The 144,179-nt window shown below is 40.1% G+C and overlaps 2 protein-coding genes across 2 annotated transcripts in view; one reads left to right on the plus strand and one right to left on the minus strand.

The window, feature by feature from the left end:
• Nucleotides 1-1,035: 1,035 nt before the first annotated feature.
• On the plus strand, nt 1,036-90,363 carry ATP8B3 (ATPase phospholipid transporting 8B3). The gene is made up of 28 exons (XM_063455895.1): nt 1,036-1,215; nt 15,219-15,297; nt 27,416-27,486; nt 27,634-27,747; nt 29,766-29,864; nt 30,463-30,524; nt 32,088-32,160; nt 33,612-33,682; nt 35,593-35,675; nt 37,790-37,948; nt 45,023-45,111; nt 45,757-45,950; nt 46,642-46,850; nt 48,460-48,491; nt 50,622-50,778; nt 54,666-54,854; nt 54,967-55,079; nt 55,614-55,778; nt 58,112-58,223; nt 59,341-59,416; nt 62,265-62,406; nt 62,852-63,128; nt 65,282-65,505; nt 69,246-69,329; nt 71,000-71,239; nt 77,910-78,048; nt 88,734-88,864; nt 89,980-90,363. The coding sequence occupies exons 2-28, from the start codon at nt 15,240-15,242 to the stop codon at nt 90,211-90,213; spliced, it is 3,597 nt and encodes a 1,198-aa protein (XP_063311965.1). The 5' UTR covers nt 1,036-1,215; nt 15,219-15,239; the 3' UTR covers nt 90,214-90,363.
• Nucleotides 90,364-99,616: 9,253 nt separating this feature from the next.
• The window catches only part of ONECUT3 (one cut homeobox 3), a 94,282-nt gene continuing 49,719 nt past the window's right edge, over nt 99,617-144,179 (minus strand). The window contains exon 2 of the mRNA XM_063455896.1: nt 99,617-100,062. Coding sequence (XP_063311966.1) covers nt 99,770-100,062 — 293 coding nt within the window. The 3' untranslated portion in view covers nt 99,617-99,769. The remainder of the gene's footprint in view (nt 100,063-144,179) is intronic.

A 144,179-nucleotide genomic window follows, 5' to 3' on the forward strand; every position in this document is an offset into this window, starting at 1 on the left:
GGCCAGAAATTGTGAGACACTAACTTCAGTCTGCAGCTCTGCACCAGGCGCTGAGCGCTTTCCCCCAAAGCAGAGTCCATGGGCCACGCACCAGTGGCATACAGGGCAAGCCGCCAGACCCTCTCCTGGTGTCGGGCCCTCAGTCACAGACCGAGGACCAGACAGGTCAGTGTTCCCCATGCAAGTTAGGTGGCCACCTAAATTAACTAATTAGAGAGCTGCCTCTGTGCCTGACCCTAGTATATATATATATATATATATATATATATACATACACGTGTGTATGTAAGCTCATTTGAGCAGGGCCCACAACCCCCCTCTGTTCGTGTGCGTCCAAATGGTTACAAATACTTGTCTGTTAGTCCACCAATTGTACAACTCTGCAGAATTTGTTGGCGCTTTATAAATATTAATAATATATTCACACACACACACACACACACTATACATACTACATGCGCTATACATACTACATACAAATAAATAAATAGAGGAATATGATTCCTGAGATAGTACAATTAAATTAATAATTCATTTAATGCCTGATCTCTAAGGACAGAGTTTTCCTACACGCACCATCATTCAACGTCTTGCCATAACAGTTCATTTTAGGCAAAAATTGTAAGGACGGCTCCATTTTAACAACATCATCAGGTATTTCAGTCACTCAAACCGAGCTTTTATTGGCTAGTTTACAGCACCCCCTCTGTCTCTTTAAGTGGGTGTATCTTAGTAATACAACAACTTAGTAATATGGCATTTATTCCCTCATCATGACACGGAAAGATCACATAACACTCTAACTAAACTTCATTATACCATACAGAATGGGTTTTTGTTAGACATCTATTCGCTGTAAACCATATGAATTAGTATAGATTACATTTCTTCAGCAGTTAATTCATTCACATAATTCCTTCATGGAACTCTACAGAATACTTTTTACAGTGCAATTAATGGTAGATGAGGATTTGGTGAGCATTCCTGTCTTTGTAGGGAATGCTGTTTGCGTGCACAGCTCACTATACAAAGAGGGCAGGTGTACAAGGTAGATTGTCAAGGGAGACCTGTAGAGAGGTTCACAGGGAGGAGTCTGGCTCCATAGAACAACTCTGTATTTAAAACCGTTGCAGATGTTTGTGGTTTATGAACGTTCTGTGTAGTGGCCAGCAAAAAGACAGAAGGATTTCAACCTAGAAGCATTTATCAATTCAGGTAAGATGACTCTCCTTGCAATCAATATGTATATATATATATGCTGTATTGCGCACGTTTCATATGGAATGTACACATGAGAAATGTTCATTTGATGTCAAAACATTTTTTTATTTTTTTTTAAGAGGTTTAGCACAATTTATTATTTGATAAAATCCTAGATTTGTAAAAACAAAATATTAGACTGGCATTCAATCTGGAAAGGTTCATTTGTGTATTTAAAATAAATCGTGTAGCTTAGAGGTGCCCAAAAAGTAGATCCCCAGATGTTGTAGAACTACAACTCCCATGATGCTTTGCATGCCTTTAGAATGGCAAAGCGTCTTGGAAGCTGTCGTTTTAAAACAACTGGGGATCTACCCTTTGGGCACCCCTGGTGTAGCTATTATTCAGTTTTAAGAAATATTTGAATTTATTTTTTTCTGCACCATTATTCAGTTTTATACTAAATTTTAATATTAAACAGGTCAATCCTTTAGTAAATGATATTTAAAAGGCTTGCGGCATGTTATGCAGACAGTAGTAAAGAATGTCTGTTATGAAGCAATATCTTTAATTAAGTAATTTAAGCTGCAAAAAAAAAAGTGTGTGTCCATCAAGTTTAAGCTTGTGTGTGCGTGTGTGTGCGTGCGTGCGTGTGTGTGTGCTTGTGTGTGTGTGTGTGTGTGTGCATGAGCGCGCTGCACTTTTGAAAGACATTGGTAGATTTCGGCAGCATGGATTCTCTAACCTATGAATTCCATATTTCTGTTATATTAATTGTAAAGTGTTGTTGCAGATGACATTTTTGTTTTCTGTGTTCCATTCACAGTCCTGTGCCCTTCCCCAATTATATATTTAATTTCATTTTATAAAGGCAGGACAAAGAACAGAGGTGAACTACAAAAATATATATTTTTTTTATGGGAATCAATAGCCTTTTTATGCAGGCTAATACCCCGCTGGCTCGTCCAGCTGCACAATAATGTTCTAAATCGTTGCCAAGCTAATTATCTGCATTTATTACCAAATCCTTCTTGATGACAGATTACCCTACAGTAACTCCACTGAGAGAATATTTGTCCAGTTCTTTTCTGTTTGCCAAGTGTATCGTTTGCTGCGATTGCTCTGTGTGAAACTGCAGCAGCAGGCAAGTTAGATTGAGCAGTGGTTGGTCGGATAACAGGCTGACCCAAGATGGCTGCTCAGCTATAGAAAAAAAAAATAGAAATTTTCTTTAAAAAAATCAATACATGTATATAATTAAAAAATATGCTTTATTAAATGTAACAAATGTAAACAATTTTTTGTAAAAAAATTGAAAATTGAATGATAGTTGTCCTTTATCTGTCTATTTAGATATGCTCAGACCCACCAAACAACAAAATTCCTTAGCTTTAATTCCCCGGCGTGTTGGTGTTGCTGCGGCTGCTGCTCCTCCTCCATTGGCTGAGATCATCATTAATGATAATCTCAGCCAATCCAATGCTTTCCCATAAGGAAGCAATGGAGGACTATTGCGCATGTAGCAATCACCATGACATGTGCAGGCAACCTTCGGCACTCCAGATGTTGTGGACTACATCCCCCATAATGCTCTTACACCCATAATGCTGGCAAAGCATCATGGGAAGTGTAGTTCAGAACACATGGAGTGCCGAAGGCTGCCTATGCCTGCACTATGTTGTATCAAATCAGCAACTCCTCATAGAGATGCCTTGGATCTCTATGTGAAGCGTTCGGCATCTACATGCTGTGTGAGTTACAGCCACTATCAACTTGACTTTACCTTAATGGCATCTGAAATGCATCTTGGAACCTGAAAAGTCTTACAATGATGCCTAAATACTGATAAGTGAGGGGTTTACCATGTTGGTAATCCTTAACCTGAACACGGAGTGGGTGTGCTTACTAATTCTGGATCGTGATTCGCTGTCACTAGACGTTTTCAGAATGTGTGTGCCGTCTATGGCCCCAAGCAAATTTGAGATTTTGCCCTTAGTATAGAACCATAAAAAGGCGATGTGTTCACTACAATGTGATGGGCCTTGGAGCTTTATTGTACATATATCGAATAAATGCCTTTTTTCCAATATGATTAGAGACAGGGAACATAGTGATGCCGGGATGGGACTCGGAAATAGGGAAAAACAAAATGTCTGTCAGAACCCCCTTTCCATGGATCGTACCCCCACACAATATATAGCTGGAAAGCTCATCACCGAACTCCCTCGCTGTTCTGATTGGAGAATCCGCACCCGAGTTACAACATGTTGAAGCTTTACCCAGGGCCGTCTTTAACACGGGGCAAACGGGGCAGCTGCCCGGGCCGAATTACTCCCATGGGCCCCGCTGCCCTGAAAAAAAAATGTTTCCCGGCCACTTTAGGCGGGCCCCGCCCTGTAAGGAGTCCCACCGGGTGGCCCATGCACTTAGGGCCACCCAGTGGGCTTGTACCAGCAGGGGCCTGGTCGGGCGCTGTGGCCCTTTAACAGCGCGACCGGGCCCCTTGCTTTTCGGCAGCACTGGGAGGAAGTGAGTGCCGAGCGTCCCTTCCTCCCATAAAGAGCTGCTGCGCGGGAGAAGAAGGACCTGCACGGGAGGGAGGAGGAGGAGCCAGTGAGGATGGGGGCTCCTCACTCACATCATCCTCAGGCAGCACACTGGATCCCAGGGATGCCACCCTCCAGCAAAAGGTAGGAAACTGGAGGCTGGGCTTAAAATATAAATTTTATATGTTTGTCAGTTTGTCTGACAGTGTATGTGTCTGTGTGTGTCAGTATGTCTGTGTCTGTGTGTGTCAGTATGTCTGACAGTGTATGTGTCTGTGTGTGTCAGTATGTCTGTGTCTGTGTGTGTCAGTATGTCTGACAGTGTATGTGTCTGTGTGTGTCAGTATGTCTGTGTCTGTGTGTGTCAGTATGTCTGACAGTGTATGTGTCTGTGTGTGTCAGTATGTCTGACCGTGTATGTGTCTGTGTGTGTCAGTATGTCTGATAGTGTATGTGTATGTGTGTGTGTCAGTATGTCTGACAGTGTATGTGTCTGTGTGTGTGTCAGTATGTCTGATAGTGTATGTGTCTGTGTGTGTCAGTACGTCTGACAGTGTATGTGTCTGTGTGTGTCAGTATGTCTGTGTGTGTGTCAGTATGTCTGACAGTGTATGTGTCTGTGTGTGTGTCAGTATGTCTGACAGTGTATGTGTGTGTGTGTGTGTGTGTCAGTATGTCTGATAGTGTATGTGTGTGTGTGTGTCAGTAAGTCTGACAGTGTGTGTGTGTCAGTATGTCTGACAGTGTATGTGTCTGTGTGTGTCAGTATGTCTGATAGTGTATGTCAGTATGTCTGATAGTGTATGTGTCTGTGTGTGTGTCAGTATGTCTGATAGTGTATGTGTCTGTGTGTGTCAGTATTTCTGATAGTGTATGTCAGTATGTCTGATAGTGTATGTGTCTGTGTGTGTGTCAGTATGTCTGATAGTGTATGTGTCTGTGTGTTTAAGTATGTCTGTCTGACAGTGTATGTGTCTGTGTATGTCAGTATGTCTGACAGTGTATGTGTCTGTGTGTCAGTATGTCTGACAGTGTATGTGTCTGTATGTCTATTAGTGTATGTGTCTGTGTGTGTCAGTATATCTGCCAGTGTATGTGCCTGTGTGTCAGTATGTCTGACAGTGTATGTGTCTGTGTGTGTGTACCTGTTGTGTGTGTGTGTGTGTGTCAGGCACATACACTGATATACATACTGACACAAGCACACTGATAGACATAATGACACACACAGGCACATGCAATGACAAACATACTGACACACAGATACATACACTGACAGACATTCTGACACACACCATAGGCACATACACTGATAGACATACTGACACACACACACACACACACACACACACAGGCACTTATACTGATAGATATACTGACACACACACAGGCACATATACAGACATACTGACACACACATAGTCACCTATGCTGATAGAGATACTGTGTGTGTTATTATGTCTGTATATGTGCCTGTGTGTGTGTGTCAGTATGTCTATTAGTGTTTGTGCCTGTGTGTGTGTCAGTATATGTATCTGTGTGTCAGTATGTTTGTCATCGTATGTGCCTGTGTGACAGTTTGTGTCAGTGTGTGTGTCAGTATGTCTATTATTGTATGTTTTTATGTGTGTCAGTATGTCTCAGTTTATCTCTGTGTGTGTGTGTTTATCTGTGTGCGTATATGTATGTAGTCAGTGTGTGTATCTGCTTGTGTGTCAGCGTGTTTACCTGTGTCAGAGCACCAACAATAAATACAAATACACCCCTCCATTCAAACTTCAACATTACATACAAACACACTCCTGCATTGAAAGTCAACACTTTATACAAACACACCTCTGTTAAACACCAAAATTATATATAAACAAACCCCTACATTCAAAAACCAGCACTACACTTAAATGTACACTTGCATTCAAACTCTAATACTAAATACAAACACATTCACACAAACATACTCCATACTCCAAGCATGGGAAATTGGTAGAGCCCCAGCTGTCAATGCATTGTTGGAGTTGTACGACAGATAGGGTTCTACCTTCTTTCCAACCATGCAATTGGGGGTCCAAATGAAATTCTTGCACCAGGACTCTTTCTACTTTAGTTCGCCCACTGCGTTGGGGTGGAGGCATGATTGCATGCCAGGGAGTGGGTCCAGGGGGCCCAAGCAAATGCTTGCCCAGGGCCCAATCAATATTAAAGACGGCCCTGGCTTTACCATTCTATTGGGTGAAGAGTTCTAGGCGGCTTTGTTCCTTTATTCATGAAACGGGTTCCTCTACCTTTGAGGAAGGGAGAGCACTCAAGCCCCAGGTATCCTCCAATGCCTTCTTGCCTCCCCAAGCTCCCCTTCAAATAGTGCTCTATTTCGAGGTCAGGAAAGTGAGCGATACCTGCTTAAAGATTTAATGGACTTCCGCACAGTCCTGATCCGAGAAACAGTTCCAGAGTGTTTCAGGATATCTTCTGTTGGGGCGCTAGATATGTAAAATGAGTCAAGGCAATCAGGGCCGGTGCAAGGATTTTTGCCGTCCTAGGCAAACAGAAAGGTGCCTCCCCCGTATGCTCTGCCCACCATGTGACATCACAATGCCCCACCCATATGATCTGCCATATGAGCCAATGCCAGTGCTGCACACAGTGCCTTTTCTCTGAAAAGACAGTGTGCTTACATTAAAAAGTCTGCAGGAACAGGTTATTGACACCAGAACCACTTCATTAAGCTGCAGTGGTTCTGGTGACTATAGTGTCCCTTTAATGTGAGGTAAATTAGAGACTAGTGCCACTAATAATATACTGGATTGTCTACTTACCACCAGATGAGGACAAGAGGATGATGATGGGCTCAGGCTGCAGTCTGGCTCAACTGGTCTGGTGTTAAAACAGGCTCTCTGGAGGCAGTGCTCACAAAAGTAGACAAACAGGAAGCAGCTCAATTTTTTGGGGACCCTTACACAGATCACAGTCTGGGCCCTCAGGGCCTGACTGAGAGTATGCCTACAAAGCCCGCCCATTAGCCTTATGCCTACAAGGCCCACCCATTAGTTCGCTCACAGTGAGTGGAGTGTATGTGTGTAGGGGATGTGTTATTGTAGAGGATGTAATGTGTGTGTGTTCTTATGGAATGTAGTGTATAGGGATACCAGTTTGTGTAAGGGATGTATGCTGATGTGTATATATGGCATGCATTGTGTGAATCTGTTTTTGTAATGTACTGCATTGTGTGTATGTGTGTGTGTTTGTGAGGTATGCATTGTGTGTGTGTGTGTGTAATGTGTGCTGTGTGTGTTTCTCTGTGTGTAAGGGAAGCATGGTGTGTTTCTGTGTGAATGTAGGATGCATTGTATGCTTCGGTGTGTCTGTATGTGAGTAGGGATGCATTGTATGTTTCTGTGCATGTGTGTGTAGGCATGCATTGTGTGTTTCTATGTATGTGTAAGGATGCATTGCGTATGTGTGTAGTGTGACAGAGAGGGTTTGTGGGGTAGGATAGGGGCTGAGATGGGAGCAGGACTTTTTTTGTATATTTTTTCTTTAAGTTTTGTGTCTTACACCGCCCCTTGTGTGTCTCTTATCCAACCCCTTTGCGTGTCTTACTCCCCCAAGCCCCTTTTTGTCTTACTCTTCCCAGCTCCTTGGTGTGTCTCTTCCCCCCCCCAGGCCCCTCTGTGTGTCTCCCTCACAAGCGACTCTGTGTGTCTCTATCCTGAGCCCCTCTGTGTGTCTGTCTCCTCTACCAGCCATTTCTGTGCTTCTCTTTCACCCCTTCCTCAACCTCTATGTGTGTCTTACACTCCCCCCATCCCTTAATGATCTCTTCCACTTCCCCGTCCCTTAGTTGTGTCATCTCCACTTCTCCCCCTGTCCCTTAGAGGTCTCCCTGCTGTCCCTCACTGTTGTTCCCTCCCCTCTTGTCACTTAGTGTTGTCGCCCCCCCTTCTGCAACACTCCCCTCCTGTTCCTTAGTGTTGTCTGCTTCCCTCCTGTCCCTTAGTGCCCTCCCCTCCCCTCCTGCCCCTTAGTGCCCTCCCGTCCCCCCCTGTCCCTTAGAGATCTCCCATCCCCTCCTGTGCCTTAGTGATCTCCCCTGCACCTTGGTGATCTCCCCTGCCCCTCCCCCCCCCCACCCTTGGCGCTCTCCCCTGCTCTCCTGTCCCTTAGTGCTTTCCACTGCCCTTCTGTCCCTTAATGATCTTGCAATCCCTCCCCTCCTGTCTGTTAGTGCTCTCCTATCCCTTAGTGCTCTCCCATCTCTTAGTGATCTCCCCTGTTCCTTAGTGTTCTCCCCTGTTCCTTAGTGATCTCCCCTGTTCCTTAGTAATCTCCCCTGCTCTTAGTGATCTCCTCCCCATCTTTCCCTTAGTGGTCTCCCCCTCCCATCTTTCCCTTAGTTGTCTCTCCTCCCCCCATATTTCCCTCAGTGGTCTCTCCCCCCCCCCCCACCTTTCCCTTTGTGGTCTCTTCTCCCCCCTACCCCCATATTTCCCTTAGTTTTCCTTCCCCCCCACCATCTTTCTTTTAGTTGTCTCTGCCCCCCCCCCATCTTTCTCTTAGTGGTCTCTCCTCCCCCCTTCCCATCTGTCCCTTAGTGGTCTCTCCCCCCCAGTGTCCCTTAGTGCCACCCCCCTCCCTTCCCTGTTGTGTGCTTCCCTCTTGCTGGGTCACTCGAAACTTGCGCCCCCCCCCCCCCCCCGGGCCGGTGCGCTCTAGGCGACTGAAGGCGATCCCCAGAGATCCTCAAGTCTGGCTGGGAAGCACAGTACACGTCCGGAGCCTCCATACCTTTCTCCACAGTGACAATAGCTGATTTTAGGGGCTCTTGGGAATAAACCCATAGTCTGTGGGCAGGAATCTGGTCTTCAAACCTCTCCAAAAGTCTGTGGCACAGGAGCTTCAGTCACTGGTCTGCACTGATATCCTGGTCTGCAATATTTTTCTGTATTTATGTTGTCAGATTGCAGTACCTCCACAGTTGCTCATTAGATTGTATTCATGTGTTTTATAATTTATCCTCCTAATATATATATATATATATATATATATATATATATATATATAACATACATATTGGTATTCTTTCACCATTTGTGTATTTTACTGTTTTTCTTAAATGTTTACTTAATATTCTTTATCCTAATTTAAACACTCACTGCCCGTGAACTATCAAATAACCTTCATTCTCTCATTTGTTAATACGTAGCTCGTTTAGCTGTAATAAATCTTAACACTCATTTGGCCTTTTTGTTTAGACACATATTATTTTCACCATGATCGAGTTCTGTCACATGATATTCAATGACCAGGTTATTGAGAAATGAGAGCTGGTCTGTTGTTGTTGTGGTTACAAAGGACAATCTAGCTCGAAGCATAATCTGTGGTTCTGCCCATGTTGTGTAACACACTGGAGGTAGGTTCTTGTGAAAGAAAAACCCTGTAAAGAAAATAAATACGTGTAACTGTATGTCTCTATATATTGCACACATTCAAACAGAGACTACTCTTTAAAGGAGACCTTATGAAAAAATGGGGGGATAGAAAAAAAAATCCTAAAATAGGTTTTAACGTGAAGATATTGCTAACTGTTTCTGTAATCATGAATGATACTTAAATCATAACCAAAATAATAAAACTCCACCAACCACAGCCACTATACATAATTGGGGTATTTCTTATGATGCAAGGAGGTTACAGGATATTGTAATTCAGTATCCAGTCCACACAAAGACATATGGTTCCGTCCTTTTTTGACGAAAGGATCATGGGAGAGAAAAAAGATCTAATGTTGGCTGGATGCGTCTAGGATCATCAATCTTGGACTTTATTCTAGCAAACATGGCTGTGGGTACTCAGTAAGAGTTGGGTTGGTATCTCTCAGGGCATCTAGGTAAAAATGCTCAGGCTAAGGGAAGAATACCTCTGTTCATACGTTGGCCATATGATGAACATGCTTCCTCTCCTCGTCCAGCTATTTCTTAGACTTCTGGAATAACGTTCTTCGGACAGACAAGACCAAAGTGGAAATGCTTGGCCATAATGCACAGTGCCCTGTTTGGTGAAAACCAAACACCGTATATCAGCACAAACACCTCATACCAAGCATGATGGTGGAAGGGTATTGATTTGGGCTTGTTTTGTAACCAGATGATCTGGGAACCTTGCAGTCACTGAGTCGTCGATGAACTGCTCAGTATATCAAAGTATTCTAGAGTGAAATGTGAGGCCATCTGTCTGACAGTTAAAGCTTGGACGAAATTGGGTCATGCAACAGGACAATGATCCCAAGCATACCAGCAAATCTACAACAGAATGGCTGAAAAAGCAAAGCATCAAGGTTTTGCAATGGCCCAATCAAAGTCCAGACCTCAACCCAGTTGAAATGCTGCGGTGGGACCTTAATAGAGCTGTGCATGAATAAAAGCCAGTTGTTTGCAATTAAAAATATATTACAAATGTCTGGATCTAGCTCACATTCAAATATTTTTTTTGCATACTGGTGTCATGCCTTAACTATGGTATCCTCTTACTTCCTGGTTCCACGGAGCCTAGCCACACCCCTGTATGACACGGTCTGCCTATTTAATCTGACTGCACCAGCTGATCAAGGCTGGATTATTGAACTACGTTCCTTACTCACAACCCGGCTACAACTTCGTTGTGAAAGCCTCTGCTACCAGACCGGACTGAAAGACTCTGCAAAGTTCCCTTCACCTCTCCTCATCCACGACTAAAGATTAAACACTCTTCATACGCCTCTGAGGAGATCTCGGGAACCAGTGTTCTATGTGCCGGAAGCTAAGTAAAACCAATGTGATAAGAGTTGCATCTAAAAGCTGTTATTACCTGTCTCCAAAAGTCCTTCGGTAAAAACAATCCCGTTACAGCTAACTTCAACTCATACTTCATATCAGTTATCTGCATCTGTCTTGCTTCAGTTAAAGTATGGAACAGCTATTGTAATTACTTATCACCTAAACCGTTGATTCTACTAAGAGACTCTTTATTGATTCAGTGTCTGCAATTTACTATCGTTTACTCCTTAAAGCTACAGTGCCTGTAATTGTGGACTTCAGTTATCATTTACTACTTAAAGCTACAGTGCCTGTAATTGTGGACTTCAGTTATCGTTTATTACTTAAAACTACAGTACCTGTAAATTGGAATTAAAGTCAATACCTTTTACTTTTAATAATAAATATTCAAACTATACGAAATCTGCAGTTGTGTTCCTTCATAACAAATGTTTAGACGTGACAACTGGTGACATTTTGCAAATATACACCCAAAATGCAATCAGGTGCCTTCAAAATAATCTAGATAATGGCCAGTTTATGTTACAATTATAAGACAAAATTGTACTGATCCTTTATATGCTTATATTTCAGGATCAGTTTTCAGGGGTATAGTAGCAGAGCCTTAGTCCTGACCAGGACTCTCTCTCTGCTATGATCAGGAATTCAGGAACAAGAAATAGCCAAGTGAATCATCCACCTCCTTTCCAGCAACTGGATGACACACAGTTCTGGGGGTATAACTGATTTTATTCTGGCCACACACAACATTTATGCACTGACCCCTAGCATGGGGTCTCCACATCCAAAATGCAAGGGTTTTCCTCCCAGGATCCTCTGTTCTTGAGATATAATTGAGTGAGAGAATTATAACTCAATTATCTCTCAGATACGGGAAACATATACAATATTACAAATCATAATAAAAATAAATTCTAATAACCTTGAAACCCCACAAAAGTCATATCATCGAACAGCTTGGGTCTGAGCGCCCACTTTGTCAAAATAGCGCTCAGATCCCTTCAGTGGTTAGGGAACGCCATTCAAATTAAGTTTTGACCGTTCGCCCATGAGTTGATAACCCAAAATAGTTCTATAGAAAACAAGGCAACGACCGGTCATCTTTCGGCGATTCTCACATGAACACCATCGAATGCTCCCACTGGCTGTAAAGGAGCTAATGCTCCCCCTGTTTGGTAGATCCTATCTCCAGAACGCTGTTCATCTGGGTGGTCGGGAAGTAGCGGGCAGTGGTACCATCTCAGCCTGGGTTCGCTGCCTGCGTTTGGGAGACAAAATGCACTGGACCACATGCTTTCGGCTATTCACATATATTGCTAAAGCAGAAGATCCTACTTCTGTGATATTAAGATCAATTCTGTCTATTGTTGGCTATAAATTCATAGACCTAGAATGTCAGTATCAAAACTAAAGCTTTACTTATATCGAAGGAGAAGTGCTAGAGCAGGCTTCCTCAAACTCTGGCCCTCCAGATGTTGCTGAACCTCAACTCCCATGATTTTATGAATGGCATAGATAGATGGGAGTTGTAGTTCATCGACATCTGGAGAGCCGGAGTTTGGGGAAGCCTGTGCTAGAGTATGGGATCCTAGGGAACCCTGGTAAGTGTCAAAATGTTCAAAGCCTTTTTGACTCTTAACAGCATGTTTGCGCCAGGGATCTCCTCGTACCATAAACACTTCAGTGTTTTGTAGTGAATATAGTGCTTAGAGTATCTCTTTAAGTGCTATGCTATTGTGCTCCAGTCCAGTTCTATCAGCTTAAAAAGGAAACTAGTAACTTATTACATTTTTACTCATTTTCTAAACAGTAAATAGTGGAGAGTTAGTTGTTTACCAAGGTACAGAGCAATGAGATTTGTGGTTTAGAAGGTAAGCTTAATGCCGATCCGAAATCTTAGTTGATTTTAATGAGGATTCCTGGAATTAACAATAGTTTTACATGTAAATATAATCATTTATTAATGACCTCCACAGTATAGAGGTCGAGTGACTGGATTACTTATTTAGTTACTAGCTTTATAAAAGAATTTTACAGAAGCCTTCCTGAATATTAGAGAGAAGAGATACATTTGCTTAAACAGCATTGAGTGGGGATATAGAAAAAACAAATGCATATATAAAAAGAAAAAATATCTGTTCTGCCCACTATTTGTGATTCATTATCATGTTATTACATACACATATAAGCTGTTAAGGAAAATGGATTTATTTTTTTTAAATTGTGATTAGATGTGAGAGTACGAGCCAAACAAAGTACATATTTTTTTCTTTAATTCTTGATACGTTTTTAGATTATTTTATACTTTATATCAATTGTTTTGGTCTACACCAGTGTTTCTCAACCTTTTACTGAGAAGTACCCCTGCAGGTCTAAACACAATCCTAATTACCCCTGCATTGAGAAAGACATTTCTATTGATTTAAATTCCAAATGAAACATGTAGACACTATTTGAGTTGATCCCATATTGGGGAACAAGCCTGATTAAAGGTAGTAAATAATATTTTTAAAATAAATATGACATAATGTGAATATTGTGTATGTAAGGAGGTGTGTATGAACTATTCATCTGAAGTGCAAAAGTAACAAAATGAAAATATATTACACACTTAATAGTTACTCACAGAGGACACTGACACACACACATTTAAATGCAGAGGACACTGACACAGACATTTACACACAGTGGACACTGACACACACTCACTGACAGGCACACACTCATTGATTTGACACACACTCACTGACACATACTCTCACTGATTTAACACACACACTGATATGACACACTGACAGACACACACATTTACTGACAGACACACACTCACTGACAGATACATACAAATTCTCTCACAAATTATTATGATCTTCTATTATTTTTATAACATGCAAACTTTTTCACAAATATTTTTTTTTTATTATTTTTATTTAAGTCCGCCCAACCTCACTACCTTTTGGAGAGCAAACATGGATTATTTCCCTGGGGTCCAGTGGGGGTCCTTTTCCTGGGTGTGGGTGCTGTCATCTTCCTGCTCTGCCAGCACTGTTTAATGATGCCAGGGCTGGTGTGAAGGCATAACCCAGCTCCCGGCATCACCACAAGGCGCAAGGGAGCAGTGCTGGAAGAACACATTAATCAGCACTCCCTCGCCGAACGCCTTCATTCTCCCTTCCGGACATAGCACATTTGGGCCAAGTAAGTACCTGCCGTCCAAGTAAGACGGTGGCTACTCTGCCTTAGCGCACAGCCGGCCAGCTTCTGACATAACCCCTGCTTTGTGGTGTGCAAACTCCCTGGGAGAACCTGTTAAATAGTTATCACTATCTAAGTACTTTGTATAAAAGTGGTTCAATGGCTGGATCTCAGCTCACACAGACAGGCCTTCTTTACTTTTTGTAATGCTCTGTGTATATTGTACTCTCTCCATAGACTCCCAATTGTACTGCCCTGTGGAATATGACGCCGCTTTATAAATGCCAGTAATAATATTAATTATTATTATACATTCATTTAGAAATGAGCACTATATTCCACAGCTTTGTACAACTGGCACACAGATATGTGAATAAATGATTAAACACCCTGAAAATGTAATGGGGAGACCCCTGTTTATATGCACTAAAATTCACGCTATCGATGTAGTTATTATTATTATTATTGGTATTTATATAGCTCCAGCTTATTCCGCAGCACTTTACAATAAGAGGGGAATTTACCAAATGAGACAATGACGATAGGTAACAGGAACAATAGGTAGTTGAGGATCCTGCTCAAACGAGCTTACAGTCTACAGGAGGTGGGGTATAAAAACACAATAGGAAGGGTATTGAGGGAGACAGCAAATAGACATAGTGGAAAAGTAGCAGTGGAGTGGGCCCTTTAGGAGAGAGTGAGAGGAAGGTTTGAGGGATAGAAGTTACTCTTGGAAGCCATAAGCATTCATGAAAAGATAGGTTTTGAGGGACTTCTTAAAGGATTGAAGACTAGGGGAGAGTCTGACAGGGGTAGGCAGGCTGTTCCAAATGAAAAGAGCCGCCTGTGAGTTCATTACAGTTCCCCATTAAATAAGTAGTCAAGTATATATATATATATATATATATATATATATATATATATATATATATATATTACATTCTCGGATTCATTTAATTATTACAAGTTTAGCAAATTAATGAAGTTTGAAGAATAATAGGTTAGTGTGTATGTACAAGTGTGCTGAAAACGTTCTTGCCTATGCTCTCAATAATTACTTTAGCATCCTTTTAGATTGTAAGCTCTTTGGGCAGGATCCTCCTTGCCTACTGTTTTCCTTTAGAATTAATTGTTGGGCTTGTTTTTCCTATTATACAGCACTATATAACATGTTGGTGCTAGATAAATAATTGTAATTGATAGTGTATATTTATGGTGGAACAATTGCAAGCACCTCTCCATACAACACCGAACACCTGTTATAATAGTTGGGATAGGACACGTTAGGCACCTGTTTAGATATTATGGGCATCAATCAAAAAAAAATTCTGTTCCTTACAACCATGACAAAAATTAATCAACTGTTCATTTAAAGCATAACTCCAGTCCCCATCACTTTCACATCTGTTCCTTTAATTAAATTTTTTTACGTTTACAATTGATTGATTTTTGGTTTTATTTTCTTCAGATTTTTTGCCATGAACACAGAATGAATCAAAAACAGATTACAAACACAGGAATCTATGACGATGGAGGAAACTCTGGTAGTAAGTGAAATATTAAGCATATTTGTGCATGTAAAAAAATCTACTGTCTGTTAAAGGGACACTATAGTCACCTGAACAACTTTAGCTTAATGAAGCAGTTTTGGTGTATAGAACATGCCTCTGCAGCCTCACTGCTCAATCCTCTGCCATTTAGGAGTTAAATCCCTTTGTTTATGAACCCTAGTCACACCTCCTTGCATGTGACTTGCACAGCCTTCCATAAACACTTCCTGTAAAGAGAGCCCTATTTGGGCTTTCTTTATTTCAAGTTCTGTTTAATTGTGAATTTCTTATCCCCTGCTATGTTAATAGCTTGCTAGACCCTGCAAGAGCCTCCTGTATGTGATTAAAGTTCAATTTAGAGATTGAGATACAATTATTTAAGGTAAATTACATCTGTTTGAAAGTGAAACCAGTTTTTTTTCATGCAGGCTCTGTCAATCATAGCCAGGGGAGGTGTGGCTAGAGCTGCATAAACAGAAACAAAGTCATTTAACTCCTAAATGACAGTGAATTGAGCAGTGAAATTGCAGGGGAATGATCTATACACTAAAACTGCTTTATTTAGTTAAAGTAATTTAGGTGACTATAGTGTTCCTTTAAAAATAATGGCATCTATGTTTCCGGACTTACCCTGTATATTATGTATATCTTGACTGAAACAATCTTGAAATAGTTTTAAAATCTAAGTTTCTGATTCTTTAAAAGAAGATTAATCGACGGGTGCAGATTTGCTAGATTTGAGAATTGAGCATTTTACATATAAGTAGAGTGACCTATAGATATTTTCATTTCTGTATCAGTAGAACCATTTAAAACCAATTAAATGCCGTATGTAGACCAAGGGGCTCATGTGGCAAAGTAAAGTGGTTATAACAATTATTTACTATTTTATTATTATTTACTATTTATAAATCTCCAACATATTCTGCTGGACGGTAAAATGAGGGGAATACAGACAATGCAATCTAGAAATAATATTGAAAAGTAACAAAGGGTCCTACCCAAATGTTACAAATTACAGCTCTAAAGGCTTCAGATTTAGCTCCGAGGTTGGTAACCACCTGTGCCCTATAAATCCATGCTACACTGCTGATTAAAGGGACACTATAGGCACCCAGACCACTTCCTGTCCATGAAGTGGTCTAGCTGACATGGTCCCCTTTCCCGTTTTAACACTGCAGTAGATCGGCAGAGTGGCTTACAAGAAAATAGCAGAGTAATATTGTATTGTTTCACCAGATGGTTTCATAGAGACTATCTGATTCGTGCAGCATGTTTTTCCACGCATGCGCACCAGCCTCCCAATGCTTTCCCATAGCATTGGATTGTCTGAAATCATCAATCGTGATCTCAATCAAGGAGGCTGTGGAGACTGGCGCTGTGAGGAAGAAAAGATAAGTAAAACAACTTTTTCTGTGTGCGTTTTCTTCTTCACCTTAACTGCTGCCAGGGAACTATAGTTTTGGAGATACGCATGTATATTCCTACAGCTATAGTGTTCCTTTACTGAGTGGATTATACAGAAATAATAAACTATACGGTAAAGGGAGACAAAGCTCAACTCACCTACGCCCAAGGGAGACGCTAGGTAAGGAGGGTCCAATCATTCAATCCAGGAGCGATCTTAATATTGCAAAAATCACGTCATAAACGCACACACCATGGTAGAAACTAGTTTATTGGCACAAAGCAGGAGGTTTGCATAGCTTCCCCTCTATAGATTTAGTATGGTGTCAATGAAATCTTTTCTACCACAGTGAGCAATTGTTTATTGTGTACTTTTTGCAATGTTAACTCTTTTTGCTTATTTTGTTTTTGTCATTTTAGGCATTATTGTTTAGGTCAACCCCCACTCCATGAATTGTAAAATAATTTACAAAAATAAAACAATAACTTAGCTGGCATCCAGCACAGGCCAAAGCTCCTGCACTGCACTCCACTGCCTGTCTGACACCAGGGCAGCCATCCAGAGGTCGAATCAAATGCTTCTTATAGAGCACAGAAGCATTTAATTGGGCTATTTAACTGGCTCAGAACACATGCACATGCTCTGAGCTGGTAAGGGAGGGAGGGAAAATAAAGATAACACTAATGGTGGGCATAAATAGAAAGGGCTATATTGAAGAAGAGAGGGAGAGGAGATATAAATGCTTCCATTTGCAGGCAGCGCATGCAGGGGATAAGCCCATTGTATAAGTCGCCAGCGCACTGTGGGCACTCACTACAGACTTACATTTTGCACAGAATTGACATTAGGCAAACTGGGACAGAGTTCTGGGCTGTAGTGATGTCCCGAACAGTTCGCTGGCGAATAGTTCCTGGCGAACATAGCTTGTTCGCGTTCGAAACGGACGGCGAACATATGCGATGTTCGGTCCGCCCCCTATTCATCATCATTGAGGAAACTTTGACCTTGTACCTCACAGTCAGCAGACACATTCCAGCCAATCAGCAGCAGACCCTCCCTCCCAGACCTCCTGGACAGCATCCATTTTAGATTCCTTATGAAGCTGCATTCTTAGTGAGAGGAGGGACAGTGTAGCTGCAGTTTATTTAATAGAGAAATTGATAGCTAGGCTAGTGTATTCAGTGTACACTACAGTCCTGAAGGACTCATCTGAGCTCTGCTGTAAGGACAGCACCCCAAAAAGCCCTTTTAAGGGCTAGAACATCAGTCTGCTTTTTTTTTCTGTGTAATCTAATTGCAGTTGCCTGCCTGCCAGCGTGTGTGTCAGGCTCACAGCATATACTGTGCCCACTTGCCCAGTGTCACCACTCATATCTGGTGTCACAATAGCTTACATTTAAAAAAAAACAAAAACTTTTTTGACTGTATTATAATAGCAGTCAGTTTCCATCACACGTGTGCGTTTCAGGGCCTGACCAGTGCCACCACGCACTCACTGGTGTCACAATAGCTTGCATTTCAAAAAAACAACACTTTTTTGACTGTAATATAATAGCAGTCAGTTTCCTTCACACGTGTGCGTTTCAGGGCCTGCCCAGTACCACCACTCACTCACTGGTGTCACAATAGCTTGCATTTAAAAAAAACGACACTTTTTTGATTGTAATATAATAGCAGTCAGTTTCCTTCACACGTGTGCATTTCAGGGCCTGCCCAGTGCCACCACGCACTCACTGGTGTCACAATAGCTTGCATTTAAAAAACAACAACACTTTTTTGATTGTAATATAATAGCAGTCAGTTTCCTTCACAAGTGTGCGTTTCAGGGCCTGCCCAGTGCCACCACGCACTCACTGGTGTCACAATAGCTTGCATTTAAAAAAAACAACACTTTTTTGACTATAATATAATAGAAGTCTGTTTCCTTCACACGTGTGCGTTTCAGGGCCTGCCCAGTGCCACCACGCACTCACTGGTGTCACAATAGCTTGCATTTAAAAAACAACACGTATTTGATTGTCATATAATAGCAGTCAGTTTCCTTCACAAGTGTGCGTTTCAGGGCCTGCCCAGTGCTACCACGCACTCACTGGTGTCACAATAGCTTGCATTTAAAAAAAAAAAAACTTTTTTGACTGTAATATAATAGCAGTCAGTTTCCTTCACACGTGTGCGTTTCAGGGCCTGCCCAGTGCCACCACGCACTCACTGGTGTCACAATAGCTTGCATTTAAAAAACAACAACACTTTTTTGATTGTAATATCATAGCAGTCAGTTTCCTTCACACGTGTGCGTTTCAGGGCCTGCCCAGTGCCACCGCTCAATCACTGGTGTCACAATAGCTTGCATTTAAAAAAAACAACACTTTTTTGACTGTAATATAATAGAAGTCTGTTTCCTTCACACGTGTGCGTCTCAGGGCCTGCCAGGGCACAGTGTCACAGCAGTGCAACTCATATCTGGTGTAACAGTAGTGTACATTTAAAAAAAAAAAAAACACAATTTTGACTGTAATAGATTGAATAGCAGTTAGTTGTCTGCCAGCGTGTGTGTCAGGCTTACAGCGTATACTGTGCCCACTTGCCCAGTGCCACCACTCATATCTGGTGTCACAATAGCTTGCATTTAAAAAAAACAAAACTTTTTTGACTGTAACATAATAGCAGTCAGTTTCCTTCACACGTGTGCGTCTCAGGGCCTGCCAGGGCACAGTGTCACACCAGTGCAACTCATATCTAGTGTAACAGTAGTGTACATTTAAAAAAAAATACAATTTTGACTGTAATATATTGAATAGCAGTCAGTTGTCTGCCAGCGTGTGTGTCAGGCTCACAGCGTATACTGTGCCCATTTGCCTAGTGCCACCACTCATATCTGGTGTCACAATAGCTTGCATTTAACAAAAAATGAACTTTTTGGACTGTCATATAATAGCAGTCAGTTTCCTTCACACGTGTGCGTTTCAGGGCCTGCCAGGGCACAGTGTCACACCAGTGCAACTCTTATCTGGTGTAAAAGTAGTGTATATTTAAAAAAAATATATACAATTTTGACTGTAATAGATTGAATAGCAGTTAGTTGTCTGCCAGCGTGTGTGTCAGGCTCACAGCGTATACTGTGCCCACTTGCCCAGTGCCACCACTCATATCTGGTGTCACAATAGCTTGCATTTAAAAAAAAAATTATTTTTTAACTGTAATATAATAGCAGTCAGTTTCCTTCACACGTGTGCATTTCAGGGCCTGCCAGGGCACAGTGTCACACCAGTGCAACTCATATCTGGTGTAACAGTAGTGTACATTTTAAAAAAAATACAATTTTGACTGTAATAGATTGAATAGCAGTTAGTTGTCTGCCAGCGTGTGTGTCAGGCATACAGCGTATACTGTGCCCACTTGCCCAGTGCCACCACTCATATCTGGTGTCACAATAGCTTGCATTTAACAAAAGCAATACTTTTTTGACTGTATTATAATAGCAGTCAGTTTCCTTCACACGTGTGCGTTTCAGGGCCTGCCAGGGCACAGTGTCAAACCAGTGCAACTCATATCTGGTGTAACAGTAGTGTACATTTAAAAAAAAAAACACAATTTTGACTGTAATAGATTGAATCGCAGTTATTTGTCTGCCAGCGTTTGTGTCAGGCTCACAGCGTATACTGTGCCCACTTGCCCAGTGCCACCACTCATATCTGGTGTCACAATAGCTTGCATTTAACAAAAAATAAACTTTTTGGACTGTAACATAATAGCAGTCAGTTTCCTTCACACGTGTGCGTCTCAGGGCCTGCCAGGGCACAGTGTCACACCAGTGCAACTCATATCTAGTGTAACAGTAGTGTACATTTAAAAAAAAAAATTTTTTGACTGTAATATATTAAATAGCAGTCAGTTGTCTGCCAGCGTGTGAGTCAGGCTCACAGCGTATACTGTGCCCATTTGCCTAGTGCCACCACTCATATCTGGTGTCACAATAGCTCGCATTTAACAAAAAATAAACTTTTTGGACTGTCATATAATAGCAGTCAGTTTCCTTCACACGTGTGCGTTTCAGGGCCTGCCAGGGCACAGTGTCACACCAGTGCAACTCATATCTGGTGTAAAATTAGTGTATATTTAAAAAATATATATACAATTTTGACTGTAATAGATTGAATAGCAGTTAGTTGTCTGCCAGCGTGTGTGTCAGGCTCACAGCATATACTGTGCCCACTTGCCCAGTGCCACCACTCATATCTGGTGTCACAATAGCTTACATTTAAAAAAAACAAAACTTTTTTGACTGTAACATAATAGCAGTCAGTTTCCTTCACACGTGTGCGTTTCAGGGCCTGCCAGGGCACAGTGTCACACCAGTGCAACTCATATCTGGTGTAACAGTAGTGTACATTTAAAAAAAAATACAATTTTGACTGTAATATATTGAATAGCAGTTAGTTGTCTGCCATTGTGTGTGTCAGGCTTACAGCGTATACTGTGCCCATTTGCCTAGTGCCACCACTCATATCTGGTGTCACAATAGCTTGCATTTAACAAAAACAAAACTTTTTTGACTGTAATATAATAGCAGTCAGTTTCCTTCACACGTGTGCGTTTCAGGGCCTGCCAGGGCACAGTGTCACACCAGTGCAACTCATATCTAGTGTAACAGTAGTGTACATTTAAACAAAAATACAATTTTGACTGTAATAGATTGAATAGCAGTTAGTTGTCTGCAAGCATGTGTTTCAGGCCTACAGCGTCTACTCTGCCAACTTCTGCCACTGCACAGTGCCACTCATATCTGTTGCCACAGTAGCTTGCACGCATAGTACCACTAATCCCCCAAAAAATGACAGGCAGAGGCAGGCCACCCCGCAGGGGCCATCTTGGTCGTGGTGCTGTGATTCCCTTTGGCCCTAGAATAATGCCCAGTTTTCAGAGGCCACGTACCCTGAACTTGAAAAGTTCTGAGGACATAGTTGACTGGAGAACACAGGACACCCAATCTTCTACAGCTTCCGCTCGGAACCTTGACGCACCATCCTCCTCCAGCTTAGCTTCGGGCACCTCTCAAGTTACCACTCGCCCCGCCTGCCGCCACCACCAACACTAGCACCACAGCCGCTTCACTTGGTATGTCAGAGGAGTTATTTACACATCAGTTGGTAGAAATGAGTAATGTGCAAGCATTATTGCCAGAGGATGTAGATAACAGGGATATGTCTCAGTCAGGGAGCATTACACACATGGACGTACGGTGTGATGATGATGATGTTGTACCCGCTGCTGCTTCCTTTGCTGAGTTGTCAGATACAAGTGAAGCGGTTGATGATGACGATGCGTCCGTGGATGTCACGTGGGTGCCCGCTAGAACAGAAGAAGAACGGGGGAAAGTTCAGATGGGGAGACAGAGAGGAGGAGACGAGTTGGAAGCAGGGGGAGGTCATCGCAAGGAGCTAGTGGCACAGTCAGACAGCATGCATCGGCACCCGGGTTTAGCCAGACAGCACGCCAATCAACGCATGCTGTTGCCACCACCAGAATGCCGTTATTGCAGAGCTCAGCAGTGTGGCATTTTTTTTGTATGTCTGCCTCTGACAACAGCGATGCCAGTTGCAACCTGTGCCAAAAGAAACTGAGTCGTGGGAAGTCCAACACCCACCGAGGTACAACTGCTTTGCGAAGGCACATGATCGCACATCACAAACGCCTATGGGATCAACACATGAGTACAAGCAGCACACAAACTCAAAGCCGCCATCCTCCTCCTGGTCCAGCATCTTCAGCCACGTCAACCACTGCTGTCCTCCTTGCCCCCTCTCAATCACCCGCCCCTCCGTCTCTCGCCTTGAGCAGTTTCTGCTCATCTGCCCACAGTCAGGTGTCTGTCAAGGACATGTTTGAGCGTAAGAAGCCAATGTCACAAAGCCCGGCGTCTTGGAATTTTCTTTGCCACGTTACTGGACGCTCATGCGCAATGCCTGTAGGCTCATGCGTCCTTTTGAGGAGGTGACAAACCTAGTCAGTCGCACCGAAGGCACCATCAGCGACATCATACCATTTGTTTTCTTCCTGGAGCATGCCCTGCGAAGAGTGCTGGATCAGGCCGTAGATGAGCGTGAAGAGGAAGAGTTGTGGTCACCATCACCACCAGAAACAGCCTTATCAGCATCGCTTGCTGGACCTGCGGCAACGCTGGAAGAGGATTGTGAGGAAGAGGAGTCAGAGGAGGAATGTGGCTTTGAGGAGGAGGAGGAAGACCAACCACAACACGCATCCCAGGGTGCTCGTTGTCACCTATCTGGTACCCGTGGTGTTGTACGTGGCTGGGGGGAAGAACATACCTTCAGTGAGATCACTGAGGATGAGGAACGGGACATGAGTAGCTCGGCATCCAACCTTGTGCAAATGGGGTCTTTCATGCGGTCGTGCCTGTTGAGGGACCCTTGTATAAAAAAGCTGAAGGAGAACGACTTGTAATGGGTGTCCACGCTACTAGACCCCCGGTATAAGCAGAAAGTACCTGAAATGTTACCAAATTACCGCAAGTCGGAAAGGATGCAGCAGTTCCAAAATAAATTAAAAAGTATGCTTTACACAGCGTATAAGGGTGATGTCACAGCACAACAGGAATCTAACAGGGGAAGAGGTGAAAATAATCCTCCTCCTCCCACGACCACGCCGGCAAGGACAGGACGCTTTACAGACGTGTTGTTGATGGAGGACATGTGGAGCTTTTTAAGTCCTACGCATCGCCAGAGCCCTTCGGGGTCCACCCTCAGAGAACGACTCGACCGACAGGTAGCAGACTACCTCGCCTTAACTGCAGATATCGACACTCTGAGGAGCGATGAACCCCTTGACTACTGGGTGTGCAGGCTTGACCTGTGGCCTGAGCTATCCCAATTTGCGATAGAACTTCTGGCCTGCCCCGCTTCAAGTGTCCTGTCAGAAAGGACCTTCAGTGCAGCAGGAGGTATTGTCACTGAGAAGAGAAGTCGCCTAGGTCAAAAAAGTCTAGATTACCTCACCTTTATTAAGATGAATGAGGGATGGATCCCGAAGGGACTGACAGTGGGCAATACATTAAAAAAGGCCTGATGAGGGGGACTACTTAACACACCACTCCTATCTGGTGGCACATTAGATTGCACGCGCAGTGCCCCAAATTTTAAGTAGGAGGACCAACTGATAGGAATAGTACTACTTAACACACCTTATTATAACGCAGAGAGAGGCAACGCAGAGAGAGGAGTCTGAAGAAGAGGAGTCAGAGGAGGAAGGTGGCTTTGAGGAGGTGGAAGACCAAACACAACAGGCGTCCCAAGGGGCTTGTTGTCACCTTTCGGGGACCCTTGGTGTTGTACGTGGCTGGGTGGAGGAAGAGACCTTCAATGACGTCAGTGAGGACAAGGAACGGGACATGGCTAGCTTGGTATCCAACCTTGTGCAAATGGGGAGTTTGCGGTTGTGCAAATGGACTGTTTGCGGTTGTTTGCGGTGCGTTAAACGGGGAGTTTGGTCTGTCACTGTGAAGCGGGCGTAACCCTTACACTACCTGATCGATACAAAATCATACCTGATGTTTTAAAGCACGTTATTCCAAACAATATAGGAAAGTTAGGTGATTTATGCCCTTTATGGAATAAAACCACACTTTGCATCAACTATGTAATTTTCCATGGGAGTTTTGCCATGGATCCCCCTCCAGCATGCCACAGTCCAGGTGTTAGTCCCCTTGAAACAACTTTTCCATCACTATTGTGGCCAGAAAGAGTCCCTGTGGGTTTTAAAATTTGCCTGCCCATTGAAGTCTATGGCGGTTCGCCCGGTTCGCGAACATTTGCGGAAGTTCGCGTTCGCCGTTCGCGAACGGAAAATTTTATGTTCGCAACATCACTACTGGGCTGCCTAAGTCACATGTACCGGGATTATAGCTAGCACTGGCCCAAAAGGGCAAAATATCTCTTAATGGGTAGTGGTTGAAGCTAAAACGTGGCACAAACAGACTCCCACCACCATCACCATTTCTAAGAACAGAAGTGGTCGTTGTGGTTGGAGTAACCCTTTAAGATCGCTATCTGTGGGAAAATTTGCTCATGTTCAGATAAATATGTAAGGTTCCATGTATATTTTTTATATATAGTTTGAACCGTGTACTGAGCACTTGATAATCTAAAAGCATATTGGCGCTAGAATGATTTTAATAATTGTACAGTCTGTCTATACAAGGGTACAAACATATAGGCATTTTAGGATAGGGTTTTTATCTCCCACAGAGCTTACAATCTAAATGGGAAAATATAATTTGATGTGAAATCAAAACAACAAGGTAAAATCAATTTAGCTTGTAAGTGAATTGCATAGTCAAACTCTATATTAGAGGGGATAGTTAACATGACAGTCCTGATATCATGTTGGGTCTTAACTATGCCATTTTTTAACGTGGATATGAGCAGGGAGTTTCCACAACCCAGACAAAAGAAGGTTAAATCGTTTCCTTTTCTTGTGGGGGAAACCATTGTAAATTAATTGGATGTTGCAGAACTCACTTGGAATTAAAGTTAGTAGACTGATGCATGAGTAAATGTTTAATTAAAGTGGTGTGACTGAAGAAAAATAAAGTTTAAATATACCATCACATTGCCAATGCTGCTTCATGGTAAACAGTAAGCTTTAGGAGGCTGCAGCCAGTTGGGACATGTTGAGGAAGCTGGGGTTACTTTGACTATAATAGGTGTCATATAGCATGGTTATTGTCTATTTAGTAATAAAAAGTAATTATGCCACGGGAGAAAGGACTGTGTGGAAAGTCCTTTGAGACAAGGAACAATGGAGGGGGGAACAGATGAGATGTATATAGCATATAGGAGAGACCAGGAATTATGGACATTTCTGGCTCCTCGTGGGCCGATGAGATGATCAAGGTTTTCCCTCACTGCCCGGTGTCTGCCTAATTCTGATGGGGGCCCAGAGCGCCTTAGGTCGTCTGCACCATCGCCGGTGCTTCCCGAGCTTCTGCATTCAGAGCGTTGCCGGGCGGGTTGCCATGGCAACGCTCTGATACTTTCAGTGCCGGTCGGAGCTCCGGGGAGGAAGGTTCCTGGTCTGTGTATCGCGCTGGCAGGGACTGCTGGACACCCCTATAAGGCCCGAGGTATGCAAGAGGGAGTGAGGGAGAAACGTTATTTTCATAATTACAATTAATAATAAAAGAAAGTAGAAATTGTACTCCCCGCCCCCTTCCTTAAAGCCCTATATTACCCCTTCCCACACACAAAACACCCCTTCCACAATATGTTTCCTACATACAATGCATGGACTACACACGTACACGGAGTCTTTGTACACACACAATACAGTCCCTACACACACTCCCTGCAGCCCCTATCCACAAATACTATACTGCACAACAAACAACACAAACAAATCTATTTACACACACACTATACCACAAATAGCCCCTTCCCACACACACAACATCCCTATCCACTCACACTATATTCCCTATACACCATGCATGAACTACACATGTACACACATACATGTACAGCCCCTAGCCACAAATACTATACTACACAACAAATACAACACAAACAAATCTATTTACACACACACACACACACACACACTACATCACAAACAGCCCCCTCCTACACACAACATTCCTAACACTATATTCCCTATACATAATGCTTGAACTACACATATACACACTTACATGTACAACCTATAGCCACAAATACAACACAAACAAATCTATTTACACACAAACACATACTACACCACAAATAGCCTCTTCCCACACACACAACATCCCTATCCCACTCACACTACATTCCCTATACATAATGCATGAACTACAGATATACACACTTACATGTACAGCCCCTAGACACAAATACTATAGTACACCACAAATACAACACAAACAGATCTATTTACACACACACTACACCACAGCACTACACCAGTAAACGTCACACATGCGTAACATTAAATTTAATTGTGCTGCACAAAACAAGCACAGTGCCTCTTTCCAATGCAAAGTGGTGGAGTTATGTTATATTGTGAATGTTTTTTTTTGTTTGTTTTTTGCTGTCGTGCTCTGTGATACATTCCTACACACCGTACATTACTGTGAGTTTTCTCAATAAGTAATGTAAATGAGAAAAATCAAGAGCCTGTGTATATATGTTGTAAATGCATCTTTCAGGGGAGGGGGCGACAAAATGGAGCCAAAATTCCTTGCACCGACCCTGGCACTAGCACTTGCCTGCTGGGAAACCATGAAAAAAATCCTGGTGGGCTGCTCTTGTCTGGGACTGGTGCCATTTCACTGCCATTTTGCTATAGATGAGTGGCTCTTTATTCACTTCCTTGCGCAGTTATGATCTCCCACACTGGGTCCCTCACTCCCTCGACACAGAGGAGCCACTGGAAATACACTGCCCAGTGCCAGCTGTCAGCTACCCGGTACATAGAGGTACGGTCATGTAACCCCAGCGCCCAAGCATAAATCTATGCTTGTTTCAGGCAGGAGATTCCGGGAACGTGAACTGGAGGAAGGCCTACAAGTGGGAAAGGCTCTACTTTTTGGGAACTACTTCTTAAAACCATGCCATACCTCTGGAGCTATTAATCCTTGTAATATAATTGTCGATTTATAGAAACTAAACTAAAAGTAACACAAACATTTTTTTTACTGTTTTGTTCTGTTGTCAGACTACACATGGCAGGTTAAAGCCAACGACAGGAATTTTAACCGGTCCCTTTCAAGGAAAAGAAAATATGCAGTAAGTACTTTGTATAGTCTTTAATATGAAAACGCAATGGTAATATACACTGATTGGCCACAACATTAAAATCACTGCCAAATTTGCAAATAAAAATCCAATTTGTAAATACTAATTTGTTTTCTTCCTATTTTGTTTGTTTTTAAGGACAACAGCATTAAAACGAGCAAATACAACGTCTTAACATTCGTTCCCCTTAATCTGTTCGAGCAGTTTCACAGAGTGGCTAACGTATACTTCCTGTTTATAATAATCTTACAGGTAAGTGTTCTCTAGAGAGTCGTATGTTTAATGTTCTTACTTATCATTAGTACACATAGTTCCCTGAGTGCAGGAAATCCAGATTAGAAAATGCTGACTAATTAGACTTTGTTAAAACCCGATGCTTACAAATGTCATCCTTACTGTAATGTGACTGTCCTGGGCATTGCAAAAAAATGAAAAACCTGATTATTGTGGTTCTCGAAGACCAAATATAGTCCACCCATTATCAGAAACAAGAAGGCAGAGTAAAGTGTGCCTAATCAACAAAAATATATTTTAACACAATATTTATAATATGTTGCTGTGCAAAATTCATATATCATACAGGCCTTTCAAGCGTTCTGATTTCTGTGGGACAGTCCCGATTTTCGGGTCATGTCCCGCCGTCCTGAGTTTGTTTCCTGGTGTCCAACTTTTGCGGACTCCCCCACAAGCATAACATGAGGGCTATGCTAAGGGTATTAGAACTCTACAGGGAGCACAGATACAAGGCTCCCAGCATGGTCTGCCCTTCATGGGCCGACCTACCTTTCTTACCCGCTTTTCAGGATGTCAAAAGTGAGAGTTGTGTATTAAGTGGGCCAATTCACAGAAACAGTTACAGTTTATTTTAATAAACTGAGGATTCAAATTTCAGGCCAAGGTAGCTGAGCTTGAAAATGTTTCCCAGTCAGCTATGCATTCAGATCGGCTACTTTGACCTTAAATGTGAAATTAATTTTGAATTCCTGACAAATCTCACTTTAGTAAATAACGACATACCTTCTGACATTTCAAATGGACAGAGGGACACTTTAACTTTAGTGATGTGAGAGGGGATGTAGCCAAAGGTGAGGCTGTTCTGAGAGATTTTAGAAGACTCGTCAATAAATATGTTTGAAACTGAAATGTAATTTAGAACAGGAACGCTGTATCTTATTTACACAGACTGATTTCTAAACACATTCATTGTAATTTAAAGACACATTGCTGTGAGCTTCATTGCCCTGGAGCTCTGTTACACACTCAGACACCCCAACAATATGGAGCTCCTAGAAAAGAGGGATTTGGATTCCATATAGGGACTGTCCCTCCTAAATAAGGACACTTGGGAGGTATGGAATTGTCCTTAAATTTGAAATTCACTTTCAAACCCAACAAAGTAGCCAAACTGGCAGCATAAGTGATTTTAGATATTTTTTTGTTTGGCTGTTTTGCCCTTAAATTTGAAATTCTCTTTGAGTTTATTTTGAATTCCTAAAAATTCTCACTTTAGTGAAAAACTCTGTCTATATAAGTTCCAAACATATTTCTAAGGGAAGCTACAGCTATGTGGGCTGGAAAATTAAGAGTGAAATTTCTGAGCTACTGTGATGGGGTAGCAGCAGCAGAATGGAATAAAAGTAAGATTTTACTTTGTTTCGAGGTTTAAGGGGGACCACGGGGCTAGATGGTATTTTAAACACTATAGGGTCAGGAATACATGTTTGAGTTTCTGACCCTATAGCGTTCCTTTAAGAATAATGCAGATGCAGTGTTGATCTGGATGTAAACAGCAGTAGTTAACACAAACACACTCACTGCAGGAGCAGTGGTGTAAAATTAATGATGACCAGATAGCCTTTGGCTGGATGTGTATGATGGGTTTTGTATGCATTAGAATACTTCAGTAGCCATGGATTTTTGTCACTGGAATGACTTTATACACTATGTATAATGTAGGGGTTTTGCCAGCTGTCGGGCGCTCAACTTCTGTGCGTTTTGGCCTTCAGAATCTAATTTTGTACAGAATTGAGATTAGCCAGCCCAAAAATGTGTTCTGGGCTGGCTAATTATTCTGCAGAAGGTGGAGTTATACCTCTGGCAGTTAAGGGCACTTACAGACTCCGGGCACCATTACCACTTCAAATCAATTAAGTGGTAGTGCTTGCAGTAACTCTTTAACATCATTTTCACCTACATTTTCACAATTGTTTCACACATTATTAAATGTAAATAATGTTTTGGCATTTACTGTATATATATTTTTCTTTCAGATGGTTCCAGCCATTTCTACTGTGCCCTGGTTCGCCATAATGCTGCCCTTGCTTTTCCTCCTGATTATACGAGGAATCAAAGACCTCATTGATGATATAGTGAGTGTGCCCATTTCCTTAAACATTATACACTATAGAATCTAATAGGTGTCCATAATATAGCATCTAATAAGTCCTCTGCTTTGTCAAAGCGATGTGCAGAAAGGTAGAGTAGATACCTTGACTGAATGGCCCTTGCATCTAGTAGCCCATACCTATTTGTTGACTCATTGCTATAGACAGGGGACCACATATGTGCCAGCTAACTGTAGTCAATGTGTGCAAATTCAGAACACCTGAGAAGTTGAAACTGTGCACCCCCTCCCTCCCTCCCTTCCAAAATATGCAGATTCCTACAAGATTGAATAATCGATCAAGATTATTGAGGATTCACATGATAGATATTATTCACTAAACTTAGAATTGTGGACAACTGAGAAGGGGATGCTTTTGGGCAAAAAAAACACAGCATGAAAAACAGCTCAACTAGATTTTTTAATCTAAAATAGATACATTGTCCTAAAAATAATAATTACCTAATCAATTCTCCATAGTTCCACATGTAGTAAAAAAACAAAGCAAAACAACATGTCCGTATATTAATATGGAGCACCTGTATTACCTGTTGCAATAATTGGCACTTGGTTACGTCTTACAGTCACGAAGCAAGAGCGACAAATCCATAAACAACAGGCCATGCGATATTCTCAAAGGACAAAGGTAAGGAAAACCGTCGGGAAAACAGATGGTGTTTTCTAGATTCTTTACTGGATTTAGTGTGGTTTAAGAAGGTTACATTTACTCAATGAATGTCAGCATCAACAGATTTATCTCAGCTTTTGAAATTATCTTTAATACCAAAGCATACCAGAGCGGAAGTATTTGACACATAATAAATCTTTAATAAATACCAATTATGTGTTATATCTTTTTTTTTATTCTCTGTTTAATTAAATTATTTTTAATAAAATTACTTTAAGATTAAATATGAGGAAAGAATAATCTTTATTTGCAGCAAACACACTTTACTGTGTATCTACCAACACACATTTATGTATTAAATTTTATAGTGCTTACACTAAACTACAAAAATCATGAGGTAGTGCCCTCTGTAAACCTTCTCAATGTGCACATATAATTCACAACATGCTCATTGAAGTGGTCTGGGTGAAGTGTCCCAGGTCCCTTAACCCTGCAATGGTAATTATTGCAGTATTTGATGAACTGCACTTATTGCCTTGGAGGGTTAACTCCACCTCTAGTGGCTGTCTATCAGACACACACAAGCTCACTATACATACACAAGCTCACTGACACACACACAAACTCACTGACACATACAGAAGCTCACTACACACAAGCTCACTGACACACACACAAACTCATTAAACACCAGTTTACTATGTGCACACAGAAGGTCACTAGCACACTAGCACACATAAGCTCGCTGTCACTCACCCCTTGCTGTAGACGGAGAGCTGGAAGTTGCCCTATACATGTCTCCCAGGCTGTTTCTGTCAGCATGGCCGGCTGGTTGGAGCTAGGAGCTGGGCTTAGGTTTTGTTGGCTTTGGCCCCTGCAGCTTGTGCTGCACTTTGGAGAAGCTGACAGGGGGCCGTAGGGTTTTAACCCCACTTGTTTTGTGTTCAAATATATAGCTTGACAAATATATTATAAGTTAGTTTTTTTTTTTTAAATATATTATCAGTTAGTCTACTTTTCCTTATGTGTAGTAGTCATGTTGGCAAAACATGACAAGGGATGGAGCTTAACCAAGGTTCGAGTTCAGCTGCAAATCAGATTTGCCCACAATCCATCAGTAAAATCAATCCCACCAAAAGGGCAAATAGCAGATATTATGGAGAACAAAATGGAGGCACCTAGATATTGAGAATATCAGAGGATAAAATGGAGGCACATAGATCTAGCACAAGGAAGAAAATATAGTAAGTTCACATGAAGGCAAGTGGCAAGGAAAGAAAGTATAATCATTATAATACAGTAGCCATAAGGAAAACTAAAAAAAAAACACACACATTTCCGCTTTAATTTAATCCGAAATTAAAATTTACCCTTGCCCAAGTCTGACTGGGGGATGTGAGGCTTCTTGCAGTTGTAATGAATACCTCTATATGGCTCTCATCCAACTCCCTTCATTTCCAGGAGTTATTCAGTGAGTAGGTGTATACACTGTACTACACTATTTCCTGCCTATCTCACACATACATTACAAACATTCCACTGTATCGTTGAATAAACACTGTACCATTCTCTTATCACAAGCTTCTGCGCAGAGAAGTGGAAGGACATACAGGTTGGTGATATCATTCGACTACAAAAGGATGATTTTGTGCCTGTGAGTATGTAAAATTTTCCATTGTATCATGCATTGCCAATGTATTTGTTTAGCCAAAGGTTAATTTTAGGGGGTGATCATTTAACAGTTGTACATGGATGCTGGGAGTCACTATGCACCCCCAAATTCATATAGTGCTCCTCCATTTGTTTTAATTTACAGGCCACTCACTTACAGAGGTGCCCTAAAGGTAGCTCCACAGATCTTTTAAAACTACAGCTTCCATGATGATTTGCAATTATAAAGGCATTGAAAACGCATGCAAAGCATCATTGGAGTTGTAGTTCTACAAGATCTGGGGATCTACCTTTTGGGCACCCTGGCTCTAGTGTAAGGGCCAGGCCATGACCGGTTTCTGCTCTTTAGCTATTATTTCTTACAGGTTGGAAAAGTAAAAATGTCTCCAAACCAGACTGCATTGTAGTTCTCTGGAACAGCTCCAGGACTCCCATTATGCAGGTTTAGCTCCCTAGAAAGATGTGATATCAAATCATCTAGTTCTGAGAAGGAAACCCTCAGGGTATTAGAGCTTCCCTCTAGACACTGAGGAAGCCGCTCCAACAGCAAACAAGTCAAGTACGAAGCACAGACAGGAAGGGTCAGATGAGGGGCAAGGGCCAGTTGCCAACTAAATCACAATCAGTCATGGAGTCAACGTTTAAAGGAATACTACAGGCACCAAAGCAAGCTTATCTTAATTAAAGCATTTTGGTGCATTGAGTATGCCCCTGCAGTCTCACTGCTTGATTCTCTGCATTTAAATCACTTTGTTTATGCAGCCATAGTCACACCTTCCTGCATGTGACTTACACAGCCTTCCTAAACACTTCCTGTTAAGAGAGATCCAATGTTTACGCTTCCTTTATTGCACATTCTGTTTAATTTGGAATTTCATATCTCCTGCTTTGTTAATAGCCTTCTAGATCCTGCAGGAGCCTCCTATGTGCGATTAAAGTTCAATTTAGACGACAAGAGATAAACAGCATGTGTTGTTTTGGTTCCTATAGTATCCCTTTCAGATTGGTACAATTGAATATTTCAGAAAACAGAACAGATCCTAGAACAGGGTATTTAGCAACTACACCATAACTATAAAGGTGTTAGCGTATCATTAGATGTGCTCAAGCTGCTCTTAGTAACCTCAAGGAACTAAATGCATGGGCAACGCCCCTGAGGAGCACACTGTGCATGATCTGCCCTGGCTTGGGCTGACCAGAGCACCTGTCTGTCAGTCTACCCTGCACCATGGCAAGCTTACATACCCCCTTATCAGTTTACGGAAAAGTCCAAACATTGATGCCCCTTTCTGGCATTACTCTGCCGCCCATCCCGTTTACGTACCTCCCATTGTTGGGCGGGATGATACAGTGCTAACAGAATACTTTGTTGAATACTGAGATACTGATTTATTTTTTGTTTTTCTTTTTCTTTTTGTTTTTTTATTTGATCAGGCAGACCTACTTTTGCTCTACAGTTTGGAACCTAACAGCCTGTGCTATGTGGAAACAGCAGACATAGATGGGTAAGAATGTGTTTATTTAGAATTTTGTTTAGAATCTATCATTTCCAGTATCAACTGTGCCATTCTTTCAAATATTTGAATGGACAAAGGAGGCATAGCTTGGAACATGGTTTCAATGACCATTCTTATGTTACATAATAAGCTACTAATACTAATTTATAGTTACATCCCCCCTCTCATAATATTGTAAAGCGCTACGGAATCTGTTGGCGCTATATAAATGGCAATAATAATAATAATAATACTATACACACTACCTTACACGAAATGAAAGACCAAAAAATGATCTATACATTGTGCTAGAATAATTAATTTCTTTAAAAAAAAAACTGTGTAAAGAGATCCCCCTCCCTTTGTCTGTAATGCAGTTCTCAGCTTAGAGTTCAGTACAAACAACATAGACCTCTATACCACTGATTGATTGATGGGAGAACAGGAGAACCCTTCTATTGGGCCTTTGGGCGTTCTTCTGGCTTTCTATCACAGTAACTACAGCATATGCAATGAGTTTGGGAATGGGATGACAGATGTGACTCAGATATGATGCTGACTGGCCATAGATATAAACAACCAAATTCTTTACTGGAGGTGATCAGTGGAGCCTGGTTCATAGGGGCTGGTGGAGTAACCCCCCATCTTTCCACTGTTTGTTGCAGAAACAAAACCCTCGAATCCATTGTCATGATAGGGATTAATGATATGTGTGTGTCGGGTAGAACATGTTGTATCTACAGTTTCCATCTCCAACCCCTTGGCAAGAAATGCTGATGTGATGGGTGAACAACCAATCTTGTAAAGATTTTTTGGGGAAAATTCCATTTTCTGTGTATAGATATCTAAGAATATTCTTTACATTGGCTATCTGATCCAGGATGCTCTTAGAGAGCGGGAATGCATGATGTCCTGTCTTCTAAGGCAATCATTGGGCAACACCATCAAGTGGGTGGAGTTGGACCTCTTTAAAGTGGTTGTTGTTTATCATATACGTGCAGGGATGTATTAGCCGCGAGGCAAACAAGGCATTTGCCTTGGGCGGCAATTTCCAGGGGGCAGCAAAAAAAGAGTGATGTCGGTCACCTGTAGCCGGAATATGACGGCAAATTCCGGCTCCCGGCATCACTCTGCAGCGCGCGAGGGAGCTGAGCAGAGAGCTCAGGGGAAAGTGCTCCCTCGCCAGCGCCGCCCGCCTGAATTGTTAGCTGGACAACCGCCTGCATGCCTGCCTCCCTTCCTGTGAAAAGCCCCACTGGGAGGAGAGGGGTGGGGAGGGGAGGGGAGGGGAGAGGAGGAGGGGAGGGGAGAGGAGGAGGGGAGGGGCTGTCAGTGTGTGTATGTCTGTCACTGTGTATGTGAGTGATTGTGTATGTATGTCTGTCAGTCTGTATGTGAGTGATTGTGTATGTATGTCTGTCAGTGTGTATGTGAGTGATTGTGTATGTATGTCTGTCAGTCTGTATGTGAGTGATTGTGTATGTATGTCTGTCAGTGTGTATGTGAGTGATTGTGTATGTATGTCTGTCAGTGTGTATGTGAGTGATTGTGTGTGTATGTCATTGTGTATGTCTGGCTGTAAGTGTGTGTGTATGTCTGTCACTGTGTGGCTGTCTGTCAGTGAGAGTGTGTGTGTGAGTGATTGTGTATGTATGTCTGTCAGTGTGTATGTGAGTGATTGTGTGTGTATGTCATTGTGTATGTCTGGCTGTAAGTGTGTGTGTATGTAGATCTTCTGTACAATTATTGCCATACTGCCTATTTTGAAATCCATACCGCTCATTCCATCATAGGTCTTGGCTTCTTTAGAACCCATGAAAAACCTTTAGAAAAACAAAGGGGCAAACTCAGGCAGGATTGTCACCTGGACAAGTGCTATTTTATATGCGTATTATCTAATTTTTGTGTTTTTATTACAGAGAGACAAACCTCAAGTTTAAACAAGCCTTGATGATCACTCACAAGCTACTCAGTACAACCGAATCAATGGCAGCTTTTAATGGTACTTTGTACTTTTTGTTATTCAACTCCTCATTTATAGCGCTCTTTAGATTTCACCGGAAAATTTGTTTGCCGATAGATTTTTAGATAATTTGCCATTACAATTGTGCCCCCTCTTGTCGGTTAGACTATCGGCACAGAATCTATGCTGATGTCTGTTAGCAAGAGAACACAGCTAGAGGAAAGAGAAGAACGGTTAGACGATTGACGTCATTCCGTTCAAAACGTTGATGTGCTGGCAATGAAACCGGCACATCAGCGACATAGTGAGGGTCTGTGCCAGGCTTTGGGAAGCAAGACCAGGCTTCCCAAAGAGGGGCAGTGACAGAGAGCTGGTTTCAGCACATGAAAGAGACATAGACGATCAGAGAATTTTTTTTTTTAAAGGGGCATTACACAACAATATAAAATGACTTCAGTAAAGCTGTAAATTCAATGACAGGTTCACTTAAATTTTTGTGGTGACTTGAGGACAGACAAGAAAGAATACAGTAACAGCACTAACACAGAAAAACAGGTATGTTAGAAAGCAGCCGCTAGCTGTAATTTTCTATTAAAATAGTTTTTATTTTATTTTTTCGTGTGTGTTCTAAAGTTGAAAACCATAAACACATTCCTGCATCCCCCTCCTCGCGCTTTTCTCGTTCCAGTTTATGGGTAAATGTGGGACTCATGTCATTCATATCATGAAATTATAAAATAGCTGTACAAAATACTTAAAAAAGCATTGTCAGGTTCTAGAACAGGGATAGGCAACCTTTGGCACTCCAGATGTTGTGAACTACATCCCCCATAATGCTCTTACACCCATAATGCGGGCAAAGCATAATGGAAGGTGTAGTCCAAAACATCTGGAGTGCCGAAGGTTGCCTATGCCTGTTCTAGAACATATGGGAACATTAATCTGATGACATGGAAATAGATCCCTCACAGGTGGAGTTAAGATATATTTTTAATTGTTGAGTTACAACAGGGGCTTATTCACTAAACTCCAAATTGTAGTTAGTAAAACTAAATACAGGTAGCGCCAAAGAGAACAAACAGAATAAAGATCTAAAGGATCTCTAAAAACACAATAAAAAATAGTCCTTGATATAGTCCAACAATAAAAGAATTAAAAATACCAGGTGGTGAGACATAGTCTTAAAAGTAGTAGTATTCCATCCTCCAATTTTCATAAAGTGCTTGTGGGGGCAACTTCCGTCAATAGCAGCATATGAAAAAGAACAAAAAAAGAGGGAGACCAATAGTGCAATATAGTAGTGTAATAGATAACACACAAAACAAAGGTCTAAAATGCCAACTCACTTCTGGTAGAGCTATAAACAGCTCTGGATAAAACAGCATGTAGTGGTATTATATCCCCACTTGAAGGATATTCTTCAGGCAATGGTTCACAGTAGAATGATGATGGAGTAGAACATATGAAATGACAAAAAGAAGGCCAATAGTGCTCTCTATTATGGTAAGTATAAAATGCAAATAGTAGAAATATACTCACAGTTGATGGAGCAGACTAACTGCTTTCTGTATAAGGCATGGGGGGGCATAATCCCCATCTAGGATTCTTTATATGGTTATCCATAGGGGTATCTGTATGGGTAAACCCTAGGTAAAAGGATTCAGAGTGGATTTGTTCGACTTTAACCAGGCAGTTTATTTGGACGAACCAGCTCAAATTATTTTTTTGCAGTTTACTTGTTATGGTGGTCGGAGGCACCTGGCTCCACTCCACTGTTAGGAATCAAACTGTTCTTCAATGGTTTGACTTTAAACTGGTTGCCCCATCCCTTTTGTTTGCTTTGTACCCAAATTGTAGTTAATTAAAATCTGAATGGCAAAATGTAGGCTAAAATAGAAAAGCTGTGATTATAGCCAAGTTAGATTTTTTTTTCACAGATCATTAGTTTTTTCTTACATTTTGCCGTTCACATTTTAATTTACTGAAATGTATTTTAATTCGAATTTAGTACATATTCCCTGAAAATTGACATAGTAAATACGTAATTCCACTTAGCTTTTTGTACCTCTAAACCATTGTTTATAGTGTTTGCACAATGGAGTGAATGCTGTTTTACAACATTAACGTATGTTTGTTATATTATCATGTTTTAGGTAAAGTAACCTGTGAGGAGGCCAACAGCAACCTGCACATTTTCACCGGAACATTGGAGTGGAATGCTGAAAAGTATTCTTTGGACAATGATCATATTTTGCTACGAGGTTGTAGAATACGGAATACTGAGACCTGCTATGGATTGGTCATTTATGCAGGTAATAGAAGCCACATAACCATAGATGGACCATAGATTTAATTCAATTCCCTTCCCACCTATTATAAGTTTCATTAAAAATACGTAAAAATCTCATTCCCACCTCCCCAAAATATCCATGAAATCTTGCGTTTTATGTGTCAGTATGGTAAATAAAATTTCCTACTTAAAAGGATCCTATAGTGCCAGGAAAATAAAGCGGTTTTCCAGGCACTATAAGTTTAATAGGCCCCCCTCACTTGCGCCCCCCCCCTCCGTGGGGCTGAAGGGGTTAAAACCCCTTCAGCCACTTACCTGATTCCAGCGCCATTGTCCCTCTGTGCTGGGTGAGGCCAACGCTCCTCCCCCGCCAACATTAGCCAGTTAGAGAGACCTAATGCACATGCGTGGCAATGGACGTGCGTGTATTAGACCTCCCCATTGGAAAGCATTAGGACATCCAGCTTCAGATAATGGACCAGAGGTGCGTTTGGATTCCGGATTCTGGTGGACAGCCACAGAGGGCAGACTTAGAGCTGCAATGTAAACATTGAAGTTCTCTGGACCTGCAATGTTTTACATTGCAGCACTAAGTACCATAGGGACACAGCACCCAGACCAATTCAATTGGCTGAAGTGGTCTGGGTGCCTACAGTGTCCCTTTAAGACAAACGGGTACAGTTTGTATTTTTGCATTGTAGGCTTGAGATAGACAATACCAAACAGGGGTCAATACTGACTACATGCCCATTTTTAAACTTAAAGGGTTGCTCCAGCAATGAAAGCTACATTTTAATTTTCTTGGTAACTACTCACTATTGAATTTATTCCCTGTTTTGTAGTTTTTTGTTTTTGATGCTTTATAGAGACAGTTAATAAAATTAAAAAAATAAATACTCACTTTTATATTTCCTATGTATGTTTGCCTGCTGTCATCGCTACATATCACACAATGCTGTACAGGGGATTGTTGGGTTTGAACTTCTGATTGTAATTAAATTAAGGGGGCAGTCTATTGCCCAAATAAACATAAATCACTGTTTTGTAGCTGTACACCTAATGAAAGCATTTTTTTTTTGTAAATTCTTTATTTTTAGATTTTATCAACTGTAAAAATGGGGTACAGAATGAAGAAATAGGGGTGGGGTATAAGTCTTTTTCGAGTCGAGTAGAAGAATGACATTGATTGCGTTAATGGTGACGTTATCTAGACAACAGCCAAGGCATTACACTTACTAGTTGGATAGTATTGTAGCTAAGTTTGCCTCTTTATGTCTTTGAGTTTGGATTTGTGAACTGTAAATCCGTCATTTGTCAGTGTTCTATTTACATATTATTTGCATATCAATGGTAGGTTCCAGAAACAGGTAGGGTGTGTGGAGGGGGGTGTAATTGGTTCATGTCCATTTAGTGGGTAGGTTTACGTTACACATATGTGTCCTTAGTCATTATAGTCTGTTGCCATCTGTAGTTGATGGGTCGTAAGTTACTCATCTTGGTGGTCCGTGAAGTTTTAGTCCTGGTTGGGGGTGTCTTCTCTGATTGTGGGACCTATGATGAGGGTCGAGGGGGGGCATGGGGGCATTGGTCCTTTGTGGGGGCCGATGATCGTGTGTCCGGTGTCATTGAGGGACGTAAGTAAGTTTGTTTGTATTGGGTGATGGTGTGTGTATGTGCGTGTGGTAAGTGTTTCTCCTAAGAGGGTGTGTGTATCGATGTTGGTATCTTTGGTAGTTGTGTCGGTTGTCTTCCTGGTGTGGAGCTCTTAGTAGGACGTAAGGGGGGGGGGGGTAGCAGAGTCGGAGGTGGTGGTTTAGATTCGGGTGGGGGGGGTTGTGGCACTAAGCCTAGTACATGGTTTTGGAGTTTGCAGGGAGAGATGGTGTCTATTGGGGGTGGGAGGGATGGGTGTATAGTGGTGGGTGTTCAGTTATGTTAAGGCTATCTTAAGTATGGGTCAGGTGGTATATAATCCACAGGTCCCAGATTTTATTATGGTGATGGGTTGTGTCGTGGAGTAGGGCTGATAGTTTGTCCATTTCTCTGGTTTCCTCTATTTTCCGGAGTACGGTCTCTAGTGTTGGTATATTTTGGTTGCCCCATTGTTCGGCTATAGTGCGTCTAGTAGCTAGAGCAATTTTAGCTAGCAGTTTGTTTTGTGCCCTAAACAAGGGGGCGTGGGGTTTAGAGAGCAGCCAGACCCACGGGTCCAGGGGGATATTGGTGTATAGGATTCCGGACACAAGGTCGGCCACCACCGTCCAGAGTTGTGCTATGTGGGGACACTCCCACCACGCGTGGATGTAGGTGCCTTGGGATCCACAGCCCTTCCAGCACTCGTCCGTGGTGGAGCATTTAATCTGTTTTAGCCTTAGGGGTGTCAAGTACTATCGGAGGAGCATTTGTAGGCTTGCTCCCTGTGATTGGCACATATTGTGAGGGACAATATGGGTACAGTTTGTATTTTTGCATTGTAGGCTTGAGATAGACAATACCAAACAGGGGTCAATACTGACTACATGCCCATTTTTAAACTTAAAGGGTTGCTCCAGCAATGAAAGCTACATTTTAATTTTCTTGGTAACTACTCACTATTGAATTTATTCCCTGTTTTGTAGTTTTTTGTTTTTGATGCTTTATAGAGACAGTTAATAAAATTAAAAAAATAAATACTCACTTTTATATTTCCTATGTATGTTTGCCTGCTGTCACCGCTACATATCACACAATGCTGTACAGGGGATTGTTGGGTTTGAACTTCTGATTGTAATTAAATTAAGGGGGCAGTCTATTGCCCAAATAAACATAAATCACTGTTTTGTAGCTGTACACCTAATGAAAGCATTTTTTTTTTGTAAATTCTTTATTTTTAGATTTTATCAACTGTAAAAATGGGGTACAGAATGAAGAAATAGGGGTGGGGTATAAGTCTTTTTCGAGTCGAGTAGAAGAATGACATTGATTGCGTTAATGGTGACGTTATCTAGACAACAGCCAAGGCATTACACTTACTAGTTGGATAGTATTGTAGCTAAGTTTGCCTCTTTATGTCTTTGAGTTTGGATTTGTGAACTGTAAATCCGTCATTTGTCAGTGTTCTATTTACATATTATTTGCATATCAATGGTAGGTTCCAGAAACAGGTAGGGTGTGTGGAGGGGGTGTAATTGGTTCATGTCCATTTAGTGGGTAGGTTTACGTTACACATATGTGTCCTTAGTCATTATAGTCTGTTGCCATCTGTAGTTGATGGGTCGTAAGTTACTCATCTTGGTGGTCCGTGAAGTTTTAGTCCTGGTTGGGGGTGTCTTCTCTGATTGTGGGACCTATGATGAGGGTCGAGGGGGGGCATGGGGGCGTTCGTCCTTTGTGGGGGCCGATGATCGTGTGTCCGGTGTCATTGAAGGACGTAAGTAAGTTTGTTTGTATTGGGTGATGGTGTGTGTATGTGCGTGTGGTAAGTGTTTCTCCTAAGATGGTGTGTGTATCGATGTTGGTATCTTTGGTAGTTGTGCCGGTTGTCTTCCTGGTGTGGAGCTCTTAGTAGGATGTAAGGGGGGGGGGTAGCAGAGTTGGAGGTGGTGGTTTAGATTCGGGTGGGGGGGGGGGGGGTTGTGGCATTAAGCCTAGTACATAGTTTTGGAGTTTGCAGGGAGAGATGGTGTCTATTGGGGGTGGGAGGGATGGGTGTATAGTCGTGGGTGTTCAGTTATGTTAAGGCTATCTTAAGTATGGGTCAGGTGGTATATAATCCACAGGTCCCAGATTTTATTATGGTGATGGGTTGTGTCGTGGAGTAGGGCTGATAGTTTGTCTATTTCTCTGGTTTCCTCTATTTTCCGGAGTACGGTCTCTAGTGTTGGTATATTTTGGTTGCCCCATTGTTCAGCTATAGTGCGTCTAGTAGCTAGAGCAATTTTAGCTAGCAGTTTGTTTTGTGCCCTAAACAAGGGGGCGTGGGGTTTAGAGAGCAGCCAGACCCACGGGTCCAGGGGGATATTGGTGTATAGGATTCCGGACACAAGGTCGGCCACCACCGTCCAGAGTTGTGCTATGTGGGGACACTCCCACCACGCGTGGATGTAGGTGCCTTGGGATCCACAACCCTTCCAGCACTCGTCCGTGGTGGAGCATTTAATCTGTTTTAGCCTTAGGGGTGTCAAGTACTATCGGAGGAGCCTTTGTAGGCTTGCTCCCTGTGATTGGCACATATTGTGAGGGATGCTGTAGCCTTCCAGATGTCAGTCCAATCAGAGGGGTTGTTAGGGGGGCCGATGTCTTTTTCCCATGTCTTAGTATAAGAGAGTGCACCTGTTGGGGAGGTAGAGTTCAGTTGCAGGTAGATGGAGGAGATTTGGCCCTTGTGTATTGGGTTGTGTGCACAGTCATGTTCAAATTGGGTTAGGTCAGCAGTGGCCGTGGAGGTGTGTTGGGGGTTCTGCAGGAAGCTGTGGATCTGCAGGTATCTGAAGTGATCGAAGGTGTTCAGTGGCGTGTGTCTGGGTAAGTCTGGGAATTGGATGAGCTGTTTGGATCGGAAGAAGTGGTAGAAACGTGAAAGTCTGTTGTCTTCAAAATGTGCAAAATCCCGGGGGGACAGCCCTGGAGGGAACTGTTTGTTCCTCAAGAGCAGGGTAAGAGGTGAGGGAGAGTTAACGAGTGGGGTCTTGTGTATGGTCTTGTCCCAGACCAGAAATGAGGTGCGTAGGGCCGGGGTTGTGTGTGGGGTATCGGGTCTGCACTGCCTGGGAAACCATAGGAGGAGTGAGGGGTGGTCTCTGCCCAGTAGGTCGTGCTCGAGGTCCACCCATATCTTGAGGCCTGGTGGAGCGTGTAGTTGCTGTATTTGTGCTAATTGGGCGGCTTAGAAGTAGTTATAAAAGTTGGGGAGTCCCAGGCCCCCCTGTTTTTGTGGTTTTATACATTGTAGATCTCCTGGGTCTTTTGTTGGACCATATAAAGTTGTCTATTTTGGTTTGGAGTGTTTTAAAGTCTTTCCGGGCTATCGGGACGGGCAGGGTTTGGAATAGGTACAGGAATCTGGGGAGTAGGTTCATCTTAATGGAAGCTATCCTTCCCATCCAGGAGATTGGCATGGTGTTCCAGTTTTGGAGATCTATAAAAGCTTGTTGGATCGGGGGGGATAGTTTATGCGGATTCAGGGTTTGTGGGGAGGAGTATACCGAGGTATGGGATGCTGGCCTCATTGTATTTAAATGGATGTGAGGAACGGAGGTTTTCGAGGTCCCGTTCCGGAATTCCAAGTGGCATGGCCTCCGTTTTTTCAAGGTTTAACTTGTATCCTGAGACTGCTGCATAGTCTGCTAGGAGTGTGAGTAGGGGTGGGATGGATTGGGTCGGGTTTGTGAGGGTCAGGAGAATGTCATCGGCATAAGCCGCTATTTTGGATTTGTCTTGTCTTACTATGAGGCCGCAGATTGTTGTGGAGTAACTTATCTTTTATAGGAGGGGTTCCAGGTAGAGGGCGAATAGGAGTGGGGAGAGCGGGCATCCCTGTCTGGTGCCATTTGGGATCTTAATTGTCGTCGGTTTTACGTTGGGTATAAGAAGGGTGGCCGTTGGTTTGTCGTATAAGGAGGATAGGGCCGCAATTATTGGGGTAGGGAATCTGAATTTCTGTAAAGTAGTGAACAGGAAGGGCCAGAGAAGGCGATCGAAAGCCTTCTCTGCATCTATTGATAGGAGGAGGGTCAGGATCTTCCTATGTACTGCCACCCAGATGAGGTCGAGTATGCATCTGGTGTTGTCGCTGGCTTGCCTGAATGGAATAAATCCCACCTGGTCGGGGGGTGGATTAGTTTTGGGAGAAAGGGCTGTATACGGTTTGCCAGGATTTTGGTGAAAATTTTGGTATCCACATTGAGGAGGGATATGGGTCTAAAGTGTCCTGGGTCAAGAAGTGTTTTGTTTGATTTCGGGATCAAGCTTATGTTCGACCTGAGCATATCTTCCGGCAATGTGTCAACTTGAAGCATTGAGTTATATAGTGTGGCGAGGTGGGGTAGCAGGGCATCCGAGAATGTTTTGTAATATTGGCCTGTAAATCCGTCTGGTCCCGGGCATTTGTGTGGTTTAATTGTTTTCAGGGTAAGTGCTGTTTCTTCTACCGTGATGGGAGCTGCGAGTTGTGCTCTTGCTTCATCTGACAACGCTGGGAGGGGGATATCTTTAAGGTAGGATTCTATGGCTTGGTGGTCTGTTGGGTGGTTGTGGCCTTGTCTGGCGTTTGGCCTGTGGTTATATGGTTCCATGAAGTGTGGAGAACATAGAGTGTGGAGAAGATAGAGGCTATTTGATCAGGGGTGGTGTAAGTTTTGCCTTTGGGGGAGTCAATCTTATCTATTTGTTTGACCTGCGTCTTCGGGCACAGTTTACGGGCTAATGAAAGCATTTTTTAATTGGGGTATATTTAAAACAGCTTGCAAAAGGTGAAGATCTCGTCTGCTGCCTATGCAATCCCTTCCCTTCTATCTCTGCCCAGACTTTCTGTGGCTCTCCAATCACAGACTTCCCAATGCAGCTCAATAAGAAGTTATTGTAAGGTGCTCTTTGCAATTGCTGTCTCTTGGGTTTAGTTCCACAGAGCTAACCAAACCAAGAAGTAACAGGACTGTAATAAGATTAATTTATAAAAGTGCCAGTTTCTATTTAAATCTGCACTTTTGTAATATGAAATTAGAGGACACACTCGTATTTAGGGATTTGGAATGTCCCTTTAATTGAGAAATCACTTGATTTAAGCTATATGTGAAAACTCTACTTTTTTTGGGATGGCAGACTTAGATTCAACACGTCATGAGTGAAAATCATGAATGGAGACATTTTTGTGAGTGCATTAACCCCTCAAGGACACATGACGGAAGTATTCCGTCATGATTCCCTTTTATTCCAGAAGTTGTGTCCTTAAGGGGGTTAAAGTGATAGCACGGTTTTTACCAGCTTGTATGTAGTTTCATTTGTGGTGTATAATTTTTGTACGTTTTTTGGCAAACTTGTTAGTCAAGCATAGAATTGTTGTTATTTAAACTTAATTTTGACCCAAATAAGAACCTGCTAATTTTGCATTTTTCAACAGGAATTGATTCCAAAATCATGAGGAATTGTGGCAGGGTCCCAGTGAAGAAGACAAACTTGGATATGATGATGAACAAACTTGTAATTATTGTGAGTATGAGTCTAAGCGACAATGAAAGTTCCTTAGGCTAGACCTTGCAAAATGACAAAACATCCCATTTCATGAATTTAAAGAGACACTATAGTCACCAGAACAACTACAGCTTAATGTAGTTGTTCTGGTGAGTGTAGTAGCTCCCTTCAGGCATTTTTATGCAAACATTGCTTTTTCAGAGAAAAGGCAGTGTTTACATTGCCCCTAGGGACACCTCCAAGTGTCCACTCCTCAGATGGCCACTGGAGGGGCTTCCTGGCTCAGGGCTGCACAGTAAGCAATCCTGCCATTCAGCGTTCCCACGCTCTGCATGGGAACGCTGAATTTTCCTCACAGAGATGGGAAAAGCATTGGATTGGCTAAAAATCAGCAATTTTGATGATATCACAAGGGGGCGGGGCCAGTGCCGGAGGACCTATGGAGAGCTGGAAATAAGGAAATAAAAATTAATCTACATCCATTGTACATGTAAGAAATCATTTATTTCTTCTGAAAACAACAAAAGCTCCAGATGAAGGTGAAATGTGACATTTTTTTCATGTTTGACAAATAATAATTTAAATTAAAATAATTATGTAGATAATGTTTCCACTTGCTTTTACATAACTTTTTTTCTTATATTGTATTACTTTTTTTTTCAGGTATTTGTGATTCTGATTTTTTGCTGTCTATCACTGGCCATTACTTCAGGGTTTTGGGCCAAATGGTTCATGGAAAATCACAGCTATATTCCTCCTCTATCAAATAATGCCAGTCCAGCGTACAGTGCATTCCTTACCTTCTGGGGATATGTTATACTGATGAGCACCATTGTGCCAATGTCTATGTATATAACGTACGTACAGAGTCCAAAATTATGTAAGATTGTAATCGAATTGAGCTTAAAATATTGGGTCCAATTTCAAAATGTCAACTTAAAAATGGTTTGAGATATTATAGCAGCCGTATAACTGCACTACACTCATAAGACCTCATTGCTTGCTGTTAAAGGGTTACTCCAACTAAAAAAATAGTGTTTTTAATTAAAAACTGTATTTGGTTAGAGTACCCCTTTCTGGCAAGCCCCTCCCCCTCCTCAAAAAAGGGAGAAAGAAAGTTAAAAATTCCGTTCAATCTCACATGGAGGCCAAGTTCCTCTTGCAGCCCAATCCTCCTCGGGTGACCTTAGTCCCCCTCACTGCAGGAGAAGGGACATTCCAGGAGGAGGGGCATGGGCAGCACAGAGGTGGCGGCACATGCCCCCATTGGCCATCCATTAGCAGCACACATAGCATAGCACATAGACTCCCAAAATCCACAAAATTAAACATTACCCAGTTAGTTTTTAGTGGTAGTGGATAAAGGGCCTGGACCAAAATAACCATCAACAATAGGACGAGTACGTTTCTGCAGTGACATAAGTGACATATTGTTGAAAGTTGTGTTTGATGGGTCATAAATGAACAAGATAACTCTAAAACATAGAATGTGGCATTCAAAAAGTGTTAGTCAATTTTTGAAATATTATATTTATCTCATGTTTTCAGGCTTGAGTTTATCCATCTGGTTCACAGTATGTTCATTGACTGGGATTTGGAAATGTATTTTCCTGAAAACAACACACCAGCAAAAGCTCGATCCACAAGCCTTAGTGACCTGCTTGGACAAGTTGAATACGTATTCTCAGACAAGACTGGAACGTTGACTCAGAACGTTATGATATTTAAAAAATGCTGCATCAAAACACAAATCTACGGTAGTTCATAGTAACTATTTTATTGTTATGAGAACAAAATCTGGGAAAGACATATCTGGGAAAAGTAATAAGCATTAACCTTTTAATTTATATTGTTAGTTTAATGATTTATTATCAAACCATTCATAACAGCCCCAGCATTGACAATACTGGTTTAATACTTTTGCAATATCAATGTTAATTTAGTCCAACCTGGACCGGACGACAATGTTCGTCTGACAAAATCTCAGACTCATTTGCATAGGTTGTGTCTCAGAAAGGAGAGCCGAACAGTTTTACAAAAGAGACAGAATGGTTGAAGGTACAAAGAACACTCCTCCCCCTAAAGCGGAACAGCGGAATGCTGTGTGCTGTCTTCATTTTTAAGATGTAGATTCTACACTACCATTTACAATTTCTCAAAGTTTTCATTAGTATGTAGTTTTTCTTCCTTCCCTTCCTTCCCTTCCTTCCCTTCCTTCCCTCCCTTCCTTTCCTCTCTTCCTTCCTTCCTCCCTTCCTTCCTTTCCTTCCTTCCCTTCCTTCCCTTCATTCCCTTCCCTCCTTTCCTCCCTTCCCTTCCTTCCTTTCCTTCCTTCCATTCCTTCCCTTCCTTCCCTTTCTTCCCTTCCCTTCTCTTCCCTTCCCTTCCCTTCCTTCCTTCTCTTCCCTTCCTTCCTTCCCTTCTCTTCCCTCCTTCTCTTCCTTCCCTTCCTTCCTTCCGTTCCTTCCTTCCCTGCCCTTCCTTACCTTCCCTTCCTTCCCTTTCTTCCCTTCCCTTCCCTTCTCTTCCCTTCCTTCTCTTCCCTTCCTTCCTTCCTTCCTTCCCTTCTCTTCCCTTCCTCCCTTTCCTTCCTTCCTTCCTTCCTTCCCTTCCTTCCCTTCCTCCCCTTCCTTCCCTTCCTTTCCTTCCCTTCCCTTCCCTTCTCTTCCCTTCCCTTCCTTCCTTCCTTCCCTCCCTTCCTTCCCTTCCCTTCCCTTCCCTTCCTTCCCTTCCTTCCATTCCCTTCTCTCCCCTTCTCTTCCCTTCCTTCCCTTCTCTTCCCTTCCTCCCTTCTCTTCCCTTTCTCCCTTCTCTTCCCTTCTCTTCCCTTCCTCCCTTCTCCTACTTTCTCTTCCCTTCCCTTCCTTTCCTCCTTCCTTCCTTCCTTCCTTTTGGGCAATAGCTGATGTTTACAACTGACAAATTTAGTGCTCCTCCCTAACTCCATAATGATATGCTGGACGGTTGGACACAGTGTGATTCTTTGTCCAACTTGTCTCACAGGGTTTGAATTAAGAACAGTAAATGCCAATAGCATCAGCTACCCATAATGTTTAATCATATATTGGAATAAAGCAATTCTGTGATTCACACATCATTCAGAATTTTGACCTTGTGATTTAAGATATCTCCAGAACCTCTCTATGGAATGTTTCACCATAATACGTGCTTTACCGTTCCATATCCTGTATATAATTGTCTTCATTAATAAATGCCAGCAATAATCAATATAACTTTGTAAGTTAATTACTGATTTTAAAATTACATTTTCCACGTATGTGTTACATTTGATGTGTTCATGCCAGTTCAGTTGAATCCGTGTAATACCTATTGCAATTCATACATAAATATTATTTTATTGTGTAGGTACAAATGTAGAAAATGAGAAGAACAATCAGGTATGTCATTTGTTTTTAGAATCTCTGTATGACATGCAGTTTAAACTGTTTCAAGATGTCATACAAATAATGTGTAACATTTAGTTTGTTAATTATTGCACTAAATGCAGTCACTGCCCCGCTTAGAAGTACTGATAAGTGTTGGTATTTCCATTTAGGACTCACTAATATAAAATATATAATATCCCCTTCCTTCTTGTGCAGTGGTGAGAATGTATTAATACTGGATAGTATTAATCCTTTATCACCTGTGCCATAGGTAAAGCTTGAAGAAACACTCCAGACATCATAACCCCTACAGTCCGCTGTAGTGGCTGTTGTGCCAGAAGGGCCATTTTGGTATTCCAAGACATGCTAGAATGGACACACCAACATATTTCCTCCTTCTTTCTGGTGTGTTCTAGATTCAGCCGAGTTAGATGGAGGCTAAAGCAGGGGTGTGTATATTAGCAGAGAGATTGAACATGCCTAGTGTATGAGTTGTGAACAATAAATTCTTGTTGATTAAGAGACGGTATTCTATTATAACCCAATTATCACCAGACATAACATCCCTAGTCCCCATGTTGGTCTGGAGTTTTGGGCAAGTGCACCCTCAATTCTTCTAGCCATTTTCCAAGATCACTAACCGGCCTCGTACTGGCATCTTCCTACTTCTCCCAACAATTTCATTTGTACTTTCTCACCAAAACCAATTTTTGTTGATTTATTTTTGACATATTAGGTGACCCCCTTCCCTTGCATAGGCAGTAGGTTGAGGCATCTGCAAGAAGCGGTGCTTCATCTAATTCTGATAAGCGCAGTTGTAGGACATATTTGGGGGAAAGAATGATCCTGTCCCAAATTCTATATCACTCACCTGTAATAGAAGTAATAAAATGCACCTTGGATGTTACTCCAGCATCAACACAAAAAGGTAGGAACCCGAACTGTTCCTAAATTAGTTTAAAATAATCTGTCACATTGTCACTGTCGAGCAGTTCTCATACATTAATGTATATAGTTTTATTTATTTTATAATTTCTATCTTTTTTTTATTTACAATCTTTATAATAAGATTTTTTACACTGAAAACATGACAACAGTACACAAAGGAAGAAGAGATTTGTGATGACACAATATGCCCCCTCTCTGTCCCCCACCCCTAAACAATTATAAATACCGCACTCAATAATTGTAGTAATAGAGAGCTGTCAGATGTGAGATTATTTAAATAGACGATATCTGTGCTTCCCCCGAAGACATCAGGTACGTTGTTAAACCATTCTTAAATGGTTTGGTAACTTACACTGAGCCTCAGACCTAGGGCTTATTTTAGAAAAAAACTGATGGTATTACTGTGTGATTTCACATTGTTATACATTGTTACCATTTACTAATTTACTGATTTCAATGCTGGTTACATTGAGTCAGTATTACCTCGTTAGTATTTGTAAATTATGTAGCATTTTTATAGACTTGAAAATGTTATGTCAATAAACAAACTATCTTGTATTATATGTATGTAGCATTTTTATACTGCATAATATTAAAATTGTATGTTGTACTTTCTCTTCTCAACTTTATTTTGCCCTTTTTTATACACATTATTTATTAGCACTTTGCAGTTTATAATGTTGTGTTTACATCATATGTCAAACCTCATGTTATAATCTCAGGGTTTAATATCCTGCTTGCTAGCATCAGCAGCTGTTTTCAGTCCTGTTGTGATTAACTATGTAATTCCATTTTGGAATGGTATCCTTAAAGGAACAATCCAAGCATCATTTATCACTACAGTGAGCAGTAGTGGTTATAGTGCCACAAGTTGCCTAATGTTCCCCCCAAATAAGAAGTCAAACCCCTTGCTAACAGCTTGACAACGTACGTCAGGCACCTGTCACTTCCTCCCTTGAGAGAAAATGGTTTGTCTACTAACATTGGGGGTGCTAGGGCACTCATCGCACCATAACAATCTCAGCATGCTGTCGTGGTTACGGTGCTTGTATCATTCCTTGATCAGACTGTAATGCAAGTATAGTCTATCACTGGTCCTGTTTAAAATATTAACCTGTTTTTTAGTCAACACTGTTACGAAGATATTTGTTTATTTTACTGGAAGGAGGAAACAATGACTTCAATATTTTTCAGGCGGTAGACTTCAAGTGGAATAAATATGCAGATAACAAGTTCTGTTTTTATGACGAATCTCTAATTGAAACGGTTCGCCAGAATGAAGACGAGATTTTGAGGGAATTCTTTAGACTGCTTGCAATATGTCACACAGTGATGGTAGACCGAAAGAAAGGTAACAATTGGAAAGCTACACTTTTTTTTTTTTTTACAATATCTTAAAACATTCTTTTATGTTTGTGCAATAGTATCCTATACCGAAATCTCTTACTCGATGTATCTTCTTTTCTATAAAACTTAGTTATTCTTTTAAAAGTTTATAGAAACACTCCAAGCATCATAGCAATGAGCTGTAGTGGTTATGGTGCCAGAAGTGCCCCCTACCCATTGCAAGAAATCAAACTGGCCCCAGGTTAGAAGTTAAAAAGTTAAACAGACACTTCTCCCCTCCTCCTCTATGCCTTGTGGAGAATGGCATGATGCTCCTAAGCAGGAGCTGCCTTTGCCCTTCTGAGCTGTACTGTATGGATAATTGTGGGACAACATATTAAAAATAGCATTATATGTATGATAATACCCTACAGTGCATTGCTGGGCTTAGCTTAGGCAGCAAAGGTTTCAGTGCTTTTTTTAATGGAAAACAAACCCGCAGTATGAAGCAAATTATTCTAAAACAGTTTAACTCTTTACAATTGGGGAGTGCCAGGCCACTCCTGGTACAATACCCACTACATTACCACTACTGCAGTGGTTATAGTGCATGGAGTGTTGCTTTAAAGCATTGACGCACCCCTTCAAGCCATGCTTTAACAAGTATGCAATGGATGGGATATTGAGCTAATCTCATTTTAAGCCTATAATCGCTGTTTTTTTTTTTTTTTTTTAATTCTTTATTTTTGGAGTGCATGAAAGAATAACAAAAGGGCTCGTCATGCCCCAACAGCAGTGACAAGTATATAACCACATATATTAACAGTTGGTCAGCATGAGGAAAGCTCAGCACATTTTTTTTAACATAAACTGATTTAACAGTCCTGTCTAAGCGATCTATGCATAAAATGTTGTTGGCAGGAACAGTTTTAGAATTGCTAGTTGAAAGATTACGTTCTACTAAAAATGAGGGTTTACTATGGAAAAGGTAGTTTAGTTAGCGTGAGAGGCCTCTCTACAATTGATGCCTATTGAGAAATACCAGAAGAAGAAAAATTGTAAAATAATATCAAATAACAAATTAAACAAGCTCACATCTAAGCAAGTCAAGTACACGAAATGCTATGCTGCTCAGTAAGGGAAGTTAGTGTATCTATAATATACAAGCATGTTGTGTCTTGTTTTTAAGTAGCCCGGTCGTGAGACTAGTAGATGCAGTGATTTCAGTTATGCTTGGTACAGTTCTAACATCAAAGTATGCATGCAACAGTGACTATATAGACTGGTTAGCACAAGTTGCTGGCGAGTAAAGAGGACAGGCAGGTACATACGATTTGTAGCGTCCTGACAACATATGCAGTAGTTTATAGTTAGAGACATTAGCTTCTTAGGGCATAGCAAGATAAACACAGTGCATTATCTATATTGTATCGAGAAGTGTAGGCTTAAGTATATGGGTATTGCTAACCAAGTAAAATGTGAGGCGTGAGCTGTGTTCGTATGCTATGGGTGCTGTTCTCATGAGCGTTAAGTGTTGATATGCCTGGTAGTTTGCAAGTTTTGGTGCCAGGTATTGTGAGCTGCATTGACTGTAGGTAGTTTAGATACTAGCTGACATAGCAGGGATAATTTCTGAAGCGCTGTCATTAGAGAGCGCTAGCACTGGGGATGTGGTGATGGGGAAACCTGGCGGTTCGGTGGCTCTGTACATAGTGCCCCACTATATATAATGTGAGGAGTGGTGATATGTGGGTTGCCTCAGTGGTGAGGGAACCGAACATGGTAGGTGTCATCAGCATTAAAAAGAGACAAAAAAACATATAAGAAAAAGGTAACGTATTCTAGTAACAGAAAGTTCAGTGAGAGTCAATTATGATAATTGAAAATACACTTCAGTGATGAGGCAAGATCAGGCCCGTCTCAGCAGGCTATCTAGGGCCGCTCAGGTATTGACAGCTGCCCGTTCATCTTGCCTCGCTCCCCGAGGTATGAAGGGACGTGTCGTTGCCGGATTCCAGGTGTGTGGCAGGGGTGCCGCTGTGCTCGACCATGCTGTGTCCAGGGCATTTGTTGGTAGTCCCAGTGTGGGTAGCAGGTCGACTGCCTCCTTAAGCTCACTGACTGAGTGTGTGTCAGTGCCGTGTAGTATCTCAAGTGTGCGTTGCAGTCGCCATCGGTATCTGAGGCCGTTGGTGCGGAGTAACGCCGTGAAAGGCTTAAGCGACCTCCTCCATGCCATGGTGTCTCCAGACAGGTCTGCATAGAACGTCAGTTGCATGCCTTCGAAGGGGTATGGTGAGTTGTTTCGGACAGCGTTCATTAGAGCAGTTTTGTCGTCGTTGCTGTGGAATTTTACCAAGACATCTCTCGGGGCTGACGTTGGTGCTGTCGCCGGTTTACGAAGTCGGAATGGCCCCTCCACTCCCACCTGTTTGACCTGCTTATGGGGTAGCAGTCCAGTGAGAAGTCTACGTAGGAAGTGTGGCAGCTCCTTTTCCGGGATCTCCTCTGAAATGCCTCTTAACTTGAGGTTCGGTGTGCGTCTACGGTCCTCCAGCTCTGCGAGTTTTTTATCCATTTTGCTGTGTTGGGTTTGTAGCTCCTGTATAGCTGTGTGGAGCCGTGTTGTGTGTTGGGCCTGTTTCTGGGCGTCGTTCTCTACAGCGCCCATGCGGTTCATGAGGCCTTGTAAGTCCCCTCGGAGCTGGGCCATGTCGGCCTGGAGTGTGTGCTGGAGCTCCGCTAAGAGGCCCTTCAAGATTGCGGTCGTGACCGGGGCCGAGTCTAGGTGAGGGGCGATGGGTTTAATAGCTCTCTGCTCGGGTATCTGAGCTCCCGGTGTTCCCAGGGGAAGGTCCTCGGAGATCTCCGAGTCGTCGGAGAGGTCGGCCATGTTAGGCTCTGCTCCCCTCCGGGCCTGGCGCCATAGATCACCGATGTTCATGCTCATAGACGGTTTCTCGGCCCTAGGCTTCTTGGTCTTTCTCCCCATATCGTGAGGGTGTGCTGTGGGCTCAATTATCCTGGTTTTGGGGTGTGGAAGACCCTTGTAAACGCTTGGTATTTCGTTTGATGGCCTGGAGCTCAGAGAACATGCGGCCATTCAGCTCCGTTGCTTGGCTCCGCCCCTATAATCGCTGTTTTATATAATATGTATAATCCATGTTTTGCTGGTTAAATAAAGGTTAATGAAGAGACCCACATTAAAATAGTTTTATTTATTTTTGTTAATTTACAATTTTTTATATAGGGCCAGAGCTTTGCAAAATTACGCACTTATGCCAAAATGATTACAGAGAATATAATACATGTACTGGTAAAAATTAATAGATGCTTTTAGAAAAAAAATCCATGCTTATTATTATGAATTAATTATTATTATTATGAATTAATTATCAAGTTTTTTAACTCATTGATTAGTGAGCTTATTAAAGGAATACCCCAAGCACCATAACCACTACAGCTCATGTTAGTGGCTATGGTGCCAGGAGTGTACTGGTGACCCTCCCTCACCCTATTGTAAGAAGTCAAACTGTTTTTCAACAGTTTTACTTCTTACCTCATGTCTGCCATGCACCGGTACCCACCTCCACTGCCATCTCCAGAGAGCCAGAAGTTCTTAAGTAGGAACTTCTGTTACCTCTCCTAAGCTAAGCCCTAGATTAAAGACAGCAGCTGACTCACCTATGACTGTAACTGTACAAAGAAGGGAATGGTCCACTATGCATGCACGTGTGGCCTTCATGCTTCTCCCAATGCACAGATCTTAAACACCTAACATTCAGAGAAAAGTTAACTAGATCGTTCTAACATTATTTCTAGTGGTAAATACAGAGTATGACGAGTAGATGAGTTCAATAAACGGGTATGAATCTCCTCTCTAAAATGTAATTTCTCCTTGTGTCCTTCAAGAGGAATTAATCTACCAAGCTGCAAGTCCTGATGAAGAAGCATTAGTAACAGCCGCCAGAAACTTTGGGTATGTTTTTCTTTCTCGTACCCAAGATAGCATCACTACAAATGAACTTGGAGTAGAGAGGACCTATGAGGTACTGGCTCTTATGGACTTCAATAGTGTCCGCAAAAGGATGTCCATCTTAGGTAAGCCGCTTTGGAACCAGATTACGTGTACAGTCCTTTAATTACCAGTGATACTGTTGTACACGTTGTAAAACCTGCTGGTACACGAACAAACAATACTTTTCATTTACAGTGAAAGACCCTGAAGGAAGGATTAAGCTTTACACCAAAGGGGCAGATGATGTTATTCTTGCACGCATCCATTCAGATTGTAAAGATGGTGAAATAACAGAGAAAGCACTGGAAGTAAGTCACATAGTTACACAGGCTGAAAAGAGACATGCGTCCATCAAGTTCTGCCTATCTCACATTTGTTTTTGCTGTTGATCCAAAAGAAGGCAAAAAAAAACAGTCTGAGCAACTTCCAATTTTGCAACAAACTTGGAAAAATTCCTTCTTGACCCCAGAATGGAAGTCAGATTTATCCTTGGATCAATAAGCTATTACCATTAATCATGTATTCTAGTGTTAAGGATAAAAAAGCTCTGATAAGAATAGGTGTGGTAACAAGTTGTAACACCGGTGGCATACAACGCTATCTATGTGTTATGACAATCCATGCCATTATTAAGTTGGGTTGTTCACATTTTGTTATTTTGCCTATTCCACTTATCCTATTCCACTTATCCTTATCCATGCTAAAGAGATCTAAAGATCTTTTTGTCACTTGTTTGACATTTCACCGCATCACATGAAATACTTATATATTTATAACTTTAGTCTATATCTGTAGTGCATTCTCCTGTTAAATCTTTTGTATCATTAATCATTTTTGTTCAGATGTTTGGAATGGAGACCCTCCGAACGTTGTGCATTGCTTATAAAGAAGTGGATGCTTCGTTCTACACAAAATGGATTCAAAGATATTATGAGGCGAGTGTGTCGTTGCAGAATCGTGCAGAGTTTCTAGAGATGGTTTATGAAGAAATGGAGACAGATCTACAGGTATTCAGAGTTCTTTTTTTTACTATGTCACAAAAACTTTACTGTGTTATTTAAAATAAATGTATGTGCTTTGTATGTGGTTTTGTGCCCTCCTTCAATTTTACTGCTTTGCATGAAAATATTTTTTTAAGCTTCCTTAATACTTTGCACCATTAGTAATAGCTTGTGTTATGTAGGGTACTTCCTGTTGTATATATTAAACAGGGAAGAAAAATGGGAGAGAAATATGGGAACAATCGTAAAGTTCACAGTAGAGGCTGACAGGAGGGTAATGGGGAGGCAAGGTGTGACAGAGAAAAGAGGAGATAATGATGCAGACAAACAGGTGGGTGGTGTAAAGACTCAAGTGGTGGAGGATGGTGAAAGCGGAACCAACGGAGGTCAAGTAATCCAAAAGTTACAATAAAAATAAAAAATATACCCATATAAATAAACCTCTAATACACATACACTTTGACACAGGTTTCAACTTCACCTGTTGCTCACACACGCGGAGACAGATTTCTAAGACAGATTTCTAATACACTCGTCCTTTACACATGCGTACACGCTACACACATATAACCCTGCTTCACATTCACACTGACACTCCTCACAATTGCACTTCTAAAGTCACAGACCGTTCAAATGTTCTACTGTGTTCACAGGTAGTCCATACAACCCTATCCTCGAATTCATACACAGACTCTCCACACTAATGCACTTTGGCATTCATACACCAAGACTTCCTTGTATCTACACACATAGGCCTCTATAAAAATACACCACAGCATTCACAAATAGTCAAAACAAAACACTCTTATAGTCACGTCTGCCTTCCATACAGATACACCCCTGCTTTCACACACATCTGTTATACTCTCTCGTAGAACACAGCGTTAACTCTCTGACACTACATGCTAATAGACCTAGGCCGCTACACATCGTGTACTTTTAGATTGATGCAGAGCGTGAGGACATTCAGCGTCGTTTCACAGAGTTAAACTCTGTGATCTCCTGGAAGCGACTGTAGTGACTCTCTGGTAGATAGTCATTAGAAGCAGTCTTAGCACTGTAATGTAAACATTGCAGTTTTTGAGAACATTGCACGACGAAGGGGGACAGGGACACTACACTCAGACCACTTCAATGAGATGCAGTGGTTTGTGTGCCTCCCATCAATTTTCAGATTTCACATTACATACCATACATACAGCATAAATGCACACATATGTTTATTATTATAGTTTATATAGTGTTGTGAGTGTTTGCAGTCTTTTCTATTCCTCTTTACGGCTAGATTTGTGATTTTCCAGTCCTCAAAGCACAATAACAGTCCAGGTTTTGTCACTATTCGCACGGGAACAAAAATGGGAATTGCATTGGAAAATGCACAAATCCTGGACTGTTGGTGTTCCTTGGAAACTATTGGGTTGGAATCCAACTAATCTAGGACAGGTTGGTGTAATTTCTATAGCAGCGGATTGTATTTGTATGCTGTATTGCCCAGCATGGAAAGTAGGTGCTCTTCAGTGTTTAGCTTCCCCTATTACTCTTTGGGAGTAGCCAATATTTCAGCAGATGCTAATTGTCAGTCATTACGTGTTGAGTTGTGTAGCATGGAAATAGCCAGCATTTACTCATGATAGTGACAACCATTTTAGTGGTTAGCAACTTGTCGATAATTGATTGTAACTAGCATGGAATGAAGCGCTTTTTGAGGGCATCTCAATCTTTAGCAGGTAGACTTTGTGCATCGGTGTGTGTGTGTGTGTGTGTGTGTTGGTGTGCGTTTGCATGTGCGCTCGTATGCAGGGCTGCCACACACAGCTTAAGGTCTGGGCCCCCAGGTCCCACCCCCGAGTCCGCCCACAGAGCCCATTCTGAGTCCGCCCATATGGATGCCTTGCCTGTGTGCAGTGGATGTGGTGTGTATAGTGGATACAGATTGCACATTTGTATAATGGATGTAGTGTTTGTGTGTTTTAGATACAGGGCGTGTTTGTGTAGTGAATGCAGAGTCTTTGTTTGTGTAGTGGATCTAGTGTGTGTATGGTGAATGCAGTGTGTGTTTGAGTTGTGGTTTTAGTGGGTAAAATTGTGTATAAAAGAGCCTGCATTTGGGGGTGAGGAAAAGCATTCTTGGTGGTATTTAAATTTACAGCAGTCCGGGCCTCCCAGGATCGCCAGGCCCTTGACACCCGTTATGGTTGTCATGCCCTGATGGTGGCCCTGCTCGTATGTTCTGATTTTTATTATTGTTTGGGTTTCTAACACTGGTAGAGAAACATATATTATGTATAGTGTATAGTGATAATCAGATGTACTTGTTTACGTTGTGACTTGTTTCCCAGCTGCTAGGTGCAACAGCCATTGAAGATAAATTACAAGATCATGTTCCAGAAACAATACAGCTGCTAAAAGATGGAAATATAAAAGTGTGGGTGTTGACTGGGGACAAACAAGGTAATTATTATAGAGTAGAGGGCATTGTTACACTGGACAATTTTGGTTTTGTCATGTCACCTGCCCGACCTGCGTTCTTCCAGTGTCACCGCATTTCATGTCCCCCCTGTGTCATTCCTATGTCAGAACTCCATATCTGATTACGTTTATATGCAGACACCGGCCCTGTGGTCCGGTACATTTTGGTGCTGCTTATAGGAATGATGCAGGTCCTATTTATGCTTAATCCACCTTTAGAACATTAACCTTTTGTGGTTTATCATACGAAACAGCACATCCAGATTATATTAGTTTTTCGGGTTTTCACTCATGGCATTCCCTTTGACTATGCTATCCTCTGTATCTCTGACCTTAAATTGTCCTACCATATTACTGCCATTCTGTTAGCCCTTAACCTCAACTTATCTCTGGCTATTCTTGCCTTCTACAGGCCCATCTCTATCACTTTACTGTAAAGTGTTAAAGGGACACTATAGTCACCAGAACAACTACAGCATATTGTATTAGTTCTGGTGAGTAGAATCAGTCCCTTCAAGCTTTTTACAGTATAGACAGTTTTTTCAGGGAAAGGGCAGTGTTTACATTGCTCTGCCCCTGATCTGTCTCTTTGATGAGCTCAGCCAATCCAATGCTTTCCTATGTGAACGCATTGTGATTGTCTTTGAATAACACTTCTGATGATGTCAGCCAAGGAGGCAAATCAGGGGCAGAGCCAGCAGCAGCAGACTGGAATAAAGTTAAGATTGTACTATATTTAGGGGGTAAGGGGGCTTCTAGTCTAGTTTTGAGGATAGAGATTAGATCCAAAACCTGTCAAGTTCTTAAATTATAGTAGAACATATTGTAAAAGTCAATATCAATAATGTTACAAGACCAATATATTTTTATTAGAAATTCTAAATTAGGGAAGCTAAAAAAATGTTGACTATGTGAGTCACAGCTTGGGGAGGTATGCCTAGGGCTGCATAAACAATGGGATTTAACTCATAAATGGCAATGGGATTGATCTATATACCAAAACTTAAGTTGTGTTGGGGCTTGGTGTCCCTTTAATATTTTAAATTGTTTCCATGATAATTTTCTCATAATTAGCAAATATGTATATTTTTTTCTGTAGAAACTGCAATCAATATTGGTTTCTCGTGCAAGTTACTTTCTGATGATATGGAGATATTGGATGAAAAACAGATTTGGTAGGAAAATGTAAAAAGATTTGGTAGGAAAATGTAAAAAGTGTCATGCAAAAATTACATGGTAGCACTTTCTATGGGAATTTAATCTCTATAGTATGGTAGAAGAATGTCCTAAAAATATTAAAGTCTAGCTTCGATTATAAGGTACATTTTATTTCTTATCTGAATGAGATGAAAAGCACAAAGTGTGGAGGCGTTGAATGTAGGTCCTGCAAAAATAGCAGAACCTTTTCCAGGAAGTTCCTCTTGTGGACTTATTATTATTATTATTATTAGGCAGTGTAGATAGCGAACAGTAGGGGACCAACGACAGAACCTTGGGTACGCCAACAGAGAGTGGTTGGGGGGAAGAGGCAGAGTCAGAGAAAGAAACACTGAAAGATCGCGGGGAGAGGTAAGAGGAGCACCAGGAGAGAGCAGTATCCTGTAGACCAAATTTGCGAAGAAAGCTGTTGATGATCAACAGTGTCAAAGGCAGCAGAAAGATCAAGGAGAATTAGGATAGAGTAATGGCCGTGAGATTTAGCAGCGATTAAATCGTTGGATACTTTGGTCACAGCCGTTTCTACAGAATGACCAGCGCGGAATCCAGACTGAAGGGGGTCAAGCAGAGAGTTGGTTTAGAGAAAGTCAGTCAGTCTGGTGTACACAACTCTCTCAACTTATGCAGCAGTGTAAACACTGCCTTTTCTCAGAAAAGGCAAAGTTAACACTGCTGCCCCTTTAGGGACAAACTGTATGCTTCAGAACCACTACATTAAGCTGCAGTGATTCTGTTGACTGTAGTGTATAAGAATATATTAATATGTTTCTCCACATTTTTCTTTGTATTTGATTGTTGGTGTTGTGCTCCTATACATCAAGTCATATTGTTTTTTTTTTTTTATTATTTAGGTTTTTATTGTTTTTCAGATAATATCACAAGACATTTGTAGTGTGAGCATATTCTCGTAGGAGTTACAGAAAGACATAAATTATATGGTCTCGGTATTAGTCAAAGTGGTACAATATGCTGTTTCGCAGTTACATGATACAGATTGTTAGTCAAATTTACATTAACATTGTTAAATAGTAAGTCTTGTTACAGGAGAGTATCGGTTGTACAAATTTGAGCAATATATTGTGGATATTGCATGGTTCAGTAAAACGCCTGTCGGAGTTGGCATAATCATGAGTTCTAAACAAAAAAAAAAAAAACACAAACACCTCACCACCATTTTTTTTTGTTTGTTTTGTTTTCTTTGTTGTTGTTGTTTAGTTAAGGAAATTAAAAAATGTAAATTAAAAAAATAATCATGCGTTCTACAATTCTTTCCTTTCTTCCCATTACATAACTAGTATTTGTTTCATGTGTGGGTGTTATGAGGTATAATGTCATTCCTGGATTTGGTTTCTGTCACTATTGGAAAGCCATCTAGTGTTGTCGGTGTTAGTCCTTGGGTCCCACTGCGCGCCCGGGAGTCCGGTGCCGCCCCAGACACCCACCCGCCCCCATAGTTCGAACACTGGTACTGTGTGGACTGTAGCCGGTTGTTGAGTGGGTCCTGAGAGTAGTGAAGGTGTTAGTTTTTTTTTTTGTTTAGTTTTTTTTAAATGTGGGAACATGCACCTCAATATTTATGTAGGGATACAATGATAAGGCTTTACTAGAACTGTGTCATTTAGAATACATTTTACCATCTGGTAACAAATTTGAAAGCTATTCCCTCTATTTTCCCTTTGACTTGTGAGTGTTTACAAATAATAAAAAAATAAATTTGTCAAAACGTTTTGCCAAATACAGCCAAATAGGAAACATTCCCCAACTGCGCTCTTTTCCCAACTTGGCTATTTTGGTTTAAATGTTCAGTTCCCTAATCAATATCCATTATTATTTGTTTGGTGAATAACATTGAAAATATTTCATCTTACAAAAGCCAGGCATGTAAATCGAACCCTGTCAATTTTCCATAGTTGATTCTTGAAAAGCAACAGATGGAAAAATAGTAATATTTCTGAGAAAATGCAGTGTTTAACTTACAGCCTATGGATACCTTCACTGGCCACTCCTTAGATAGATACCAGAGGTGCTTCCTGGGGCAGTGCTGCACACTGTATAGTACTGCCATTCAGTTTCTCCACCATCTGCATGCAGACACTGAACTTTTCTCATAGAGATGCGTTGATTCAATTTATCTCTATGAGGAGATGCTGATTGGCCAGGGCTGTGTTTGGTTTGTACTGGCTCTGCCCCTGATCTGCCTTCTTGACAGTATCATACAATCCTATGGGAAAGCATTGTGATTGGATTAGAGAATCACTTCTGATGATGTCAGTCAAGCAGGCAGATCAGGGGCAGAGGCAGCAGCTGCAGATTTGAATAAAAATAAGATTTTACTATATTTAGAAGGGGAGCTAGATGGTGGTTTTAACACTTTAGGGTCAGGAATACATGTAAATAGTGTTCCTTTAATTATGTTCCTTAAGATAGCCATTAACTGAAATATATGTAGTCCTTGTTCAAGTCTGTGTTTGGACATTAGTGGTATTGAAACTGAATGTTTAAAGCAGATCATCATACATTTGTGTATGGGCAGGTAGAATCATAGAGGTACTCCTAAATAGTCATTACGAATCAATAACGTGGCAAATACAAGAGGGATAATTACATTGAATTGTTGTATACAATTTTGTGTTTTGGTGATAAACATGTGAAATGTTGCAGTTGCGCTGTAAGTCACAAAGTGTGTTAAAAATAGAAAAGAAGCCTGGCTGCACAGTAAAGAAGAAAAAGAAAACAAAAAACAATATATTATTTTAGAACAATCAAGACATTGCATATACCAAGTCATATGTGTAATCCTTCTAGGGATATTCTGGACACTTACAGGGAGGATAACAACAATCTGTCAAACAGTGGGCAAGATCTTCTGAGCATCAACGTTTTCAGGAAATATGGAGACAGTCTAAAAGGGAAGAAGATAGGTCTTGTTGTCAATGGTGATCTCTTGGTAGGATTTGTTTTCCAGTCGGTGTACTAACTCTAGAGTTGTATACTGCTGATAAGCAGTTAAAATACCTTTTTCTTATTATTTTATTTTTGAGTGAGTTTATGTGTGTATGTCAGTCTTTGTGTACCTGTGCCTGTCTGTGTTTATATGTGTTTCATTTTGTGTTCAGCTTCAAAAAAAACAAAAAGGTGTGTGTGTGTGTGTCTATAAATAAATATATGTATGCATATAATATGTATGTGTATTTTTGTGTTTTTTTTGTTTTTATAAAGAAAATAATGTAATGTGAAAGGTACATAGTGGTAAAGCATTAATCACACAAAAAGTAATGCCTGCTTGGAGTCTTAGAGAAAATAAATCGCTTGACTTTTGGTCTTGAAATTTATGGCTCCAGGGACACACGAGAGAGGATTAATGTCTGTAATTCCATTTTTTTTTCTTGAAGGGTCGAATTGTGGGCACCTGTAAACAAAAACAGGACAGGACCTCACTTTTGAACAGACTAGCGGATAAATATTTCAAGAGAGAGCAAACTCAGTACCAAAGTGAGGAGAGCCTGAGAGAATGGGCATTTGTAGATTTGGCATCCCAGTGTCAAGCTGTTATCTGCTGCCGGGTCACACCGAAACAAAAATCTATGGTTGTTCAGCTTGTAAAGAGATACAAACAGGTTACCACCTTGGCCATTGGAGATGGGGCCAATGATGTCAACATGATAAAAAGTAAGATAGAACTAAAAGATTACGCATACCTTTTAAAGAAATCTTGTGTATAAGGAATATTAGCTACAGATATTTCCCTCAATTTATCCTAATTTGCACTAAATAGCTAGTATGTTATATATTAAGGACCCTTAGGAGTATGAATTAAGTGGAAAAATTTGGTAAATTAATATGGCGTACCAAAGTAAAAAGAGTGTCTTCACTGTCTACCAAATGTTATTTATTACCTTTGGTTGTAGTAATAATTAGGCTAATAATAGGTACAACTAGTGCTCCACCTTAAAGGAAGTACACTATAGTGTCAGGAATACGTATTCCTGACACTCTAGTCCTGAAGTGGCTGTTTAAGCAACCGACTCCCTCCGATCTCAACAAAAGGTTATTTTTCTCTCCTTTTATGCCAAATCACTCCGGTCTCACTATGTCTGGCTCGTCCTGGCTCCACCAGATCATCAGTCTTTATTTAAATTCACATTAAAGTAACACCACGCACCAAAACAACATTATCTAAATAATAATTATTATTATTATGATATTTATAGTCAAATTCCGCAGCGCTTTACAATGGGTGGACGAACAGACATGTTGTTGTAACCAGACAAGTTGGACACACAGGAACAGAGGGGGTTGAGGGCCCTGCTCAATGAGCTTACATGCTAGAGGGATTGGGGTAAAATGACACAAAAAGGTAAGGGTAGTAATTTAAATATTAAATTAAGTTGTTAAGGTGCCAGGAGACCCCCGGAGCCTGGAGTGATCCTTTAAGGTTTTTTCACGCTGCAGATGCAAGACAGTGCATTACATTATCTAAATTTTTTGTACTACCGGCCAGAGATGTACTAGTCAGTAGAGATGTGTATTGTGGCTGCCTGTTACTGCTTCCAGCTTGGTCTAGTCTCAGATTGAGAAGTAGAGCTTGTTAGTGGTCAACAGCGATGTCACTTTCTTTACTTTTCCAGAACATGAGAAACCTTAATGCAGTAATAGGCAGACAAAATAAGCATCTCGGTCATCTCGTTGCTAACTCCAAAGTGAGGAGAACCTAAGATAATGGACATTTGTAGATTTGGCATCCCAATGTAAAGCTGTTATCAACTGGAGGAGAACACGTACAATAAAAAGATAAAGTACCTTCTAAACTAGTGTAAATTATAAGCTACAGATACCTGGTAAATAATTTATGTCTCACCATATGTATATACTATACCCACAGTGATAGAAGTTGAAATTGCTTTCAGTAATGCATTGCATTTTAATTCTTATGTAGTACATTTTTATAAAATGTATTTTCATATCAGGGGTACAGGAAACAGAATACAAAACAAAGTATATTTGCTATGGCATTCCCCCCCCAAAAACTGCCATAGTCTTTTACGTTATCTAAATTAATATTGGTTTTGAAAAACAGTCATGGCCTGTAGAACGTGGGTTTCTGATTTACCTTATTAATGAAATATGTTTTGTTTTTAATTTGATTTTGAATAATGGTAGTAGCACTGCTACTTACATAATCTAGTAGTTAAATAGACATCAGAACAACTTTAGCTTAATGGAGTGGTTTTCTGTCATTTAAGAGTTAAATTACTTTGTTTATGCAGCCCTATCACAAGTACCTGCATGTGACTGACAAAGTCTCCCTACATACTTCCTGTAAAGAGAGCTCTAATATTTAAATGCCCTTTATTGCACATTGTGTTTAATTTAGAATTTATCTTCTGCTCTGTAACAATGAGAATGAGATAAAAAAAATGCCTAAACATCTGATTGAGAATTAAAAAAAAAATTTCCATGCAGGATGTGTCAGTCACAGCCAGGGGGTGTGTGGCCAGGGCTGCATAAACAGAAACAAATGTGATTTAACTTCTGAATAGAGAATTGATCAATATAGGGCATGATCTATACACCAAAACTGATTCATTAAGCTAAAGTTGTTTTGGTGCATACAGTATCCCTGACTAGCAAAATAAACAGGAGGCTCTACAGTGGGCCTGTTATTGTTCAATTTCTTATTGTACCCCTGATAAACTAAAGGCAAACCTGGGCATCTGGTGAATAATTCCTATTTTCACTGTTACATGTTCTGTAAGATAATTATCTACTGTTCAAATCAAAAGCTACTCCCGCTTAGAACCCTATCTTTCTTTCTCTCTTAGCTGCCGATATTGGAGTTGGAATAAGTGGTCTAGAAGGAACTCAAGCTGTCCAGTCCAGTGACTATGCATTGGCTCAGTTTTGCTACCTTCAACGTCTTCTCTTTGTCCATGGACGGTGGTCTTACCTCCGCATTGCCAAGTTCTTACGTTATTTCTTCTACAAAACCTTTGCCAGTGTCCTCAACAATGTGTGGTTTGCCTTTTTCAGTGGATTCACAGCTCTGGTAAATACATTCTATGCAATCACATCATTTTAATTAAAATATACAATTTGTATATATTAATATTCACATTAAACATTCTATGATGTAATGTGAAACTTCTGCAAAAGCAGAAAATTTCATTTTGTACTTTGATATAATGTTCGAAAAGTGGTTAAAAAAAAGTCAAATGTGTTCAACCTTTTTTTCTAAATTCAACAAACCCAGTTGTTGAAATGAAGCTTGATAAAACATGTTCCAAACTATGGAAATGTTTATAATCGAATCACGCTCTCAGGGCAGTTTACTAAAGAGCAGATTTGAAAAATGCACATTCGGGCAAAATTTCAGTTGAAATTATTTCCTTCGGTTTTACCTGAAATTCATTATATTTACTAACAGCTGAATATGACCAAACTTGCTCTGCCAGATTAATTTGAATTTATCAAGATTGTGTATGAAGGTTTGATGCATTTTCAAAGTGATTGCTCAATAATCAATTTCCAAACTAGTATCAGCAAGAACAAAGAACGTAATATACACGTATCAGTCACAACATTAAAACCACCTGCCTAATATTGTGTAGATCCACCTTGTTCTGTTAAAACAGCTCTGATATGTGTAGGCATGGACTCCACAAAACTTTTGAACGTGTCCTGTGGTATTTGGTATAAGACAAGACTGCTAGATGCGAGGTGGGACCTCCATAGATCGGATTTGTTGTTCCAGCACATACCACAGGAGCTCAATTGGATTGAAATCTGGAAAATTCTGAGACTAACTCAGCACTTTGAACTCTTTGTCATGTTCCTCAAACCATTCCTGAACCATTTTTGCAGTTTGGCAAAGTGAAAGAGGCCACTACTATCAGGGAACACCATTGCCTTGTATGTGGTCTGCAACAATCTCTAGGTAGGTGGTGTGACAAATTCACTTTTTATCATGCTCTAAAGACATTTCCCTCCTAGTTCGGGTTATAAGTTTTCCCGAACACAAATACGTTTTCTCAGTTTGGCAGCTGCAATCTACCGAACACCGACCACCCTTCTGGCTCATTAACCCCTTAAGGACACATGACATGTGTGACATGTCATGATTCCCTTTTATTCCAGAAGTTTGGTCCTAAGGGGTTAACTACAAACTAACCACAGACTTCAGTTCTCTCTCTGTGTGGCCGCCATTCATATAACCAAGCAATACGTGCAGTGGAAAACAGTGGCCATTTTGTCTCCCGAACACAGGCAGTGGCACTTGGTCATCGAGCGTATGGAACTCAAAGTCGGATACATCCACTTGCGAACCTCGGTAATCTTGAGTCGACAGGAGAGCGCTGTTTGAAAGGATTGTTCGCCAGAACTAGGCGAACAATCTTTTCCGAAAGTGACCGTCCACTACAACTTTTTCTCCTAAACTAATTTGGGCAGACGCCAGATGTGTGGTCGGTCAAACTTTACCACAGTGGCGATTCGGCTGTGTTCGTGGGATCGGAGCGCTATTTGGACAGTTTGGGCACTCATATCCAGGCTATCCAGGGATATAATACTTGTATTATATGTATTTTGGTTTTTTTTGCATAATATTTTGTACCTCTAGTGCCTGGGAGATAATTAGGTTAAGCAAAACCACTAAAGCAGTTTTTTTTTTTATCTCCCAGACACAGAGGCGCCTGTGCAGGCTTACTGTACAAGTGAATGGAGATCCCTGCTGGGGGTCTGTGTATATAAACAGGCTACTGGGCCATAATAAAACATTCTTCTTGTACCCTTCATCAAGTCTTGGCTGATGTTCGGGTATACCAGAGCTATAATCACCATTTCACCTCGGGACTCGGGAGATTTACAATGGATATACTCAGTCGGAGTATAGGGGATCTGTTACAGGTGGTACATGTAAAATTAACATTCTCATGAATCCCAGGACCCAAGGTTTCCCAGCAGAACATTGCCTAAACCAGCCTGCTTTCTTCCCATAGTGCATTCTGCTGAAATCTCTTCCCCAAGGTAAACAAATCACACACCTGGCCATCCACCTGATCTAATAAAAAACGTGATTCATCAGACCAGGCACCCTTCATCCATTGCTCTGTGGTCCAATTCTGATGCTCACATCCTGATTGAAGGTGCTTGCGGCTGTGAACAGGGGTCATCAGGGACAATCTGACCAGTCTGCGGCTGCAATGTACTGTGTGTTCTGACACCTTATCATCATGGCCTGTATTGCATTTTTGAGAAATTTGAGCTACAGTAGCTCTTCTGTGGGATCGGACCATACGAGCTAGCCTTCGCTCCCCATGTTCATCAATGAGCCATGGATACCCTTATCCTTGATATTAGTTTACCGGTTGTCCTTCCTTACAGCACTTTTGGTAGGTACTAACTACTGCAACCCGGGAGCAGCCCACAAGACCTGCCGTTTTGGAAATGCTCGGACCCAGTCGTCTATCCATTACTATTTGGCCATAAGATCTTTTTGCTTGGCTATTTGTCCTGCTTCCCACACATAAAATTCAAAACTACCTGTTCACTTGCTCCCTAATATATCCCATCCCTTGACAGGTATCGTTGTAATAATATAATCAATGGTATTCACTTCAACTGTCAGTGGTTTTTAATGTTGTGGCTGATCAGTGTATACACATGTATAAAAGTGGAACCCAAATTAACTCCTTGTTCTCAGGTACACACTAAAGTGTGATTCAACAGCTCTAATAAAAAATATTGGAACCGCTGGCCATGACTCAAATAGCAAACTATTGCTGTCGATATGACTGTTTTCCTATGAGATTTCCATACAATGTTCATGTCCTTAGTCTGAAAACTCAATAAATGTTTTTTTGCATATGTTTAAAAAAAAAAACAATACTTTATTTTTATTAGTGTTCAGGGACAAAGTGATCAGACTAGTATAGGTACTTTATAAAAGACCAAATTAGAAACTTTTGTTCATCCCTCGTTCCTTTCTAAGTGGAGAGAGAATTTCAGTATTTTGTTCTCCAGTTCCATGACAATGTAAAACCATTGACATGTCATTATTTGTAAGTCGCAGTTGCTAATATACTGGTCCTGTTCAGATTCTTTTTTCCCATCGCTTTGAGACTCATCGCCGCAGCGTTGAATATTGTAATATTGTGACAGATGGGCAGGTTGGAGATATATACTGAGGCTTTAGGATTTATGTTCTTGTTTTACTTTTTAAAGTAAAGCCAGATTTGGGGAGAAACTTTGAAATTGTGTTAGCACACAGAAGTCCTTGACGCAAACTTGATTTCCTTTACATTATTTTACATTGAATCCAAATGAAATTTGGTATTTAGAAATGTAGATATTCCTTATTGTTACATATGCTTGTGGTGTAAAACCATTAGTTAATTTAACAAACCATCTAACATCATCAATCTCATGTTAACTAAATCTATGGTATTGCTATATATTTTTTAAAATGTAACAATCTGTGCGTTTGTCTAACTACCTTCCCTTCTGGCTAGAAAATCTATTCATATATTCATATTAATGTGTCAATTAACAACATTTTAAGTTTTATCTAATTTTTTATGACATATGATAAACAGAAGGCTTTGAATTCTTAAGGTGTAATTCTAATTTTGGTTCTATTTTGGCAGAAATGCTTACCAAATGAAAATCATGTGGTTCACTCAAATCCAAATCTAGCTACAACTTAGATTACTGCTTGGTTTTAAGTGTTGAGATAAAATTCTAAAGGCATAAATATGATCAAGTTATCAGTTTCTTTTCTTTGTCATTTAGATGGTTTATGACAGCTGGTTCATAGCATTTTATTCTGTAAATTTCACAGCGTATCCAGTGCTATCTCTTGGATTATTTGAACAGGTAAGTCTTCTAATGGATCGTTTCAGATTTGAGAAGTTAGAAACAGAATAACATCATCAGTCATTATCTGTCATCACATATTTCTCACTCCTTTTAGTTATGACCTCCTGGCCTTCATACAATCGAGACAGGTCAAAATCCTTAAAGGACCACTTTACACCCATAAAGCACTTTAGAAACTAGCACTTTTATAATTAAATTGTGAAATACCCCAATGGCTATCAATCAGACCGCTATGGCAGTTTGCTTCCTTCCTCCTCCCATTAGCTCCTCTGAGCTAACGGAAGTGGCAGGCGGGCTCTACTTAAGGCCATCTGCCTTCTCCCCCATTGCTCCTCTACAGATCTCACACAGGCATTCTTCAGCTCCTCCACAGACCTCCATAGACACGTGTGCACGAGCAGACGCCCGCAAGCACAGAGGGCACAGATTCAGAGGCTTCTTAACGGGAAATGATTATTTTCCCATGAAGAGCCTGAAACTCTCTTCCGGGGAAAGAGGCATTCAGAAGAACTGCAGCTTTTGCAAGCTCTTTAAGATATACCCCCTATGTCTACATGCATAATTAAATGTATGCATGTATGTTTTGTGGGGTACATCTACTAAACCGTGATCTATCAATTTATCATTATTTTTAGTATGGAGTGTTAATTTAAAGCATTTGTACTGGTTGTTTTGATTCGAAAGTGTGTTTGTTTTTTGACAGGCCAATATATGAAAAGTTAGAATGCCTTAAAACCATATCATCTGCAATGAGCCCTCTTTAACTGCTTTGCAGACTCTCAGGGGCATCTACGTGGCAGACAATGATTGTACAACAATGAATATATATAGCCAGAGGTTAACAGGAACTTTTTACCCATAGAGTCCCCTTTCATCTCCATCCAATAAGTAGGGAGTGGTTTACTGCATTAAACAAACAAAGAAGAAACCCTGTGTGAACGCTGCTTGAGATGAGTGAATCTCATCTACAGCTTTGCTCCTCAGAGCATCGGATTATTGTCCCAAGTTAGTCAACCAACTCCTTCCAATCCCCGGAGGACCTGGAGGCCTCTACTCCCAACCCAATGTGAGGATTGGTAAAGGGAATAGTATAGTTGGTGAGTGCTAGCACAATACACACTTACAGACCACGCTACTAGGACCCATTGGTCACTGAAAAAGTCGTTTTAGAGAAGTCACTCATAGGACATTGGGCCTAGGTAAACCCTAATCCATACTATAATGAGACATCTTTACAGTGATATATGTACTCAATAGAAGCCCCCACACCAGCCCTATTACAGTGGGTTTATTAATTATTCCTCACTCCTGTGGTATATTGTTCCCCCGCACAAAGTTTGAGGGTAGAGGGGAGAATTTTCATATAGCCTTTCTGGTTTCATAGAGGGTTCTGGAACCTTCCTTTTTGTTATTTTCCCTGCCTTGCACACAGGATTGGAAATGAGAGAGGACACTTTTTGGGGGGAGGTTGCTTTTTGTTTTATTGCTGTTTTGGAACATTCAGCATTAGTTTTATTCCTTTTAGTGCAACAGATTAGGGTGGTGACATGCTGCACCCGGCATTAATGATTAGATAATTTGTAAAATTAGGTTAATTTTTTCGCAGGGGCAGCTAAAGTTGTTTTTTTGTAGCAATTGATGTTTTTTTTTGTCTTTTTTACTCTCAGGATGTGAGTGCAAAAGTGAGCCTGAAGCTGCCTGAATTGTACAAAGTGGGGCAAATCGGTTCTCTCTTCACCTACAGGTTGTTTTTCTGGTCGCTCTTGAAAGGAATCATGACATCATTGGCAACATTTTTCATAACATATGGGGCGTTTGTAGATGCTGCTGGACCCGATGGTATCTGTGATTACCAGTCATTTGCAGTAACACTGGCCACGTCTGTCCTCCTGGCTGTCACTTTGGAGGTAAAATTATTAGCCTTACCACAAGTTTCATAAAAAATTCAAATAACACAGACACTCTGAGTAGTGCAAGATATTTATAAATCAGCGTGATAAACAAACTTGAGACTTGGTAGAAATATTTCTAGAAAAAAAAACACATCAAGCACACATGATAGTCAGGTGCCACCAGAGGAAACCATAATAGCAGGAAGACAGGATACATTGATCTCCTATCTTTAGAACTGTACCAGGGTAATTGCTTCACAACAAGCAAAAGTTAATGGACAAATGTTACCTCAAACCTATTTTTTTTTTAACGATAATTATCTTTCATCAAGTTTTGATTGAAGTTTTAAATCAAGTCTATGTAAAAACAAATGCATCAATAAATGCATTATATGACTGGATCCTTGAGTCACATACATACACCTTTTGTCTACAATGTTTGAAAACCAACAGCTAGTCTCTATGGTCTTTCCTGCTTCTGTGCAGGGAGTAAAGAAGGAAAGACCACATAAACCTAATGTTGGTTTTCAAACACTGTTTGACCCAAGGTGCATGTATATGGCTGAAGGATCCTGTCATATATTAGGTAGGGAAACTGGGTGAAAGTGTTGTTGGAATCAATTCAACTCATCGTGTTTGAAGGAGAAGGAATGCTGCCTATGACCCCAAGAAAACCATCCCCACCGTCAAACATGGAGGTGGAAACATTATGCTTTGGGGGTGTTTTTCTGCTAAAGGAACTTTCACTGTTAAAATACAACTACCATTAAAATTATAGACTGACTATTTGTTTGTCAGTGGGCAAACGTTCAAAATCAGCAGGGGATCAAATACTTTTCCCCCTCACTATATATTTATACCCAGCTGGAATAATAACCTGGCCAAGAGATGGTCACCATGGATGCGAAGACCTGGAAACTACTCACTATGAATGGAGGATTCCACCCGAAATCCAGCCCCCAGAGACTGTAAACCAGCCGGAGGAAAAGATGCTGGGGCCTGCTGAGTGTCAAGGCCACAGTCCTGGATGAAACAAAGAGCATCCACAAGTACATCACGAAGATGTCTCCCAAAGACAATAAGAGATAGAGCATGCAGAGAAGTTCCATAGCAAGACAAACCTCTCTATGGGGTGTACCAATGGCAGATAGTGGATGTGGCTCATATTAATAAATCTTATGAGTTGTTGGGAAATGCAGGACTGAAAGACAACACTGTTGCACTAATTCTAGCAGCACACGAACAATCACTCAGCATCAAATCAAATCATTAGAAGCGAGGGTCTACCACATCAGGTAGACTGTGCAAAGAGGACTCTGAGACAATCCAGCACATTGTTGAGAATGACAAGGCTAATACCCTGTGGGACTTTCTGATCCAGACAGTTTTGAAGATGCTCTGACCCAGTCGTCTAGCCATCACTGTTTGGATCTTGTCAAAGTCACTCCGATCTTTTCACATGCCCATGTTTCCTGCTTCCAACACATGAAATTCAAGAACTGACCGTTCACTTGCTGCTAATTATATCCTACACTTTGAGAGGTGCCATTGTCACGATATAATCAACGTTATTCATTTCACCTGTCAGTAGTTTTAATGTTGTGACTGATCAGTGTGTATATATAATTTAGAAATTTCCTTTCAAAACTCGATGAAAAGATTATTATATTAAATATAGTTTTGAGGTCAAAATTGTCCTTTTAATGTTGACATTAGTACACAGGTAAAGGAGTACTGATGATTCAATTGCACCAGCCTAAAATAGAGGTTCATTCCTATCTATTGTTTGATAATTAGCAACATTTTGACAGATGATGAGCCATTGATGATGCTGAAGCCATCAAAATCACACTTTTATTATCCTTTTCAACAACATCTTACTATTATCAATTCAGTGACAAAGGATCCTACACCTTATATTTTAAACAGTGACACTTCACACGATCACAGTCCTTCCTAGGAAGATGTATCAGTATATTAATGGAATCATTGGAGACTCCGAAAATTCCTTTTTGTTGTTGAATTCACTAACATAAACCCAATACCCAGGAACTTTTTTAAGTGTATATAGTGTTAATTCTGCTTGTGGGTAAGCAACCCCTGCCCGAGCTGATGATGTTTGCAAAGCATTTCACCAAACGTATACTAAGGTTTCTTGTTAAGCTAGTAAAGTACAAAAGAGCAATGTAACAACAAAATAACATAGCAAAATTGATAAGAAAACATATACACATGTACACAATATCCAAGTACTCTGAATATACAACAAAAACATAAAACATAAAATAAATATAATAGCATATCAATGCATTTTTTGCACACAACAGGTTAATAACACACATTACCTTTTATCATCACTACTGACCTATAAAATGGGTCAAAGTGGCAGGTCAGATCTTTCCAACATGGACCCTTTTTGTTTGTTATTAACCTCATGACCTCTGAATATTGATATAGTATTACTGGCTGAAAAAATTTTGTGGCATTTTTGGATTGTGATCAGCCGAAAAACACTTGTGCAATGCTGTCTGAAAGTCAGAAAATGTTATTGATCAAATACCGATGCTGGATTGTAATTTATCCCATAAATGCTTAAAGTTATTTCGGCCAGGATCCAGGGGATGCACAGTGGCAATTGCTCTCCTAGACCAAGTCGAGTACCATGTCATTTACCATGCCTACATCTTTATATTTATCGCTTAAGAGAAGGCAATTATTCAACTTTCTTCCTCCTTCTAACAAGTCGGCAGTGCAGACGCTGTTAGAGGTGAATGGGCAGGAATATGTGACACCATCACTAAAGCCCTGCACAACATCTTCTAATGCTTGAATATGAGATTCAGCTTGCTAATCTATTAACGGAGAGGAGAGCCTCCAAACAGCTCATCTAGATTATATTGGATTTTATGGTTTTGACTCATGGCATTCCCTTTGACTTTGCATTCTCTGTATCTCTGACCCCAACCTGTCCTACCATATTGCTGCCATTCTGTTAGCCCTTGACCTCAACTTGTCTCTGACTATTCTTGCCTTCTACAGGCCTATCTCTATCACTTTACTGTAAAGTGTTAAAGAGACATTATAGTCATTGAACAACTACAGCTCAATTTAATTGTTCTGGTAACTATAATCATTGCCTGTAGGCATAAAGAGAAGAGGCAGTGTTTACATTGCCCCCTAGGGACACTTCCAAGTTGCCACTTCTCAGATGTCCACTGGAGGTGCTTCCTGTGGCAGTGCTGCACAGTAGGCAGCACTGCCGTTTAGCATCTCCACACTCTGCATGGAGACACTGAATGTGTATGATTGTCCAAAATGGATTTTGGCCTCGCCCCCATCCCACCTCTTTGCCGATTTTAGCCAATCCAATGCTTTCCCTGTGGTAAAGCATTGGATTGGCTAAAAATCAGCAATTCTGATTATGTCACCAAGGAGACGGTTCGGGGGTGGGGCTAAGGAGGGGGCAAGCCACCTAAATGGTGGATTTAACACTATAGGGTCAGGAACACATGTTTGTGTTCCTGACACTATAGTGTTCCTTTAATTACAAGACCATGTCTTTATTTATATTACCCCTTCCATTTTCTGTATATAATAAATAATAACCTTTAAGATTTATTTGTTAAATAATCAGTTTGGGTGAATTGAAAATTGCAAATTGTAGGCCAAAATTTTAGAGTTGTAAGCTGTTTAAGCGTAAGGTTTGCAATGTGATTTTGCTAATCCAAATCCTTTCACACTACAAATAAATCATTGCTTAGTAAATAAACCCAATGATGGCCTTGATTACATCCCACCATTAATGTTTATTGGCAGTTTATCGAACCTGATTAGTCTGGTAGTGGTTCAAAACTATTTAATTGCTGCTATTAGAAGCTTATACGGAGAGAGGAAATGTCTATTCGAATAATAATTATTTTCTGAAAATATCAAAGTTGATATTATAATTAGCATCGAAAATATAAGTTTCAGCAATTCAATTCTATCTATCAAGGACATAATCCTTGTGAATATCTACAGCAAAAGGTTGTTGATTGATGCATTTTTTGTCTATTAGCAGGCAAATAGTTTAAAAAAAAAAAAAAAAGCATGTGGGTGTCAACATGACCCCCATTAACACAATGGAGACTTAACAACTCACCCATGCTCCACTCCGCCACTAGAATTTAATACTTTTATAAATTAACCTTGTTATATCCCCTAGCTGTCAATCAGACATTCGGACCTGTTACTTCCTGGTTTGATTATCTCAGTGGAGCTAAACTCAAGAGGCAGTAATTGCCAAGATCACCTGCCTTGCAAAGTCTTCTCATTGAACTGCATTGGGAAGTCTGCGATTGGACAGTCACAGAGAATCTGGGCTGGTTAGAAGGGGAGGGCTTGCACAGGGAGCAGACAAGAGATCTGTAGGTTTTGCAAGCTGTTTTTAGATCTGCCCATAATGAAAAAAAGCTTAATTGAATGCATGCATGTTATCATTGGGGGAAATGATAACTGCAAATCTACTTTGCAGTGATTTTTATTTGTATTGGATTTTGGCAATGGAGTGTCTCTTTAAGGAAGATTGGATTCAGTTGCATCATTATTATTGTTGTCTTCAATCTATGTGAAATAATACATTACATTTGTTTGCAACAAGAATATTAAAGATTACGTACTGAATGACAATACCTTCCTATAATGGGATTCCTACAATAGATTGACTCATTAAAAAGTGATTTATAATTGTCAGCTATGGTCCCCCAATAAAATGACCTATAATACGTGGAACCATTGCATTTGCAATTTCCTGTGTGAGTTTATTATGGCCATTTAACCTACGACAATTTTAGCATTCACCTTTTCTATGTCAATGTACATATTCCATTCATCTACAAATATTATTTTCATGTCTTATATTGCCACCTACCGGAATTTTATTTAAAGAATTTGATTATAAAGAACGCTTGTTTGGTACATGTATAAAGCACATAAATGACACAAATGCATACTGCGTTATGCTCGGTTCCATAAACAATAAGCCAACGCAAGACTGGAGATAGGCGATGTTCCTAGAATAATAATGTAATGCCCATTCCTCTGAGGAATAGGAGTTATTATATTAAATGTTTAATCAATACTTTGCTACCCTCTTCCCAGAGGAATTGCAATTATTTCTGTGTAAATGTGATCTGTATTGAGTAATGTGCATTGTAGCGAGAAAAAAAATAAAAATAAAATAGGGTAAAATGTTTGATAATTCAAAATAAAAGAAATGTACAATTTCCCCAAATGATTGTTACATTTTTCTGTATGTGTAACAGCAAGTGGATGGGCTTTATACGTTTTACAATGCTGCCCCTACCAGGACAAGTTTAAAAATGCACACACAAAGTATAACGCTAACGTTTTGTGTCCAGTTTTAAATACAGGTCCTCGGATTGTTAATGAAATCCCATTTCTTATATAGCTGTAGGAAAGTTACATATAATGTTGCATCATTAATGATGGTCATTGCAAATATTGCAAACATGATATCTCATGATGAACAACATTGTGAGTCATGTTGTACATACAGTGATTTTTCAATGTTACTATTCATGAACAGCTTTTAAAAAAGAAAAAAGAAAAAGAAAAATGACCAGTGAAATATTCGATTATCAGTTTGAGTTTGCAACAGCGTAGCAGAAATATCCAGTCCCTATTGCATGACCCGATTTAACATAGACAACCCAACAGAGGGGGTTTTGTGGGTGATGCCACCAAGCTGAAAGGTGAAATAGATTACACAATAGGTTTGGTATGTCATAATGAACTAGTATCTATGTCAAACACAATGTGACTTGATATATAGGACTAAGGGGGTGGGGGGGGGGGGGGGGGGAGAGATGAAGGTGCACTCTGAGGGATTTTCAAATAGTAAATTTTACAACCATGTAATGAAGACACTTAAGTAAAAATTTACTATTTGAAATTCCCTCAGAGTGCACCTTCATTCCTTCAATTATATATAAAATTGTAAAAAAAAATAATAAATACATTAGTAACAGATGATTTTTAAGGCAAAATTGCTGTTTTGGAGCAAAAATGCAAAATAAGGAACGATCCTCTATATCAGTGGTTCTCAACCCAGTCCTCATGTACCCCCTAACAGTCCAGGGTTTAGGGATTAGACAGTTGTGTCTAAGGTGTTTTTAGAAAGAAAGAAAAAGACACAATATGGTAATCCCTAAATCCTGGACTGTTAGGGGGTACTATAGGACTGGGTTTGGAACCACTGATCCTGGAAACTAATAGAATATTTCAAGATGAAGCACTTTAGCTACTCATTACCAGCTTCCGCTAACCCAGAAATCTTTAACACCAGATTCTGGGCTGGTGGGAAAATGTTACCGACAGTTAAAGCCCTATACATCCAATTGAAACAAAGAAATGTTGTGCCAAGTCTGTTGCCACTTTTTACTGGCCAGCCATTACCTGCCTATTGCTACTTGTCACATAGGGTGAAGTGCGCATGCTCAGGTGCGTGTTTCTGTGCATTACCAGCAAGTCACTAATATGTGAGTGACTGGTATCCGTATCAGCAGCTGTTAGTTGCAAGGAGTGAGATCTTGGTTGGCTCTCGTTTTGCTGTTAAAACAGGTCTTTATTATTATTATTATCAATCATCCAGAATTTTTTTTACATTTTATTTGTAATCCAACAGATCGCCTTTGAGATCTCATACTGGACAATCCTATCAGGACTTGCCATTCTCATCAGTCCAGTATCTTATTTCCTGCTTTCACTTCTCATGCAAACAAATCCACTTTTCAAAGCCATGCCAACAGTATTTCCATTCGTAGGTAAGTAAGCTAATGAAATGTGATTTGTATTGTGAAAGTTTAATTGATTACAGTAACTTCCATTAAAGGGAGACTATACGTTTCCTGCTATTACCGTGACCTCTGATCATACTCTTGTGAGTAGAAAATGTTGATTTAAATATGTTTGGGTTACATTGTTTCCGCTAGAACCAGAATCTCCTTTTGGGAGAGTGTGTGTCACAAAAAAAGTGCTTATAGTGAAATAGTGTATAGCAGCTCTGTACACTAGTGTGGATTACCCTTTATTCCACACACAATTTAATACAAAGACAAAATTGGTATACGATATACATATACCTTAAGTGGAGCGCTATCAGGGTTTGGGGGTTGCCCCTCAAGGTCTTGATCGAACCGTGCACATCAAGTGGATATATATACCAAAAATATAGAAAGTACAATATAGTGCAGATCGTAAAACACTGCGATAATTCAATTAAGTAGCAGAATGGATCACTCACATTTCAAAGAGCCTATAATATTGGCTCAGTAAACAGGGCTTGTATGCTTTTTAGGGCATCATCCCACCACTATTTTCACTCACAGCTGACTGAGGAAACTCCAGAAGGAACTAAACGCATTTCGGCCATTAGGACTTTTAACTTTATAAGTATAATTTTTTTTTTTTTTTTTTTTTACTATTTATTATTACTATTTATTTCAAACATTTCTTGAATAATAAATACACCAGCACTTTAAAAAGTCAATTGAAGCCTCAGGAATCTTCATTGGGGGAAGTGCCATCCCCCCTATATTGGCACAAAGCCTGTTACCCTCAGAGCCAGGATCTTAAGGCTCTGAAAAAGGTGAATACCTAATTTTATCAAATCACAGTATTTTTAACAACTATACTACACATTGGATGCTTCTACTATTTTTATCTTTCCGGAGGGAACCCTAACAGAAAATAGTGGTGGGATGCTGCCCTAAAAAGCATACAAGCCCATGGGGAAAGCATTGTATTGGCTAAAATCTTCAAAGGGGCGGGGTCAAAGGCAGTTTTGGCGAATCAGCACCTCCTCATAGAGATGCATTGAATCTAGGGGCAATGTAAACACTGCCTTTTCTCTGAGAAGGCAGTGTTTACATGAAAATGCCTGAAGGGAGCTATTATACTCACCAGAACAACTACATTAAGCTATAGTTGTTCTGGTGACTGTAGTGCCACTTTAAGAACACATTACAGGTGCATACTTTTAGGAAAGCTAAAGAATTCCAATCACCATAAGCACAACTGCCCACTAATATAGTTATGATGTCAGTAATGCCCTGGCCTGATGTCATCTAATGTCAAGTAGTCAAATTGTGTTGTACAGTTTAACAACTTATCTGGGTCTCTCCTGAAGCTGGAGAATCTAGTTAGCTCTACAGAGCTAAATAGGTCCATGCAGAGCCGTGTTTATTGGCTGAGAGTATCAGCCAGCCAATGAGAGCAGTTTAGGGTTGGACTTTGTTTGCTTTATTCTACAGAGACATCAAGCTTCTCATGCAGAAGACCAGATGTGGTGTGTTCAAGCAGGAAATCCAGGTAAGTTGTTGAACTGAACTAAAACTGTTTGACTACTTACCGTGGCATTCCTGGCACCATAAACACTGCAGTGGGTTTCCAATTTACTACCAGAAATTCTCTATTTTTACTCAATTCATGTCTCTATACCAGCCATTGCATATCATAATGGGCAAAACTGTGGATCTTGATTTGTTTCAAGGAAATGACCACTAACTTGTTAAAGTGTGTGAAATGTTCCCTAAGCAGAATCAATAGTAATCATCCACTGCTCTATTGCTCTATTTATGTCTCATTTTTGAGGGCTCACTGCTACGGTCTTAGCATCAAGTTCAAAGTTTTTTTCAGCTAACCTTCCTTACTCCAGTGCACAAACAAAGAAAGTCAGCCATCGTCTAGAGCAGGCATAGGCAACCTTCGGCACTCCAGATGTTATGGACTACACCTCCAATGATGCTTTGTCAGCATTATGGGTGTAGGAGCATTATGGGGGGTGTAGTCCACAACATCTGGAGTGCCGAAGGTTGCCTATCCCTGGTCTAGAGAGCTACGTATGAATCTTTCATAACATGGAACAATTTAAATAGTATTTCTACCCATGTGGCATTTTCCAGAGTGTCAAGGAATTAAGGAGCAACAGCAGCTGTAGTGGTTATGATGCTTGGAGAGTTAGTTTGGCAAGATTTCTTTAATTTCTAATTTGCAAGGAATGTTAAATGTCAACATTCTGCAATTAACTGGAGATAAAAAATAAATAAAAAATTCCTGATTGATTAATAATGCCCCTTAGTAAATCTTAAGAAAACATCTCCACATTTAATGTGAAGCTTATATGTTTAGAAGAGGATTATCATTTTAAAGATTGGCCTTCTATTTTGCAATCTTTGTCAGCTTGCCTGAGACTGAAATGTTGAATAATAAAAGACTAGCCATAATGTTTCCAAATTCATTCTCTTGTCTCTGTTTTTTTTCCCAAATAAGTGGAATACTTTCACAGATGTGGCTTATATAGTAATGTTTAACTGTGCCTGCATACATTTATAAAATCATACATATATGCACACGTATGTGAACATTGTGATTGGCTAAGATCATCACTTCTGATGATGTTAGTCAAGTAGGCAGTTCATGGGCCGAGCCAGCACCAGCAGACTGGAAAAAAGGTAAGATTTTCCTATATTTAGGAGGTAAGGGGGGGGGGGGGCAGAGCAGGGGGGCTAGATATTGAGTGTTTCTTTAATGTGAATAGCATGACACCCCACAAATGTACTGTATTGATATAATTGCAATATCTATGGTACAAGATATCAGTATAGCACGGTACGGATGGGAGATCTGTCCTGCAATATGTTGTCTGTAATGCTTCATTTAAATCGGGTTTATGATTTTAATCTGTTGGGTAATGTTAGACAGTTTGATATAACGAATCTTATAGTTTTGGTGATGATAAGCGACCACTTAGGGTTTGCCAGTTCAGGTAAATGAGACTTTTAGGTTTTTTCAAAGCTGAAATTTTTTTACAGTTTAATTATCATTTGGGCACAGACCATAATCTGCGTTCCATCCCTTGTTATATTTCATTTATTGTTTCACAATATATCCAGTAGTTTGTAATTATTTTATGCTGCATAGTCCTGTAAAATAGACTGTTGCCTTTCAAAAAATTGGAGAATTGGGATTTTGCCATAGACGGACACAAAGTAGCTATTATACCATTATAAAGCGGGAGAGATAGTGGGTGACTTGATGGGAAGACTGTCCATTGTTGACCCTTTAACCGGTCCTGTACTAAAACTGATGGGTATACATACTTTAGTGCAATTTTAAAGGTACCTGCAAGTAAAGTTTGGCTCATTTATATTTTAATAAATGATGTAAGTAATATATTAAAATAGTTAACTAAAAAAAATCAAACATTTAAATTCCCTCTATTTTCTCCTAAACTTCATAAAGGGCAGCCTGTGGAATAAACTTTTACCAAGCCAGGAAGTCACTGCTGAGCTTAGCTCAAAAGCAGTGCTGTGTTGGCACACAAGATGTTTCTGGGAGTTGGTTTTTGATTGATAGCTTTCTTATGTAGAAATATAAAAGCTAAACTGCAACTTGTACAAACCTAATTTGTGCCATTATATACAGCAGTATTTTCGGGTCAAAAAAGGGAAAATGTAGGTTGGAAAGGAATGACTTGGAGGATCAGAAAGTATGGGCTTATAGGGCAAAAATAAATTATATTGGGGACGGAGCCTGACTGCCATGCGAAGTAGTCACATCAACCCGGTGCTCTGAGTATAAAACAGATATTTCGCCATTTATCCTACCTTTGTGCCGGCTAAATGAGTTTCATACTCACCCTTCACCTCAGCAGGGCCGGACTGGAAACAGAAAGCAGCCCTGGAAAAAAAATAATTCCAGCCCTCTAATTCATTGTGTCACATAGTATGCTTGTATTTTTATATGTATGTGCTTTGGAAGAATTTTGTCTTACCTGCAGCCCCTCGCTCCAGATGATCCATGGGTGTTACAGTGTTGTAACACCCACCCTCCCAGCCACCCCTGTCCGTTGTGATTGGCTCTGCTTGGGGACGATTCTTTAAGCAGGGAAATACTCCATGCCGATATCAGCATATTGGCATCAGTGTGTCAATTGTATATTTTCAGCAAATATGTATGTTAAAAGGATGTTCCACATTAATAAATCATACTAGTTCAATGGTACACACACACACACACACACACACACTGACTACAGAAAAGCTCACTGACACACACAAGCTCACTACGGACAGGCTCACTGACACAAACAAGCTCACTACAGGCAAGCTCACCGATACACACAAACGCTCTCTGACCCATGCACTACAGACAAGCTTACTGCCGCACACAACTTCACTGAAAAACATTCACTCAAGCACACTATGGACAAACTCAGTGACAAACACAAGCTAACTACAGACAAGCTCATGACACACACAACCTCTCTGACCCACACAAGCTCGCTAATGAAAAACACAGAAGTGCTCTAACCCACACGAGCTCACAGATACACAGAAGCTCTCTGACCCACACAAGCTTACTACAGGTGTAACCACAGCTGGTTCCCTTATTTACCACTATAACGTCTTAAAGCATAGAACTTAGCAGGGCTAGCCATACAGATATCTTAGCCATAATTTTATATAGTCAGTAAGAGATCCTCTATTTAAAATATATAAATAATTGAGAACGCAAAATAAGATAAGGATTGTCTTGGAAGCAATAAAGTTTTGTCTTTTAGATATTTTATTAAATAAAAATATAAATATAGACATATAAAATCCATTACAATAATTTATAGCAGAGTTTATAAGATTAAACTATATGCTTGCAATATAATTAAAATAGAATAACATACCCTCTTGAACATCTCAACATCTCTCAGTCATTATAATATGGAGCGACAGTGTCTCTGTCTCCAAATCTCTCCTCTGTGTGTTAACATTTAAAAGGTACACATATTTATATAGGTATATATATTTATATTGTCTTATATTTTATGGTTAACGTAGATCATATATGAAAAAGTAACACTTCTTTTACTTTATTTATTTTAGGACCTCCCTTAACTTGGCAAAAATACAAGGCCATAACTAAAACTAAAACTAAAAAGGAAAAAATGCTCTACAATGCCCACAGTTTAATGGAGAGGGTGTTATTGGCAATAACCTTTTACCTACTTTCAGTGCATAATATGTTTACCCCATTTTGTCCCAGATGAAATACAATAACAATAATGCATAAACAAGCCTCAAGGCTATGCTACGACTCTTTCAGTACATAATATACTGCAGTAACCCTAAATAGATAACGATCTTATCTATTTAAGATTTAAGAGGCCTTGCAGTTCCTCTCCCCCTTTGGACCAGTGCGGGTTATACCAGTCCGCCACAGTGATATTTCTCACCTGGCTCCAGATACAAGGGGTACAAGCTGATATTGAAACGCTACTTTACTTACCTAAAATGGCAGCTGCCTACACTGAGACAGCTCCAGTATGCCCAGGGCCGGTACAAGGACATTTTCTGCCCTAGGCAAAAAAAAATGTTGCCGCCCCATTTGCTCCACCCCCTCATGCAGACTGACATACACACACTGACCCATGCAGACTGACGCACACACTGACCCATGCAGACTGACACACACACACTGATGAATGCAGACTGACAGACACACACACATTGATGAATGCAGACTGACTCACGCATAAGCAGACTGACACATACCCATGCAGACTGACACACACACACTGATGAATGCAGACTGACTCAAGCACACAATAAACCATGCAGACACACACATACACACTGACTCATGCAGACACACACACTGATATATGCAGACATACACTTACCCATACAGACATACACTGACCCATACAGACACAAACTGACCCATGCAGACACACACTAACCCATGCAGACACACACTAACCCATACAGACACACACAGACACACACACTGACCCAAACAGACTGACATACACAAACACAAATACTTTGAAACAGGGCCGCTATCAGGGGGTGATAACCATGATGGTTGTCACGGGCCCGGTAGATGCACCGGGGGCCCACATGCTGATGGGGCCTATTGGGTGGCCCACGCACTTATGGCCCCCCGATGGTCCCTATATCTGTAGGGGCCCGGTCAGCGCTGTGGCCGCGTAATAGCGCGACCGGGCTCCTTTAAAAAAAACAAAAACGCAGCTGCAGCAACTGCTGCTGGGAGGCAGTGGTCACTTCTTCCCAGCTCACTCCGTGCGGGAGGAGCACGCGCCAGTGAAGAGGGAGCTGTGCCGACTCCCATCAGCCCCAGCCACCCTCCTGCAAAAAAAGGTAGGAAACAGGAGGGTGGCTGAAAAATGAGCTGTGTGTGTATGTCTGTATGTATGTCATTATGAATGTATGTCTGTATGTATGTTTGTATGTCTGTATGTATGTATGCCAGTATCAATGTATGTCTGCATGTCATTATGTCTGTATTCATGTATGTCTGTCATTATGTATGTATGTATGTATGTATATATGTCTGTCTGTATGTATGTCTATATGTATATATGCCAGTAGCAATGTATGTCTGTATGTCATTATGATGTATGTCTGTTTATGTATGTATGTGTGTGTGTATGGATGTCAGTGTCTGTATGCATGTATGAATGTATGTCTGTCAGTATGTCTGCATGTCATTATGAATGTATGCATGTATGTCTATATGTATGCATGCCAGTATCAATGTATGTCTGTATGTCATTATGTATGTCTGTATGTCAGTATGTCAGTATGAATGTATGTCTGCATGTCATTATGAACGTATGTCTGTGTGTATGTGTGTATGGATGTCATTATGCATGTATGTCACTATGTATGAATGTATGTATGTCTGTATATATGCATGTATGTCAGTATGAATGTATATATGTATGTATGCATTTATGAATGTATGTCTGTGTATGTATGTATGTGTGTATGGATGTTAGTGTCTGTATGAATGAATGTATGTATGTCTGTCAGTATGTCTGTATATATGTATATATGTATGTAGGTATGCCAGTATGAATGTATGTTTGTATGTATGTCATTATGTATGTATGTGTGTATGTATGTCGGTGTCTGTATGTATGTCAGTGTGTATGTACGTATGTGTCTGTATGTCCTCATGCATGTGTGTCTGTATGTATGTTAGTATGTGTCTGTCTGTCACTATGTATGCCTGTGTGTCTGTATATGTGTGTATGTCTCAGTATGTCTGTGTCAGTATGCATGCCTATATGCGTGTATGTCTGTTTCAGTATGTGTGTCTGTTAGTATGTATCTGTGTGTGTGTATCTGTGTCCTTTTGTATCAGTGTGTGTGTTTGTGTCTGTGTGTGTATTCCTGTGGGCAGGATTTGGAGGCGGACCCTGTGGGTGGGATTGGAGACGGGCCCCAGGGGGCCCAGACCCTGAGCTGAGTAAGAGGCCCCAAAATTTCTGGTGGCAGCCCTGCTGGGAAACATAGATTGTGATGTCCCAGTGACCCTCTTACCTTTATTGCATATATGACTTTGCTTTTCATGCTAACTGGCAATTGCACTGCGCCTGGCTGCCTTCCCTCTGTCTCCGCCCCACCCCTGCGTACAGGGCAAGGGGCGGCAGTGAGAAATTGAATTGCCCTCATGCTGCTGCGGCAATAGGAGTCTTTGTGGGGGGCCAGGCTGAGGTGGATGCTGCCAGGTCAGTGTTATATCGGGCGCTAGTCTAATCATGTGCTCAATAGCTCCCGATAACATGGCCGACGGCACGATTTGTATAATTACTCCAACATAGAGGGGCAGCTAAGCGAGCAGAGCAGTAAAGCTCCTGCAGGCCCTGAGTGTGCCATGCCGATCCACTACAGCCTGGTGATAGCCTGCTGGCCCGATTTGATCAGCTATGTGTGGAGTTTTGACAGAGATTGCAGGAGAAAATGGAGGCTAGAGTCAGAATAGAGGCAACACCACAGGTGTCTACCTCTCATCGGCATAGCATTACCATGAAAGCTCTGAAGACAGACTTGATGAAGCCCATTTGGAAACAGAGCAGAAGGGTGAGACGTCCTACATGTTTAAGGGGAAGTGGCATGAATCCACCCATCCTATAGAGCCACTGCAATAGTAGGATCCGGATACAATGACTGGTAGCTCTTTCTAGGGGTAGCTCTAAAGCCCCTTCAGTCACTTACCTGAATCCATCGCCGATGTCCCTCGGCGCTGGGTTAGACTCCACCCACGCTCCTTCCCTGCTGACATCACTGACAGGGGAGACCTAATGCGCATGTGTGCCAATAGCCACGCTCGCATTAGGACTTCCCCATAGGAAAGCATTAATCAATGCTTTCCTTTGGGGATTCTGGTGAGTTCTAATGCATTGCGTGAGGAGGTCCAGTGTCATTTAGACGACCAAAAGTCATCTAAGCACCCGGAAGTCCCTCTAGTGGCTGTCTGGTAGACAGCCACTACAGGTAGAGTTAATCTTAAGAGGTAATTATTGCAGTTTCTCAGAAACTGCAATAATTAGCACTGCAGGCTTAAGGGACATGGGACATTGCACCGAGACAACGCCAATGAGCTGAAGTGGTCTGGGTGCCCATACTGTCCTTTTAATTATGCCCTATTTTGATGCTGAGTGCTTATGCCTTCCAGGTTTTTAAATTTTCTTTATGTTTTTGAGTACCTACATTGGACCTCTAATCTTAATGTCAGCCTCACTGTTATATGCTCTGTGTTTAGCGAGCCTGTACAGATGACATTAATTTAGTTACTGTGGTTCTATACATTGATACTCTCGCCTCTACCTGGATTTCACTACTTAATATCCAAGTATTCAGTTAAATACTAAGACATGTTTAATTCTTTACTATTGTTATTTACGTATGCCATCCTTACGTTATGCTATGTCTGATCTGACTGCGCTTGTTTATGCTATTGCGGCAACGCAGGCATCATTGTACCTTTCTGCACAGCAAAAATAAAAATTTTTTAAAAATATGTATATATTATTATTAAACAAAATATAAAGTATAAAGAAGAAATTAATCATCATGTACATATTGCATCTAATTATGATTGGATGGCCCTTAAATGATACGCAGTGAGACAATTAAGTTAAAGGCTTCCTATTTATTTGTTTATATGCTCTTGTTAAGAGTTTTGTCTGTCCTTAGCAATTCTGATATTTTCATATATCAACCCAGCCTCTTAACTGTAATATAGAAATGACATTGATGGAGATAAAGGATTAAGGATCTGTTTTTATTATCCATTGTGTTTTGGTTTCTTGGGAGGACACACGTTCCCAGGGAACTTAGGAGTCCCCTTCAACAGAGAATCTATGCTGCTTTACCACACAACACAGACAATTGCCAAATACAAAAAGGGTATTACCAAAGATTTACTCAATGCAGCTAAAGCCCAAATTCCCGGTCAATTGGTTGCAGCAATGGCATGCAAGAGTGGAAAATATATTAAATGAAGACTATTATAGCAGAATATAAAGGCAGTACGGAAAAGTACTCTCAGATGTTGCTACGATGGCTAGCATACCCGTTATGGCAATGGAAAAATATCATGAGGACAACCACATTTTAAACTTTTAAAGCATTACAAAACATGTGTGACCCCCAGACTGGTGGTGTATGTGCCTTTGTGGGTGACTCATTTATTAACTTATTTGCATCCCCCCTCTAATATATATATATATAATATACCCCTTTCCCAGACCGTCTTAACAGCATTATAGGCCCCCCTATATCTTTGATATTTAAAGAGTTATGGAATTCTGAGATTAGGGATGGGTTATCTCAACTGAGTGAGGGTTTACCCTTCTTATTGAATAGGAATTCTTCTATTCTAAGCAGAATAAACCCGTGTTCTAAGAGAATCCAGCCCTAGGTGTGAGATACATCTGGCATTACTATTTAAAGAGAAATACGTTTTCTAGGTTTTGGGTATAATTATTCTAAAGTTAATTGTCTAAGTTTTGTAACTATTAATGCTTTTTTTTACCTGTGGCTCCAATGCAAACTAAGAAACATTTTTTTTTGTATTCAGTGTAAGGCACGGCCTGGCATTTAATGCAAATTAATATACTTACACATGTGGTATTGTACCATGGGAAGCAGGTAACTAGTAAGCATGGCATCAAATGATAGCAGCACTGATGTGCTTGACGTGCAGCAGAGGTAAGTGTACTTAAAAATGACTTGTGTAAAAAAGTGTATTGTGGTAAGGTCAAATGAAAGAGTCACTAACTTAAAGTTGACTGAAAACAGAATTAAAGATCAGCACTACAGTGGCGGCCTAGGCAAAGTCAAAACGTCTCTAGACGTTTGCGGTTTTCTGCATCCTGTCCATGAAATAAGGGACATATAACACATCTGCCATTATCTAATTCATGTCTCAGACCAGAGAAAAGTTTTTTGGATCTGCCCGGTTCCCATTTCTTATCACAGAATTGTGGATTCTTGATCGACAATTACTTTGATATGGTTTGATATAGTGTAGAGAGATTACCTTGGGTCACTAGTAAACGTTGTGAGTATTCCTTTAGATTTAGTTATAACATGTGGCTTTGTATTAACTCTAATGCATTTTAATGTTTGTGCTTTGATAGGTGTCAGCCGAACTGTGCTAAAATATGGATACGTTTGGCTCATCATATTGTTGGCAGGGGTAACCAGTGTTGTCCCTTCACTTATTGCCAGTTTTGTGACCAAGCACATTTGCCCAAACCAGGTGAACCATGTAAGTATAAAGAACATACTGTATATATCATTCCAAGTTGATACATTTTGATGAAGGCGGATAGTAGGTAAAGGTATTCTCCATACTTGTAGTTGATAGTAGAGATAGTATCTCTCCATACTTGTAATTAAGTAACCCTTTTAATTGAGTAAGAGGCTTTTTTTCAAATGCTTTGCCAAAAACAGTGCTCAATCTGGACCCCACGGCCACTTGATCATTAGTTGAACATATAACGCAGAATCTATACATTCATATTGTCAAGTGCAAATGAGGACAACCTGACAAAGATAGACTGAGGATATTGGGCCAACCCTCCCCCCGCCCCCCTTCCCGCGCTCACAGCCTATCATTGCTTTCCAAGTGCACTTGATAATCCGAAAATGTAGGTTATGCCTTATTGGTATGGCTGCAGAGGATAAACTATGAGTGCCAGGGAGAGCCCTGTTCTTTGGTCAAAATTCTTCAACACAGTTTGACAAATATGGTGGTACCCGATAACTTAAAGCATCGTACCAACTGCAATAAGCTGGGGTGTTTAAAGTGCTAAGCGTGCCCCTTTAATCTTGCAGGTAATCCTTTAACACAGTTGTGCATTATTCTACTATTTTTAAATATGTTTAAAATTTGTTTCCAGAAAAGGCATATACAAATGATCGATCTCTAAAATGCTTAAAGGAACACTCCAAGTACCTAGAGCACTTTAGCTTGCTGAAGTACTTTGTGTGAATAGTGTGTGCTTTTTTTTTCAAAAAGAAAAAAAAAGATTTCAAGGGAAATTTGTACTTTTATAAATTAATCTTGAACTCAAGAGGCAGCAAATGTCGAGTGCCACCTGCCTCGCAAAGACTTCTCAGTGAATTTTATTGGGAAGTCTGCGATTGGACAGCTACAGAAGCTATGTCCTAGGGGAAGGGGGAGGGCTTGCCAATGCTGCAGACAGCAGATCTGCAGCTTTTGCAAGCTGCTTTTAGAAATACTACCAATGAAAAAAAATGCAGCAATAAATGCATGCATGTTTTCATTGGTTGTTATACCTACTAAATTGTTTTTTTGTTTTGTTTCCATTAGAGTGTTTCTTTAAATTTTGGCATAACACCATTCTTTTCCTTCTGCAGCGGGATTTCTACAAAGCTCGGCAAAAAAGTGAAGTAAATACTGTCGCAATGACAACACCTTTTAATCGTGGAAGTGTGCGCCGCAGGTCCAGCTATGCTTTTTCACACAAAGAAGGTTATGCTGACCTTATTACAACAGGGACAAGTCTGCGAAGGACTAAAGCGAGGGAGTCTGTTGCATCAGCATCAAGCATCACAAAAACAGAGCTTCCCAACTCTTTGGATTATAACTAATATTAGATACATCCATTAAATAGAACTACTTTGTACCAATGGCCTATTGTTATACTCTGACTCAAAAATGTATACAGAGTCTTAAAATTGTGAAGATACAAGTACTCTTTTGAAAAGTCGACCTTTAAAATAATTAATATCAAATTGCTTGTTTATTATGGGGATGAGGCGGGGGGCGGGAGGGGGGGAATTTATTGTAATTATCTTCAAACCACTGTCTTCAAATGTACATGGTATAGGTGTGAAGGGAAAAGGGGGTTGAGATAGTACTCATACAAACAAAAAGGCATCCAACAGAATTTTAGTGATTAAAAAATAATTTATTGAACATAAATTGCAAAAACATACAACACACTGAAAAAGAGATGAACACATAAGATGCATTTATTTATCAAAAATGCAACAGTGAGAGTCAGTCTGGAGCACGATGCAGTCCTTAGACATTGCCCCCTACAGGAAGGTCATGGAACCTCACACGAGACAAAGAAGAACACAGTATGGTTTGGGTTAAAGTGCCAAATACGGAGGACATTTCTACTATAAATAGCTCAAACAATATAATTATAACACACAGAAACAAAGCTTTAGGCAATATTTGTTTTTGCAGAAGGGAATGCATGGGGTTTTGCGATTGTCACCAAAAAAAAAAAAAAATCCTAATTTTGTCATTATTGGTTAGTAACGCACATCAGTTAATCAATTAAAACGCCTTGGTTGTTCAGTGGAGGGGTAGTTGAAGATGGCAAAGAAAATGCAGAACCTTTTAGTGGAGAGACATCTCTTTCTACATAGGCCTCAATTAAGATTTTGAAATGATTTGATCTTTTTGGATAAACTTTTCGAATTATTTATCTACAAAAATCACTATAGACCTAAATGTTGACTTCTGTAGTTAAATCATTTGAAACGTTTATCCAAAATGTATTAAATCATTTGAAACGTTTATCCAAAAGAATTAAATCATTTGGAAAGCTTATTCAAAAATCTTAAATCAAGGACATAGTCATTTATGTTTTTTTGCAGACTTTTAGTTTCAAACTGAGAAAAATATTCAACAGAAGAATATGGAAACGAAGATCCAGTAAATCAATCATGAATTTATCTCTAACGTTCAATACACTATGTATACACTAGTACAAGGTACTAGATGGTAGTTCTACAATTAAAGTTTCTTATGAATTTTGTAGTTTTTGGTCTCCTGTAATAATTGCTGTGACAACAGTTATTAAATTGATCAAATTTAAATAGTTTACTGAATACAATAACTTGCAGGTTTAGAGAACTAAAAACACACACATATAGCTTTAGAGAACTGTTATTTTTATATTATGTAATATAACATTTTGCATGTTTTAAGTCTCTGTGTGTATTATTCTGCAAAACATACATATACGTAAATACCTATTTTCAGTGCATCTCTTGGCCTACACTTATTGGATGGGTGCACCTAAAATCTCTTTGGTCAGAAACGCAGCTTATTTGACCAAAAAACCTCGAAGATAATAAGATGAACCAGAGCTAGTGTGTGTTCACAAACCCCTGAAATCCTGAACAAGCACAGGGTATCTCAAAAAATTAAATTTGCAGATAAATGGCCTTTTTTAATCAAATAAGGCTAAACATTGCTATCCAAGAGCATGGGTAAGCCAGGAGATGCGCTAAAAAGGTATACACATATCACATATACACCACGTGATAATGCCCACAAAGGCTATATTACATGCAATATTTTGTTTCCATTAAAATCATGACCGTTTTCCTGTAACCAACTTCTGTAGATCCCCATACCACACCACAGGTATGATTAGAATAAAGTTAGCTCGCAAGGTCGCATGAACCATGTCACGCAGGAACGGAGGAATAAAAAATACTAAACAAATGTTACAAGGAAGCCTCATTGATGGGTGTCTTGAATGAGACGCGTATGGTGGTACTTGAAGTGCTTACAATATGCTGTAAATTGGAGGATTCTGATTGCATGAAATACATTTAGATTTTAATTCTCAACCTATAACCCACTAGCCATTCTATACTTTAATAATATGTCTTTATAATTGGGGTTACCACATCCACCATGTTTTCAAGGACACATGTCACGTATACATATTGATGGGCGGTACATGAAAAGGGTTGCTATCTAGTATATAAAAATCAGAAGAAGGTGTATGAGATTAAATAATTAGGTAACGAATAATCCTGCAGAATATGCGTCATACATGCTGCAGGACATCCCTTTTAATGCATTTTCAAAAGTATGACAGAATGATGTGTGTCCCTGAAAAGATGGTGGATATGGTAAGCCCATTTATAATACAGTTTAGCTTAATCTCCTCTTTCTCTGTATCCCATGATATGTTGCTGTTATCCTTCTTGTTAACCCCTCACGGACACATGACGGAAATATTCCGCCATGATTCCCTTTTATTTATGAAGTTGTGTCCTTAAGGGGTTAAGTGATAGATAAGTAGAAAACTCAAATTCCACAAACTGAATACTTTCTCAAACCATGTAGAATCTGGCCTATCTTTCATTGCTCAAATATTTAACATACAGAGAAAATTTATATAAACAGGTTTTTCATTATCCAAAATAAACTAAAATTAGCTTGCGAGCATTGCATCTCAGCGTTAAAAATGTTGTTGCTTATAGACTATCTAAACCTTTTGTGACAAAATCGCTTCAGTGGTAATGGTCACTCACCGTACAAAGACAAAAAAAATAAAAATAAACACAAAGTCTTAATAAATTGATGATGTCAATAGTTAATAAAAGCATGCATATCGAGGCATGCCAGAACTTTGTCTCTCTGTGCATACAAAAATAAGAGATGGAAAAGCATTATCTGTTGTGTATATTGCTTGGTGAGTTAATGGCAATTGTGTCTTGCATATGGCCTCAGTCAATATTGTTCAATGGTTTTTTTTTTTTGGCATAAGATAACGGCTTAAACTTGTTTTCTCATTAGTTGGACATTACAGATTTCACAAAATACCATGTGAGCTTGTGCGTACACATGCTACGAATAAAGTTGCCACACAATCTCTTTACTGAAAGACTCTTGTTAAAGTATGTACCTCAGGGGTGACGCTTCTACCCAGTGTATGCATTTTTGAATAAGTTGCCTCATTAAACCCTAGCTAAGGGTTGAATATATTAAGCATATTTTTGGATATCCTTCACTTCACTAGCAGCAGTAATCTGCTGTTGTGTTGTTTTGTTGTTGTTTTTTTCCTTTTATTTGACCAGTAGAGAATTTCGACTCTGCTAGTACACCTCTGCTTTATACATCTATAAATGGCACGCTTTCTGTGAAAACTCCTGTTATATTTGGAGTTTAGAACACAGAAGTTTGTGCACCGGGCGGCTGTGGAGATATCGCTAAACTGTATTTCTTGCGATGCAGAGAGGCCCAAGTGGTTTTCAACCATTAAAGAGTTGCTGCTTAGCAAGTACGGATGGGTGTCTCTTTTGACCGTGAGTTATGGCTATAATTTACTTAAAGTATCTTTTGTGGATGTGATAACTACTTTGGTTCTGGTAAATAAGTGAGAACGTATATGTAAAGATTATTAAATATTTGCTACAGCTTCCAAATGCGTAACAAAGGCTGTAAGTAGTATACTAAACACCCAACAAAAAAAAAATGGAGGGCCGTTTGTTAAGGAAATATATATTCAATATTTTCATTTGCGCTTTAATTAAATTGACTTTAATTAAATTGACTTTATAAGAACTGTAAATTTTGATACTTCAATTCTACATTTCTTTTTCAACAACAGACTTACGTTTTATTGTAAGCAATGGTTAGTTAATTGTTTGCTGCTAAACTGTTACATTTGAGATAGATATAAGATATATATATCCGTTGCATAATTGAAATTACATATCGTGTAAATAATTTTGCCTATCTTGACTATCTTAGAGGCTGGTTTATTTCAAGGGACTAAATAACCATTCGTGACAGAACCCTTAAGATCTACTACAAAAAAAAGCTTGTTAAGCCTTGTGACCACTACAGCACTTTATACCTCCGCTAATTCTATTAGCGGCCTATTTGTATACTGTGATTCCTGAATATTCCCTACAGACTGAAATAAATTACTAAATGAATAAATTAAAATAAACTAAAGACTATATACACGTATTAAAAAAACAAAATGGCGTCAGGATTCCAATATGTATTTATAAATTCATTGGTAAATTATTCGTTTCAGCTGATCATTTGGGAAAACGGTGGGCCCATTGGAGCTTGGAAGAAATTTAAAACATTATTTTTGGCTGCTTCTGTTCTCAATTATTAAATTAGTCTTCAGGAGCTCCCAGAAGTTTAAGAATTGCTTAAAGGAGAGCAGGGATTGTCAGTACTTAGAAATCTTTGGTTTAGAACAGGGAGCCCTGAAGTCATTTTTACTAACTGAGTAACATGTTTATCTGATAAAGAACCTAATAGACATAATGTGTGTGGTTTCTCATTAACCTGGGTATTTAGACTATTTAGACATTATTCTGCTCCAAAAACTGGAAAAGTTTGCCTCTAATCTTTCTTACCAACATCTCATTTTTCATACATTCTCTCTATTAAAGATGGATAGATATATATGTTTTAGGTTTCAATTTTTGTTTTTTTTGCAACCACTCTTAAATGTCACTTACAATCACCCGGGAGAGAGGTCATATTGAAACCACCATTGTGTATTGATGTAATTTGGAGTTAGGGTCTTAATGAGCAACTTCGATGTATGGGTCACAAAATTGTACAGGTCCTTGTAAGTGAACTTGCAAAGATCAAGCATCACCATCCTATTAGTAGAAGGACCTTTATACGTTGTCATTGATCGTGTTGTATAACAGTGTCTTAAAAATAGCGACTTATCCTCTAAAGTATAAGGATTCTTGGAAACTGATTGTCTACATTTTAACTCTCCCTTTAGACAGATACTTGTGAGACTGTTGCTGTATTACCTACTACTTTAGTGTGAGACCTTTCTATGGAAAGTGTCACTAGCATTAGCGATCCTCTTTGGCCATAGATTTCTTTCAGATGTCATTTTTTAGGCTTACAAGAGAGAAACAAGATGTTTTAAATTGTCCTAAACAGCAAATTGACATTGTCCTGTGGAAACGTGGCATTCTAACAAAGCTAACGAACATGATGTATCTAGACATAGAAACCTTAATCAGATCTGGGTATTAGGCACAACACTATATGTTTACTCCACCGAGTTCCACAGTAATGATAACATTTCCATTGGGCGTAATTGCACACTGGATTAGATAGTCAGACGTGCACATATTTAACTTTGCTTGGTTCCAATATAAACAGATTAGTGGTTGATGTCTTCTTTGACACAATGTTCAATTCTTAGCCCTATATCACTGGGCAACAAGGACTTAATGATACAAAAATCTCCCGACAGGTTTGTAATAACCAGTACACCACTAAAATAATATTGTAGACAAAGTAAAAATGTTTTCCTACTTGGAAAACTATCTGAAACATTCCCACATCTATATTAAAGTGCTACCATAACTTAACAGAAATATTTAAAGTTGCATATCCCGAGCTTCAACAATCGCATGGACGCCTATCAAGAAAGGGCCTTGAATATCCCGTAAGAGCAGATAATTCCATCCTCCTGTCTCGTGAATAACAGCATATGCAAATTTAAAGATCAAAGCATAGACACGTTAATATAGATCGCTATTTCATTCAGATAAAAACAACTCTGTACGTATCTCTATTATGTCCCTTTAACTGTGACTTACCGAGATTTTTCTATTCAATGTAGGCAGTTAAATGTTGGCTGTCATAGTTTGTGCTCAAGTTGAATGCTAATTTATTTATTATTATTTATTTTTTTATTTTTTGTATTTTTTCCTACCTATTAGCAGTGCAACATTTCAACTGATGAAATGTAATAACAGTGTGTTTTTTTCCACATAAATTAGATGAGAACCATATCCCATGCACGTCCTCTGCTTCTACAGAATTATCTCTGGTACTAACCCACCCTCAGATCAGGAAAAAAAAATATTACAGTACTTTAAGAAAAAACAGTAAATTTTTTTCCATGCATTAAAATTATAACTTAATTTTTCTTTCACCTCCACCCGTTTTAAATTACATTTTAAACACGTAACACATATTTATAAATACTGTCATATTAGATGTGACAGGTTAGAAATAAAATAATGATGAGAAAAACAAAATACATTAGGACCTTTTGCACTACAGAAGGGTTCTTTAATATAATATCCTGCATAAGTGCACAGGTCAGAAGGACGTTAATGTTTAAATATGTCAACTCCATGGGCCCCCCTCAATGTCTTTCATTTATGTATATCCTTAAACATTCAATATGTCTCCCATTTGAAGCATTAAAAACAAAAGGTCATGCCACACACCTCTGCAAAAAAAAATTATAATTTAACAGTAAAAAGCTTCAAGTCACAAATTCCAAAAACTAGCTAAGTATTTTCACATAAACTATACATTAAATATTTTGAGGTATTTTAGAGAAAATTGTCAAAGGCTTGAGAGGTCTGTGCTGAACGAGAAGGTTTTCTTGTTTTATCTCTGCATACTGCAGAATTTCTTTGGTACTTGTGAATGTTATCGGGTATAAAATGGTGGATATCATTCTGAAATTGATTGGTGCAAACATGAAGAATGTATAAAATGTGTACTTCTGTCTCTACAACAAAATGGCTGCCCTTATGCAAGAAAATGGCTGTTCTGAAGCTGAATACTTTTACATTAAAAATATATTTTTTTGCATCCATGTCATGTAGGTATGATCCACTACACTGCTATGTTTTTTTTTTTTAGTAGTTTTAATGTTTAATATAAGGTAAAGATGGGCATGTTAACTCCATTAAAAAAATAATTATAAGTAGCGCACTTCTAATGCAGACGTCTCCAGGAAAAAAAACATATAATTTATTTTTTATTCACATTCACTTTTGATGTCACTCGTATTCTGAGCCTCATCCATAAAAACTTTTTTTGTTTTTTTTACATCTATCCAATCTTTTCTCTTTGTTGATAAGCGACTGCATTAGAAGAGACTAAGACTATCTAAAAGAAAAAAAAAAGCTATTAAAAAGGCAATTGCCTTCTAATAAGTATTCCGAAAACCTAAAACCAGGATATAATCATCTAACATGCGATGATTACACTTTACATATTTGTTGTGGAGTTTCATGCACCAATGAAATGTTTGGTTGTGTTATATTTATGTTATGTCTGTTTATGTGTTATATTTTGCTTTGTAAAGCAAGACTAGCTTATTAGCTTATGTATTAAGCATTCTATATTATTTGTTCTAAACTTTGGCCTTCTTAAAGAGGATGCAGCTCGCATAAAGAACTAAATATAGGTATGTTTTGAAAAGTTCACCATAAAATGTTGTACTAGTGACAGACGGGAAAAATGTCCCTAAAATTGTGCTGTACTCGCAAGCCTTGACATGACATTAAAACCCATTAAGGACACACGACGGAAATATTCTGTCATGATCGCCTTTCATTTCTGAAGCTGTGTCCTTAAGGGGTTGATCCACATTGTAGTAACAACTTCATAACTCTCGGAAAAGCTGTGTGAGAGTTTACATTTTCACATTAAACTGTTTAAGCAAAAAATGGACAGCCAAAAAATTAATATGGGGCACAAAGGGTTCAGAAAAGTGCACTTCAGCACAGACCAGGCAAGTGGGAACAAATCTTTGGTATCATATGTGATTATTTTTTTTTCAATCACAAATTGAAAACTGAAGTGAGGTAGCCTTTTCCATGAGGTTCTCACTATAAATGTCTTGTAAGTCTGTTCGTTTTGGTTTCACACCTGGAGCATCACAGAAGCAAAACATTGTTGGCTTGCTCCAGGCAGTTTTTTTTGTCTGGTTGAGGAATCTACCTCTGTTACATATTTGTATCACTGTAAAACAATGTAATTTTCAGACAGTGAGGATATAGTTAAAAGGGAAACAATTTTCTGTGTTTTTTGTTTGTTTTTTTTTTTTTCTTTTTCCATCTTTTTGTCTTGGCAAAAACACAAGCAAGATTCTTATATTTGTATCGTTTTAGGTAAGATCTCTGCTTGTCATTCTTTCTTCAATCTTTTCTTAGGAATGAGTCCATAACCCCCACAACAACACCAAAAACATGGTAAAGAAGAAAAATGTCCTATTTATGGAAGGATATTTTTTCTCATTTATGCTTTTTTCTACGTACATTTATATTTTCAACAAGGTGCCTACTCATTGAGCATAGAATACACCTTAACTAAAGAGAATCCGTTTTTTTTTGTTTGTTTTTTTAAACACACAATTGACATGGTGTTAGTTTTATATATATATATTACCCGCATCATTTAATAAAGTTCGCTCATGTCTTGTTTCATGACCCGTTCCACACATCACAGCAGAAGAGACGTTCAAAGCTTCTAACGTCTGCAACCAAGATGGGCAGTAGGTTGAGGGATGATTGAAGAAAATAATAATAAAAAATAAAAAAAATGATGTTTGGAAACATTGTCCTATTCAAGACTGGAAAGTTTATAAAAGCTTTCCAAATCTTGGGCCTATACTAATTCTTAATTTTACTTTGTAACACTTCACCTTAAGGAGACCAAGGAAATTAAGTGTATCTTTGGTAGGGTACCATCTCCTTTGGGTTGCTTTAAGGCAGTTGTTATTGGCACAAAATTTTGCAATTTACCATCATCTTACACTGAAATCCACCAGTCTTTTTTCTTTCTTTTGCATGAAGTCTGTTCATCTTGTTTAACGATTCATTTCTTGGTTTTGTAAATGAGAACAAATTTAAAAAAACAATGCTTTCTGTATATATCATTGATCCCAAATTTGGTGTGTATATTGATTGGTTTTGATGTTTTTGATTTTGGTTTGCTTTGTTGTTTTGCCGTTATCACCATGACCATTATGTCAAGGCCATTTTGGGGAGGATAACCGTAATAGTCCAAACTTGAGATTGCAGTAGATAACAGGAGCCTTGGTTTTCCCTCTTAAAATGTGCTTATGTAATTTCTCATTTGTGTTGAACAAACAGAATTTCCTTGAGCGATACTCTACTGCACATATATACCTATATACGCATGAGCATGTATCATTTAAAAAACTGGTGTATGGGCAATTGGAACGGTTGTACACATTCTGTTACCCGTGAGTTATTCGACTGTAATAACCAAATAGTGATGATGTATTGTGTGTTCACTGAATGCCTAAAATAGTATTATCATCGTGATTATAGATTAAGATGTTTTGTTTTGAAACTGAAATTGCAAAATGATACGACACAAAAGCCCAAACCATGAAATTCGGCCTTCTTTGTTTGACCAAGAAACAGGAGAAATAGTTGATCTAACTCCAGATTGGGTTCCACTGCAGGTATTCAAGCACCTGCTTAAAACTGCCCTATTCTGTAGTTTGTTTCTCTTTAATGTGTGTTTTTGATTTGTTTTTATGATCATTGTTTTTGTTTGCTATAATGGTTGTTACTGGGGATTTCTTCAAGGATGTAAGGAGTTGGAAACAAGTCATGCTTTGGAGAAAGTGCTTGTAGATGCTGAAGGTATTCCTGGATTTACTCCTGGCTCTTCTTGCCATCGGTTCATACACCGCCGCCGTGCGTTCATGAAGAAGTTGCTGACTGTGTTAAGCTCCAGGCCGAGTTGTTGAGAGATAGTTATTTGCATTTCCTTGGAAGGACGCTTGTTTTCCTTAAAAATGGCAATCAGGGTGCGTCGTTGAAGGTCTGTGAAGACCAGCCTTTGCTTCTTTGGCTGAAGGTTGCGGTCCTTTTGCTGTTCTTGTTCTTTGCGTTTACAAGCTGAAGAAAAAAAAGAAAATTATTTTCAGCAAAAATAATGAGAAACATAACATAAATATTTATCCCTCTATCACTGAAAATATTTTACAATATTGAAAGGAACTGTCATCTGAAATGTCTTATATAAAATCACTTTAAAATGGTATCTCCAGGTTTAAAATAGTCATTTTTAGATTCAGATTTTTTGCCCTCTAACCAAAGTTAGAGTATTTAGAGCTTTAATTACTAAATAAGATTATAAATATTTTTTGTGTGGATCTATCTTGGTATTTTATTATTTTATAACTCTACGTTATTCTAAAAACAAAAAGGCTGGAATGAGCATTAGATGTAAGCAGGCTTCTATTTGTCCAATTAAGGTTATTAGCTCCCTCTGGTCCTCAGTGCAGGGAAGAGAAAATATTGTGATGATTTCCTGGTCATGTGAAATGCACGGGTGTGCCCAGTGTTACCCAATGGGCACACAAGTTAGGAAGGGAACCTTGTTAAAAAAAAATCACCACTCAATGAAGTAGTTTGGGTGCAGTGGTCCTGTAGGTTTATCCCATTGCAAGGTTAAACAAACCTCTACTGGCTGTCTTCCCGACAACCACTAGGGAGGCTTACTCTGCAATGACTGATTCTCACTGGGTCATGTGATGTTCGACATCCACGAAGACATTAAGCTTCATCAAAGGCAGCTCATAGCATTTGGTTGGATGTGCATGCGGCACATGCCACAAACGTGCACCTCATCACGCAGGCGTTGCATTGCACTGGACATTTATCGAGGAACCAACATTTTCCGACTGACATTGGGGGTGGAGGAGTGGATGTAAACACCTAGTGAGTCTTTTTTTTAAATGGTGGTTCTGAATCTAAACACGTACTGGAATATTATAGCATTAGAAATACATATTCCAAATGCTATAGTGTTCTTCTAATATAGGAATCTCTGATTCCGTAAACCTGTATTGTCATTGCAGTAAAGTTTTTGTCAAATGTTTTAGTTTTCTAAAATAAATGCATACATTGATATATACATGACTACATACATGGTAAAATGTATTCACAGAATACAATCCCAGTTCACCAATAAACCCAGATTCACATTCACAACATGACTAAACAATATTCCTCCTTTGAGAGGTTACGCCAACAGGGAGATGCAAGCCCTTATATCCCTCTTAGTAACTAGGGTGAGTAAATGGTCCAGTCCAGTAAGAACATATGTATATTGCAGATATTAAAAGCAGGCATATTAGTAAAAAACCTATAGTTCTAGTGTTATTTCCTGCTGTTTTAGATTCAGGGCCCCATTTAAAAGTTAAAATAGAGCCGTTTTATTTACCATTCATCACTCGCCGCGCTGGTTTTTCTGTGACTCCACTTCAGTCTGAGATCATCATTACTGTTGATCTCAGCCAATCCAGTTCTCTCCGAGAAGCATTGGGGGAGCCAACTGCTTATATGCGTCAATCAGCATCTCCTCATAGAGATGTATTGAGCATATGCTTCTCTATGAGACAGTGAGGACGCTAAATGTCTGTCCTGCAAAGAATGCAAGACAGTAATAGGAAGCACCTCTGGTGGCTGTAGAATGACAGTCACTAGAGGTGTTCTTACGGACAAATGTAAACATTGCCTTTTTTGTTGCACAGAGGGGCTGCCTACTTGGACCCAGAAATGGCCTATTTGGCAATGGATGCATAGCCGTATGAATGATAAATATATATACAATTTTTTAAGGTGCTTAGTTATATATTTTAGTAACTATCCCCTCACTCTCCCTCTAAATGAAGTGTCTTCCCACGGTTTCTCCGTGTTTCAAATCCATACTTCAGTTTCCCAATAAAGTCTCCCCGGCACTCTGAGCACAATTTCATGCTATTTGCGTAAACATTTTTGTAATAAATCACCTTTTTAAATTTCAAAAAAAATTTATTCTGAGTAGACTCCGCTCAGCCATACTAATATGTATTTGATGATTGTATTACTTTTTAATGCAGCTTATTTTTTTTCTTAACCTGTCCTCTAAAGAATCAGATTGCTTTTTCAACTCTGAATCTCTGCTTGTGAATTGGAAATAAATGAGCCCTTGTCATTCCCCATTTATGGCATGTACAGACTAAAGATCGTGTTTACATGAAATTATTAATTTTATTACTCTTCCCTAGCACGCAGCGTGCTCCACCTGTAATTATCAGCTCACACGGCCCCACGCATAAAAAAAGAAAAAGGTATCTGTTTTTTTTAATGGACTGGTAAACGATGGCCAAATTCAATGTTTCTAAAACAAAAAAAGAAATAGATTTCATTTGTTAAAGGGGAAAAAAAAACCTTTTCGATGATCAGTCATTGTTTCTGGTTTTTGCTGACACTGCACCACCTACTTTTTCGTTCATCCATCTTATTACAGCTCCATGCTTAGAAAATCAATCAGAACTTCAGCTAGATATACTTACAGCTGAATCTGGAATGTAGAGCGTGTTTGAATACATCTGCCACTAAACACAGGCCATGTGGCACAGAACAAAAAGAAAGGCTTGATTCATATGTATATGGCTTGTGACCGAAAAGACCTATTTATTTATACCTACTCCTACATAAAACAGGTTAATTGAAAACTATCAAGAAATAATTTAGAGTTAATAGTTTTACTACTTACAGATACAGTTATATAAAAATAGTGTAGCATAGTTTTTAGATTCGCATAGACCAGGGATAGGCAACCTTCGGCTCTCCAGATGTTGTGGACTACATCCCCCATAATGCTCTTACACACAATGCTGGCAAAGCATCATGGGAGGTGTAGTCCAAAACATCTGGAGAGCCGAAGGTTCCCCACCCCTGGCATAGACATTACGTTTTTACAGCTACCTTCGACAATTAATCTATGTTATTACTACAATTTGTTTCTAAAGTAGAATGTAGAACCTAGATTCTATAATCCAAAATTCTACGCTGTACTCAATACACCAACATCACAGTCGGGTTCACCTTTTTTCAGAGAAGATTCGATTATATCCAGAAACCCCCTGCACAAAGGTCATTATTACAAATAGTACTTATTGGGGAAGGTTACCAAGGCAAAAACAGGTGCTATTCTGGGGCAAAGGGTTGAATAAGATGCAATCGCTATAAAAACCAAAAGAGAATTTAGCCTTGATTAATCGCCCACGTTATAGTATATAGTATAAGTTTCAAAAATAGCAGACAAGTCAAACAGCAAGCAGTAAAATATTTCGTAACTGCATGAATATAGTACTGTCGAAATTTCGGTGGATTTTGGTAGAACCATGCCTCTTTATTTAAATCTGTTATGATAAAGCTATACATCGTTAGAGTAAAAATATAAATCTTTCTCTTGAAAGATATAATGATTGCTTTTTTAGAATTACGCCAACACCTGGCTGATATTTTATGGTGACGTGTTCTTCGTAGGTAGAGAGTGCCATAGATATATAGACTCTTAAGGAAAGCATTTTACCTTAATGGAAGTAGATTTAGAGTGCAAGCTTCAAAGACCACTCAGGTCTCCTATTTGGGCATGCAGTCTTATAGCATATATTCTTCTCACACTTTATTTCTTTAAGCACATTTTTAGTCAACTGAAGTGTTATATGTACTATTTTAATTCTGGGCTAAAGTAAAGTAAATAAGATTAAACAATTGTAAATAAAATGTATATTTTTTCTGTAAAAGTAATTTTTTATTTTTACAGTTTCTAGGGAGTGCGCAGTTCTGTCCTGTCACACCTGGGAAACTATTCTCTTACTGAATTACTATATTAACCTTCAGCCTGTTGTTTTATTTATTTTTATTTATTTATTAATTTCAGTTGCAGCATCGGTTAGTGGTTATCTCCAAAGAGTAAACGGTTTGCTTACATTTTTGTTTTAAATATGTGCGTTTGTGCACAATTGATTATAAGACCCAAAGTTGTGATGGTTATGCAAGATCAACTCTGTCTTTTTTTTTTTCATGAACAATTCATTCTCTAGACAGTGCAACCACACATGAGTCAGATCAGAGACAAAAGTATTTTAAATAATACTAAAAAGATTGTCATGAAAAGAGAGTCTATATTAATCCCCCACTGACCATATTATGGTAAATGTTAGATTGCTGTTATTGATTTCAACCCTGAAATATACATCACTCGTAATTACATAGCACAATCGTCTACGACAGTCACTTGTCATTTCAGCTAACACGCCTGGGTTAACACATTTTCTTTCAAACTTTATGAAGACGTACTCTTGTTATCCTTTCTTTCTAAACAATCACCAGCAATAGCTGGATATTACACTGCTATGACTGTTAACCAGAAGACCATGACGTCTATACAATGGAGAGTGGATTTTGTTCATAATGGCCCTTAGTGTGTGAGACAAGTGGTTGACCTCTCCATCCTCTTTAACAAAAAGACCCTTTTTTTGTCATTGACCATTCTGCAATCTTGTGTTTATTCAAGGACCCTTGACAATGTAAGTCAACGAGTTTTTCCAACAGAGCGTTTCATCCCAGTAATAGGGAGATAATAGTGGTACAGCTCTCTTGGAAAATGGTACCACCTATGGAGAGATCTATGGACCATTTAAGGATGACCTGATGGCTTATATTGCCTCCTCTGTTTGCTCCTCTGTGTTATTATTATATTCAAAAACACTCCCTTGTCCTTTCTGTGTTTCTAAACCTTAGTAATACTCCTTCTCCGTTTGTCTGTAATATAACCAGCAATTTCTAGCACATTTCAGTTAAGTGCAAGAGATTTGCTGAAAACACAAAGCCTCGCCAATGGCTCTCAAAGATTACCTGCTGTCCTTAAGTGGGTAGTTTAAGCACTGCAGCCTATTCATGAGTGAATATACACAAAGAGGTGTTTTCCTTTAAATGAGTCTAACCAACCCCTCAATTCTTTGCTTTTTAAATATATTGATTATGTTTTAATTTCTGCCTTTTACAGATGGTTGGATCTACATTCGTTTTTTACAAATGTTGCAATCTCTGGCAGAAACGTTGGCAGCGCGATAATAAATGATAAACGTTAATGCGTAAAGGATTTTAAATTCCAAGCCCAATTTATTTCATTTGTAGTCTGACTCTCTCACTGCCTTCACCATGTCTGCATTAAGTAAAAAGGCAAAAGTATAGTCCACACAGCAGAAATGTGCAAAAACTGCAACTTGTCATTATAAACCCCATATAAGCCCATGGCACTGCATCCTGTTCTCCTTTGATTAACAATGCAATCCAGCCATATCATAATTAAAATCAATTATCTTGCTTAATGTGCCCTGATATTAACAAATTTCGACGTGCTAATAAATGACTTCAAACATGGTTTATGTAGACATATCTGTTTAAATGAAATTTAAATCATGTAATATTAACGTTTTAAATTTAATATATAACTGTTACATTATATATGTACTAAACAAGCTGCGGTTAGTGCAAATGTAATAAAACTCTCTGCTGTTTTACTCAGATTCATACTTTACTGTTGTGCATCATCTACATATGTCAAGTAGGACCTTGTTAAAGTGCATCTTGGGTACAATAATTCCACAAAATCCTCTCAAAATCATCCACAATTCTCCCCGAATTACCGGCACAACATGCAAATGAACACAGAAAGACATTACAATTTAGACTTCAACCTGCAGTTTAACAGCCACCTTTTGCAATTGAGCACTATTTTAAACCAAAGCATGGGTTGGTGTCCAAAAGGACCAATGACCAGAAACTAACCATGGGATAAATCATGAGTAGTCAGCCATTGGCACTCCAGATGTTGTGGACTACATCTCCCCTGATGCTTTGGCAACATTATGGCTATAAAAGCGTTAGAGGATGTAGTTGACAACATCTAGAGTGCCGAAGGTTGTCTATCCCTGAACTATACTGAGCTTTACAATTTTGACCTTTGGGGACTCATCAGCATGTTAATGGTTCTAGTCTTGGAGATTTTTAGTCCGCATATAGCTAAGTACTAAATAATTTGGGCGTCCTAACATGGTATCGCCCCACCACAAATTTATGCAAATTCAAAATGTATATTTGTGCATGATCTACATATCTCCAGTAAAAGCTAGGAAAAGTCCACTTTGGGCACACATTAATTTCGAAGCAAAGTCTGAAACATGATGCATGTCTTTGCTCATTTGCATGTCGAGCTAGGAATTCAGGACAATTGCGGAAACATGATTTTAATTTTTTTAATCACTGTGCCCAAAGCAGAAATTCTTGTGTTATGTAGATGATACACAAGAGTAAATTTTTCATTTATACGGGTTATTTTCTGCAATTCTATTGTTTTTTTTTTACCAGTTTCTAGGGAGTGCGCAATTCTGTCCTGTGTCAACTGGGAAGCGTTTCTCTTACTGTATTACTATATTAACCTTCAGCCTGTTGTTCCATTTCTTTTTGTACTTTACTTCTGCTCAAGGACCACAGCAGTAGTTGTGTCTCTCTAGAGACTGATTTTCAGTTGATGGCAGAAAATTTGCCTACAATGCAATTGTGGCGTCTTCTTAAAGATCTATTCTATCGACAGGCTCTTGGGCCCAGCCCGGTCATGCGTGTGAAGATAGATTTTCCTGTCCCACACAACTGGTCCATTTACAAAATTTCTCAGATTTCTACCGGGGAAGTCTCCCGGTCTATGACATTACTCATCATGTGCAGACAAGCTTGAGATTTAATAGAGTGTTCTTCACTCATCCTTTTCATGTCTTTCTTGTGCTGTATATAAGACTTTGCAGTCAGCCTACTTGAGGAAAATCAATAACCCAGCAGTTTTTAATCATTCAGGAAATTTCATGCAGGAAACTGTAACTGTGGAGTGAGCATAAGATTTACAATAAATGTTTTAAACATAAATGCGATTTAAATGACGAAATTAAAAAGAAAGAATCTATATATATATTTGATTCTAATATGTGTGTCCTTTAAAGCAGACATTGAAAGGAGCAGCTGGTGCTGAACGTGTAATGAGAGCGACTGATATTTTGTGATGTAGGCACCCTGTGTATGACTGCTTGATTAGCAGGTTACGTCAAGGCATTTGGAATGCTAATTTTAATGAAGGTGTCTTGATTTTAACATTCATATTCAGAGTTCGGCAGGGGAAAAAGCTACTAATTATGGAATAAATAAACATTCAGATTTTCACGTATTTATTAAAGGAACACTACAGAGTTAAGAATGGAAACATGTATTCCTAATGCTATATTGTTTCTCTACCTATAGGTTGTAACCTTCCCCCCCTCACTGTGAGGATTTAAAAGGTGACTTTATTTTCCCTACATCCCATGGCCCACTATTCTCCATGTTGAAGCTCCTCCTCCTTGGCTGAGATGATCAATCTTAAAGGAACACTGTTGACACTTTAACAACTTCATCTTATTGAAGCTGTTATAGTGCCTGAAGTCCTGTCCCACCCCATATGTCCTACCCCTCAAAATCCTTTATTTCACTAATTTGAAGGCTTGGGGATTTGGCTTCAAGCCATGTCTCCAAGTCCTCTAAGTATGTGAGGCAGGAATCTTACTACCTGACTCTCATACCATAACATACTGCGTGCATGCACAGTGCCATCATGGTCGCCCATAGTGAATCATTGAATACAAAGGAGGTCGCGGCAGCGCCAAGGGAGACTCGGTGTTGGAGAAAAGGTGTTATTCGTTTTATTTCATTTTGGGTTTTTTCGTTTTTCGTATTTCAGGGAAGACCTAATTGATGAGGGACATCAGGGCTTTAGCATTAGGAATATAAATATGTATTTCTAATGTTCTAGTGTTCCTTTAAAGATCTCAGCCAATCCAATGTTTGTCCATAGAAAAGCAGTGGAAGGCTAGTGCATACGCATGGCAAAACACTGCTCCTCTAACTAAATTGAGATGAAGTGGTCCGGGAGTCTATAGTGTCCTTTCAGAATTATTCCATGTTACAACAGGAGACAGTTTAACCAGAATCAAAGTATTTATTGGAATAATGTGGAGAAAAAGTTTTAAAAGGCGAGAACAATTTAGAGAATTGTAGCAAACAGGTCAAGACAACCAGTTGTGCTATGAACAACCAATTGTGCTATGAACAATTCATAGACAGAGCTTCAGTTAAGTGATAAGTAATAACAAACATATTTTTTGTATTAGCACTTTAAAAAGGGACACTGTAGGCCCTATAACCATTTCATCTCTTTGAATTGGTTATAGTGCCCAGAGTCTTCAGGTACTGTCCCTCCATTCAGTATTTTTAAGCCATTTTTTTCAAAGTTTACCACTAAAAAAGGGTCCCTGGCCACACACAGCCTGGCAAGTACTGGAAATATGGCTAAGGCAGAGATTACACACTCCTTCCAGCCATACCAATTTAATGGGCGCAGTGATAGGCGGCAAGGGGATAGCTAAAACGCTCAGCCAATCAGAGCTACCCATTGCTGCTCAGGATAATGCTTACTCATTAGTCCAACAAACACAAAGAGGATGGGCTAGATCTCTCGTTTATAATGAAAACATGAAACAAAAGTAGAATGGAAGGAAAAGTGGAAGGAGAGAGCCATATGTGTCCAGACACTATACCCATAACTACTTCCATGAGATGGCAGGTCAGCAGAGCTAAAATAGATTTTAGATATATTTCAGAAAACAGTGACATGATAGTGTTCTCACCAAAATGCTCCAATCCAGCATTACAACAGTAAATCCAAATGGTAATAAGAAGGCAAAGTCTCAAAATACGGGTGGGTTATTCAGAAGACTTGTAAAATGCAGTTTTGTTCTGTTAAGAAGTTGAAACTCTTGCCAGCTGGTGTACACGTGCACAGTGGTACACAAAGTTGGAGACAGGAGTGGTTTAATTAATATAGTATAGTCTTTCTGAAGGTGATTCAGGAGAGTTTTTTCTGAAGATAGCCTAGGTCTGAGCCAGGAGATCAGCACAGATTGTTAACAAGATGGAAATCCAGAGTGTGGTGGGAAGATCGTGATATGAACCCAGACAAGGGTTCAGAACCTACATGGCTCCAGGTAGGTTGCTAGTTTAGGGAACCCATTTCACTCTGCCCGTAGGGATGGGTGAATGGAACCAAGCAAATTCATGGTTCCATGGCCCATATGAAAGTCACCTTATGGTTCGTCCTGCTCTGTCTTCAGCAGTACCAGAATACAGATCATGGTCTGAAGGTAGCTGAGGTCTAAACCAAGAGAGCAGACTAGTGCCTTAGTAAGAGGGGGATCTGGTACTTTGAGTGAAGTTGGTATTGGTAACCAGAAGATCGGAAGTTTAATGTCCAAGTAACAGAACAATTCAAGAAATAGCCAGTGAGCAATAGTCAGTATGAGAGAAGGTGGTCTGGACACCTGTAGGAATGAAGGAAAGAACATCTGCCTATTATTATTATTATTATTATTATTATTATTATTATTGCGCTTTATATAGCGCCAACAGATTCCGTAGCGCTTTGGGGATTTGACTATAAATAGGACATTTACAAGAAAACTTACAGAAACGAAGGGTTGAAGAGGGCCCTGCTCAAACAAGCCTAAGCCACCATAGGGACACAATGAGAGTGTACTGAACATCTATGGTCTGGTATTCAAAGAGTGCAGGATAAGTGAAGGCATAAACCCAATATTGTGGTTTAAATTCACAGAACAGTGGATTAAAATAGCCAGAATATGATATACTCCCATGAAAGGCTTGTAGCGTGAAGAGTGTGGAATTGGTTAACTATATCAGGGCCATGGACTGAGTGTTAAGGGACCCAGGCATTCTCTTCATGCCCATATCGTTTCCATTCAAACAGTTATTCTACAACAAGTAAATCAGGACTTTGTTGTTGTTGCTGTTTTTGAGTTGTACTGAGCTTTGCAATCTCATCATGAAAATGATTTCTTCAGTTAACCCCTTAAGGACCAACCTTCTGGAATAAAAGGGAATTATGACATGTCACACATGTCATGTGTCCTTAAGGGGTTAAACCAGGATCCTAAGGTAACACTAAGTGTACTTTTAATTTTAGTTGGTCCATAGCTTGATATCTAATATCAGCTTTGAAGTATTGAGTTATATAGTTTCCTCTAATGAAATAGTAAATACTTTATATTTAAAATTAATTTGACTGTATAAAGGCTCATATTTATATTAAGAAAGAAAAACAAGATTTAAACTCAGTATCTTAATAACTACTATTGACAATCAAACTTAAAAATTTCAATGAGCCTCAGGCTTTAATAGTTCATGAAATGAGAAGTACAGTATATAAAAAAAATAAGTAGAATAGAAAAATAAACAAGTGAACAAAATATTATGAAGATAAATGAAGGGGAAGGAGTGAGATCATAGTTGACCCTGCTCACACAGGGCAAGTACCGAATGGCCCCACTGTGTTTAAAGGGCCAGAATGAGTGACATGCACTCTGTTAGGGCCGAATACGTTTTGTAAAAGGGCCCAATCTCCCATGGCCATAGTCCAAAGGCAAGAGGCAGGCAAGCAGCCCCCTCCAAGGACATGTGGCGAGGTCGGTTTCGCCACACCATCAGAAATGAAGATCTCAGCCAGAGGAGGTGTGGTGGTCGTGGCGAGACCGGTATGCCAGGGGAAGTAGGAGAAGTTAAACTTATGAATTCATTACTGTGGAGGGAAGGGGGACGGTAATCTAAACAGATAGAACATTTTAGAATTAGGACTACATGTTTGTGTTTTTCTAACACAAGATTAGTAAAGAAACCCACAAAGCAAATGTGATGTAGAATAAACAAGGACAAGCCAAGGCCAGAATATATGAATTAACAGCAAAGGAAAAGAAAGACAAAACTTTTTGTAGACAGCAAGCCGGCGAACTAAAGGACAGGACGCAAAGAAATTGGGGAAATTCAGGCAAACTAAGTCAAAGTAGGAAAACAGCAGGAAACATGTATTACAGCAAGAATTGGAAACAGCAGCATTAAATGAAGAAATCTGCAAGTATTTTGCTATATGTGCAAATTTGATATACCTAGCCTATAGTTTCCACCCAATAAAGCTTTTTTCTAATATTAAATCATAAAATAAATATAGTTTTACTGATCACATTTTTATTTCGACTACCAGCAATTTTATTACCTATAAATTAACGAGTGGTGGGGCCTGACTGCCATGGTGGAGAAACGTGTTCTGCATGAGCTCCTCTCCTACACAGGTAATAGAGTTTTTCAGCCCCATCAAGCTTGTTTTTGATTAAATGTAAAGACTCACTTGATCTATACCCTTCAGTTGTTGTACACGGAAGAGTTCTGAGAAGCACCAGGAGCTTGTCTGCTGCACAACTTGAATCTTGAGGCCTAATGTGCACTGGACGGGAGAGGCGGCCGATTTCGCAAACCGAAGCTGCCTCCACGCCCTTGAATTTCAGCTACTCACCCAACATGGCGAACGCCATGTGGCTCCATGGCAATACTGATGTAGCAGCTGAGTGACCACTCACCTTGTAAGCTGATGCATAATTCGCAACAGACATCTGAGGCTTCGGCAGTGACAAGGGCACTCAAATAGTGTCAAGGTGGGAAGCGCCCATCACTCCAACGGAAGGGAACACGACTGCAAGTACTGCTGAAACCTAACACCGGGACTCTTACCTTCTCTGAGATACCGAGGGGAATCCCAATCACAACATCTTGCTTGATCCACTGCTCTTCCTTGTGGCTCAAAGGCCTGCAGATCTCTCCCTTGTTATTGGACTATGTCATACCCCTAGACGGCATAGCGTGACCTGAGCTCTTGGGAAGCTATCAATATTGCTCAAGTGTGAAAACCTGAATAACTGTTTCACGTTCCAGCATTTTTTTTTGAGTTTTTCCCTTAGTTTATAATTTTTCAAGCTTAGCCTTTAACCAGCTGGGTGCCTCCTAAGGGAACTCTAGTGCTCTAGTTATACCTACCTGTTTCATAATCTTGTCTGTACCATTCTCTTTTGATCACCAAAGTGGCTTACGTTCTACTCATCCTCACCTATCTGCTGACATACTTTGTGTAAGCATGTTTATTATCAAAATTGGGCAGTCTTATTCTATGCCATTCTGTTATCTACTTTGTACCACCAGTCTTTGCTGTCATGGCATTATCAGCATGTATGTATCTCTAACGCACAACAAAAATAAAAAATGTAAAAAAGAAAATAATGAAAAGGGCAGGTAGGTGCAGGACAGACAACCTGGCACTCTGTTAGGATGTGCCTAGCCAAGCCTATGCCTGGACATGCAAAGACCTTCAATCATCTCAGAAAAAGAAATGATGTTGGTTAGTGACAGATAACCCATTCAACAAATGAGACAAATGACCCAACAGGTCAATAAAGCTACATTAAATATATATTGGTTATAAAGAATTTTGAGACAACCAGTAGAAAAAAAAACACATTATGATTGGAATACCAATGAGCATAGGGAGAGGGTTACCCTAACTTTCCCATCAATCATACCCCATCAAGGGAACACAAGTTTAACACGGAGACTCATTAAAGTTGTATGTGGGGTTTTCTCCATGTCTATGAGTGTAAACTGCACAGCATTTTCTACTATTTGTAGATCAGTATCATTCATATTTATTTATATTTCTACACCTTCTTACACATTGTTTATTTTTGTTTATTTTATGCAGGTACAAACCTATCCAAATACAAAAACTGACCACAAGGTGAAAAACACTGTCATATGGAGTTTGAGTGCCTGCAATTCAAGGAACACTGTTGTTAAACATGTAATCCTGATCCTTTGGTGATTAAACCATAATTTAAGTGCTTGCTCCTCTTAAAAGGTAACAAAACGTATCTCGTTTCCAGTGCCACACAGGCACTATAGGAAAAGCACTGGATTGGCTGAGATCGTCAAGGAGGTGGGGTGTGGGCAAACACCGGCATGGCCAATCAGCATCTCCTTATAGAGATGCATTTAATCAATGCATCTCTGTGGGGTAAGTTCAGCGATGGAGACCCTGAATAGCAGTGCTGCACACTGTGCAGCACTGATCCAGGAAACACCTCTAGTGGCTGAGGAGTGGCTACTAGAGGTGTTTCTAAGCTGTAATGTTAACACTGCCGTTTCTCTGAGGCAGTATTTACATTTAGAAGTGTGCAGGGACGGACTATGCAACTACATTAAGCTTTTGTTGTTCAGGGGACTATAGTGTCTATTTTAGATTTGAATGTGTATTTATAGATGCAAGTTCTTCTGCGGTTAGCGCATAAATGCAATTTTTATGTGTCACCCTAAAAACAATTTCACGATTGCTTAGAAAATGCACCAGTAAGAATAAACTAATAGACTAATTTGATATTAAGCATAATTCCTGAAGCAATAAACATGGTTAAGTCCCTTGCAGTTTTTATATATGTATTTAAACTTTTTCTAAAATCTTAATAAAGTTTAAAATAAAATTCAAGCAATCTAGTGGTTCTCAAATGACTCACACAGAACACAACACCACATATAGAAAATGTAAGAAATTGCAAATTAAAAATATAACAGCAAATGTGATATGTTAACAAAGAAGTCAAAATTATGTGGCCCATTTGGAGATTTAAAAAAAAAAAAAAAAATTAAACTCAGATTTTATAACATAAAATTGTCTACCGTTATGCCTGAAAACCTCTTGAAATAAAACGATTTTCAAGAGGGCTTTTCATTAAAGATACATTTTATATTGTCACCATATTTCCATATTCCATTTGTTCACATTCAGTTTGATTTGCACCAAAATAGACATTTGGATAAATTCAAAAAACTAAACAAAAAACAACTAACTTTTCGACAACTAACTTGAAATTGAAAGATCACAATCTGACTTGTCAACCAAACGAAAAAAAGAAAGAGGCCATTCGATTGATATCTCCAACCCAGATCACACGGACATAGAAAAATAGTCATATACTGGCTATTTGCTTTTATCGAATTAAAGGAAAACTCCAGTGCCAGGAAAACAATCCATTTTCCTGGCACTGCAGGGTCCCTCTCCCTCCCACCCCCCAATCCCCAGTTGCTGAAGGGGTGAAAACCCCTTCAGTCACTTACCTGAGGCAGCGCCGATGTCCCTCGTCGCTGCCTCGTTCTCCGCTCCGCTCCTCCTTCTGACTCCGTCGTCCAGTGGGCGAGACTGATCCGGACCACCGGCCTGGGAGACCTAATGCGTATGCGCATTAGCGCTCCCCATAGGAAAGCATTGAAAAAGATTTTCAATGCTTTCCCATGAGGAATTGAGCGACGCTGGAGGTCCTCACACAGCGTGTGGACGTCCAGCGACGCTCTAGCAAAGAAAATCTGTGCTATGAGTCAGGAAGTTCCCTCTAGTGGCTGTCTAGTAGACAGCCACTAGAGGTGGAGTTAACCCTGCAAGGTAATTATTGCAGTTTATAAAAAACTGCAATAATTACACTTGCAGGGTTAGGAGTAGTGGGAGTTGGCACCCAGACCACTCCAATGGGCAGAAGTGGTCTGGGTGCCTGGAGTGTCCCTTTAATGGGTTTTATCAATGGTTCACAAAATTTGGAAGTGTTTTAAGAGTACATACTGGTCTGAAGGCCAGTGTAAGACTAAAAAGGAAGTAAATGTAAATAAAAAATAAATTCAATAGGATAATTCAAAGAAGAATTACGATTCATTGTATGGACAAAACATTTTTTTCCCCACAAGTCTACTAAATAACACTAACTTGGGCAAATTCTAAAATTTACATGCTGTATGTAAACATTACTACTAGTTATTTTCAGTCTGCCGGCATGCATGGCCATTAGGCATAAAATATTAACTGATAAAGTAATGTTTCTAGGAAATTTTAGCTTTTTCTGGTTAAAAAAAAAAAAAAAAGAGTAACTCACCACTGACGAGTAAAAATTCAGCCCCGGTGAGTAGAAATTCATTAATGGTGAGTGTGGTATGGCCAAGTAACATTAAGGCCTGTCTAGTAGAGTAGGAATTATATGCTTCATGATGCATACATATAAGAATATAACACTTACCGGTCGATATTAAAATAACAAATAATATCATCAGAATGGCTTAAAGTTTACCCTGATAATTATAGAATTTACAATATAAAATGTGTTCGTAATCTAATACCAAAAAACATCTGTAGAAAACTACAAACAAGAATTATTCCTGTTTGGGCCACCTCTGCTTAAGCAAATATTTCCTACTTGACATGTAAATAATTCAAACTAAATATCTGGGATGGGAAGAGGCTATCAAATTGTGCATGCGCAATCTTCTACACTCAAGTGAGAATGCCCAAGAAAACTATTCAAATCCATCATTTGAGAGACTCATTCACACACAAACAGGAATGTTTAGAGCTTTACTTAACTACTCATATACTTATTTTTTTTAATAATCATTGCGGTGAATCCTAGCAAATGGTAGTGATGTCTAAGTGTACGCATGGTCACGGCCAACAAACCATTCTAAATATGCATTTGCCTGTGTGCTGATGGTGTAAATGTAAGACAGACCAAACCACATCCCTCCATCCCAACCTTAAATATTGTTAAAATGCTCTTACTTGAACCCACCCGTCCCCATGGGCCTGGAACTGACCCGCGAATCGTTGTAGATGTGCATAACCTCTGCCTTAAGGTGCGACAAGTTTTTTTTACTTTTATTACCTTTTCTTCCAGGTTTTCGGAAGTTGAGAACTGGAAAGACAAGGAGACAGAAAAAGAGAAAGGAGAGGGTCAGACTACATTTGACTGCCCATTAAGTTATTTGCTGACCCATGTTTCCTTCTGAGTTGGATAACGAGAAACTGTGGGAAGACCACCCACAGTGCTTACTTATAGTCTCTCGGGTTCTTGTGGATTTTTTATCCTCAAGATAAAAATTATGTCTTTAGTCTATTAAATGGGCACAACATAATTGTTAAAGGGACACTCCAGTGCCAGGAAAACAATCCATTTTCCTGGCACTGCAGGTCCCCTCTCCCTCCCACCACCCATCCCCGGTTGCTGAAGGGGTGAAAACCCCTTCAGTGACTTACCTGAGACCCCCGCTGATGTCCCTAGGCGGTGGTTTCGGGTCGCCGCCGCTCCTCCCCTTCATCACGTCAGCCAGCGGAGACTGATCCCGCCCGCCGGCCGGCTGAGAAGACCTAAAGCAGTTGCAGGGTTAAGGGTAGTGGGAGTTGGCACCCAGACCACTCCAATGGGCAGAAGTGGTCTGGGTGCCTACAGTCCCTTTAACCCCTTAAGGACACATGACATGTATGACATGTCATGATTCCCTTTTATTCCAGAAGTTTGGTCCTTAAGGGGTTAAGGTTTTACTTTTGATCTGTAGAGGAGTGGGTATTGTCACTAAGATTTTTTTTTGGCTCAAAGAATAGGGGTCCTTGAACCAAAAAGCACCAAGCCCTGATTATAACATATCTCTCAAAGTGCATAGATTGTATGGGGATTTGGGATTAGGATTCGGATCATTTAAAGAACAAACTGATATATATTATATTGATCACCCAAATTAAATATTACTTTTTATTTCCTCTAAATACCAATACATTTCAATGGTGGGTAACAAGTAATTTGGTCCTGTCCCTGGGAATAAGGTCTTGTTCCCCCATTTACTTTTAATTTTATTTTTTTTAATGACATGTTTGTGACAAAATAAAAATCACACACAAGATGTAAATTTAAAATACAAAAGTAATGCTTCTTATATAAAATGCTTTGGATGCAAATATTCACATGTATCTGTTTACTGACTAAGTTTTCATTGTGACTTTTGTAAAGCTAACATGGTTACATACAATAAAATTTCTATTCATAGACGTATCTTTATATAAGTATATTTTAAAATGCTAGTTATTAGTCAATAATACACATATAAGGTAGGTAGTTCCTTTGATTAAGATAGATAGTGTATCAAATAGACAACGCAGTGAAAGAATAAAAATGAAACATAGAAACATAGGAACATAGAATGTGACGGCAGATAAGAACCATTCGGCCCATCTAGTCTGCCAAAATTTAAAAATACTTTCATTAGTCCCTGGCCTTATCTTATAGTTAGGATAGCCTTATGCCTATCCCACGCATGCTTAAACTCCTAAACTGTGTTAACCTCCACCACTTCAGCTGGAAGGCTATTCCATGCATCCACTACCCTCTCAGTAAAGTAATACTTCCTGAAAAATATTTTTAAACCTTTGTCCCTCTAATTTCAGACGATGTCCTCTTGTTGTGGTAGTTTTTCTTCTTTTAAATATAGTCTCCTCCTTTACTGTGTTGATTCCCTTTATGTATTTAAATGTTTCTATCATATCCCCCCTGTCTCGTCTTTCCTCCAAGCTACCGTATATACTCGAGTATAAGCCGACCCGAATATAAGCCGAGGCCCCTAATTTTACCCAAAAAAACTGGGAAAACTTATTGACTCGAGTATAAGACTAGGGTGAGAAATGCAGCAGCTACTGGTAAATTTCTAAATAAAATTAGATCCTAAAAAAAATATATTAATTGAATATTTATTTACAGTCTGTGTATAATGAATGCAGTGTGTGTGTGTGAATGCAGTGTGTGTGTATGAATGCAGTGTGAGTGTATGAATGCAGTGTGAGTGTATGAGTGCAGCGTGTGTATGAGTGCAGCGTGTGGGTATGAGTGCAGCGTGTGTATGAATGCAGTGTGTGTGTATGAATGCAGTGTGTGTGTATGAGTGCAGTGTGTGTGTATGAATGCAGTGTGTGTGTGTATGAATGCAGTGTGAGTGTATGAGTGCAGTGTGTGTGTATGAATGCAGTGTGTGTGTGTATGAATGCAGTGTGTGTGTATGAGTGCAGTGTGTGTGTATGAATGCAGTGTGTGTGTGTATGAATGCAGTGTGAGTGTATGAATGCAGTGTGTGTGTATGAGTGCAGCGTGTGTATGAATGCAGTGTGTGTATGAGTGCAGTGTGTGTGTGTGAATGCAGTGTGAGTGTATGAATGCAGTGTGAGTGTATGAATGCAGTGTGAGTGTATGAATGCAGCGTGTGTATGAGTGCAGTGTGTGTGTGTGTATGAGTGCAGTGTGTGTGTGTGTGTGAGTGGTGTGTGTGTGTGTGTATGAGTTGTGTGTGTGTGTGTGTGTGTGTTGCAGAGCCTTGGTGGGGGGTGGGAATTTTTTTTTTTATTATTTAAATTTTTTTTATTATTATTTATTATTATTTTTATTCATTTAATTTAATTATTATTATTTTTGTATGATTATTTATTATTTAATTATTATTTTTTTTATTATTACTAATTATTTTTTTTTTCGTCCCCCCTCCCTGCTTGATACATGGCAGGGAGGGGGGCTCCTTCCCTGGTGGTCCAGTGTCATTGGCAGTTCAGTGGGGGGAGAGGGGGGCTGGCAGAGCTGTAACTTACCTGTCCTGCAGCTCCTGTCAGCTCTCTCCTCCTCCGCGCGGTCTGTGCAGCTCCCTCTGTCAGCTCCCAGTGTAAGTCTCGCGAGAGCCACGGCTCTCGCGAGATTTACACTGGGAGCTGACCGAGGTGCTGAACGGACGGCGCAGAGGAGGAGAGAGCTGACAGGAGCTGCAGGACAGGTAAGTTACAGCTCTGCCAGCCCCCCTCTCCCCCGGTCTGTATTATGGCAATGCAAATTGCCATAATACAGACTATTGACTCGAGTATAAGCCGAGTTGGGGTTTTTTAGCACAAAAAATGTGCTAAAAAAATCGGCTTATACTCGAGTATATACGGTATATATGTTAAGATCCTTTAACCTTTCCTGGTAAGTTTTATCCTGCAATCCATGAACCAGTCTAGTAGCCTTTCTTTGAACTCTCTCTAAGGTATCAATATCCTTCTGAAGATATGGTCTCCAGTACTGTGTACAGTACTCCAAGTGAGGTCTCACCAGTGTTCTGTACAATGGCATGAGCACTTCCCTCTTTCTACTGCTAATACCTCTCCCTATACAACCAAGCATTCTACTAGCATTTCCTGCTGCTCTATTACATTGTCTGCCTACCTTTAAGTCATCAGAAATAATCACCCCTAAATCCCTTTCCTCAGATGTTGAGGTTAGGACTCTATCAAATATTCTGTACTCTGCCCTTGGGTTTTTTACATCCAAGATGCATTATCTTGCACTTATCCACATTAAATGTCAGTTGCCACAACTCTGACCATTTTTCTAGTTTACCTAAATCACTTGCCATTTGGCTTATCCCTCCTGGAACATCAACCCTGTTACATATCTTAGTATCATCCGCAAAAAGACACACCTTACCATCAAGACCTTCTGCAATATCACTAATAAAAATATTAAAGAGAATGGGTCCAAGTACAGATCCCTGAGGTACCCCACTGGTGACAAGCCCAAGCTTCGAATATACTCCATTGACTACAACCCTCTGTTGCCTGTCACTCAGCCACTGCCTTACCCATTCAACAATAGTGGAATCCAAACTCAAAGATTGCAGTTTATGGATAAGCCTTCTATGTGCAACAGTGTCAAAAGCCTTACTGAAATCTAGGTAAGCAATGTCTACTGCACCACCCTGATCTATAATTTTAGTTACCCAATCAAAAAAATCAATAAGATTAGTTTGGCATGATCTCCCTGAAGTAAACCCATGTTGTTTCTGATCTTGAAATCCATGTGTTTTTAGATGTTCAACAATCCTATACTTTAACATTATTTCCATCACTTTCCCCACTACTGAAGTAAGGCTTACTGGCCTATAGTTGCCCGACTCCTCCCTATTACCTTTCTTATGAATGGGCACAACATTCACTAACTTCCAATCTTCTGGGACTACTCCTGTTAACAATGATTGGTTAAATAAATCTGTTAATGGTTTTGCTAGTACACCACTAAGCTCTCTTAATAGCTTTGGGTGTATTCCATCAGGTCCCATTGACTTATTTGTCTTTACTTTTGAGAGTTGAAATAGAACCTCTTCCTCTGTAAACTCACGTGTAATAAATGACTCATTTATCCTTTTTCTTAACGGAGGTCCCTTTCCTTCAATTTCAGCTGTAAATACCGAACAAAAATTCAAAAATGAAGATTTAATTAAATAATGAGGACTATAAAAGGAGAAGTAATGCTACGTAGCTTCACATAGATTTCCATAAAACTATAGTCCAGGGGTGACCAAAAAGGTAGATCCCTAGTTAGTTTAAAACTACAGCATCCATGACGCTCTGCCATTCTAAAGGCATTCTAAAGGTACGCAAAGCATCATGGGTGCACACCTAGTCTAGATCAGAGTTAGGCAAACCTTGGCACTCCAGATGTTTTGGACTACATCTCCCCTGATGCTTTACTGGGTCTTGTTTGTTGTGACCTTTTCTACTTTCATTACCCCACTATTCTGCATGTTATTGTGTTAAGGTTGGAGGTACCTTCACGTGTGTCGAGCTGCTTAGCGGAACCAGGTTCTTCACCAAATTACAAATTTGAGCGCCTAGGAAAGCACGGTTTATTTGTTATCACTCCCCTGATGCTTTGCCTGTATTATGGCTGTGTGATCCTTGTTTGCAGGTAGCACGGTCCTCTAGGGTAAACAACAGGCACAGTCCTTGTAATTGCATATACTCCAGGCACTTTATTTGTAAGTCCACTTAGGAGACAGCAGCAAATGAAAACATATATATAATACAAATCCCTATAAACAAAAACCTAGCTCGTCTGAGCACTAACTAACATTAGGTTCCCTATCTCTCAGGGGTTAAACTAAAACAAAACAATATTGGTTTCACCAACCTCGTTCTTTGTCCGCTCTCAGCACTCCATTATTTAGTCAGCCTGCTGCTTCCAGAGAGAAACAAACATTCTCCCCTTACCTGCCTAGCAGGGAGGGGTTTATTCCCACTGCTGCAGCTGATTACCTGCAGCTGAGCAGTAGGTTGGAGACAGTCCAAAAACCCTGGCCTGGATCTATGTCTTCCAAGAAAACCGCTAAACTGCGGAGTGGAGCACTGGCCCACCCTGCTCTCCAAATGCTCCACCCCAGGGGCCCATAACTAAATATTAATTCTGGTTATATACACAGAAACATACACTCCCCCTGGGGTTAAAAATCATATGCCTCTCTGAACAATTCTGTCGAAATATAGACTCCCTCACAGACCACCCCATTCACCTTATCACAGCTGTAACAGCATGATGGGAGATGTAGACCGCAACATCTGGGGAGACAAAAGGTTGTCTACCCCTGGTCTAGACTCTACGATTTTCGTTTCACAAGTTATTTCAGTCAATGCTGAGGTCAGCAAACATATGCTTTATAACATGACTATTATTTCTTCCCATTTTGCAGGCAGCAAAAAGATCATAGTAATGACCCTTTTTGGGTTAAATCTCGGAGAGATAAATGCCACTCCAGGAGACCAAGTCATCTCCTCAGTTGGTTGGTAGACTATCCCAGTACAGGTATTATTTTCAAAATGAATGCAATTTGATGAAAAATAATAATTATTGGTAGTATTTCTATGGCGGCCGCTATATTTTGCAGCATTTTACAATTATAGAAAAGAGATGTTTAGAAGTAAGGAAGGACCTTTTGAAACAAGCTTACAATCTATGAGGATTTGAGGTAGGCTGATATATATCGTGAGATGTCTTGAAGGACACTTATTCGGAACTAGAATTCCGAGTTCTAATGCAGTGATATTACCACTGCTCCAACCAGCTGATATATGTTATCACAAGTGCTTGTACAATTAAATGTGAGACACACAGCTGGAAAAACGTATATATAATTTGGTCAGATTAAATGTTTAAGATACTCTGAGCTATTCTGTGGGGTGAAAAGTATCTACTATCCAACCATGTCTTATGCACCATCAGTGACAGGCACTGCTGAGTTATATTATTCACTGTTTATCATCGGTAGATGGAATGGGCAGTTAAAAAAAAACGTCCTTGTATATACACAACATAGTCAGACTCCTGGAAATTTCTATACAACAAAATGAAAATTACAATGCTAAATGTTAATTTAAGAAAAGTATGATATCATTTGGATAGAGACGTTGAGACATTTTATGTACTCGTGCTTTCAAGGCTTTCCGCTCATTTTGAAGATTCATAGTTAGAGCTTTTTAAACCTTTTAAGTCTCATCATTCTATCTGCGGAGAATCCCATGACTTATAGAATCCTTCTTTGCATGTGCACACATTTTAAAACACTATAGATCTTTTTTCTAATCCGAGCAGAGCTCTCTATTTATTAATAAAGTACACCCCGACCTCATATATCACCCTTGCATTGTATAAATCATTTAAATAAATTATTTTTCATCCGTCATCGGTTGCACGTTTGCCAAGCCCGGTTCAATGATTATGACAGCTCAATGTAATACATGGATTGAACAACTCGAATGTTCATTAATTCTCCATATTCTACACCCACGAACGCTACACTGTGCGATAAGCAATATGGTATAAAACTGACAAAAAATATAAATATGCATATGAATACTGTAATAATTTACGTGTCTGAGTGTTTTCTATTTTAGACACGGTACCACTTAGAACAAGTACCTGTCATGGCTTATACATTTTAGATGATTAACAGAAAATAAGCAAGGTTCAGCCTCCGTAAACATCGTCAGAACTTTACTTTGCCACTGATAGATATCACAGATCAAACAAGATCATATATGCGTATTGTATATATTTGAAAGGTTGCTGCATTTTAAATATCTCCAAGAAATGAGAGGATGCAATTATGATGCAGCTATTGAATGACTGTAATCTTTAACCTGGTAAAAAAGAAGTAGCTTCTTTAAAAAGACTATGACAAAGGTGAGATTGGGGCCTTTATGGGTTGAGCAGCCTATTTGCTTTGTGGGTTGACATAGGTAGTGATAGCGGGAAGAGTGAAGATTGACTAAGTATCTTCATGGGAGGAGCAGTCCACAGCACCTTGAAGTAGCCTGGCTTCCCAATCCTCAAGCCTAAACCATAATAATTGTAAGCCCCTGAAAATGCTACATCGGGTGCTTTTTAACACCATAGTAACGAATCCCCAATACTCCGACTGAGTATATCCGCTGTAGTTCTCCCAAATCCCTAGCGAAGCAGTGATTATAGCTCCCATTTCCCCAAACATTAGCCTAGACCTAATGAAGGGTAAAATTAATCTCTTTAAGCCAGACTCAATGGCCCACTTATGTACAATACAGAGACACAGTAAACACGCCTTTGACACTCCCATAAAAACACCCACAAAATGTGCCCAAAATGCAATGTCACCGTGATTCAGCAATAAATGACAAAATATGAAAAACACACATAATCACATATTTCCTACCTAGGAACCCCTATAGTTAATACATCCCCGGATAGCCTGTATCTGAGCGCCCCACATATCCGAAAAGCGCTCAGATCCCACGAACACAGCCAAAATGCCACCGGGGTAAAGTTCTGATCGCCCACACACTTGGTCCTATGTCCAAAACAGTTCCAGGGCGATTTGTGCTTTTGCCGGTCAACTTCGGTAGCTCCAGGCAAAAGAAATACCGAACGCACACTCTGGCTATTGAACAGTGCCATCCTGACATGTGTGGGAAGGAAGCAGGCGTTAGTCAGTGGTGTTCGGGAGTTTCTGTGTCTGATTTTAGTTCCATGCGATCGACGCCCAAACACAAAATGGCCACCAACACAGTTCCCACGTGTTCATACATAGGAACTGTGGCGACCCAGCTGCACAATTAGAACACACGATTATTGAAGTGTCAGGAGAGGTTACCAGGGGTAAACAAACCCAGAGGTGGGCCACAGTTCGTGAGTTTGTTCAGTTCCTGAACAGTACAAATAAATTTCACAAACCCAGTTTTTTTACCAGCCTTTTCTATGGCCCATAGTCAGTGGGCAAGAGGCTAAGCTCCACACTCCTCCAGGAGCCCGTGGCCAACGTCCAAGCAAGGGGGCGTTCGTCACAACCATGTCTTATTTACCTTTTCATCAGCAAATTTGTAATTTTTTTAGTTATGTTTTTTAAATTGACATCCTACCTCCCTATATTGAGAGGTATTGTCACGAGACAGGAGGTGGTGACACACATAAGTGGGCAAATCTGCCCAGATAGTGAGAGTGCTGCCCAGAGAGGGGGCATGTCAGCCCAGCTAGCATACACATCAGGTTGACTGACAGCTCTCTAGCTGACACCACTCAGGGCATGCACAAAGGAGTTCTAACATGGGCTCAATACCCTGAGGTTACACTGCACGGTCCACTTATTGATACATTCACACTTCGCTTTCTGTGGTCATTTATCTGGTTCTCCAAGATGTGGGACTCTGATCTAAAGGCCTGTCTCATCCACTGGGATTGACCCCTTAAGGACCAAACTTCTGGAATAAAAGGGAATCATGACATGTCACACATGTCATGTGTCCTTAAGGGGTTAAGCTGATCTACATTGATAGATCTGTAAAAATGATATAGCCTCCTACCGTGGCTTGTACAATAAACTAAAGGTTGAAAGTTTTTAATCATACAAGACAATAATTTATCTCTCCCCATGTTTTTGGGAGATGTATATAGCACATCTGCTATTAATGTTTTGCAGTTTTGCAATAAAATAAAATTTAAAAAAATGAAAAATTCAGGCTTAATTATGACATTTGTTTTGTTAGATGACAACATTTACGGTTAGAATTCGTGTTTATGATTTGTGGGGAAAGTTATGAGATTTTCTTCTTATGGAGACTGAAAATTGGAAAATAATGGAGAGAGTCTTAGATCTAAATATAAACAAAGCATCAATTTAATACCAGAAGCTTGTTCGAACTTAGCAACTAGATGGTGCTGTTTACCTCTGACAACAATACACTGTAAAACAAACTGATTTGGAGTAAAATTGAAAATAAAAGCAAACGTAAACTGGACACATTTCTTGAACTCGCATAGACAAAAAAAAGCTTGATATCGAAAAGCGTACAGGTAGTGAGCACTTAGAGACTTTATTGTCTATAATCGTTTAGAATGTTAAGAGTGTAAACCACATAAAAAATGCCTACAGATATGACAAAGTTGCATTAAGACACCAGAAGACCCTAAAACTGTTTTGGAATTATTGTATCAGTACTTGATTTCAAGCTTCTTTCTTCTTGGGGTCCAAACAATCAGGATCAAAAAGTAGAAACATGATTGTTCCTAAATACATCATTCTGAAGCTATTTTTTTTTTGAGTATTTAAAATGGAATTAAAATGTTCATAGAAAAATAAACTTGAGTTCTTAATATGGTTTTCTGCCTTTTTTTGATTTTTCATAAACCATTATTATATCCATTCATTTTTACTCTTCTATTCATGTCCCACATTGGCCAGAATTTAATGGAGAGACCTGGAGAGATTTGACCCTCTGGATTTGACTCATTGAAGGCACATAGCATATTTGCACTTTAGTGGAGGATTCTTTGAAGGCACATTTTGACCAAATATAAGTAATACTATCTCCAATTGTGTATATATTGTTCAATATGTCACTGATTTGGCTGGTATATTTTCACTACATCTATTTTCCTCTGCGGACCAATGGCTTTTTGTCAAGGTGAGTAGTTTTCCTTGAGCTTACCTTAAGACAAATGTTTTATTTATGTACATCTAGTTGTAGTAGAAATGTGGAACTGCACTCTGTCCCAAGTAGTATGTAGCTGGGTGCAACTAGGACAGCCCCCAGGGACCAAATACTGATAGGAAATAGAAGAGTGGTCCAGGCACTCCAAGGTACAAAACAGGCAATTTTATTGAACCCACTCCATCGCAACGTTTCGACCTATACGGTATTTGTCAAGCTTGACAAAGACCGAAACGTTGTGATGAAGTGGGTTGTGATGGAGTGGGTTCAATAAAACTGCCTGTTTTGTACCTTGGAGTGCCTGGACCTCTCTTCTATTTGCTATTCCATATTTATGTCCATCAACCTATCTGCCGGAACTAAAGTGTGAACAAGTAAAAACGTATTAATTTGGGAATTTCCTACCTATATAGTTTGCTTGTCTGACTCCTATGCCGGTTAATGTGTTGAAATATTGGTGTAATAAAGTCACTTATTCACAGCATGACTGAAACTTGTGGCATCAATTTCTTTTTTTTAAGCTATTAAATATTGGTGGTACCTTTCGATACTATTTAGAATGCATATTCACCTTCTGTTTTTTTTACTTATTAAGGCCTCAATTTAATAATTTTGGATAAGCTTTTCATATGATTACATTTATTGGGATAAACCTTTCAAATTATGTAATATTTAAAAAATATTTTAATATTTTAACATTTTTATTTTTTTCATAAATTAAAAAAAAATTGAAAAGTTTACCCAAAAATGTTAAATTGAGGCCCAAGTGTAATTCAAGAAAATGATTTGCAACATAGAAAGTAATAAATCAAACGTGTAACTCTGGAGTAGCAGAACCTTTTTCCTAAATGTTATTTAAGAAGATTTTAAGGTTCTATTAAAAAGGTGACCGATTGTGTCTCTTAATCTGAGGTGCTTATAGTATTCATACACAGCATGACTGCATTAAAATCTGTGCTGCCCTACCTGATCAATTCTATTACGAGCATCAGTGTTTAAAGAGGAAATCTAATCAGCACAATTAGCTATATAAAACAGAAAATGTCAAGATCCATCTAGTGCCACGCAAGGCTTTTTCTTCCTGCTATAAAACCTAAGACATATTTAATCGATGGCGTTCTACTGTATCCATTGAATTCTGTGCTTAATTTTCGGTATTCCATTCTGCTAGGAAAAAACGCAGGGTTGTTAAAGGGTTACTCCAACCAAAAAAAATAAGTGTTTTAATAAAACAATGGTTTTATTTGGAGTAAACCTTTTTTTCAGCGCTGAGGCCAAGTACTTATGCTCCACTGAAGTCACTCTGCCTTGCAGAGTCAATGAGGGAGGACTGTGGGGAGGCACAAGGGCGGCTGTGTCGCCATTGGCTGTCTAACAACATTGCTGGAGGTGGAGTTACACCTCTAGTAGCCTGGGAAACGCAGCACATACCGACTACAGGCACCTTGACCACTTCAAACTACTGAAGTGGTTATGATTCTTGGATCAACCCTTTACTTAAGTTCGATAATCTTAGGAATTCCCTAACAAATGTCAAATTTTAGGCCAAGATTCTCCAAGTTAGCTATTTTTCATCCTGGTTGTTGTGTCTTACAAAATGACATTACTTGATCAATTTTCAACATCTCTAGATTAAGTAAATATTATATTTAATATAATATCACTGAAATACACCTAACCCTACACCAACTACTTTTAACATAAAACATTGGTTTTAATAAATGAATTGATCAATTAATTAATTAATTCGCCATGGGTGTCATCATCACTACTACTTACCTAGGAGTTATTCATTTCTGACGATTTGGAACTTTGCAATTGATTAAAAAATATATTATAAGGTTATATAGTCAGCTCAATAACCAAGAAGTTAAAGTGTGAAAAATCAGGTCCAATTCACTAATGAAATTCCACTGCATAATTTATAAGCCATGCATTAGGATCAGTGATACCACAGGATGCAGACTTTGAATACATGACATACGGCATTTAGACCTACAAAGCCACTAGGGAGTAGCAAGAGAACGAAAAAGGAAAGTTAGAGATGGCTAAATGAATTAAAAATAAGTACGGAACACAAAGTGGTAATGTTGCTTTTTAGATGTGGTTTACTTCTTTTGTGCAAGGATACAGATAATATCTAAAATGTTCTCAGTAGCCAATCCTTCACAAATCTATACATTATCTTAAATGTAAGCAAGACATGAAGAGGACAAAAACATTTCCACCATGATCCCAATAAAACGTAGTCAGTTGTGCCATCATTGCGGTGTCACACAAATCCTCAACAACGCAAGTACCCAATGGCTCTACAGGCCATTAAAGGGACAAGCTAGGCACCAAAACTACTTCATCTTAATGAAGGGATTTTGGTGCATGGATGTTGTCCCATGCTTCGGACACATCAATACATTTCCACGGAAAGCATTGGATTTAACTAAGATCATCAGCATTGATGATCTCAAAAGAGGCAGGTACAGCAGGCATATTGTGTGAAGACTGTCCCAAAGCTGGAATACAAATGAGTTTAAATAGATTTTTACATTATTTTTTTTTTTTTATTAAAAGAGAATCCCAATAATCTAAAAAGTGAAAGGACCAGATCTAACTATAAAAAGCATATATTTATTTTACATAAATACATTTATTTTTAGAATTAGACTAATTCTTTAAAAATGAATCACATGTTATAGATAAGTCAACAATAATTTATTAAACACTTTTAAATTCAGTATTCTTCCATTGAAATAAAAATGTTCACACAAAATTAACCAATTTACTATGGTACTTTTTTTTTACTAGTTTAACAATTGTATGTAAATGAATCACAAAATATATATATATTTTTTTATTGACATCAAGATACGACAAAAAAAATTATTTGATCAATTTATACATTTTTCCTTTTAAATTGTTTAGAACTTATATGGTATCCTTATTTTTCTATATTTCAGGTGCTCTGAAATATTAAATTGATTACAAACACACTTGAGCAGGTCCTTCCTCATCTCTTTCTGTAATTGTAAAATGCTGCGCTATATAAATACTAATAAATAAATACAAACTGCAGGAGTGAGACAGGGAAGACCATAGAGACTAACTGGGGAGTGAAGCAGGGAAGACCATAGAGACTAACTTGGGAGTGAAGCAGGGAAGACCATAGAGACTAACTGGGGAGTGAAGCAGGGAAGACCATAGAGACTAACTGGGGAGTGAAGCAGGGAAGACCATAGAGACTAACTGGGGAGTGAGGCAGGGAAGACCATAGAGACTAACTGGGGAGTGAATCAGGGGAGATCATAGAGACTAACTGTCAGTTTTCAAACACTGTCTGACCCAAGGTGTATGTATATGACTGGAGGATCCTCTCATATACTAAAGGTAAAAACTAGTTTTTCTAATTTGTTTTTTTAGTTTCAATCTTTTTATTGTCATGAAGCATTTCAGTGCATTCTGTACAATATACACAAAAGTCTGAGAATTACAGTTTGGGGTTACATATGCAGCTTTTTGTATGACATTTAATTTTTAAGAAATATAAAAAGAAAAGAAAATTAAATAATACAACAATTAAAAAAATAACTAAAAATATATTAAACTAGTCTAAACTTGCTCTCTTCTATACCTCCTAGATTTTTGGGTTTGGAGTTGATTCGATATTGCGATGTTTTGTTTCGGGAACTTGGCATTATTGGGCTATAGGTGGTTGACCTACCACTACTCTGAGCACGTACCAGTCTGTAAATTCAAAAGTAGATTTATTTTTTGATTGGGTGTTTGTTCTCATTTTTTTTTTTTTTTTTTACATATACTCCATTTAAAAAAATAAATCATTTCAAAGCTTGATGAAAGGATTGTTATATCCAAAAAAAGAGATGTGAGGTGACATTTGTCCTTTAACATAGAAGCAGAAATAAACATGTATGTCGCATAAAGTAGGTGTGACAATAAAAAAATACAACAATTTTTGTGTGTTTTTAATATTCTGTCATATTTGACTGTAACATAGGAACATGGTAGCCTGCCATAATGGGCACTTCCCTGATTCTCCATCGTATTTGGTAGAGAAAATGAAAAAAAAAAAATAATCTCAAAGCCTACCTTTCACTGAACCCGTGTTACACTGCACACCAAGTAGCAATTTAACTATTGGAGATCTTTGCCAAATATGCAAAGACCCCAGAAGGGAAAGGGCCGCTATATCAAATTTGCGTGAGTTTCTTGCATTTTGAGATAGTTTGGGATAGGAAGATCCCATGAAAAGGTCCAAAACCTCACCGTGTCCTTCACTGATGTAGCACTGTGACGCTAAATATGTAGAATTAATTTTACTGCAGAGCTAAAACATTATTCCACGGTGATATATCTTGCTGAATACACTGGCTTGTTTCGTAGGGATTCAGAAAAGGTAATGTCTACGGGGAGAACTCAGAAGATGTGTAGAATTTGATTAGTTTTTTAAGTTTTTTATTTTTTCCAGTGACCTTCTCACACATGGAGTGCTTTCTTATTCTACATACAGTTTTCGCTATGGACATCTAATAAATATGCACCAAGGCAACTCAAATGAATCAGCTAGCTTTTATACTGTGTCACAGAATAATTTCCACACATTTGTGGCAGAGCTTCAATCAAAATCTAATCCAAAGTGAATATTTAATCTGATAAACAGTGTGTTCAGAAGCTAAAGGGCTGATAAGCCTTAACCTTTTAGCTGCTAAAAACAACACAAACGCCAGAAGTGGAAAGGGACGAGAGAGCTGTTTAATGGCAAACCACACTCATAAATCTGCACACTGTACCTAGAGCAAATGCTATTAATTAAATAGCAAATCAATGCTATTTTATTATTTACAAACAGCTGAGAACATAGGCCATGCGGTCGAGAATCTCACGCCTAAACAGAAGAAGAGTGATTGAAACATAGAACCCTATACACAAAAAAGAAAAATTAATTTTTCTTTTTAATTTTTTTTTTTGTTTAGCAAAAATAAATTCTAGATATTTATTTATTTTGCAGAGAGTATTTTTGAAACATGATATCATGAAATGTGTAGTTTTAGTAAATTTCTTGCGTAGTGTGAGGGCTGCTATTAATAATAAGAATTGGATGTGTGATCTGGTGCGGGGTATGTGTCAGTGGATCACCAGTTATGGGGAGGAGTTTAAAAGAGGGCACTTTATTTTGAAGGAACACAAGTGCTTTCCATTGAAAATGTAATGCATTCATTGGGGGGAAACATAAGAAGACTGGACTAGATTTCAAAAATTTTACAGTCAGGAATGATCGGGATAAGTACTATCCTTTTGTCCCGGCAGCTTTAAACTAATTCTATTCGATAATGCCCCTGTGGATTTTGTAAAACTCCCATTTCTCTTGATTTGTGTGTTTGCATTACCTATTAAAATGTCATCTCAGATCGGCCACTCTCTATGGTATTCTGAATGGTATTTAGCCATGGCCATAAAAATATTGAACAGCAGCCTGCAGTAGTACGGTACTATATTGAAAGGGGGGCAAATATCCATTCGACTTTTTTTAATTTGAAATTAATATTGTGTACTGTAATGTTATAACAAAAACATCAAATAATTTACACTGAGTAACTCAAAATATAAGAATATAAAAAATGAAAAATAGAAATAGAAAATTAGAAATATATTCAAAAATGTATTAAAAATAGAAGGTAAAAAACATGTAAAAATGTCTTATTACTATGAGCTTCTGAAACACCCCCTTTAACTATTAGACTGTTATTAAAATAAGATTATTCTAGATCAAGAAAAAAATATAGCTATATTTTCAGTTCACAGGTAAGTGCTGCACAGAAGATTAATTAATATGCATATTTGATTCACGGCATGAGCAGTGTACTAAAACTGCTCAAATTATGTGTTTTTATGAAAGGTTCATTTTAAATCACAAAAGAATGGATCAATTTATTTTCTTATTGGCGCATTGCTATGGTTTTGCGATCATTAGCAAACTCGCTTTTGAGGATATTTTTAAATTCCCCGTGCCATAAAATATGTTTTGGCAATATATTCATAAGGGATATTAATAATTTTGCAAACGTGAGATTAGCATCCTTGCCAAGATTTTAAAAGAAAGCTCTTGAATGTATTCCGCTGTGCTCCTGTTACCATGGTGAAGGGCTTGCTCAAAATCAATAAATATATTACATTTTTTTTTATTAATGCAGTCAATCTGCAATTTACTGATATCTACTTTTCTCTTTCGTTCCATATAGCAGCTAATCACGGCGTTAATCTTTATACCTGGAATTGGGTATGATTAAGAAGCTACCAAAATTGAATATAGATACTATACCTATTAAACACAGATCTGATTTTCATTAATCTGATCTATGATAACTGACTTAGCAAAGTACAGAAGGGAAATATATTGCAACAAAAGGTCAAGCACACTCGAAGGCTGGAGTTTGGCAAGCACAATGCTTTGGAGGAATACACTAATCAAGGTATAACCAGCCTTCAGCAGAGGCGTAATATGCCCGTAATGACATCTTTTATTGCAGAACTAGGTATGCTAAAGACATAGCAAATTGTATGCATATACTGATCAACCGAAAATGCAAACTCAACCAAATGTAAGACTTTTGTGGATACAAATGTATCCTAGCCTGACCTCACGAGAGGAGCCCTGACAGCGGAGAAATTAAATAATGATAGATGGAAAAATATAGCTATATCAGGATATAAAAGTCCAGTGATCTAATAAGAGAGAATTACAGCGGAAAATGTTTAACAAGAGATAGGAAAGACATAATGTGTTTTGCATTCAATTAAGATAATAGTTTATAAAATAATGTATCCCTGAACTGTGGGAGAGGCTCTTCCCTTTCTAATGTTATGATAGATAGAATAGATAGATAGATAGATAGTGTTATTTGCAAGCACTGCTTTGTTGAATCTCTGGAAGCGGGGGAGGGGATGAAAGATGCAGAGAGAAGAAGAGGAATCAATAATGCCCAGAACCGTCAATTTTATTGATACCCCCTGGAGAAGCGTTAACTACATGTTTGATATTACTGGCACACTGGTCTGATAATTACGTGTCTTGGGGTTGTTAGGACTTGGCCACAGATAATGAGATATAGAGAGGCTGTCTATTCTAAGTACCCAAGAAGCCATTCTTCTCATAGGTGGGAAGGAGTTTGCTTTGTTTTATGTGCTGTTATTATTCATCCCAGGACAATTTTTCCTACCACTTTTTGATAGACTCTAGTCTGTCTGTCTCAGAACGCTGCTGTAAACATTATAGTGTATCGTAATCCTCCAGTTTTTCACCCCCTCCTATAGATCCATTTTAAAAGTTTGAAGATAAATCGCGCGGAAGCAATACTAATCGTCTCAGCCAGGGAGTGATGCTAACGCATTAAAACGGTGTTAGATTAGACAAAATATGCCAATGTATCATTTACTGTCAATATGGTAAAGTTTGTCAGAATGAGCACCACAATCGTGAACCTAAAAAACACAGAATTAGCAAAACCAAATATTGCACAAACAAATTTCAGACAACGTTAGATACAAATATTTTTATGAATGTCTCTTAATGATTAATAGTCAAATTTGAGATAAGAGTATTTTAGAATTCATTAGATAAAAGGTAGCTTTTAAAAAAAATACCATTTATTTCAACACACGACTCATTTTTAAAATAATTTGAAGATGTGGCAAAACTACAGACATCCCAAAATAAGGCAAACTAAGCAAACGATAAGGAGCCTTTTTCTTTAAACCTTTTATTGAAGAATTATTGTAAACAAGTCGTATCCATATAGATTGTGGAGTAACAAATATGTGCAAACATACTGTATGGTAAAACTTCACAGACCATTTATAAACAAAAGATGCTGTATAATCTCAAATAACATAGAAGCAATAGAAACTTTAACAGCTAACCAAGAACTGCCCTCATCTCATGCTAGTGAAGTGTGATATTAATATAAAGGGCTTCTAAATGTGGTAGCCAACACTAATACCCACATCAATAGATGAAAACATGAGACCAAACATTAGGAGGTTAGGACAATATGCCTTGTTGAACAGCAATAGCTAAAGGAGTACTAGGCTTCTAAATATAATACAAAAAGTATTTAGAATCTTTGAATGTCTTAGAACAGGGGAAGCAATCTTCAGCACTTCAGATGTTGTGGACTACACCTCCCGTAATGCTCTTACAGATGATGGCAAAACATCAAGGTAGATGTAGTCCACAACAGCTGCAGTGCTGAAGTTGTCTACAACGATCTTAGAATCTAATCAAAGCCATCTTTTAATGAGGAATCTATGTATACAAAGTGAAAAGTGTGTAAAATGTCAGAGATAGTGGGAACTCTCCAACGGGGCCGCCATTAGGCGGTGACAACCATGACAGTTGTTTTGGGCCCGACAGCTTGGGAGGCCCAGCTTCCCAGGTTCCAAGTGTAGCGGTGGGAACTGCTGATAGGGCCCATTGGGTGGCCCAAGTATTTAGGGCCACCCAAGGTGCCCTAAATCTTTAGGGGGCTGGTCAGTGGTGCGGCCATGTAATAGCGCGACCGGGCCCCTTTAAAAATGCCAGTAGTACCGCAAGTGCTGCTGGGAGGAAGTGACAGCCGATCACTTCCTCCCAGCTAACTCCACGCGGGAGAGGAGGCAGAGTGGAGACTGCGAGGAAGGGAGGGGCAGCTGACTCCCATCAGCCCCAGCCACCCACCTGCACCAAAAAGGTATAAAAAAAAAGGTGGGTGGCTGGAAAATTAGATCTGTCTGTGGGAGTATGTTAGTATGCACGTATGTGTTTGTCAATATGTATGTATGTCTGTGTATGTCAGTATATTTGTATGTATGTATGTACGTCAGTATGTCTGTCTGTCATATGTATGTCAGTATGACTGTCTGTCTGTCTGTCTGTCAGTATGTATGTATGTATGTCAGTATGTAGGTATGTGTGTGTGTCAGTATGTATGTATGTCAGTATGTCTGTCTGTCATATGTATGTCAGTATGTCTCTCTGTCATATGTATGTCAGTATGACTGTCTGTCTGTCTGTCAGTGTCTGTCTGTCAGTATGTCAATCAGTCAGTGTCTGTCTGTCAGTATGTATGTATGTCAGTATGTAGGTATGTGTGTGTCAGTATGTGTGTATCTTTGTGTGTGTGTATCTGTGTTGTTTTGTATCAGTGCATGTGTTTGTGTCTGTGTGTGTATTCCTGTGGACAGGATTAGGAGAAAGGCCCTGGGGTGGGTTTGGACGCGGGCCCCCGGGGGACCAGACCTTGAGCTCTGTTAGGGGCCCTTAAAATTTCTGATGGCAGCCCAATCCATGCAGGGAGTATTAAGTAAGGACTCTCTGTGAAATCTGAGACAGGCTCATCCTAACCTGGAAGAAGCAGAAGTGTGTATTTCTCCAACTTTTAAGAAAATTAAGGTATTGATCTGTGTCTGGTAGACATCCACAAGAGGCAGTCTTAACTCTACAATGCAAACATTGCAATTTTTCTAAAACTATGTTTTACATTAAAGGGTTATGGGGACAGGGACATTGCACCAAGACCACTTCATTGAGGGCCTTAAGGTCCCTTCAGTGGCGTCACAAGGAGGGCATGGGGGGTGCAGAGCGCACCAGGAGGGCCTCACAGGGGGCGCAGGATACGAGTGACCCGGCAGAAGGGAAGCGCACAGCGCTCCCTTCTGCCTGTCACTCTGAGTAGCGTGGCCAGGCGGCACAGACCCCGGTACAGGAGCTTCCTGCCAGACTTACAGTAAGTGCTCTCTCAGTAGGTGGGAGGGGAAAGACACACAGAGGGGCCACAAACCCTCTCTTTCACACTACACACATACACAATGCATCCTTACACATACACAGAAACACACAATGCACCCTCACACACACACACACACACAGATAAACATACAATGCATCCCTACTCCGACACCAAAATATACAGTGAATCCTACACACACAGAGAAACGTACCATGCTTCCCTTACACACTCAGCCTTACACACAATGCATACATTATACACACACACAATGTATCCCTCACAAACACACATACACCCACAATGCAGCGCTTGCACACACAATGCATCCCTTATATAAAAAAACACACAATGCATTCTTTAAGCACACACAAACCAACACTGCTTCTCTAACACAAACACAAAAACACAATGCATGTTACACACACTCAATGCACCCCTTGCATACACAGAAACACACCTTGCATCCCTTACACACACTCAATGCACCCCTTACATACACAGAAACACACCTTGTATCCCTTACACATTCAAACACAGATTCACACAATGCATCCCTTACACACACACACACACACACACACAATGCATTCCTTATACACAAACACACACTGCATTCTATCCATTACACACAAACACACTGCATTCCCTATACACACACACACACACTACATCCCGTATACACAAGCTGGTATTTCTATGCATTATATTCCATAAGAACACACACACATTACATCCTCTACAAAAACACATAACATATCCCCTGCACACATACACTCCACTCCCTGTGAGCAACCTCAGGTGTGGGCCATGTAGGTGGACTTATGTTCGGGCCTTGTAGGCATATTCCCGGTCAGGCCCTGGGGGCCTAGATCTTGAGCTGTGTAAGGGGCCTCAAAAAATGGAGCGGTTTCCTGTTTGTTAATTTTTGTGAGCAGAGTTGAAAACAGCCTCCAGAGAGCCTGTTCTACACCTGACCAGTGGAGCCAGATTACAGCCTGAGACCATCATCATCCTCTTGTCCTCATCTGGTGGTAAGTAGTCTCACTAATCTCTAATTTACTTTAAAGGGACACTATAGTCACCAGAACCACTACAGCTTGATGTAGTGGGTCTGGTGTCAATAGCCTGTTCCTGCAGGATTTTTAATGTAAACACACTGCCTTTTCAGAGAAAAGACACTGTGTGCAGCACTGGTGTTAACTCATATGGCAGATTATATGGGTGGGGCATTGTGACGTCACATGGTTGGCAGAGCATACTATTAGCCCGCCAGCTTTTACCATACAAGCTGGTGGAGTCTGAGGCGTTCAAAAAATTTGTAGCTACTGGGTGTCAGGATCGGGACAGGGATCCAACACGCAGAGTACTAACAGTAGAAAGGTACGTATACCGGGCCTTAGAATGGCCGGACTAACGTACAGAGAATAACAGAGAATAGTCAGAAACAAGCCGAGGTCGAGGGAACGAGAAGACAGGTAAGCGAGAGACAAGCCGGGTCAGAGGGATAACAGAGATAAGCAGAATAGTACAACAAGCCGGGTCAGAACCAAAGAGAATACTAGAAAACAAGAGCACTGAGTGACTAGACAAGCTAGAACCACGACAGGGCAATGAGCTGACGAGTGAAGCAAGCTTAAATACCCTGAGTCCGGAGAGTAGACACGCCTCAGCTGAGTGCTGATAGGATAAAGCCAATAGAGTGGCAGGTCGCTCGGAATAGCGTCAAGACGTCACGTATCGAGCGTCATGTTAGAAAAGGAAGCGGATCCCTTGCGGCCAGCGTTAGAATGACTGGATGGACCGCGAGGAACGGGAGATATGGCGTGTCTAGACGGATAAACAACTAAGTCTCTACCCCTCTCAAAGGTAGAGACCTCAGGTACCCTGACAGTACCCCCCCTCTCAGATACGCCCACCGGGCGGAAGGGACCGGGACGAGATGGGAAGCGGGAGTGAAACGCCCTGCGGAGACGAGGAGCATGGACGTCCTCCTGAGGTACCCAACTCCTCTCCTCAGGACCATATCCCTTCCAGTTGACCAGATACTGTAATTTTCCCCGGGACAATCGGGAATTGATAATGGAGTTGACCTCGTACTCCTCCTGACCGTCCACCTGAACAGAGCGAGGTGAGGAAACCGCAGAGGAGAATCTGTTGCAAATCAGTGGTTTCAGCAAGGACACATGAAAGGAGTTGGGAATGCGTAAGGCCGATGGCAGAGCTAGGCGATACGCAACCGGGTTGATACGAGACAAAACCCTGTAAGGACCTATGTACCGAGGCGCAAATTTCATAGAGGGAACTTTTAAACGAATGTTCTTAGTACTCAGCCATACTCTATCCCCAGGGACAAAAACTGGAGCCGCCCTTCTGTGTTTATCAGCGTGTTTTTTGGACAACATAGAATTATGCAGGAGAATCTGACGAGTCTGATCCCACAACTTCTTCAGATTGGCGACATGATCATCAACCGACGGTACTCCTTGGGAAGAAGAGACCGAAGGAAAAATGGAGGGATGAAAGCCATAGTTCATGAAGAAGGGGCTGGAACGAGTAGAATCACAAACGAGATTATTGTGTGCGAACTCTGCCCAAGGAATCAAACCGACCCAATCATCCTGGTGTTCGGAAACAAAGCAGCGCAGATATTGTTCAATCTTTTGATTAGTACGCTCAGCGGCTCCGTTAGACTGAGGGTGATATGCAGAGGAAAAGTTCAATTTGATGCCTAATTGAGAACAGAAGGATCTCCAGAATCGTGAGACAAATTGAGAGCCTCTATCAGAAACGATTTCAGAAGGTATCCCATGTAAGCGAAAAACTTCTCTCGCAAAAATCTCCGCCAATTCAGGAGATGAGGGAAGTTTAGGCAACGGTACAAAATGAGCCATCTTAGTGAATCTATCCACCACCGTGAGAATAACAGTCTGTCTCTTGGAGGCAGGTAAATCCACAATAAAGTCCATGGCCAAACAGGACCATGGTTTCTCAGGAATGTCCAAGGGGAGCAACAAACCACAGGGAGATGCGTGAGGCTGTTTAGTCCTGGTACAAGTCTCGCAAGCTCCGACGAACTCCTTAATATCCTTTCGTAAGGAAGGCCACCAGAAATCCTTGGAGATCAGGGAATAAGTCTTGCGAATGCCAGGATGACCAGCCACCTTGCTTTCGTGGAAACACTGTAAGAGCTCCAGTTGGAGTTCAGGAGGAACAAATTTTCTTCCCTCAAGAGTCTGTCCAGGTGCCAGATGCTGTAAGTTCAAGATCTGGGCAAGCAGCGGAGAATGGATTTTGAGACTTGTGTTAGCAATAATGTTGCATTGGGGTACAATAGAGGACAGAACCGGTTCAGAAGAAGCCAAAGGTTCATATTGGTGAGATAGAGCATCGGCTTTAGAATTCTTTGAACCAGGCCTATAAGTAAGAACGTAGTTGAAATGGGTGAGGAATAACGACCAACGAGCTTGCCTGGAAGACAATCGCTTGGCCTCTCCAATATAGGACAAGTTCTTGTGATCCGTTAAAATAGTAACAGGATGTAATGTCCCTTCCAATAAATGTCTCCATTCTTTCAAAGCTTTGATAACAGCTAGTAGTTCTCTGTCCCCAATGTCATATCTGCTCTCCGCACCAGACAATTTTTTAGAAAAAAATCCACATGGATGTAATGGTTTATCCACACCTAGCCTTTGAGATAGGATAGCACCTACGCCAGTCTCTGAGGCGTCTACCTCAAGTAGGAAAGGAAGAGTGGTATTAGGGTGAACCAAAATTGGGGCGGAAGCAAAACGCTCCTTGAGAGTTTTAAAAGCAAGGAGAGCTTCCGTAGACCAATTCTTAGTATCAACCCCCTGTTTGGTCATATTGGTGATGGGCGCAATAATAGAAGAATAACCCTTAATAAAGCGCCTATAGTAATTGGAGAACCCAATAAATCTCTGAACGGCCTTGAGACCCTTGGGTAGAGGCCAATCCAGAATAGACTGGAGCTTATCCGGGTCCATCTTAAATCCCTCCCCAGAGATCACATAACCGAGGAAATTTACTTGGGATTGATCGAAACTACATTTCTCCAATTTGCAGTACAGCCCATGTTGAAGAAGTTTGTGCAAAACCCTTCTGACCTGATCGTGGTGAGTCTCAATCTCTCTAGAATGTATGAGTATATCGTCCAGGTATACAATAACACACTCCTGCTGAAATTCCCTAAGAACCTCATTAATCAGATCCTGGAACACAGCCGGTGCATTACATAACCCAAAAGGCATAACAGTATATTCATAATGACCGTAGCGAGTATTGAACGCCGTCATCCACTCGTGTCCCTGCTGGACTCTCACCAAGTTATATGCCCCTCTGAGATCTAACTTGGTGAAAATGGTAGAACCCTTTAAACGATCAAAGAGTTCGGTAATCAAAGGAATGGGATAAGCATTCCTAATGGTTATCTTGTTCAAACCTCGATAGTCAATACAAGGCCTAAGTGAACCATCCTTCTTTTTAACAAAAAAAAATCCAGCCCCGGCAGGGGAGGAGGATCTCCTAATGAATCCCTTGTCTAAATTCTCGTGAATGTACTCCTCTAGAACTGAATTCTCTTTAGTAGATAACGGGTATACATGACCCCTGGGAGGCATGGTACCAGGGAGTAGGTTAATCTTGCAATCAAAGGATCTGTGTGGAGGTAAAGTATCGGCTCTCTTTTTATCAAATACTGCCTTTAAATCCAGGTACTGAGGTGGTATTTGAGTCTCTGTAGGATTAGAGGAGTTAGCCGACGTGTTCGCCAGACAAAGAGGGGAGACCTTCCGCAAACATTTCTCCTGACAACTCTGCCCCCATGAGATTATCTCCCCTAACTCCCAATTAATGATAGGGTTATGTCTCTTTAACCATGAGTACCCCAGGACTATGGGAATAGAAGGAGAGGAGATGATCAACAGGGATAGGTCTTCCTCATGCAAGATACCAACAGTTAAATTAACAGGTATGGTCTCACGGAAAATAACAGGCTCAAGTAAAGGTCTACCATCTATGGCCTCAACGGCCAGGGGTGTCTCCCTTAACTGGGATGGGATAGTATGCTTGTTAACAAAAACTTGATCGATAAAGCTCTCAGCGGCTCCAGAATCGATCAAAGCCATGGTTTTTACTACTCCCTTCTCCCAAGTCAAAGAAACGGGTAACAGAAGCCTGTGATCTTTATAATTGTGAACAGAGGACAAAATAGATACACCCAAGGCCTGTCCTCTAGAGAAACTTAGGTGCGAGCGTTTCCCGAACGATTGGGACAATTTAGGCGTAAATGACCTCTGACTCCACAGTACATACATAAACCCTCCCTTCTCCTGTACTGTCTCTCCTCCTCTGTGAGGTGAGTATTACCTATCTGCATAGGCTCAGGAAAACGTGAGGTTTCGATCTCAGAATTTCGAAATGCAGGAGCTAGTTTAAAGGAGGGTCTACGAGTCCTATCTCGAGTGTTCTGCCTCTCTCTTAAGCGTTCATCAATGCGAGAGATAAAAGAAATTAAATCCTCCAAACTCTCAGGGAGCTCTCTAGTAGCGACCTCGTCAAGGATTACATCTGATAGCCCATTTAAAAATACATCTATATAAGCCTGTTCGTTCCACTTAACTTCTGCCGCCAAGGATCTGAACTCTAGTGCATAATCCACAAGTGTTCGATTTTCCTGTCTAAGGCGCAACAGTAATCTAGCTGCATTGACCTTCCTACCAGGGGGGTCAAAAGTTCTTTTAAAAGCAGCTACAAAGGCATTATAGTTATAGACTAACGGGTTATCATTCTCCCATAAAGGATTAGCCCATCTCAGAGCCTTCTCAATGAGTAACGTAACAATAAATCCAACCTTCGCTCTATCTGTAGGATAGGAGCGGGGTTGTAATTCGAAATGGATGCTGATCTGGTTCAAAAAGCCACGACACTTCTCAGGAGAACCGCCATAACGTACTGGTGGAGTAATACGAGAAGAAGCACCTACAGTAGCTACTTCTAGACCTGAACTTACAGGAGAGATCGAAGGAGTACGTGTCTCCTCTGGTGGGTTACTAGCACGAGACAAAAGCGCCTGTAGTGCTAGGGCCATCTGATCCATCCTGTGTTCCATGGCATCAAACCTGGGGTCGGAAGAACCAAGCTGACTGTTAGTACCTGCAGGATCCATTGGCCCTGTCGTAATGTCAGGATCGGGACAGGGATCCAACACGCAGAGTACTAACAGTAGAAAGGTACGTATACCGGGCCTTAGAATGGCCGGACTAACGTACAGAGAATAACAGAGAATAGTCAGAAACAAGCCGAGGTCGAGGGAACGAGAAGACAGGTAAGCGAGAGACAAGCCGGGTCAGAGGGATAACAGAGATAAGCAGAATAGTACAACAAGCCGGGTCAGAACCAAAGAGAATACTAGAAAACAAGAGCACTGAGTGACTAGACAAGCTAGAACCACGACAGGGCAATGAGCTGACGAGTGAAGCAAGCTTAAATACCCTGAGTCCGGAGAGTAGACACGCCTCAGCTGAGTGCTGATAGGATAAAGCCAATAGAGTGGCAGGTCGCTCGGAATAGCGTCAAGACGTCACGTATCGAGCGTCATGTTAGAAAAGGAAGCGGATCCCTTGCGGCCAGCGTTAGAATGACTGGATGGACCGCGAGGAACGGGAGATATGGCGTGTCTAGACGGATAAACAACTAAGTCTCTACCCCTCTCAAAGGTAGAGACCTCAGGTACCCTGACACTGGGACACCGCAGTGGAAGGTACCCGGACGGAATTTCTTTTCACAGGCAATCCCCAACCTGTACTCGATTGTGCAAAAGGAAGTAATGGCATGTCTGGCACACAGTGTTGGGGCAAGGGTCCATCTGACCACTGATACCTGGTCTGCAAAGCATGGTCAGGGCAGGTATATCACCTACACTGCGCATTGGGTAAACCTGCTGACGGCTGCCAAGCATGGAATGCGTGGCTCTGCAGAGGAGTTGGTGACACCACCACGACTTGCAGGCAGGCCTGCTGCCACCTCCTCTACTCCTCTTACTCCATCCTCTTCCATAACCTCCTCGGCTGAGTCCTCTTCTGCTGCTGCGTCTTGCTCCACATCAACGGCACCCCCCCAGCTCCCCAGGTACTATTACACATCCCGGATACGGCAGTGTCACGCCGTCTTGGGTTTGACTTGCTTGAAAGCAGAGAGTCACACCGGACAAGCACTCCTGTCCGCCCTGAACGCACAGGTGGGAAAGTGGCTGACTCCGCAGCAACTGGATATCGGCAAAGTGGTTTGTGACAACGGAACAAATTTGTTGACGGCATTGAAGTTGGGCAAGTTGACACATGTGCCGTGCATGGCACATGTGTGTAATCTGATCGTACAACGCTTTGTGCATAAGTACACAGGCTTACAGGACGTCATGAAGCAGGCCAGGAAGGTGTGTGGCCATTTCAGGCGTTCCTACACGGCCATGGCGCACTTTGCAGATATCCAGCGGCGAAACAACATGCCAGTGAGGCGCTTGATTTGCGAAAGCCCGACACGTTGGAATTCAACACTCCTAATGTTCGACCGCCTGCTACAACAGGAAAAAGCCGTTAATGAGTATTTGTATGACCGAGGTGCTAGGACAGCCTCTGGGGAGCTGGGAATTTTTTTGCCACGTTACTGGACGCTCATGCGCAATGCTTGTAGGCTCATGCGTCCTTTTGAGGAGGTGACAAACCTAGTCAGTCGAACCGAAGGCACGATCAGCGACATCATACCATTTGTTTTCTTCCTGGAGCGTGCCCTGCGAAGAGTACTGGATCAGGCCGTAGATCAGCGTGAAGAGGAAGAGGAAGAGTTGTGGTCACCATCACCACCAGAAACAGCCTTATCAGCATCGCTTGCTGGACCTGCGGCAACGCTGGAAGAGGATTGTGAGGAAGAGGAGTCAGAGGAGGAATGTGGCTTTGAGGAGGAGGAGGAAGACCAACCACAACAGGCATCCCAGGGTGCTCGTTGTCACCTATCTGGTACCCGTGGTGTTGTACGTGGCTGGGGGGAAGAACATACCTTCATTGAGATCACTGAGGAGGAGGAAAGGGAAATGAGTAGCTCGGCATCCAACCTTGTGCAAATGGGGTCTTTCATGCTGTCGTGCCTGTTGAGGGACCCTCGTATAAAAAGGCTGAAGGAGAACGACCTGTACTTGGTGTCCATGCTACTAGACCCCCGGTATAAGCAGAAAGTGGCAGAAATGTTGCCAAATTACAACAAGTCGGAAAGGATGCAGCATTTGCAAAATAAATTAAAAAGTATGCTTTACACAGCGTATAAGGGTGATGTCACAGCACAACGGGAATCTAACAGGGGAAGAGGTGAAAGTCATCCTCCTCCTCCTCCCACGACCACGCCGGCAAGGACAGGGCACTTTAAAGACGTGTTGTTGATGGAGGACATGCGGACCTTTTTAAGTCCTATGCATCGCCACAGCCCTTCGGGATCCACCCTCAGAGAGCGACTCGACCGACAGGTAGCAGACTACCTCGTCTTAACTGCAGATATCGACACTCTGAGGAGCGATGAACCCCTTGACTACTGGGTGTGCAGGCTTGGCCTGTGGCCTGAGCTATCCCAATTTGCGATAGAACTTCTGGCCTGCCCCGCTTCAAGTGTCCTGTCAGAAAGGACCTTCAGTGCAGCAGGAAGTATTGTCACTGAGAAGAGAAGTCGCCTAGGTAAAAAAAGTCTAGATTACCTCACCTTTATTAAGATGAATGAGGGATGGATCCCAAAGGGACTGACAATGGGCG

This window comes from Pelobates fuscus, chromosome 5, assembly GCF_036172605.1.
Source record: "Pelobates fuscus isolate aPelFus1 chromosome 5, aPelFus1.pri, whole genome shotgun sequence".
Classification (NCBI taxonomy): domain Eukaryota; kingdom Metazoa; phylum Chordata; class Amphibia; order Anura; family Pelobatidae; genus Pelobates; species Pelobates fuscus.

Excerpts from the sequence above, each read along its gene's own strand:
- ATP8B3 (XM_063455895.1), top strand. The coding sequence starts at position 15,240 with ATGAATCAAAAACAGATTACAAACACAGGAATCTATGACGATGGAGGA. Across the intron at positions 27,487-27,633 it reads CAAGGAAAAGAAAATATGCA|GACAACAGCATTAAAACGAG; the intron begins GTAAGTACTTTG and ends TTTGTTTTTAAG. Across the intron at positions 69,330-70,999 it reads CTCTTGGATTATTTGAACAG|GATGTGAGTGCAAAAGTGAG; the intron begins GTAAGTCTTCTA and ends TTTTACTCTCAG.